The sequence below is a fragment of the Pelmatolapia mariae genome, linkage group LG18 (genome assembly GCF_036321145.2).
Source record: "Pelmatolapia mariae isolate MD_Pm_ZW linkage group LG18, Pm_UMD_F_2, whole genome shotgun sequence".
NCBI lineage: Eukaryota > Metazoa > Chordata > Actinopteri > Cichliformes > Cichlidae > Pelmatolapia > Pelmatolapia mariae.
The window spans coordinates 27,978,147-28,100,042 of NC_086243.1; the positions used below are offsets into that span (position 1 = coordinate 27,978,147).

Consider the following 121,896-nt stretch of genomic DNA (forward strand, 5'->3'; position numbering starts at 1 on the left):
GGATACAGGTAGAAGTAAATTCCTTCCCATGCTCCTGGTAAAGTGAGCCCTCTAATGAGCAGTATTAGGAGTATCACATAGGGAAATGGGGCTGTGAAATAGGCTACCTGAAAAGAAAAAAATATGTTTATTTAAAATTTTGTGATGCAAATAAAGAGTTCAGCTTAAAGTTATCAAAATACTTCCAATGACCTTTCCAGAAGATCTGACACCTTTCCAAATGCTAAAGTAACAGAACACCCAGCTGCCCAGTAAACAAAGAGCCAGCTCCCACCTCACATTGCCCATTTCCTCGATACCTGCAGACATGCCCAGCATCCGACGCCTCAGAGAGGGAAAATTAGGAAAAACAAAAATCATGTTTTTAATTAATTTATAATTTGTTATGTTCAATTAAAGCAATTACTGGATTTATACAGAAACTTGCAGCGATTGCATCAGAATGCAAATTTTACTCATGAGAACTCTTTAAATTATAAGTAAATTGAACTCACTCCCAGAACTCGACAGCAGCAGAGGTGACGTTGGTTAGATGTGCAGTCCCATTAGATGAGTAAAGACCAAGACAGTTAGCTGGATTGGGGTGAGATAAGTAATTTATAACAACAATAATAGTAATACATTTTATTTATAGGCACCCTTCAAAAGCCTCAAGGTTACCTTACATTAGTACAGCAATTTAAAAACACATACACAACTAAATGGGAATAAAATACACAACTAAAACCCCAAAACAAAAGCATAAGAAAAATTCTAGAATTCTAACCACAGGGAAGAGATTTGCAGTAATCAAGACGAGGCAAGAGCATTGACAAGTATGGCAGTATTGTTTGAGTAAGTCAGAAATGGAAGCAGTTAATATTGCGAAGATGAAGGTAGGCCGACTGGGTGATATTGTTTATATGTGCTGTGAAGGAGATAGTATTATCGATGATGAAATCCAGACTCTCAACCTGTAGGGAAGGTATGCAAAGGGAATTATCGATAGATAATGCAAAACTGTCAGGTTTAGACAGAGTAGATGTTGTAACAATAAGAAAACATTCAGTTTTATTACCATTAATTTCAACCAAACATTCAGAAACAGATGTGGGTGGGAGAGTGGCAGTGGGTTTGGAATACAAATAGAGGTGGGTGTCATCTGCATAACAGTGAAATTAAATGAAATTATTGCAGAAAGGCCAAGATAAACTGAATTAATCAACTGGATTGTGATCTGTGTATGCAGTTGCACAAACTGTGAACAACTGGAGAGGTATCAGGGAAACCAAGCAAGTGCCATATTGTTGATGCCAATAGAGGCTAATCTACAGAGTAGGATATGATGGGAGATTGTATCGAAAGCTGCAGTAAGATCAAGGAGAATGAGAATAGCGATGAGTCTGGAATCACCTACAGGTAAAAGATCATTTGTAACTTTCACAAGAGCTGTTTCTACACTGGAAATGAACATAAACCAGATTGAAACTCTTCATTTAAATTATTTCCAGTAAGGCGTTTATGAACCAATAAACCAACAGTTCAAGAATTTTGGAAAGGAAAGGCAGATTCTAAATTTTTAATTTGTTTGGGTCTGAACCATTTTTTTCAGCACTGGAGTAATTATTTCAGTTTTTAAAAGCACTGGAACAGAACCAGAGATAAGGAAGGAGTGTACAACATTAGTGATAAGTGGGCCAAGAGAGGGGAAGGAAAGTTTAACAAGATTGGAAGGCAGTGGATCAAGTTGACATGTCATTGACTTTACCTTACTAATAATGGAAGATATTTGAATTACTGAAGTAAGCTCAAAACTGGATAAAGAAAATAACAGTCGGGTAGGTGAAAAGGTGCAAGCAGAACACGTCCCTGCATTGCAGGAAGAAGGCAATTGTTGATGAATATTCATAATTTGGTATAAAAAAAAAGTCCATATATTTATTACAGAGTGCACCAGAATGTGTTAAAGCTGTCTGAATGTGGAAAAAAATCTACATATATTTCCTTCAGCAGACTGAATAATATTAGTGTAGTAAGCAGATGTGGCCACAGTTGTTCCAAGAGAGTAAGAACAGTAACTAAATAAACTAAACGGAATAATACAATATATTACAAATTTACAAAATATAGAAAAATAGAAAAATAGCTCTAATAAATACAAATAGCTCTAATTATAAATGTCGTAGTGTATTACACAAACTTAAATATATATATAGTCAGTGTTGGGAAGGTTACTTTTAAAATGTATTCCATTACAGAATACATGCCCCAAAATGTATTCTGTAACATATTCCGTTACGTTACTCAATGACAGTAACGTATTCTGAATACTTTGGATTACTTAATATATTATCATGCTTGTTACAACTACCTGAATGTACTATTGCTGTGTGATTTATTACTATTACTGAAGGTCCGCGGCTCCGAACCATAGTAAAGGGACCTCTGGCTAATACGTCGGGTTCCATGTGGAGCTCGTAGCCGAAAAATAGCTTTGTTGTCTGGGTCAACTTTGCTTGCGAGAGACAGAAGTCGTGTCCAAATTCATGGGCTGCATCCTCCTGAGGACCGGGCCTTCGCAATCTAAGTGGGCCGGGTCCTCAGACGGTCGGGTAGGCCGGCAGTAAAAGGCAGTGAAATTGGACGGTCTAGCCTTCTGATTAACGTCACCGCTGTCTCGGTGGAGTTTAATAAACTCGGCCGTCTGCTCCTTGCTATGTAAAATATAACAGGACACTGGCGTAAATTCTCGACCGTCTCACACTTCTGTTTAATCAGTTTTCTGTTTGACGTTTAGTCAGCTGTATAAAAACCAAGGAGGAACCCACTCGGGGGATTAATAAAGTTTTATTTTATCTAATCTAATCTAATAACTTTAATCTCAGCCAAACCGATTTACTCACGAACAAACAAAACACTGAAAAAGCCCAACAATAACATTTTTAGGTTGTCTCAGGTACTTATATACTACGTTTAACCCGAGTAGCGAAAGTCCGCGGTGATCTGAAAATGATGTGCCGGGAGTTGTGCCGTTCTCGGCGGCTTCAGTGACCGTCGAGCTCCCGGCTAGCTATCGAGCTGGTGGGTAACAGACGTCTCCGAAAACGTCGAAGCACTTTTCCAAATATGCGATATCTTGATAAACCGAGCAGATATTTGATGTTTACACAGCTACTTTCTCGCCTGAAAATATGTTAAAAGTTTATTTTGTGACCCAGAAAAATTAATAAGAGTAATTTTAAAACATAGTACCGGCCGCCATTACCGGAAACTAGAGTTTGGCTGGGCCGCGCTATGAATTCTGGGATATGGTGGGCAAAGAAGGATACATCAGACCCATCCTCAAATTCGGAGAAAATGAGGACCCATTTGTCGGCTGCATTCGGAGCAGCCTATGAATTTGGACAGCCTTCGGCGCGTCGCTGTGACGTAATCGGTCTACAAATGCGGCCTCAGGAGGAGGCAGCCCATGAATTTGGACACGACCAGAGAGAGGCGTTGAAAGGCTGCTCCAACGGAACTTATTGTTTCGGAGGAAAACACGAACACAGCGTACAGTCGAGTCTTAATAGCTTTTTTACAACTGTGCTCGTCAGGCACTCTTCTTGGCTGCAGTGGTTATTATTATATTTACATGCTTCCAGCTCCTGTTTTTGCTCGATGACAGCTCGTACTTTTCCACTCTCCTTTTTCTCCCTCTTGCTCACCGACACATAACGTGTATGGCAGTCCATTCTCGCTGCAGCACGGACTACACTGCCCATGATGCTACATTCTTTAGAGCTATCCCTGTAGCATTCTGCCTATTAGCTTAGCACAACAACAACAACAACAACAAAAAGGCCTCACCCAGGAAACACACAGTTGCAGAGAGAGAGAGTGTCGCCCTGTAACCATGGCAACCGTAACGCTGCCGCCTGGAACAACAGAACGTAGCTGTCAAACAAAACCCAAACAGTCCTGACCCGCCACAATATGAAACAGGAAAGTACCGCCGTGTAATCCATTTATTTCAACAAAGTAACTGTATTCTAAATACCACCTTTTTAAACGGTAACTGTAACGGAATACAGTTACTCATATTTTGTATTTTAAATACGTAATGGCGGTACATGTATTCCGTTACTCCCCAACACTGTATATAGTTGATGTATATTTATAGTGAAAGAATCTAATTTGTTTATGATGTTTTTTATGACTAAAATACATGTCTGTATGAATAATACGTTTAGTTTCCCTGAAGAGATGCTCCAGGTGGAACAGGAAAACTATCATTTTAACCATTAATGTGAGGTAAACTGTTATATACTGCTATATACTATATACTACTATATATACTATACTACAGTAATACTATGCTATACTACAGTAATATACAATGCTATACTACAGTAATAGCCTGATAGATAAAAGAAGATGATAGATAAAAATATACAAAGCTGAAAACGGAAAGACTGATTTCGTGTTTATACTGTTTTCTCATGAGTGTTCACATCTATTTGGGGGGGATTATGGTGTGATTACAGTCATTACTTACGACTTACATATATATATTTACAAATCTAAAACTGTTGCTAATATCATGCCTTTTTTGCTGATTGAATTTTGCCTTACCTGTATTCCAGGTATTCTCACAGCTGACCCATGGGAGCTGGGAGCTGAATGAAAACACGAGGTAGAAGAGAGCCCAGACTTGTATTAAAATGTAGCTGAAGTCATAAAGTTTCATTATGAAAGCTCCATATCCAATTCCTATAATGGAAATAAAAATGATGGTTAAAATGTTGTAATCTGTGGAGCTAATACAACATGAGCATTTAAAACTTCAGATATAATTTCTTATTTTCCCTGCTGATTTAATATTTTAATTGAACAAATTCACCTTGTGCCAGTGGACACAGTTTCCTCCAGCAGGTGATAAATCCTTCTTGAGTGTACTGACCAAATGAAGTCTCCATTAGGAACAATGGTATCCCACACACCACAGCTAAGAGACAATATGGCACCAGAAAGGCACCTGAGAATATTCAAACCAAGATGATTATGTAGCATCGAATGTGATCTTTTTTATGCTACTCAAGGCAATTATCCTTTTAATTCACCTCCACCATTCTTGTAGCAGAGATAAGGAAATCTCCACACGTTGCCCAGACCCACCACATTTCCTGCAACGACCAGAAGATATTCTGTTTTGTTGGCCCACCGTCCTCTGTCTCCAGCAGTGTTCTGACTTCGCTTTCCTCTTCCTTTAATCATCTCAAGATGAAGGACTTCGCCTGTTGTGCAGTAGAGAGCTTTAAGTGTTTTGGTGTAGTATCATTAAGTTATGAACAATATAAATAGAACAATATAAATTATTATAACGCTTTGGGAATGCGCGTGGCAGTTGACCAGTAACAGTCATGCATCAGGCACTCAGCCGTCTCCGCAGGGTGCACTCCAATTACGCGCGCTGACTTTACTTTTTTGCCCCTTTGTCCCCCGAAATCTGTGTAGTTACCGCAAAAATAAGATTTTAGTAAATCATTTGGGTCACAGTTATTTGGCCAGGTGTGATGGAAGGGTTAATGTTGGAAAATTAACAGTCCGGTGTTTTGCATAATCGGAGTTAACGGATATGCGTTCCTAAGTTGGCAAAACGTCCTACCGTATGTACTTGATGCACATTCCTGCTGTCACACAATAATTCCAGCATAAATTTAAATAGGTAGGACGGTTTGCCACTTAACTTTATTTTAAAATTGGGTTTTAAAATAAAGTTGCGCAGAAACAACGGGTAGGATGGTTTGTCAGGACGGATTCCCAGAACACATCGGCCGGGTTTTTTTGTCCCAGTCCGCCCCTGTTTGCAGATATCTTGTGTGAAAATTCACACATGGAATCTGTCGCTTTTTATGGAGTTTTCGCAGTGAAGAGAACTGAAACCGTTGAACAGCAGCCGAGACAGCAGTTACCGACTGCAAACAGCCGGTGATTGGAGATGTTCGGGAGGTTCGAAATTCAACCTTTCTACACAACTTAAATAAATCTGATTGGATCTCGAACATTTTATCTCCTTTTTATTCTTTGACGAAAGTGTGGAATTTCATCACAGCTTTTTGTCCTGCATTTTCAAAATAATTGCATTTTCAGTAACCAAACAACAATACACATAGATAACTGAAACAATAAAGCCACTTAAAGGTTTGGCTTTAAGTCTGATTTGATTCTATTTTTAAGACTTACAGATTTATCGACCGCTTACAGACACTTACAGGAGGAAGCTCCCCATATTTTTATTTTTATTTTTTAGATGCTCGCAGACCTTGATGGTGCCAGTTTTATAGGGACTTACAGACTTGTGAAACTGGTTGAGTTGAAGACCCAAACCATGTCATTTCTACTTTTAATTTAGTTGTCGTCTTGTTTTCGTCAGGAAAAAAAGACCGTTGACAAAACTAATATTGGTCAACAAAAGTAACACTGCTTTAAAGAAGTAGCAGAACCGGAGAAAACGCGAGTGTTCACAGGTATTTGTGAAAGAGTGAATGAACCAAACACATTTGCAATGACACTTTCCTTTGTTAGTGTTGTCAAAACTCACTCTCAACAACTCTCAAAATATCTTCAGACTGTTTCAAAGTGTTTTCATTATTAATTCTATCATTATTTATCATTACCCAAAAAAATAAACATCAGTCAAGCGATCTTTGAACATTGTAAAGATTTTTCTGAAAGGATTAATTAGCGTTGTGGATGTATCCGCTGCTGGGGGAAAGGGCACCTATTATAAATACAGACACGTGGAATATTAAACATAAGCTGGTTTTCACACACACACACACACAAAGAAAATTTAATTTTCTGAACTTTGTAACATCCAGGTTCTTACCTGTTCGTTAAGTGATGAAGTATTGACCCTGATTTCAAGACCAAGCTCTACTACTGATGAATTCGGCTCTCCTCTTTTTAAATGCCTTTTGGTGTCACGTGTTTAGGCTGGAAGTCCAACATTTGATCTTTATAATGTTCTAAATTATTGATTAACAGACAGTTCTGCCTGAATATGTATGTTTAAACGAGTCACACTCAGGCCTGCTTTCAGTGTAAACATTAAACTTAAGGTCACATATTTGTCAGAGTAACCTATTCAAACCAGGCAGAGACATAAACAATAACTTATTGTGGATGTGTATTGTAGATGTACTTCTGTACTTTTTCTGTCTTCTTCCTGTTTTTGATTTTCTAAATGTTTTTAAGGTGGTTTTAGAAACTAGTTATTAGGGGACTGGGTAGTTTGAGATTGTTCTGTCTCCTGCAGCAGGTGAATCGGTGGGCGCAGTCTACCCTTTCCTGTGCTGCCTCTAAATACAAATAAGGCAACATTTTTCATGATTTACAGTATCCCGCATATCATTCCTTCCCTCTAACTCTCCCTCTTCACGCAGACCACTCCAGTTACTCTCCTGCAGCAGTTCCACTCCGACCAGCCTAATTTAGTCAGACGTGCTATGTTACTTTGTAAATAAACCTTTTAATACACTCATCACGTGTCTGCGTCTGCTTTCCGGGTCACCGTGAGCATTGCTTATGACAGAACGATCTGGCCAACCCATTGACCCCACGCGCCCAATACATTTACCGTCAACGCGCAATTTCAGGCAACATGAAAAGTCGTAAGCACCGTGGTTCAGCAGCTCCGAGAAACCCACCAGTTATTTGAGCGCTTCGGTGAGTTCCTTCGATCCGCTCACGCAAAGCTCTTCTCAACTCAGCGTTTCACAGAATCAAGCCAGAACCGAGGCTGGCGTTCTGCAGCAACCCGCCACTCTGCCCCGGGGCGCAACCCTGTTCCCCGCCTCACTCGATCTGTTCGGGGGGAGTGGAGAGCTGGGCCGCTGTGTTCTCGTGTTGAAAGTTTTTATTAGTTCTGACAGAGCATTTAAAGACACATAATGAAGGCACAGAAGAAAGCTTAAAAATGAATCCGATCTGGCGGCATACAATAAAAGCGCAAAACAAGGAAAAAAGAAAAATACGCACACAAATAAGATGGATTCTTTTCAGCGTTTGGCTGAATAATCTAATGGTTTGTTGATTGAAGATTATAGCTAATGTGACTTTACAGGTAACATTAAACACGGGAGGGGGAAGTCATCATATTTTCTGTCATCATAAGACAGATGTTCAGTAGGGTGATAAAGGACAGACAAGCGCTGGAGTGAAGCGAGAGGAACGGACCACGTTGAGCTTAGACGCTGAGAGATCTGAAATAAATTATTATACAAACAAATCTGTCTAACTGCCTTCATTCGGACCAAGAGAACATAGGATACAGTCCTGCTCCATCATAGTGCTTACGCCTAGGTAGGGTAAATGTACAAGTTGTTTCTAATCAACTAGGTAGAAGATGGAGGCTATCTGAAACGGTGAGGATGTTATGTCAGCCACAGTTATTCAGCAATTAAGTGTATCATTGCTGAATAACAGAGGGAATCTTGACTCCTCGTAGGAAAAGTGTTTAATCAATCTGAAGTATTTAGTTTTAGTGACAAAAACTAAACCTTTACACCCCAGAAAGCTGATTCTGTTCATCTGGACGTTTTGGGAATTTCTTACCTGGATGATTGAGCGTGCATCAACACATAAACTTTTACACCTTTCAGCTGTGATCTGTACATTTTAATGAGCATGCAATGACAGTAAACTCAGCAAGTGTTCTTCTTAAGACACGTTAAGGAGTAACTGTTACTGCCTGTTGCATATTTTGATAAGCACTTAGATTATACTTACACAATCACACACTGGAAACAAAACAAAACTGTGCATGAAGTATAAAGCAATTTTGCTATGACAAGAGAACATGCTGAGACTATTTTATGTTTGCATCTTATTTTACCACATTCAAAGAGGTACAGAAATATGAGTTCACAAAAAAATTATTCATTAAATCATAAAATGAATTCACAAAAACGTGGAAAAAAAAAGGTCTTCAGCTTTACAAATGTCAACATTTTGTTTGACTGCTTATATTTCTATGCACGTCACTGGTTCCTCAGTTGGACAACAAAGTACGTGCAAATGCTAGAACACAGGAAAGGACTAGCAATTCATGAATATGTTTTTAAATAATAATAACACAGATAAATCAGTGCAGTGTGTTTTAAGCAAAACAGCACGAGTATCTTGACTCAGCACAGACCTGTCTGGAAGTGCCTGGTGTTAAATACATCTGTACAGCTGCGAATAGTGGTACCATGAGAACAGAAGACAGAGTCATGGCCCATCCTACTGTGTACCCCCAGTCAGGGTAAACGTAGAAGTCATTCATCTAGAGGTGTTGGTAATCAGCAAGGTACAAGATGAAGGAACACTACAAAACAAAATTTTGATATGTGGTTGTTACCTGGTTATATGACATGATTATAGTACGTCATTCAGTGAAAGTCATGAAGACGTCTCTAAAAGACAATAACAAGTCTTAGCCTAGTGAGTAATATCAGGGTCACTTAAAGCCTTTAGACACTAGACCCTTAAAAGTCACTCAAATATTTTGTGTGTTAAAAACATTTTTTGAACTCGCTCATTTTTAAAACTGACTGCGTAATTTTGCAGGACGAATTTGTGGCATTTACTTTTTCATAGTAAGTCTTTATTGCATGTCAATAAAGAGATCTCACCAATCAGACCTCTAGATCTGGCAAGAAGTAGGCATGTAGCGAAATAGTAAAACACTACTATTTTACACACAGCTAGAAGCTGCTCTGGGTCAATCACGCTGTTTGGAATTATTTCTTTGCCTTCACAGATGTGGTCCCAACTCTGCCAAAAAGACCTGACATCCTGAAATATGTACCACAGCAGTCATGATGCAGCTTCAAATCCTGGATCAAACCATAATATTATTCCTGCTACTGCCCTCTCTTGAGAATTGGATTAACAAGAATCTCAATTTAAGGAGCTTAGAACAAAAAACATCTGGACTAAAGAAGCCCAGACGCTTTTATTTCTAAGCTCCTTAGACTACTATGACCTCGATGACTGAGTACCTTCACAGACAAGAATCTCAGTTTGTTCCTGCACTTGTTTAGAAACATGAGGGACAGCTGATTATGTCAGTAAATCTACATTTTTTGGGCTCACAAGTGTCAGCAGAGGAATGATGTATTTCCAGCATAGATTAAAGAAGGCAGATGGTTTCTGTCCTACCATGTCCTGAATCATGTTGGAGAAGCATTCAGCACCTGTTGGAAGTTCAAAGGTTTATGTAAAGTTATAGTATGGAACCTTTTTTGAATTTGAACCACTTATGGAAAGCTTAAATTTATAAATCTGCAATTCCCTTATTAAACAGCAATAGTGGAAATGATGTTTAAATGAAGAATTCTGACCATTTTAGACAGTAATAATTATTTGATTGTATAGCACTTTTTAAAACAAACAGAATCACAAAGTGCTTCAGAATTTTGATCAAATCCAAACAACAAAAGCACATATCCCAGGATCTATACTGGGTCTGTGACCCAGTGTTTTTGTGTGTTTTAGTTATATTCTTTGATTATTGTGATTCATGGGTTTTGGTATGGGGCGCTGTTTTTAAAGTGAAACATGCTGAAATTAACGGCAACATTTTTCCACATTTAGCTCAAAACCTTACAAAAACATGTTTTTTCGAGTCATTTTTTACAGCATTTAGTAAAATACTTGCAACTTTTCATATTTAAAACACAATTTTAAATGTTAAATCTAAATGTTAAATATTAAATCTAAATATTATGTTTAACCACCTGAGAATATTCAAACCATGACATATGAAATTAAAAATTATATTATATATTTAAATGACCACTTTTTCATGTAGTATCAAATATGTGATTTATTTTTATTTGTATGCTAGTTAAGGCAATGATCCTTTTAATTCACCTCCACCATTCTTGTAGCAGAGATAATGAAATCTCCACATGTTGCCAAGATCCACCACATTTCCTGCAACGACCAGATATTCTGTTTTGGTGGCCCACCGTCCTGTCTCCAACAATGTTCTCACTTCTTTTTCCTCTTCCTTTGTTCATCTCGAGATGAAGGGCTTCATATGTTGATAGTGTGCTGTTAAGAGCTTTAAGTGGTTTGATTTTATCTTCTTACATTATCAACAATGTAAATTCATGGGTTTTTTTTTTTGTCTTTCAGACGTTTTGGAAATGTGGTAGAAGAGTCAAATTGACGAGTAAACAGGTAACAATCCGCGTAGGATCCACACGTCTGTTATTTCTCTGTGTGTATCTGCAGTCTCCACCACACACAGAGACACACTCCAAATACTCACGCATAGCTTTTTTATACTTATGGTTATAGATTCTCTCTCTTCGTTTACACTCCTATTTTAAATATGATTTTCTTAAATTAAATTTTAAAAAAAGAATTATGTTTCAACAAACGTTTTTCTGCTAAGTGTTTAGACAGCAGCAGTAGGTAGGACTGGGCTATATATCGAGTTTTTAAATATATCGATATATTTTTATACGAGATATGAGATGTGACAATATCGTTTATATCGATATAGTCTATGTTGCGTTATAACTATACTTGTGGAGCCGCAAGTTTGCCTCTCTTTCGTCCACTTTTGTCTCTACACAACGTTACTTTGCCTCGCCTCTCTCCTTCACTGAACACAACTCCCCCTCCCCCATCGCTTCACCTGCAGGCAATGACAGGATGGACACGGCAGCTATCAAAGAGGAGCTGGTCGGTTAAAAAAAACATTTGGAGATTACTATTTTAGTGCTGTCAGCGTGACGTTAACACCATAACTGCATTAACGGGGCAAATCTCTGTTAACGAGTTACCGCGGATCGCCCCGTGCGTGGGGCTGGACAGCATTAACGAGCTAACCGGGCTAACGCGTTGACGCCTAAAATCCTTTCATTTTCTCAAAAATCGACAGTGTGCCTTATGTTTGAATTCTGGTTGTGCTTACTGAACGCGAACCGATTTTATGTGGTACACCGCTCAGAAACCTTTCAAAAATGTTTTAGTATGACTTTGGTAAGCTACGAAGCTGCACTGCTTGATGGATTGTTGGAGCATTACGGCTACCGAGGAGCCTGGAGTAATAGTACTCTGCTTCAAGGTAATATTACCGTATTGTGCGTGTTTAAGGACCACAAATGGCACCTGTTAAGAGACACGGTTACAAAGAGGATTTCAAACTCCAGGCTGTCGGTCACACAGTAGAACGTGGGAACAGAGCAGCTGTGAAATCTGTCTTTGTTATTATGCTCAGCATCTTTTAGTTTACATTTTGACTGCACAATTGTGAGCTTTTTGTTATGCGCAAAAACAACATTGTTTTATTTTATTTATGGATCATTATTATTTAATAAATGCTGATAATTTATTTCTGAGTAATTTTTTCTTGTACATCTATGCTGTATGCTAATAAAAGTACCTATGTGAGATTTGGGACACAGCTTTGACTAAGAACTCTCTTTTTGTTCTTACTTTATGGCTTTAAAAAATATTGAGATATATATCATATATCGCCATCCAGCTAAAGAATATCGAGATATGAATTTTGGGTCATATCGCCCAGTCCTAGCAGTAGGTATTACATATTTAGACTTAAGGGAATTCTTTTGGTCACAATAATTTGGCAAATTGTTATAAAAAAAAATATGATGTGTGATCGACTTATATAATAAGTAGGGCTTGCCTAAAGAAAATTGACATTCATGTGGTTTATATTGTCAGATTGACCTGATAGTTCCGCTGACTAGTGTCTCAGTTTGCATGTTTTCTAACTATACCGAAGTAAAAAATCAATCGCACACAGTCAGGCAACTTATGTAACATTAGACAACCACACAAACTAAATTTGTCTGTTCAAATGATTCAAAAATACATTTGAGAGTCTTGTAAATTGCCACAGTTTACTGACACATAAAGTAGAAACATAAGCTGTTTTTCACACACAAAAAAGACATTCTCTTGAAGTTTGTAATACCCATTGTTCTTACCTGCTTGTTATGAAGTTGAAATGCTCCAAGTGTCTACTGTTGGTGAATGAAGTGCACTCTTTTTAAATGTGTGCGGTGCCCTGTTTATACTGGAAGACAAACATTTGAATTCCCAAGTAGTCTTAAATGATTGATAAGTAATCAACATTTTTAAAAATACACTCTGTTCTGAACACATCACTCTCAGGCCTTCTATGATTTTAGTGTGAACATTAAACTTAAGGTCACATCTTTAACTTATGTAACTTATTCAAACCACACAGGACACCAGGAATGACTGACCTCTTTGTGGATCAGGTTGCTGACCCTTTCATGCACTTTTATTACAAAGTTTGACCTATAGAAACAATCTTATATTAAAAACAAAGGTTTTTCACTGAGCTGAGGGCTCAACCCGGGGGTTGTGTTCATGACCTGGCTAGGGGCTCGGGTGGCTCTTGGGTGGCGTTTTCCTGGTGGCTGCGGGCAGCAGAGCTTGGGGAGGATCTGTGCTGGTGCACATAGGTTACTGGCCGGGTAGCCTGTCAGCCACTGGTTGGGTCCGGGACAGGCTCGGGGGCTTGGGGATGCAGGGGTGCTTCTCCTCCAGTCAGGGTCTCCTGCTGGGCCTCGGGGGCTTTGGTCTTGGTTGGTGTGTGCACGAGGGGCCAGCCCTGGTGCGGGGGGGCCTCCAGTGCATTGGCGGAACTGGGGGCCGCTTCAACCGCCAGGGAGCTTGTTACATCTTGCTGATGATTGAATGATGGGGTGTGGGTAGTTTCCTCTGCGGTAGGGTCGATTAGGCCGCCCCGGGCTCTGTGGGGTTTGGCGGTGCTACTGTCGTGGGCCCTGGTCCGGATGGACCCCCCCCCCCACTTCCCACCCACACAAGCAGGGCCTTGGGATGCAGGTGTGTCACCAGGGAGCAGGGGAGGCATTCCCCCTCTGTCCCCCTCTGGCCACCTGTGCCTCAATTTTATTCCACATCCTACACATCCACATTACTCATACTCTGATAACACATACAGTATGTTTGGGGAGTGTGAGTGCATGTACAGTGTCCATTTATGTTTTTCTCCACATTGGGCGAGTGATGAGCATTTGTATATGTGTGCATGAGGGTGGGAATGTACGCTTGTGTCTGTGTGTGCCTGTTCGTCTGTGTCTGTATGTCTATATGTCTGCTCAGTGAATACCTCAGACAGCAGAAACCCGAGGAAGAGGAGGAACTTAAGGAAATAAAGACTTCAATCAATTCAAGCAATCAGTCAACAATCATTGAAGGATAGGCCGCTGCACAGTATGTACCACCGGCAGATAGAGGAAGTGGCTGACATCCAGAGGTCCTACCAGTGGCTGGACAAAGCTGGACTGAAAGACAGCACAGAGGCACTAATCATGGCAGCACAGGAATAAAGCTCTGAGCACAAGATCCATAGAGGCTGGGGTCTATCACAAGACCCCTGGTGCAGGCCTGGAATGCCATAACCAAGTGGCCGACATAGTATACAGAAACATCTGCGCCGAATATGACCTGGAGGTCCCGAGGTCAAAACGGGAGACGCCCCCAAGGGTGGTCGAGAATGACCAAGCTAAGATCCTGTGGGACCTCCAGATACAGACGGACAAAATGGTGACATAATGGTGACCAACTGGACATAGTGGTTGTAGACAAACAGAAGAAGACGGGCGTAGTGATAGATGTAGCGGTTCCGAATGACAGCAACATCAGGAAGAAGGAACACGAGAAGTTTGAGAAATACCACGGGCTCAGAGAAGAGTTCAAGAAGATGTGGAGGGTGAAGGTAACAGTGGTCCCAGTGGTATTTGGAGCACTAGGTGCAGTGACTCCCAAGCTAGGCGAGTGGCTCCAACAGATTCTAGGAACAACATCGGAGATCTCTGTCCAGAAGAGCGCAGTCCTAGGAACAGCTAAGATACTGCACAGGACCCTCAAGCTCCCAGGCCTCTGGTAGAGGACCTGAGCTTGAAGGATAGACCGCCTGCAGGGGCGAGAGGGAAATATCTAATATATATATATAATTCTTCCTTCTTCATTTTCCAAAATTTAATCATTGGCTATGACCCTTGACATAGGGTGACAAAGCCTTCTCTGAAGCAAACTCTGCTTTAATGTCCATCTATACATGAATAAGTGCCATAAAGTATGACATAAACAATGTTGTATTCTGACAACTAGTTACTGAGCCTATACTCTTAGTCGGAAAGTGTTTACTGACTCACAGGAGAGCAACATGTCAACCACAAATGCCAGAAACGTTTACTAGTTTAAATGAATCACTGTCTAAGATTTCAAGGCAAACATTAAGCTTTTCAGAAGTAGTCATTCAAACGTATCAATGGCTGTTGTGGAAAAATAAATGGAGCATTGAAAGCAAACTGATATTTTTAATCAATCCATACAGCACACAAGAATTCCCACCAGTATTGATAAACAGGCAAAAATAATAACAGGAGACCAGTTTGTAGATCCAATCTTTGTCTATTAAGCTGTGGAGCTCAGTTTCCAAAGTCATTTAGGCATCAGCCTGATAATGAAGATACATAAAAGCAAATGATAATATTAATGATAATAATAATAATAATAATAGCAATTTTCCACTTGTGGGACTAAAAAAGGTTTATCTTATCTTAAAGTGCGTCATGACCTTGAACACAGCTTATAGTTAGTTATTTTACCATTTTCACACACTCAGTCTTTGTACAAGAAAGTAAAGTTTTCATATTAATAGTACACAGTTTTAGTGTGTGCTATTAGTTTTCTTGTCAAATGATGGCAGAAGGTCACATCCATTAAGCCTTCTGAAGAATTGTCATCTCCAGAATGGACTTTTACGCAAACTGTGAAGCTACTGGCTTATACAAATCAGTCTCTAAGATTTCTGTGTAAACATTAAGCTTTTCAGAGTAAGTAATTCAAATATATCACTGGCTAACCTGTGTTCTGGATAAAAAAAATTTTCAGATGTTCTTTTGGCTGAAATTCTTTGGTTTCCTGCCAAATGACGGCAACAGGCCACATCCATTAAGGCTTTTCAACAACAATTAACAACTCTAAAATGGACTACATAGGGGATGACAACGTTGTTGCGTCTGTCATCCCCTATGTAGCCGGTGTATCAGAGAAACTCAGGGGAGTTTTCTCCAAGCACGACATCCCAGTGTACTTCAGACCCAGCAACACACTCAGACAGAAACTGGTTCACCCGAAAGACAAAACTCTTCAAGCAACTTAAAGAAGTCCAGACGCTTTTCTTTGCAAACTCCTTTGACTACGATGACCTGGATGACTGAGAACCTTCACAGACAGACAGAAAAAGAAGTTAATTCGGCGTTGGTGTTGTGCGCATACGCTGCGTCTGCGCAGAACCGTTGGGTAGGATGTTTTTTCAGGTAGGATGGATTCACCGGCTCTGGCAAAAGGGCGCGCCCGCCAGTAGTAGAGAGGATACTGGTGGGCGATCTTTCCAACAAACACTCTCCCCCCGTCTCATGTTGCCTGTCAAGCTAACAGTACGAATCGTTGCCCATTCACTTTCTGCTCTAGTCGATTCAGGTGCTGAGCAAAATTTCATTGACTCTTCGCTAGCCTCTAAGTTGAACATTGAAGTTAAGTTACTGCCTGACCTGCTCCGTGTTTCTGCCCTTTCTGGTCAACGCTTACCTGACATCACACACGTAACTGAACCACTTTCACTCACACTGTCTGGCAACCACACTGAAAAGTCATGCTTCTTTGTGTTTTTGGTTCCATTGACCCCGCTCATGTTAGGACATTCGTGGCTTGTACAACATAACCCTCAGATTGATTGGAGAAAGGAGCGAGTGACAGGGTGGAGTGCTGAGTGCCACATGAACTGTCTCAAGTCTGCCACGCCCCCGATCGCTTCACTCTCCTCCAGTAAACCCTCCGAGTCACCTGATTTGTCAGCAGTTACTCCCGTGTACCACGACCTTGCGGCCGTCTTTAGCAAGGATGAGGCGCGCTCGCTTCCGCCTCACAGGCCCTACGACTGTGCTATTGATCTCCTTCCCGGGGCCCCCCTACCATCTGGCCGCCTGTGTAGCCTTACCCAACCAGAAAGAGAGGCCATGGAAAAATCTCCAGTAGGTGCAGGTATTTTCTTCGTGGAGAAGAAAGATAAATCTCTTCGGCCATGTATTGACTTCCGCGGACTCAATAGCATCACTGTCAAAAACAAGTACCCCTTACCTCTCCTTTCCTCTGCCTTCGAACTGCTTCAGGGGGCGACAGTGTTCAGCAAGCTCGATTTGCGCAATGCATACCACTTGCTGAGGATCAGATGGGGAGATGTGTGGAAAACGGCATTTAAGACACATTTGGGCCACTTCGAGTACCTGGTTATGCTGTTTGGGTTGACTAATGCTCCTGCTGTCTTTCAAGCTTTGGTAAATGACATCCTCAGAGACTTTATTAACCGCTGTGCTTTTGTTTACCTTGATGATATTCTCATCTTTTCCAAGTCACTAGCAGAGCATGAGGTCCACGTGAGGCAGGTCCTTCAACGCTTGTTGGAGAACAAGCTATTCGTAAAGGCGGAGAAGTGCGAGTTTCACGTGGACACTGTGGCGTTCCTGGGGTACATCATCACACAAGGTGTTCTAGACTGGCCCCAGCCCCCTAAATTTCTATTTATTATTACTTTTGTCAGATTAAAGTTATTTCTGTGACCATTGTGAGTTTTTCTTTCATTGACCGAAGGGTAACAACAATTTTGTCCATGTCTGTATACTAGACGACAGTGGTAGATAAATAGCCACAAGGTAGTAGATTATTATATGGAAAGAATCCCATTGTTGGTGTTTACATTTCTTTCTTTCTTTGCATCCCAATTATTTTATATTATATTTAGAGATCAACTATCATTCACTGCAAGAACAACCTTGAAGTAGCTGAGTGCACACACAAGTGAACACACTCGTGAACACTCAGCACATTAAATATTTTTTTTCCCTTAGACTCATTATACATTATTGTTAAAATTTTTTGGGAAATTTGTCATCCCTAAGATGTTACAGATCAACAGAAATATTTTTATATTGGACAAAAACAATCTGAGTAAATACAAAATGCAGTTTTTAAATGATGATTATATTTATTAAAGCTATTCAAATCTACCTGATCCTATATAAAAAAGTAACTGCTTAATAATTGTAAAAGTAACCGTGATAGTATAAGGACAGAAAGTGTTTAGTCAGCAGGTCAGCTTGACTGTGTACATGACACAAGTGCTTATCAAAATATGCAGCACGCTGTACCAGTTACGGCTGTTGTGAGTGTCACACGCCCCCTAACTTGATTTGATTGGTAAATGAATAATGAGCTTGGGTAGCCAGTCCATTTTTGCACAGCAGCAACAGGTCAAGTCTTTGATCTTGAGAGGAACAGAGTAAGAAAAACAGGTATTCAACAATTATTGAGGACGGAGGACTGTGGGCCAACAAAACAGAATATATTCTGGTGGGTCTGGGCAACATGAAATAACCTTACTTAGTCAAACCTTACCTTACACAAGTAAGGTTCGACTATGGGGTTTTCTTAAAATTAAAGGCCTGAAAGTACTACACCATGAAGAAGGCAGTAAACATCCAGCTGTGTTGAAATTAACCACAAATACCTTCCAGTGCATTTTAATATTGTTATCATTTGAAGTACTACCACTAGTGCTGCTTCCAGCTGTGTGGAGGGTCAGAGATCAGCTACCATGTAGAGAAAGTAGAGCCAAATCAGAGATAGTTATTTCTTTTTTCTAAATGGCACATTGCAGTTATTTTGCAGTGAAGAAGTGAAGCCCACAAAGAATAAAAAAATAACGCATAGCCAAAATAAAGTAAAGGAAGCATCGCACTAAGGGCACACATTTTTGGATCTGCCTACAGTTGCCAGTAATGAACAGCTGCGCAAAGCAGGAAGTTGTCATGCTTTATCCATTTCCAGCAGTCTAATGAAACTCTGTGGTAGGGCAAGCCGTAATTTCTATGACACTGACTGTGGAGCTAACAACTCCTCCTTATTGTCTAAAATTGTAATTCCTCATGTGTATAGTTTTATCAGTCTTTCTCAAATCTATTTAAATTCTGCCAGCTGTACAGCTCTTCTGATTTCTGTCAAACCACCATCACCAACACCACCTCTGCTGTTACTGAGTTCTGGGAGTACTTCCACATGTACTTTAACATTAATCAATAAACATGACATTTATTTAAAGCAACAATAATAAATTAGCTTTATAGTAAAATCTAAAAAATAGTTTAATTCATTGCATTTACATTATAATGCCACATCTCTTTCAATTTTTAAGTTAATTACAAATTTCTCCTGAGAAAACCTGTACTGACCATGTCTGCATTGAGGAGCTGTGAGGTGTCCTTTGGTGTGCCTGGTCCTCTGTTATTTCAGTTTATGAAAAGGCATCAGGTCCTCTGGAAAGGTTCCAGATCCATAAGAAATACAGCTGTGGTACACAGCAGTGATTAGACTAATTAACATGAAACTAAAATATTGTTCTGTTTTCCTTGGAAAGTTGCATATATCACAGCCACCTTTCCCTACACGATACAGCTCATCAGGTGCTTAACTCTAGCTTGGGAAGCGGTTTCCTTCAACTTGTAACAAGATTTGAATTGCCTCACAACTGTGGCAAAAGCTTTTGTCTCCCTCCTCTGGCAGTGCGATTATTTACATGAACACTGTGACCTGTTCTTGAAAAGATAAAACAATATAAATTGATGTAATTGTTGTTGTTTTCCTTTTTTAGACCAGATGCCTTTGTCCAATTGCTGTTTCTTTTTTAACTTCTCTGGTAACTCCCAGTTGCCGAACACAGAAAACAGTACAATGTACTGTATAAATGAGAAGGAACTTACCATATAAGTTACCTACAGGTGATCTTCCTGTATTTCTTAACTACTACAATACATTGTGGGATCAAGAACCCCAAAAGGAGAGAAAAGTAAGAGGGAGGCTACCCATTACATTGGATTTGGACTCTGGAGCTGCAGAAATTACCTTCATGTTTATGTGGTGAATATTAAAGCTTTTATTAAAATAATGTATTTAAAAAGAATATATGCTTTTATTCAGAAAGAGTTGTTAAATTCGTTTGTTAACTGCTGTCTGTGTTGTGCCCTTAAACAGGGGAAATAGTGAGGAGAGGTGAAAGAATGGCACAGACACGCAGCTCTCACTCTCACTCGTCTGTATTGAGTTTATGAAAATACTTTAGACAACATTAACTGTAACATTAGACAAAAACCTATATAGACAGTAACAGAAAAATCTTCACACAATATGGCGGAGTACTAGCGAAAACTAGCATACACAGCAACAGAGATTAACTTGAACTTCTCAGCCAAAATAGTCCGCAATTCACATCTTTCGCTACAATGAACAATGATAACGTAATAATCAACAGTAACACACATTTATACAGATTTGTGCATGACAGTTACCTTAAACAGGGGAAATAGTGAGGAGAGGTGAAAGAATGGCACAGACACGCAGCTCTCACTCTCACTCGTCTGTATTGAGTGAAGGAGGCGCGCGAACACACCTACTGGAGCCCTGAGGCATTACCAATGGATCAACGCACAATCAACCCAGACAAAACTTTCACTACTTATCTCCCTCTATATTCCCACTGTATATTCTATTCGAAAAACAGTCAAAGCAACAAATAAAACATTAATAAAGGCATGACATGAAATGTAAGGAACAGAGATGTACAACTTCAAAACTAATCAAATTTATGATCCACCACATACTCCCCCTCAGAATAGATGTTGTCCTCAACATCCAAATGTTTAACATTTAGCACAAAGTGGAGTTATGACCATTAGTATCACCAAACCCACATACAATAAATCATTGCATACTATAACTGTTTCTTGTACCTTATATGTACTCTACAAAAATAGTTTCACAAGCTGGAACTCTTTTCATACATTCTTTAGTGTGGGTTATTACCCAAAGTCTTTCAGTGTTCTCATACAGTCTGTATGAATTACAGTGTCCATGCAGTTACATTAACACAGTCTGCTGCTGGCTTGTAAACAAAGTCCTTTCAGTGCAGTTTGTCAAAGCAGTCACTCTCTCTTTTGACAAAGGTCCATGAAAGTGATATAAGTGGCTGTAGCCATGTGGTGTGCTTTGGATGTGTGTGTTAAGCTGCAAGCTCCATATGAATCAGTTCAATGTCCAAAAGTCACTTTGAATGTGAATTCTGTGTTAAACAGTCCATTTACTTGTGGTGTGTGGAGTGTAAGTACATTGTCTCTGTTCAGTAATGTGTTTCGTGTGTGATCACAATGTTTCTTTTCACTCAAGTCCATACAGTTATCAGTGGCAGTATGCCTGAACAGTCTGTGGAACCATGAAGTGTGTATGATGTGATGCTGTTCTCAGATTATAACAAGCTGGGGAACCAAGCCGATCATATGTGAAGATCTTTGGTGGCTTGCGCTCTCTACTCGGTCGATGATACTCTTGTTCACTGGTCCTGCTGTGTTTGTCTGGAACAGGTACAGGAACGGGTTCCTCCACTGATGGTTCCTCAACATAATTTTCCTGTTGGTCAGGTAGTTGTTCACATTGGTTCAGTACTTCATGTTCATTCTCTGGCTCAGATGACATGTTTTCCACTGTTTGAAGGTGTTTGGCTGGTTTATCAGTGCTCATAGGAGTCAGTGTCGGAGGGTAAAGTGGCTCAAATGGCTGCTGAGATGACACTGGATAGTACTCATCATCGTCATCCTCTTCCTCAGCTTGTTCCACTTCCTCACTTGTCTCCACAGCTCTTTTTCTTGTTCGTGGTTGCACTTCAGTTTCAACAGGCAGATGGTCACATGGCAGAAGGAGATTGCGATGCAATATCCTTGATCTCCCTTTTGCTTTCTCAGGTCTGAGTTCATAAACTGGGATATCTCTGCTGACCTGACGAACGACTGTGTGAACCACATCCTCCCAGTGGTTCCTCAGCTTGCCTGGACCTCCTCGAGGTGTCATGTTCCTTATTAAAACACGATCACCTGGCTGTAATACTGAGCTCTTCACCTTGCTGTCATAATGTCTTTTACTTCTTACAGCTGCTTTATGAGCGTTTTCTCTGGTGATCTCATATGCTTCTTCCATGCCTTGTTTCCATTTTACCATGTAGTCATGATGATTGCCATCTCCTTGTTCTGAGGTCAAGCTGAACAGCATGTCGATTGGCAATCGTGGGGAGCGTCCATATAACAAGTAAAAAGGGGAAAATCCAGTTACCTCGCTGCGGGTACAATTGTAGGCATAAATCAGTTTGTTAAGCGAGTCCTTCCAGTTAGTTTTCTGACTCTCCGAGAGTGTTTTCAGCATCTGGAGTAGTGTCCTATTAAACCGCTCCACTTGTCCATTCCCTTGGGGATGGTAAGGAGTAGTCCGGGACCCAGCAACTCCACAGTAGTTTTTCAGTTGTGCAAACAGATGATTTTCAAATTCAGCACCTTGATCATGATGTATTCGTGCTGGAAAGCCAAATCTTAAAGCATAGTCATTAAAGATTTTGTCTGCAGCCGTTTTACCTGATTTGGACATTGTGGCATACGCTTGGGCGAAGCGTGTGAAATGGTCAATGACTACAAGGATGTATTCATAACCCCCTTTGCACTTGTCAAGGTGCAGGAAAGCAATTGAGACAAGTTCAAATGGCTGAGTAGTGACAATATTAGTCAGTGGTGCTCTGCTCTCATGACACGGCTTCTTCTGTTTTATACAAACACACCTTCTGGTCACATAATCCTCTACTTCCCGTTGCATATAGGGCCAGTAAAACCGGTCCCGTATCAGTGACAATGTTCTCTCTACACCTTGATGGCCCATTTCATCATGTAGCTCCTTTAGTACAGTACTTTTGTGTATTTCTGGTGTGACCAACTGTTTTCTGTTTGCTGTTTTTCTGTGCAAGATCCCATTCTCATCCATCTCCAATTTCTCCCACTCCCTCAGGAGACATATGACCTGTGGGCTGAGCTGTCTTAGTTCTGAACGTGATGGTTTTTCCTGTGTTAGTTTACACTGAATTACAGGTCCAATAGTCGGATCACTTCTCTGGTCCTGTTTGATCTGGCCTTTTGTCAGTGGAATGATGGAAACATCTGTGGCCATGGCTGAACACCTGACTGAGACACCCATGGACCATGACACATTGGAGTCATCCTGCCTTTCCACCGCCTGTGTGGTTGCTCCAATTACATCATACGCCATTTCCTCTGTGCATTCATTCATAAACGTTTCCATGTCTACTGGCATCCTTGAGAGGCTGTCTGCATCCACATTTTCTTTACCAGGGCGATATTTAATTGTGAAGTGGAAATCTGCCAGTTCTGCTACCCATCGACACCCTGTTGCATTCAATTTGGCAGTGGACAGTACATAGGTAAGTGGATTATTGTCGGTGTACACGGTGAAGAATGGTGCATAATATAGGTAATCACGGAATTTTTCTGTGACAGCCCACTTGAGAGCAAGAAACTCTAACTTGCCTGAATGCAGATGGTAATTCTTCTCAGCTGCAGTTAAAGTGCGGGAACCATAAGCAATCACACGAAGCTTTCCATTCTGCTTTTGGTACAACACGGCACCTAATCCCTGGTTTGACGCATCAGTGTGGAGGGTAAATGGCTGTGAAAATTCTGGAAAGCCTAGAACAGGGGGCTGAGTTAGACAGTCTATCAACTGCTCTAGTGCTAACTGGTGCATGTCAGTCCACTCAATAGGTGTACTCGAAGGGACACTACACCTGTTTCGCTTTGTTTGCCACTTTAATCTTGTGTTTCGCTGGATCTCAGCATCTGCAGGTCCCTTGAGCAAGTCATACAGAGGATTTGCAATTCTGGCAAAATCCTTGGTGTATTGTCTGTAATAACTTAGTAGGCCCAACATTGCTCTTAGTTCACCAACAGTACCTGGCCGTTTGTTTTTCAAAGCTGTTACAGCAGCGGTGTCTGCGGGGTCTATCCTGCTTCCCTCTGCTGACACAATCCTGCCAAGGTACCTCACTTCTGTCCTAAACAGGTCACACTTCCTTGGTTTGAGTTTGATTCCGTACTCCCTGAGTCGGCGCAGCACTTTCCTGACGTCCTCAACATGATCCTCAAACGTTCTGCTAAAGACAAGGACATCATCGAGGTAAGGCACACATATTTCATCCCTTAACCCTTCTAAGCACTCCTCCATGCAGCGTTGAAATGCTGCCGGAGCATTCATCAGTCCAAATGGGATTCTGACCCACTCATACAGGCCCCAGGGGGTCACAAAAGCTGTTAGGTGTTTACTGTCTTTGCCCATGAACCCCTGGTGGTATGCTTTACCCTGGTCCAGTAGAGAAAAGAGAGTGTTGCCACCTAAGTTGTCCATGATGTCTTGTACTCTGGGGATGGGGTGGCGGTCTGGGTGAGTCTTCCTATTCAGCTCTCGGTAGTCAATACACAAGCGCAGTGTACCGTCTTTTTTCCTCACACAGACTACCGGAGAGGAGTAAGATGAGTTTGATTTTTCCACCCACCCCTGAGCTATTAGGTCCTGTAGGTAGTTTTTCATTTCCTGATACAAGGGTTTTGGTACAGAGAGATAAGTCCGTGTGACTGGCTCATTATCTTTCAATGAAATGTTCATTTGCAAGTTTTCAACACAGCCTATGTCATCATCAGATTTAGAGAATGAATTTGATTCTTCTCTTAACATCTGACTAACAGCTTGTCTCTGGTGGTCATTCAGGTGAGTCAAGTCGACAGGTGGGTCCCATTGTTCACTTTTAGGTGTGTTCTCACCTGAGCTCTTAGCCTGGATGGGACAGACTGATGCAGCAGGAAGGCAGTCAGTTTTGAATACATTAGCAGGATATATTGATGCAACAGACTGCACAGTTCCAATAACAGTCCTACTTGACAGTGTGATGTCATGGCTAGTGGGATTTTGTACACTAATGATAATTTTTGGTGTCATACCAGTCTTTACTAAAACAAGGGTATCACAGAACTCGAGTCCTTCAGGCCACTGTGGGTTCTCATGAGGCTCGAAGATCAGAGTTCTATCTTCTTTGAAAGGTGGGGCTTGCACTCGACACTCGATTTGGATGGAGCTGTGTTTAGGCACTTCAACTCTCTCATTTGTTGTTCTTACACTGTGCTCACATGGCTGTCCCACCGTCACTGCATTAACAAAAGCTCTTGCCCTACTCTTTCTGAGGTGAGGAAAAGCTACTTTTACTGTTTTCATGAGTTTCTCTTTATTCTTATTGTTTGTCTGATCCTGTACTCTGTTTGCAACTAGGTGTGAAATCACATTGAAGCCAATTATGGGGCATGACTGTTGGTTGCCTTTTAATACTAACACAGGTATTAGCAGATCTTCATCATTAGCAGTAAGTCTGAAGCTTACCTCGAGCCAACCAATATATGGTATTTCCGTCCCATTGGCAGCTTCAAGTTGCAGTGGTTCAAGTGGGTCTACTAGTTCTGCCATATCTCTTAGTTGGACATCAGGCAAATGGGTCTGTTTCCAGGCCGCATCTACAGCACAAATTTGTGAACCTGTGTCCCAAAGTGCCTGGATTCTTTGGTTGTGCAGAAAGCACTGAATGAGACATTTCTCTCCTACAAGCTCTTTTACAGTAGGCGTCTTCACTGAATTACTGCTTTTCCTACACTTTGGTTTGCAACTTGACTGTGTTTCCTGTTTCTTAATAGATGAACATGTATACGGCTTACAGTATCTTTTGTGCACAGACCAGTGTGTCTCTTGACAGTCTTTTGAGCAGTACAATGTTATTTTACAAACAGAACAACATTTTAACTTCATACTCTCTTCCTTTCCCTCACAGTTAGCACAATATTGGGACTTTTCAATGCTGTCGGTTGCCCCATGTCCCGTGGGAGCAACCTCCCTTAGTTTAAAGGGCTCCCTTTATCTGATTTGGTCAGTCTAGGTGCTTTACAACCTGCACGGAAATGCTCACGACTCCCACACCTAAAGCAATGCTGACAATATTCCTCACCTGCCTGCACACATGCAAAACATCTGGGACGGTGACGTGGTGAGGGATAATATCGCTGTGGTGCAAATCTTTGTTGAAACTGTGCTGTCCCATGCACATGCCCAGGTCCATGTGCTGAGTGGTATTCCTGTGCTGCTGCAGGAGAGTGCTGGTGGTAAAATGGCATGCAGTTTTGTTCAGCCTTAATGGGGAAAGGCTGCTGAGGTGCTGGGGTTGTCTTTTGAATGGTTTCTCTGATTTGGGAAACTTCAGCCCTCAAGTCTTTCAGCAGCACCATGTCAGCACGCATTTCTTTTATTTCTGTTAGAAGATCAGGGGGTAGAGGAGCTGATTTCTCTTGGGCTGTGCTTCTCTTTCCCACTGGGGAATCATTAGACTGGACAGTATTTACAGCTGTTACTCGTGATGGAGCGGCGTGTTTCTTTTTGTCCTGTCTTTCTTTTTCATTTGCGACTGCAATATTTACCTTCTCAAGCAACAACTCATCTGAAGTATTTGTCTGCAGGAGGTAAGGTTGCAGGTCACTTTTAATATTGTCATTCTGAAGACCAGTCAGGACAGTATGCATGAAAAGGCTCTGGACTAGTGCTGGGTCATACTTTAGACTGGACTCAACCTCCTGAGAAGCAAACAGGATTTTCTGTCTCAAGTCCATTGTCCTGATCAAGAAATTTTGGGGTGTCTCTTTACTACTCTGAACCTCAGAGGTAAGTTGTTTGTATAACTCTGTGGCACCTTTCTCCTGGTAATGAGACCTGAGGATTCTTCTAAGGGCAGGTAATGTGAGGTTTTCTTTTCCTTCAAGATAACTCCTTAGCTGCAAGCCCGGCGTGATAGCACGAATTACAGCATCAGTGATTTCTGATTCTGGGTAGCCTCTATTGATCCCACTTTCAATTTGTCTGGCCAGACTAGAAAATGTCAGCCTGTCTTTTTGCCCCGGCTCTCCTATTTGGCCTGATATCTTAAAATCTTTGCGCCACATGGAACTGTTTGGTGCTGTTGGAACAATGTTTCTCACTGGGGTGCGAGGACTTAAGGCAGGATTCATGCTATTCCTCATCAAGTCATGCATTTCACCCTCTTTTTGTTGTAAGAGCAGTCTTAATGTCTCTATCTCCTCCTGGCTGCTTTCCTGGTCCTGAACAGCTGGATCCACTGTTTCATTCACACTTTGTTTTTTATCCATTTGTATGTCACTTATAATGTCCTGGACATTAAGAAGTTCTGACATACCTTCGTCCTCTCGGGTAGCCAGCTCTGTGCGTTCAAGGTGCTTAACTAAATGTGAGACTAGCTGACTGCGCGTTTTATTAATCACAAACTCTTTTCCTGGTCCGGAGATTTGAAGTACATCACATAATTTAATCAGCTGGTCTAAGGTCAGTTGATACAGTGTTCCTTTAATCTCCAGCTCTAGCTTTTCTAATTCAGACTCCATGTTGTCAGACGAGTTAGCACAAGCAGTCAGCTGAGAAATGTTCAGACTTAGTTGGCTTTTACTGCCCCCTAGTGGCCACTTTTTCACTTCAGGATACAGACACCAACGTAGGTCTAGCGATGCCTCTGCTGCCTTGCTTTGCTCCTTTCTGATACCTGGGTCGTCTGGGGGGGGATGATCAACGAGAGGATTTCTCTTACAGGTCAGGGATGGTCCTCAAATCAATCATCCCAGCAGTGCCTCCAAATGTTGTGCCCTTAAACAGGGGAAATAGTGAGGAGAGGTGAAAGAATGGCACAGACACGCAGCTCTCACTCTCACTCGTCTGTATTGAGTTTATGAAAATACTTTAGACAACATTAACTGTAACATTAGACAAAAACCTATATAGACAGTAACAGAAAAATCTTCACACAATATGGCGGAGTACTAGCGAAAACTAGCATACACAGCAACAGAGATTAACTTGAACTTCTCAGCCAAAATAGTCCGCAATTCACATCTTTCGCTACAATGAACAATGATAACGTAATAATCAACAGTAACACACATTTATACAGATTTGTGCATGACAGTTACCTTAAACAGGGGAAATAGTGAGGAGAGGTGAAAGAATGGCACAGACACGCAGCTCTCACTCTCACTCGTCTGTATTGAGTGAAGGAGGCGCGCGAACACACCTACTGGAGCCCTGAGGCATTACCAATGGATCAACGCACAATCAACCCAGACAAAACTTTCACTACTTATCTCCCTCTATATTCCCACTGTATATTCTATTCGAAAAACAGTCAAAGCAACAAATAAAACATTAATAAAGGCATGACATGAAATGTAAGGAACAGAGATGTACAACTTCAAAACTAATCAAATTTATGATCCACCACATCTGCTGTAACCAGAAAAGTCAGGAATATTTTCTTGACTTATTTTAAAAAATAATTGTGATTTAGGTTTAATATTACTTAAGCTTTCCATTTTAGTGAATACAACGGTTGTTCTTTTTTTTGCTATGATACTATCAGTTTTGGCCTCCAGTGGCAGGATAAAGACCAGTATTCATTAATACTATAGTTAACTGTCTGCTTCTCTCTGGGTTTTACACAGCTGTGACTGCTAGCTGGCTAATGAGCTAAAGTCAGTGATATAAATAACTGGGAAAAGTGAAAACTTCATGGTTCTACTAATGTGTAAGCAGGAAGAAATAATTTTAGGACTCTAATGAGTTCTATAATGATACTTTTGCTTTACAGTTGCCTCTACTGCAGACTTTGAAGGGTTTCAGACAGAGTTCCACTAATCCCAGTTTTAGCCTCAGACCGCTAATGCTAGCCTCTGATTTGAGTTGCTAAAGTAAAGACTGCTAGCTAGCTGACCAGCATGAACTAATTTCCCGGTTAACGGACTACAGTTGTAAGATTATTGAAAGGTCATTTTCGCCTCAGCCCATTTATCATTATGTCCATGTTGTAAGACATAAAAATGTTTGATTAACATTTGTAGACAGACACATTTTCGCTCTTGTCTTCACTCTAACCTTTGTTGAAAACATGATTTATGTTATGCTGAGCAAGTCATTTAAAGTACATGGCTTATTTTTGTGACACTATTGAGCTAATGTGATGAAAATATAAATATAATGTGATTCAAGTATGATATAAGCACAGTGCTGCTGCGTAGGGGTGCTATATGCCTTATGGGATGCTTGTGGGATGCTGCTGACATATTAGAAATTGTTATGTCCGTGAAGCTTCTCAGTCATACGGGTCAGAGTATTCTAAGTAGCTTAGAAAGAAAAGCTTCTGGACTTCTTTAAGTTTCTTGAAGATGTTTTGGGCAGGCCCAACACTAAAGGAAAAGAAAGACAACTCTGAAATTCCATACTTTGTACAGCAGATGTATACCCGTTTTCACACCTTGGGTCGTGTGATTAGGCAAAGGCTCAATAGGGGGTCCACAACTCTCTTAGGGACACTCCTAATAGGGCTTAGAAATCTAGGACTCTCCACCAATTTCTTTTAGAACTGAAGAAGCTTCTTGAATGAGAAGTGAAATGTCTTCAAGAAACTTAAAGATGCCCACACGCTTTTCTTTCCAAGCTCTTTCATAGCTTAGACTAGAAATTGTTATGTCTGTATGAAGCTTTTTAGCCTAACAGTAAACAGAAATAATCTTTCTTCAACATTTGGATCCTTAGAGATTATTTTGAAAAGTTGCTCAACAGGTATCACAAAATAAAGCACTCTAAACCCTGCACTGGAAAAATATCCTTCACTTCACCTGTGATCACACACTTTGGTTTTCCAGTGCAAAGGAAGCTGGCAGAGGAATGCCCAAGAAAAGAAAAAACTTTACAGAGTGGATTTGTGGCAAACAAAGTTAGCGTTCATATTTTATCACATTTGAATAATATTTAAATTTATAGTTTTGTATGCCTGAATTTTACTTGCAACAATTGCCTTAAGGTGCAACTGTAAGTTCCTGTAATCAACAGTTGTTGTGATTTTGGTCTATATAAATGAAATTAATTTGATTTTAATTCAATTATACTTCGTACAACCAAATCAGATATCTGTAATGCAAAAAAACTGAACAATAGCAAATCTAAACCACCAACCGGTGCTGACCATCATTTAGTAACATTACTGAATCTATGACTGTTCTGTCACTAGTAAGTTTGTTATCAGCTTGACAGTTACAAAATGTATAGTTTAATTAAGCTTACCAGTATTTTTAAAGTGCTAGTTCACAGCAACAGTTGTCTCAAAAGTCTTTGTATTGTAATCCTAGTTTGTGGTCACAGTGGTTAGACAGTGTTTCTAGCCTCTTTGGGGCTAAATGCAGTAACAGAAAGTTACAGATCATTCAGACCATTGTGCATTTAAGTCTTGCCTGTAGTTTAACTGATGTGTGTCATCTGGCTTTATAGATCAGTATAACCGGGTAAAGGCTGCATAGTACTGGAAATGTGTGCAGTGTCTGCACAAGGGAACCAGTTACAGTATGAAAAATATTTATTGTTCAAAATAATTAACTTTTTACAAAAGGATGTCACACATTCTGTCACAAAGAAACCTTTAACATTTTACCCTCTCAACTTATTTAATCAGTTCATTTTCATCTAATTGCTATGAACCGTTTTAATTCATTAGTTTTGGTTTATTTCTCAAGTTTTGCAAACTTTCAAAGATGTCCTACATCCTGTCAATTACTGACACCTCTAGATAAATGACTGGTACATTTATCACGACTGGGTGTACACCCCATGATGGATTATGAACCTCTGTCATCCACAGTGTTCATGGTACCACTGCTGGCAGCTGGACAGATGTGTTTGACAGCTGGTACTTTCAGTTAGGTTGGGCTTACGATGAAATGTTTAATCATTTACTCAGAAAACCTTGTGTTCTTCTTGTGTGGTACAGATTTTTTGACATGTTTAGACAATCTTAGTCAAGTTCGACCTTTTCTCATTTGTCTGTCCTTTGTCATTCTGCTGAGCTGGGAAGAGCAGTAAAGCTGGAGGAGGGTGGAACAAGTCTTAACACAGCAGAAAATTCATGAGTTTATGATTTTTATGGTAACAGCTACTGGAAGACGGTCAGATTAGATAAGTATGACTTCTTCAGTCTGGTGAAGTCACATGGATAAGTGATGAAACGTTTCTCCCACTAAAAGCGCTACATCCAAATGAAAAGAATCAACTTTTTGGGATTTGCACCTTATACTTTGTACTTCACCAAAATTAGACTCAGATGCCACATTAACTGATGAAATAGTACCTATTATTTTGAAATTTGACATTGCCTATAATGAGTATTTTATTTTTGCTTCTCTGGATATATTTTGATACTAATTATTATATATTTAAGTAAAATGTTTAATGTGTTAAAGATCTGAAAAAACACTATTGCTCTAGTTTCCAGTTTCACCACATGATGATGAGGCAGGTGTATGACAGACTTTATATCACCCATTTTGAATTTATGTCTTTCCCATAAAATGACTGGATGTAACTGCGTGAATGACAGTGTCGTTGTTTTCCCCTGTGCAAACACTCATCAGCACATTCATGCCTAAAGCCTAAGGCATTTACAGTGAAACTAAACCTACACACTACATGACTACAATAAATAAGACACAGCTGTCAACTAATAGGCTTAGCTGGATGCTGAGCTCTTCAGTACACATGTGATTTGAGAGGCAGGGGGCTCAAATAAATGTGTATTACAGTGCCACCAAGCAAAATCTCTGAAAAACCTTTGGCAACATGGTGGATCAGTGTTGACCCACAGCAGGAGGATCTTGAGTTTAAACCCAGGCAGGGCTGTTCTGTGTGGAGTGTGCATGTTCTCTCCATGCTTGCGTGGGTTGTGTCCAGGAGATCGGGTTTCTCCTACTTTTGGGGAAAAAAATTCCTATAGGCTTTTGTGAGCCCAGGATACTCCCACAAAAGAGACTGATTTCATGAGCTTCACTTCCTGGTTAGATAATGTGACATGTGAAAGGTCATCAGGTCATTGAAAAATGATTCTAAAATGATTCTAAATATAATTTGAAATGTGAAGTATTCCTCATGGATACTTCTGGAAACGTCTCAAACAACACTTTAAAACTCGGTGAAAACAAGACATTTCACTGAAAAGAGGCTAATACAGTAAACTCACACTGCAACTCACCATGATATCCATGTATATGTAGATGCACATGGCATATATTTATTCTTATAAGACAGATAAGAATAAATGGCAATCAAATTCCATTAATCAATTTTATTCCTAGGCTGGAGCCTGTCCAAACTGCCATAGGGCGAAAGGCGGGGTATACTTTGCACAGGTTGCCAGTCTGCTGCAGGGCTAACACCCAGAGAGACAAGCAACCAGTTGCACTCACATTCACACCTGTGGGCTATTTGGAATGACCACTTAACTATCTGCATGTGTTTGGACTGTGGGAGAAAGCCAGAGTTCCTAGAGAGAACCCACACAGACATGGAAAGAGAGGCCACACAGAGAGGCCAGACGGTATATCAAACTCAGAACCTTCTTCCTGTGAGGCAACAATCCTACCACACCATTATGCTATGTGAAATCAAAATGATCAAATTCTATAAAAGAAAGAAAGATTTTTGAATCAGTGACTAGTTGTGATATAAATAGCTACTAAACTTTCATGTCTTTGTACCATTCGTACCTCCAGTCAACACAAGGATATTCAGTGGGTAAACATTTTGAAATGAGGATGAATTTAAGAGTTTTTAACAGCATCAAAAGACAAGTGTTGACTTTTCATGTTTCAATCAAATTTAGGCATAAAGGCATTCATTTTTAAATGCCATGAAAGGCCAGACTCATCCCAGATTTAGCTGAATAAAGAGGGACATAATAAGAGCTCATATGACTGAACAGCCCTTCCTGTTGTTATTACCAGTATAGTAGACATAGTCGACAATGTGGTCTGTGGGGACTTGTTGCTCAGTTGTAGCCAGACTACCCTGTTAGCTCACACAGCAGCGCCACACCCTTTCATCCCTCTGTGAACACACAAGTGGGCCAGTAGAACTGGTATTTGGATTAGCTAAGCACTCTAACATGAAAAAGGATATCACTCAGTGATTCAGGGAGTGGCCTGAAAATGTGTCCAGCCGCTAGCGGTTTGCCATGGCTTTTGCTCTATTATATGGCATCTGCTGAGTGAGGTCAGGCATGATGGATTTTTAGTTATGAAGAGGTCTCACAGCTGCAACCTTCACAGCATGCCGTAGTTCTGTCCTCTCTCGGAAGTAACAATAGCATTACTGTTCCTAATATTTCCCTGGCAGATTAGATAAACAAGACTCCCACACTGTGGAACATAAATACATTTTGTCTGTTTTATTGAAACTCATAAATATTCAGTGAAACATTCAAATCTAAGAATGAAGAATAAGTCTAATGTTATGATGCTTAATTTGACACATTTATAGTCTATGTACTTGGGTTACAGAGGTTTAAAAGCACGATGGATGATTATATAGAAACATTTTCCAAATCCATTTTTTCCCTTCTGAGGCATAAAGTAAATTTTAGGCAATCTTATAAGTGTATGAGAATGCCATTTTTATGGCAACACAGGCGTAAGTATTTATTGAGCTTAAGACCAAAACTAATTTATGACGTATCTTTTATAGTAATATCATAATATATACAACATTATTGTGGTTGTGTGCAACTGTGGCTCAAGGAGGTTAATGGTTGAATGTTTGGTTGAATGATTGTGCACATTCACCAAATAACAAGTATATCTTTGGACTGTGTGAGAAAGCTAGTGTAACCTGGAGAGAACGGATGCACACGCAAGTTGAGGGAGGACACTCGAACACCACACAAAAGGAACTCAGCCAACAGGTGGATTTGACAACACCCTTTTTCTGCGAGGAGACGGAGCTAACTACTGCATCCGCTGTGTCACCAGTTTTATTCATACATCATTTTAATGCTGATTGCTTTCTATATTGTTCAAATTTCTCATCTGTTGAAAATAATTACAGGTGTGGCATGTTTTTAACTTAAAATACAAAGTATTGAGTGATGACTACAAGAAATGATCTGAAATTAAGTACAAGTGAAAAGTGGCAGCAAGGTACAAATACTTTAAATACTTTGGGCAGCTGCTGTGAGCTTTTGTGTGTATTTGCTGATTAATGAAGATTTCACTACAGAAAAACAGTAAGGAGGGGAGCGCTTGCCGGGGTGACGTCATTGTGATCCACATCCACGGTAGCAGGAGGGGTGAGGTGGCCAGCCGCTGATCCACCGGTATCATGGCTTCCTAACAGGACGGGGGGAAGTGACTGAGTGGAAAAACAAGGATTTTTGTCTAATGTCCAACTGATCATCGCCCTTTCTAGAACCTGAGATTGGGACAGAGGGGCTCGGCCTCCCTTTTCGCCTCTCACGGCCGCCCCTGAGATCCAGTATATACTTTAATTCTTCTCGTGAATTTCCATTCGTGAACCGTGGAAGATGGCCGACCCGGCGGAGTGCACCATCAAAGTGATGTGCCGTTTTAGGCCCCTGAACAGCTCCGAGGTGACCAGGGGCGACAAATACATTCCCAAGTTTCAAGGGGAAGATACCGTCATTATCGGGGTGAGTTGATTTGTGTTGCTACCTGTTTGACAGAGCCCTCCGGCACTGGCAGCCGTGCGCCATTTTTGTCTTTCGGTGACGGCAGTTAGCACCTTAGCCTGTTAGCTAGCGGCGCTAACCTGCTCACGGTTGCGTTGTTTCGCTGGCCCTCGGCTGGCGCCTCGATTCAGTGGCTCACGTATAACGTGCTAAGTCTTCAGCTTTAATTTTATATACAGACTCCGGCAGGATTTAATTCCACGTTTCGGAAACAAAGCCCAGTAGTTGTTGTCATAAAAATGTCACCACTCGCGGTTGCCCTGTCATTGCTAGCGAGCTGTCATTCAACAAAGCCACAAACAGCGACAGGTTAAAATGTCGTCGGCGGCCGCGCGCTTGCCTGCCAGTCCCATCCCTTACAAACTGCAATATTATAACGATATAAATTATTCATAGGGTGTGCATCTGTAACGATAACTCTATTAATTATGAACAGTTTGCGTCAGCATAAAGCGTAAGCCAGCTTTGATTTGGTAGTGGCTAGCAGGCTAGGCCAGCTGGTAGTTGACAGATTAGCTGGCCTCGGCTAGCTGGCTAGTATTAATACTGTAGCTTAATCAGAGCTAACATCAGATAGCCGACCAGCTGGCTGTTGAACCAACCCTTCTGCAGACCATGCTGAAGTTTATCAGAGTATTGGATATGAGGGTGGGAATGAGGAAGAGGAAACGTGGACACACAATAACTGGGAGTGGAAATGTCCATTTTCATGCAGGCCAGTTGTAGTCTGTTGGACTAAAGTGACTGGACACATTGCAGTGCTATCTTATAAAATCCATGTGTTTTCTTTTCAGGATGTTTAAACTAGAGTTTTTTGTCTTTAGTTTAATTACCCCCCTTGCACTTGATAGGGATAAAAGGCTTTGGAACAGTTACCATCACAACAAAAGAAGGAAATGCCTTGCAGTACCATGTTACCTCCATTTTACTAAACCAACAAAGAACTTGACTTGAGAACCATTTGCAAATAATGTGCACTTGATGCTTTGTCATCGCAGGCCTGTAAAGCATGTCTAGAGCAGGAGCTGTTCACACAACTTGATGTCCTGCCATTGCATGCCTCTACACAAAAGGAAGTTACCCGATCTTTATGTATTTCACAGTTACTTGTAATTAAGAAGCAAACAGCCTAAAGCCTGAACTGACATTTAAATTTTACAGTGTATGCTCAACAGGTGAAAGGGAGTGGCATATTATTTGAAGAAAACGTGGTTAAATATTAGTTTTTCTTGACGGCAAACTGCCTCACTCTTTGTGGACTTTGCTATCTTTATGATATGATCACCAATGGAAATACAGCTTTAAGAGAGATTACAAGGCAATAGAAACTTGTCATAGATTTGAGTCACGTCTTCTCGAGTAAAACTACTAATTTAGGTGGTGATTGTAGAGTACAACACAGCCATTCATTTCCTGTCATGCAAAAACAGAGATGGCCGTTAGAGCTGTGTGCTGAGTTCTTGAATAGTTTTGCTGACAATGACTTCAGGCCTCTAGCTAATAGCAGGCACACTGTCTGTGCAGCTAAGGCATGATGCGGCCCTGCCCAGTTCAGAGTGCCAGTCATAGTGGCAGAATACCAGTGCAGATTTTGAGAGACGCAAGTGTTGCGAGCCAGTAGCGAATCGTCTCTGTTGGTAAATCTGCTTCGAGAAGTACAGGACCTGCAGCAGCTCAGGGATCCTGTGTAATCCCCTGGTGTTTTTCTCTCCCGGTTACCAGCTGTTGGACCAATCAGAGCAAGTGGGCGCTGGGCAACCACTGCGGGTGGGGAGGGTAATTATTATGGTGATGTATTTTGTTTTGCAGATGCTCTTAGCTCATACTTTGTCCGTTTTGAAACAATTCAGGGCGTGGACTCTGAGCTGGGACTGATACCTCAGCATCAGTGCCCACACTTCCAGTTGTAAAGAGAAGCAGCTAGACCAGTGCAGACCATTTTTATAGTGCTTAATGCTCCTTTTTAGCTTTGATATTTGCTGATTACCAGCACACTTTGTCTTTTCGGAGGAATTCATGCAATACATCAGAGTTCCCCTGTAGCTCACTTTTAGGTACTCCCAGTCTTTTGGCTTGAAAGCGAGAGGCAGATGAAGTTTCCAGATGAGGTGGTATGGGTGTCGTAACTAGCTCAATTTGCCAAGAAAGCTTTGCCATCCTAGTGTGAGTGTGCAGCAGGTGAATTATTCATGCTTGATTTCGTTCTCCGTCAGTGGTACACAGAAAGATCAGGTCGTCACCCCCTTTCTTTACTGTTACGTTTGCTATTTTCATACATTAGCCTCAGATGTCCCTCAAGAACAGCTTTGAGGTACTTTTACAAAGTGTAGTACTGCAAAAGCGTGAAAGATAAATGGGAGGAAAATTATGCAAAAGAGGATATAAAAGGAAATGTTGTATAAAAAAATGATATGCACTTACATATGAGTGCATGTGTGGTGGATAAAGAGCTACACACTAGTTTCTCCTCTTGGAATTGTTTGTTTTTCCCAGTGGGAAATAACTAAACATTATAATAAGATGCTTCTCAAGTGAGCTGCTGGTGGCAGTTGGTGGATAGTTCTGCTCTGCAAATGTGGTGAGCTCAACATGAACACACCTGGTCCTTCACCTGCTGTTAGAGGAACCTTCCAGCTCACATAGAATTTCCAAGGACAGACGCAAACTGTAGAGTAAGGTGGCAGCACTGAAGTAGGTCCTACGTCCTAGGACTCCTAGTCGGTAGGAAAACCCGATCTTGGCATGATGTGGGCTAGCTGGTTAGCAGCAACTAAACTCTTAAAAGGGGAACTTTTTGATTACACATGTAAACGCTAAAATGAGTCGCTAGTATTGTTGGATGGTCTGCCCAAGTAATATTGATGTGTGTGGTAGGGTTGTCACAAAACTAGAATTTGAAACTCGGTACTGATACCTCGGGAAATATTTGATACCATATTGTTTTCACAAAGGGAAAGATTTTGACCCCACCCTGCAACAACCGAAGTAATGGCGAAGTCATCTCTCGAAAACTTGTTAATTTAACCTGTTAATTTAATTTTTTTCTTTCCCAATTTGAAGTTAGAGTTAATAAAATAAGTGTTTAGAAGTTCTTAGAGTATTGGGATCATTTTATCACAGATCGTGAAGGTAAAATATATTTCAGAACCTAGGCACTGATACCTAGGTCACAAACACCAAAAATACTTACTCTCTAAATAATTGAATTATTTTAGAAGAAGAACAGTATGAAAAAGTTAAGAATAAACACATAGTTAACGTTCATCGTCTATCTGCAGCAGTGTTGTGTGAAGTTGTGAATCGGCTGGAGGAGGCCACTGTTGGTATTGATACTGTTGCAAAGGTGTATTTTAATTCGATATAAATTTTTAGTATCACTTAATACAGGAGTATTGATATTTATGTATTTAATTTTGAAAACCCTAGTATGGAGAAACACAGGATAAATAAGAGTGCTTATGCAACATGTAAGATGAGATAAATCAGATATACTGTATTTATCCCAAACCATGGGAACTTACTGTGTTCCAGCAGCCAAAACATTAACCATAACATAGACAAGCTAAGTAAAATAAAACTGGACAAAACAGCGAAATCAGGTTAAAAAATATGCAAAAGGAGCAAATTGAAACAGAAATGATATGAAATGGTTTGAAGATTTTCTGTCCTTGTGACAGCAGCACTTAAACAGATGACAGAGAAGAGTGAAAGCAGTCACCACCTTTTATTTTTTTTCTGCCATATGTAAGAAAAATCCAGATTTTGGGGGGGGAAAAAAAAACCCAAGGTTGTATCATGCTTCAAATATTAAGACGCATTGGGTGTTGGTAGAATAATCTAATTGTAGCTTTATTGTCTAAGATATAACTTAATACGTCTCATAGAAAACCATCAGGAAGCAAGGGGTGTGACAGAGCACTCATAAATACTCTAACAATACATTTCACTGCAGTTACAATTTCAGACAGTAATCCCATTAGACCTAAGTGCAGGTAACAATGAGGACTTTAAAGTCAAGCTCTATTGTTTGCTGACAGCGTCTGGCAGTCCTGATAGTGGCTCAGCACTCTTGTTTTGGGTCAGTTTCCGGGATGTGGCTAACTGGAGTGAATTACAAATGTCTTAAGATGCTGCCGGTAGGTATTGCACAGAGCTGTGCTTTAGATGTGACCGTCTGTCAGGAGGGGATTATGAGCCGGTGTGCAAATTGAGGACATCTAAGCACAGCTGCAGTTGTCTGAATAATTCCAACACCGGTAAACAGGCTGTTGCATTTGCTGCCAGGCTATGAAGTATCTGTGACTTTACCTTGAGTAGTGAATGTGTTTGCTTTTATTCCTGGCCTCAAACTAGCAAGCTAGTAAGTGGAGCCTTCAAGGTGACAGCAGCTGCTTGTCGACATTTTCATCTTCCTAAACAGGTGTTAATGCTGAATCTGACAGTAACTTACCTGCTGCCATGTCTGTTTTTAACCTGGGCTATCACTAATGAGGCTCTCTTGTGCTCAGACTGTTAACACATCACAGCTACGTCCTTGCCTGTACGGCTGAAGACAAGATGAGAGATCCAAACCTTTAGAGACAGCATGCCATCCCAGCTGAACTTCAGATTTGCTTGTAGCATTAGTTTTATCACCCCGCGGTTCATAATCTTCTTCCTCATCTTGCACTTCGTCATCTTGCCAGCTATTGATTGCTATCTGACTGAAAGTCTACTTTGAAGTTTTGACTAGCCTGTGGGTCAGAGTGAGATACACTTGGCTTTTTTGAAGCAGGATGGCTCTTAAATTAGCACTAAAAGCTCAGGGTATACTTTAGTTTATTTCAAATGCTGAGAGAGATGTGGGATGAGAAAAGCTATATTAGGTGGGAAATGCAAGCATTTAAAGGTTAACTAGAGTGCAGCTGACAAAGGATGAATTGGGTGGAGAGTAAAAAAATACAACAGTATAAAAGCCGCCAAGGTTTTAGTTTAGGTTTGTTTATTTATTTATTTTGTCCAACATCAGATGTCATCCCTCCTATTAAAATACATTTCCCGGTATCTTTCAGTTTTTTCTCTTAAAAAAAAAGGAAAATGTGTTTGGGGAAAAAATGCTTTTAAACACTTAACAACTGATGAAACACACCTAAAGTACAATTAACAGTGTTTCCCTACACGTAGACTTTACAACCATTAATGATTTTACTGGTGAACAATGCTGCCACTCTTATTTTGAAGGTTCAGTTACTGCTTACCAGCTAGCCCTGGTCCTTTTGGTGTCATGTTCTGCTATTGGCAGGCTGATCAGATCCACGTTCTGGCGAGTCTCTTGTGTCACGATCAGGGGTCCACCCTGACATCACCATCTACCATTATGATGGTAGGCCTTATGTTGTAAGCTAGAAGGCCACAAAAAACAGAACTTTTGCAGCAGGTGGAGAGGCGGTTAGTGGGCTGCTCCACTGTGCTGTGAAAGACTGCAGAAGAAGAACTACCGTCACCAAGTGTGGAACATCTGTAGCAAGAAACTGTTTGGATAAGCAGCTAATTACTCGTGTGTTATTTATTGTAACAAAGTATTATTTAGTAATCCAAATAAATAATATTGTGTGGTGGGTCCCCATGTCTGTCTTTGAGTTACTGTAGATAAATCTATGCTGCTGCTGTTGCTGCTGCTGCTGCTGGACATTTTTGTAAGTTTGTATAACTTACAGCCTGCTGGACAGCTTCCATCAGGAAACACCTATCCGATTCTGGGTGGGAACATGGTCCGTTGTGAATTCCTATTGTGTCTGTTAGTGAAAGAAACTATTGTACACACATCTGTTTACAAAACACACGTCGGTTTATTTTTCAGAGATTGCAGATTATTGGCTTTCTTTTTCTTTTTTACTGTGTCATTAATACTCCTCCTCCTTTTTTTTTTTCTTATTTTTTCCCCCTGCAGGGTAAACCTTACATGTTTGACAGAGTGTTTCAGTCAAATACAACACAAGAACAAGTGTACAACGCCTGCGCCCAAAAGATTGTAAAAGGTGAGGGGTTGCTTTTATTTTTGTAATCATTTTATATTTGCTTGTTTACAGGCATTTACACAGCAGATCAGTTGAATCTTTGCTTTACTAAGTTCTGAGTTGTTGTTGTTTTTTTTTTTCTTGTAGATGTTCTCGAGGGTTATAATGGGACAATTTTTGCATATGGGCAGACATCATCTGGTAAAACACACACCATGGAGGTAAGGATGGCCTCCAAGTCTTGTCTTCAGTAAAATTTTCATTTGACTTTGAGACATTACAGTAATTTGTTCTGTGTTCCCAGGGGAATCTCCATGACACAGATTCAATGGGAATTATCCCCAGGATAGTGCAAGACATCTTCAACTACATCTATTCCATGGACGAAAACCTGGAGTTTCATATCAAAGTAAGAAGACGGGATGCACAGAACAGTGATCCAACAGATTAAAAAAAAGTTTTTTTATAAAAAGTGCAGTTTTTACTCCTTAAAACTGAAGTTACATTTTCAGATGTATGGTTAAGATCTGAGACTATGAGTGCAAGAGACAAGCTGCTTAGTTCCTTCTTTTTTTGTAGTCTGCGGTTATTCTGCATTTCTTTTGCCTGAGACAATATAAGAGACGGAGAAGGGTGATATGCTTTGAACTGCAATGTCATATTTCCTGTTTGACCCAACTCCTTTGAGCTCTGCTCTTATGTTAAAGCCCTTACTGTGAAACTGTACTAAGTACCAGATTTTAACTGTCTGCTGCTGCTGTATTTGAAGTATGTGTGAAGAAATGAATTAAATCATTTAATCAAAAAGATCCAAGAAACAATTACAAACTACACTCTTCAGACCTTTGCACATCTGTCTCTTAGAGTAAGGCAGATCGATGAGTGTGCATCTGGATTGTCTAGTTTGTTCCTTCAGTTTGAAGCCCTGCATAATGAGATTGTTTATCTGTTTACAGGTTTCATATTTTGAAATCTACTTAGACAAGATCCGGGACCTTTTGGACGGTAAGTGTCAAACATTTCTCATCTCCTCTAATTGTACCAAACTTTGGTAACACATGTCAAAGGAGGAGTCTGTGAAATGGAAATTAATGAGCAGCAGTTAGAAGCACGGTGTGGCAGTTGTTAGCTGTATATGTACAGAATTGCAAATGTAGGTAATTTTGTAAGTGCAACAATGTATAAAAACATCTAAAAACTAAGCATAGCAGCAGGCTGTTTCAAGAGAAATATTTATTTTGTTTATTTGTATTTTATTTTATCTTTATCACGTATTTCCATGCTTACACATTTTGAGTCATATATGTTTGCACTATCAAGTACAACTTTATAAAGTGCTCTATGAATATTGGGATGATGTATACTTCCTTTACCAAGTGGCTGCCATCTTGACTCAAGACAGCAGAAATAGAAAGATGACCAAAGGGAGGGGCAGTTTTTAGTTGGTTGCATGAGTATGCAGAGTCAGGACAACTGATTTTACTGATGCTTACTGAGGTCTAGCAAGCTTGTTAACATGTGAGTTTGTGGCCTTGTTTTACGTATCTTGAATTGCTATCTTCACTGTCTCAGTAAAAATTGCAGGTAAAGGTAAAGAAAGAAACTTGCCATCTTTAATTCAAGATGCACTATATTATCAAAAGTCACTACTACACAAGTGCGTAGCATGCGTGTTATGCTAACAGTACAAGTACACACTATATATTCATATCAAAATGAGCTGCAGAACCTGATCCGCACAGTGTTTTGTTGTGTCAGTTGTGCTGTGCGTTAAATCTCTCACAGTACCCAGTTCTTATATTGCCCTGCATTGCATAATAAGGTTTTGTCATCATTTTTTAATAAACTAGGTGTTTTATTATTAATTGTAAAAAAAAAAATACAGGTCGTCATATTTCTTGCTGAGTGGGTTTTTCTGGCTTTGTTGTTGTAAACGATCTAAAAGGAAATGGTTTAGAAGTCCAAGACAATGAAGATAAATGTAGAAATGGCAGAAGACTGAACACACATGAAGATATGAATAATAGAACTTTCTGGTCGGATAAATGGCCTTTATATGGCCAGCACAGGAACAGTGAGTATAATGGGTCCAAAACTTTCAGTACATCTACAAGTCTCGCCACTTGGCAGCATTGTGAAATGCCACAGGGCACTAATTTAGACAGTAATTTTGAAATGTTATCTAAATTAAATTAAATTTGACTGGTCACTGGAATGTACATATACAGAGAAACCAGTCAAATATTGACAAAACAAAAAGCACTTGGTTTGCTGTTTTATGGTTTTAAGGCTTTTTCTCTGCCATTTCTGTTGCGTCTATAGATTTCATTTCAAGATTCTTTCTAATGTCATGGCTTTGTCTTTTATAATGCCTTTGAATTAAATGTTTCCATTTCAAAGTGTTTGTAGTTCAAAATTAGTTTGTAAGGCTGATTTATTCCAATTTACTTCCAGTGTCAAAGACCAATTTGTCAGTGCATGAAGACAAAAACAGAGTACCTTATGTCAAGGTGAGACCTACTCATATATATCAAATTTCAACAAACTGGTAAAACTTGCTGGAAAGAGAAGACCAAGAGTCTAACCTCATGTTTTCCTTTTTTTAAAGGGCTGCACTGAGAGATTTGTCTGCAGCCCAGAGGAGGTCATGGATACAATTGATGAAGGAAAAGCTAACAGACATGTAGCAGTTACAAGTAAGATACCACCCTCTGTCATGAATCTATTTACTGTAGATTTTGTATTTTATAGGCTGATGATGTCTGACCCAATGTCGCCTCTCCCTCAGACATGAACGAGCACAGCTCCAGGAGTCACAGTATCTTCCTGATCAATGTTAAACAGGAGAATACTCAAACAGAGCAGAAGCTCAGTGGAAAGCTCTACCTGGTAGATCTGGCTGGTAGTGAAAAGGTAAACTGGAACATTTCTTACATATTGGCCTCAGTCGTATTCATTCTGCTCTAGCAGTAACTTAGTGATAAATTATTGTAATATAAATTGTTCCTTTGGTTTTTTTTTTCATGTAGTGGCAAATAATTCAGGCTACAATCCATTCTTTTTGTTGACTATTGAACTTTATTTATTCTCTGCGATTCTCAGGTCAGTAAAACAGGTGCCGAGGGAGCAGTGCTGGATGAAGCCAAGAACATCAACAAGTCCCTGTCATCCCTGGGAAATGTCATCTCTGCATTGGCTGAAGGAACGGTCAGTACTACTTTGTTATAGATTTTAGACTCTTACTGTGATTCAGCAGTATAGAACAAAACAAAGGAGTATTTTTTTTCTTCCATTTAAACTTGAACGTCCTACCTTCCTAACACGTGCAAATGCAGCTGATGTCAAAGAATGTAATAGTCACCTCACAAATTACTGAAAAACTACAAACCTGCAAAAACTACCCCCAAAACAAAGCATTTGAGGCATTTACTAAAAGTTCCCTTTTGGCCCTCAATCATGTACCGGCTCCCTAAATGCTATGAAAAGCCCTGCTTTTAAGCATGCTTCAAGTGTGTACCAATTTTGAGTATTTTTTGATCGTGTCTAGGATTTTTATTATTTATTTTGGATGAATAATTATCCATTTGGTAAAGGTGTTTTATATTTGAGGTCTGTCTTTGGTTCAAAACGTTATGAAAAATAATTTGGTTTTCACAGCATAATGTGGTGTATTCAGCATAATAAGCATTAAATCTGTTATAACCTCAGGCTATGCTCTTTTGCCTCATGCTTCTGTTGCATCTTGAAGCAGACAGGCATTACTATTATTGTAGCAAACAGAAGCAAAGTCGGTACTACCGACCAGCTGCACAACCCCAGGCTTGGTGTGTTTGTTGAAAAACCACAGTCCTTTTCTGTGGTCTTGATGTGAAAGTAACATTTTCAGCCGTCTACAGGTTCTTTGTGCTGCAGTAAGACTTAAGCAGATTTAAAAAAAAAAAAAAAAAAAGCAAAAAAAAAACATTTCTCCCAGCAATTTTCATTCTGATTTCACCCTTTTCATTTTGATCAACGATTGGTCTGATGTAGAGACTCTTGGCTTTGTAAACAACCTGAGGCGGGCAATGGTGTAAAACAAATGAGCTATTGTCCACAGATGTCTTGCTTACCGCTACTGTGTGTAGGAGTGTGATGTATAGGAGGCTGTTTCAGCTTAGCCATTTGGATAAATGCGAATCATAAATCAAGTTATTATTTAAATGTCTGTTTTTTCTAAACTTGTGAGACCTGTAATATAGGCAGATAAAGGTTTCTAACCCTCCGCTGTAAAAGGCTGATGGGGTATTGTTGTCAACCTGCCGGGCACAGCGATGCCTCTAACCTAAACAATGCCTCATGCCCCAAAAAATGTACCCAACTTGTCCACATTTCAAGCATTCAATATGTCTTTTAGTGGTTAGCTTTGTCATTGCTAACCATTAAAAGACATATTGACATGCAGTTGATTCTTTTAAAAATAACCTATCAAAACCAAGTGGTAGAAGTTGCTCAGGCAGGTCAAGTTAATGTCAGTGCTGTTTCAGAACAATATAAGGACTCAAAATGCCCTACCAAATGGTTGAGCAGAACATTAAAGGGTTAATGTTTTATTCAATATGACTCAAATTGAGTGACTGAGCCCAGAAACTTGTAGGGTTGGTCGCTATCTTTGTGTGTGTGATGAGATCAGGCAGGAAGAAAAGAGGAAGATCTGAGAGGTTTGGTGTGACAGACGAGAGTGTTAGGGATAGGCTGAGAAGTAAGTAGGTGATCTACTGTGGCCGAAGGAATAAGAAATTTGACCTAGTTAGTATTGTTAATATACTCTGTAAATTTGTAGGTAAATCATATTGAAAAAAGCTGACTTCCAGGCCTTTTAATGTTTCTTCACTTTTTATTGGTTGTTTAATTTCTGGTAAATATATTAATTGACTGCGCCTGTCCTTCAAAGTGTCCTCTGTCGAAAAGGAGGTTGAGCATCTCTGTTGAGATACCTTCTCTGAGAACCTGATGCAAATCTTATCCTGTCACTGATATTAGTCACTAATATCAGTGACTACACATGTGCTGTGGTTTAAAAAAAAAAAAAACTTTTTCTCTAAAGCTTTTTTTATTAATTTTATTTCAGGGAATTGAGCTATATGTGATGACTATAAAACATTTAATTATTAATCCTAATTTCATATTTATGGGACTAATTGCAGAGCTGGTGTTTTACTTGTGTTTGAATACAAGTGTGCTTTTCTGTCATTGAATTTTATGTTTTTTGTTGCCCATTTCAAGGCTTACATCCCTTACCGAGACAGCAAGATGACCCGTATCCTGCAGGACTCGCTGGGCGGTAACTGTCGAACTACCATTGTCATCTGCTGCTCACCTTCCTCCTTTAATGAGGCTGAAACCAAAACCACCCTAATGTTTGGGCAGAGGTCAGTAGGCTGATGGAAATTTTTCAACTGTGTTGGTTTTGTCAAAACAAATCAGCTTCATGTCCCACTTTGACATTACAGAAAACTTTTTCATATAAATTAAGCAACTACATTAGAAAATGTAATTATAAATATCAGATTTACAACAAAGCAGAATATAAAGTTATAAAAAAAAATACTAGTTAAGTCCCAGATGGTGCATTTATGTGCTATTTTCCTTGTAATGAATAATGATGCATGAGGTTTTTCTCTGGTGGAAAACAAAAATGTATTTCTTCATAATCCAGAGCAAAGACCATCAAGAACACAGTGACAGTGAACATTGAGCTGACAGCAGAGCAGTGGAAGCAGAAGTATGAGAGAGAGAAGGAGAAGAACAAGACCCTGAGGAATACCATCACGTGGCTGGAGAATGAGCTGAACCGCTGGAGAAATGGTGAGGCTGTCGTCTAATCCTTTCTCAGTGCCGTTTATGAGAAACAACTCTTCTTCCATCTACTGAACACACGTTTTCCTGCTCCTCCTCAGGTGAGAGCGTGCCAGTGGAGGAGCAGTTTGATAAGGAGAAAGCCAACGCCGAGGTGCTGGCCCTGGACAATATTATAAACGACAAGGCGGCCTCCACGCCCAACGTGCCCGGCGTTCGCCTCACTGACGTGGAGAAGGACAAGTGTGAAGCAGAGCTGGCCAAACTCTATAAACAGCTGGATGATAAGGTGCGTTTGTCAACCTGTGTGTGACAGGTTTTAAATAATTACTACTTAGTAAATGTGAAAATGGAACAACAGTTAAGTTATACCAGTAACTAAAGATTGATTCCCTTCAGACTTTATTCTGCTTCCTTTTCATTGGAAAGTAGAAGTCGGAGTTTTCTTTTGAAAATCTTCAGTTATTAAATAAGAAAAATGTTCCTTTAATCATCCAGACCATTCTTTGTTCAACCAGTGGTCTTTCACCTTGTAATTGTCTACTTGTGGTGTTTGGCGTGAATGCTGATGTTGCCGTCTGTCTTTACCCTTTACAGGATGAGGAAATCAACCAGCAGAGCCAGCTGGCTGAGAAGCTGAAGCAACAGATGCTGGACCAGGAGGAGGTGAGTACTGGAGGTCTAACAGGTGGCGTGGAGGCACAGATGCAGAGTGAACTCGTGATCTTTGTAGTTTCACAGCAGCGAGGAAACACGTGAAGCTGTCACATCACTATGAAAAATGTTTTTATTGGACTTACAATGCAGTCAGCTTTCCTTATTGTTGCAATGACACGTTTAAAAGAATAAAACAAAGTTAAGCTGCTTTTCCTTCATCCAGCTTCTAGCCTCTTCCCGTCGTGATCATGAGAACCTCCAGACAGAGCTGAACCGCCTCCAGGCGGAAAACGAAGCCTCAAAGGAGGAGGTGAAGGAGGTGCTGCAGGCTCTGGAAGAGCTGGCTGTCAATTATGACCAGAAGAGCCAAGAGGTGGAGGACAAAACCAAGGAGTTTGAGACCATCAGCGAGGAGCTCAGCCAGAAATCGGTGAGCCCGGAACAGATATCAGCATGCTCATAGACTCAGTGATACTTTAATTTCATTCGGGTGCCTTTTACTTGTCCTTTATAGTGGCCATGTTAATATGCAACACACAGACACAGCACTATAATTAAAGCCTTTAAAACCTGCGGGGATTAAAAACTAGAACTGACACATTCACCCCGGCAAACATGCGCATATTAATTGGTGCTGCAGACCCTTTATTTCTGTAAGTAACTGAACCATGTTCCATAAAGTGGAGAAGTACTTGGCAGATTGACTAAATGCCTTCATTCTTATTACGTGCCTGAAGGCAAAAACATTTAATTTATGATTTTACAAAGGTAATTACACCCTCAAATAAGTCTCAATGCCTGTCTACAAGAACATATTGAAAAAGCAGCAGAGGAGTGAGGGAGCAATGCCTGTAGTAGTAGCCTTTTGGCCACATAAGTTGTCGTGTGCAGGGTCAGAGAATGTGGAGGAAACTTTAATTGGCATGCACTGATCCAGTTTTTTCCACTTGCAGACTGGAAATCATTCTTGTGTCTGTATAGCAGAATCAGTCTGGATATTGCTTCCCTGACTTTTTTTTTTTTAAATCTAACAGACACATATAAAAAATAACATAAGTTTATGGAATTGATATCTATCAGTATGCTAATTAGATCAAAATGCATAGAATAAATAACATAATAACATAAACATAAATAGCATGCTTCTCTCATTTTAGCTCAGTGTGAGAGTCAGTAGGTCACTAGTTGCTGTTATTAATTATAGGTTCACCTGCTCACATACAGCTGAAATAATATTAATTGCAGAAGTTTTACTTGCAGGTGCAATAAAATATTCCCAGCATGTGCTACACTTGAACACAGTGAGAGAGAGATGCCTGACAGGGAAAGATGAACACGCATACACCAGTACACTGGTTGTATTGTTGTATTACAGAGAATGGCACTGAATTAAATTCAAATATTGGTTAAGAAGCAAGAGGGACAGCTCAGGCTGAAGAGCTTGGAGACAGTTGTGAATATATTGGACAAAGGAATACTAAAGATGGAGCAGATAGGAAGGAGGAAAAGAGGAAGACCACAGACTGTATGGCTGTAGTGAAGAAGGAAGTGCAGATGGTTGGTGTTGGGTTGGGATAGGGTGAGATGGAAGAAAAGGAGGAGCAGTGACAACTTTAGTGCTGAATAGTTCAACAGCAGTTAACTTTGTATTAATACCTTCTCTTTTCTTGCAGTCCATCCTGTCATCTCTGGACTCTGAGCTTCAGAAGCTGAAGGAGATGTCCAACCACCAGAAGAAGAGGGTGACTGAGATGATGTCATCACTGCTTAAAGACCTAGCTGAGATTGGCATCGCTGTAGGCAGCAATGACATTAAGGTACTGAGCTGATTTCTGCACTTTCTGGTTCAGCTTCTATCCATCTTTTTCCAGTTTTTGTTCCTCTTTTTCTTGTTTCTTTTTCCACTATGTGGTCTTAACGTCGTTTTTCATTTCAGCAACATGACGGTGGCAGCGGTCTGATTGACGAGGAGTTTACAGTGGCCCGTCTGTACATCAGCAAGATGAAGTCAGAAGTGAAGACGATGGTGAAACGCTGCAAGCAGCTAGAGGGAACCCAGGCAGAAAGCAACAAGAAGATGGATGAGAATGAGAAGGAACTGGCTGCCTGCCAGCTGCGCATCTCCCAGGTATGTGGAAACGAGCCAAAAACGGCACAGTGAATCACGGCTTTCACTGGCACCTATGTATTTACATGTGCCTCTTTCCTCCGTCCAAAGCACGAAGCTAAAATCAAGTCCTTGACTGAGTACCTGCAAAATGTGGAGCAGAAGAAGAGGCAGTTGGAGGAAAATGTGGACGCTCTCAATGAGGAACTTGTCAAGCTCAATGCTCAAGGTACGTCACTCTGTGAGGGAAGGGCAGGAATTAAAGCACCGACACTGGCACTCACTCAAAGTCTGCTTTAAGACGACGTGCAGTCTAGCAGAAATAAACAAGCTTTCACGGCTGGTTAAACTCAGTGTGGTTACCTACAGAAAATAATGAGTTTACTTTGAGGATCTTTTGTAGCATGCGTTCAGCACTTTGTCCTTTTGATGTCAGTGAATAATGGGGAATTGTTTTCTGTTATGCAGAGAAAGTCCATGCTATGGAGAAAGAGAACGAGATCCAGACTGCCAATGAAGTCAAGGTGTGTTCCTCATTCCCAATAAACAGGATGTTAAAAAACAAAACAAAACATCAGTTTTATTTTAGGGAAGTATTTTATTGTTGACAGCTCCAGAGGAAAATTACACACGTATTTTATTCTTAATTTCTGTTTCTTAATTTTATTGTCTTATTTCTGTGTTGGTGTATGTTTTTACCTTTATTGGGCTGGCTGTTTCACATCAGCTGATGATGGCCAGAAGAGACATTAAGAACAAGTGGTCCTTTGAGTCTCATTTTGTCCTGCCATATAATAGTGTGAGATCAATTGTGGGTGCATAAAATGCTACATAAAATGTTCTCAGTGGCGGCTTTTGGCTGACTGTTGTTACTAAAATATGTCATATACTCCCATGCTAATGCTAAATGTCATCCTGGTAACTTTTTGTATCTCATTATCATTTTGCTTGTTATTAGTCAGTGAAACTTTCCTTTGAATCTGATTATCTGTTTATGTCTGTGTTCAGGAAGCAGTGGAGAAGCAGATCCACTCCCATCGTGAAGCTCATCAGAAACAGATCAGCAGCCTGAGAGATGAGCTGGACAACAAGGAGAAGCTCATCACCGAGCTGCAGGAGTAAGGCTTTACAGTGTCCGGCTGCCTTTGTCGTCAGTCTTTGTCTGTGCTCACATAGATGCAGTAGTGGGACATGGAAACCCACAGCCGAACAAATATTTATGCAGAGTTTAATTGAAACTGCATGGAGGTTCATGAGAAGATTAGAAAAAGTGCACTCAGGACTTGGATATGTTGACTGAGACATACTCTGATTATGATTTTATTTTGTTTCTTCTAGTCTGAATCAGAAGATCATGCTGGAGCAGGAGAGACTCAGAGTGGAGCATGAGAAGCTCAAATCCACCGATCAGGAGAAGAGCCGCAAGCTGCACGAGCTCACGTATGTTTACTGTCCACTGGTCGCCATTTTCTGTTTGTTTTTTCTCTTCACTTACAAGATGCAACAAAAAACAACTCTGACAACGCGCAGTTTTGTTATAGTTTTTTAGAATTTCATATGTGATGTATTATTGTTCTTTTGTTCTTCTTCAGGGTGATGCAGGACAGGAGGGAGCAGGCCAGACAGGACCTGAAGGGTCTGGAAGAGACAGTGGTGAGTTCATTGAAATTGTCTGATAAATAAAATACATGGGTTTGAACAGTTTGCCCAGGTGTCTTTGACTACTTAGCTTAGCATTCTTTTTAATCCCAAGAGAAGGATGCCATCTGCTTTTATATTTAACTCCCTCGATCTTATTTTGAAAATTTAGCAATCTAGTCCCCGTTTCATCTTCCGCTGGCTCGCTGTAGTGGTCGTCATTGTTATTCTGTTTTACCACAGTCCAACTCAGTGTTGGACTGCAGCACTCCGTAGTCTTTGTTCAGCTCTGGAAGTCCTCTGAAAGCTAGTGGGCCACTCTAATCACAGCATACAACAGATGGAGAGCCTGTGCTATGCTGAGGTCTCTCCGAGGCTGAGGAGCAGAAGCCTGCAGTCCAGTACTGTGGAGTTGAAGATGACTTGTGGTGCAGAAGAAACATTGGGCAGCCAATTCTATTGCTGCATGATTAATTTATCACAAAATGCTCTGCTGTTAAAATATTTTGAGAGGAGCATGTTATGAACAGCATTATTTGGCATGCTTGTCTTACTTTTGCATACAAACACACTACCATTAAAAATGGGATTCACCTCTGTAGGAAACACACTGCGTTTGTTTCATTATTCCTGCAAATGAGTTTAGAATACACTTTTCTGTTTTTATTTCAGGCTAAAGAGCTGCAGACTCTGCACAACCTGAGGAAACTCTTTGTCCAGGACCTGGCCACCCGAGTAAAGAAGGTGAGCATTCACAGGATGACGGGCAGCTTACCAAGAAATATTTATGTCTGTAGAGAAGAACTTTGAGTTTAAAAAAAAAAAAAAAGAGACAGAGAGAGAGCACACCAAAAATCACATGCAGCAATAAACAAGGATGTGGTGACGGATGGGAGGCGTGTATATTAATCTCTGTTCATGAGTCACATCTGTTTGTTTTTTATTTTGTGCAGAGCGCTGAGATGGACTCAGATGACACAGGTGGGAGTGCAGCTCAGAAACAGAAAATTTCCTTTCTTGAGAACAATCTTGAACAGCTCACCAAGGTTCACAAACAGGTACGAGACAGATGTGCACACCAACGTGGTTTTTTTGGGTTTTTTTTGTTTGTTTGTTTTTTTGTTCATGCCATATTTTTTTTGCCTGTTGTAGTTCAACCCATCTTCCCTTGTTGGCACTTATGTATGAAGCTAAAATGACTAAATGATTTCCACGTTTTCACGCAAATTGTCCCACAGCTGGTGCGTGATAATGCAGACCTGCGCTGTGAGCTTCCTAAACTGGAAAAGCGTCTTCGAGCTACGGCTGAGCGGGTCAAGGCCTTGGAGTCTGCTTTGAAGGAAGCCAAGGAGAACGCCGCCCGTGATCGCAAGCGCTACCAGCAGGAAGTGGACCGCATCAAAGAGGCCGTCAGAGCCAAGAACATGGCCAGGAGGGGACATTCAGCCCAGATTGGTTAGTAGGAATGAGCAGGGCGGTGAACACCCCTCAGCATTCTTCCTTTTATTTACGACAGAAAGTCAACATTTTAATTTTATGGTGGCTCAAAGGAGAACATCATGTTGCTGTTTTGCAGAAGATTTTGCTAACCTGTATATGAATATCATTTAAATAGAAAGCTGAATTTACTTTGAAACCTGCAAATAGCTTTGTGTTGGTGTAATTCTTTTTTTTTTTTTTTTTTTTTTTTTTTTTTTTTTTTTTTTTTTTTTATCTACTGGATTTCTCAATTATTTGATACCAAATATGAGTATTTCTTTTTTATCTCTGTAGATTATATGTTGAAAGGCACTTTAATGGGAACCTGTTAGGCTTATGTCTCTGCTTTTTTTTCCCCTGAAGTTCTCTAAGATTAGCTTTGTATGATTGACAGTTCAAAATAATCCACATTCATCTTATACCAGGCCTTGGTGTATTCCTGCTGTTTTGGCTCCACTGTAGCTTTTGTCTGATTGGCTGCCTGTCATAAAGCAAACGGTCGTCTTCTAAAGGTAACTTGTCTTCCTCTTCTGCTCAGCCAAACCCATCAGGCCTGGGCAGCAGCCAGTGGCATCCCCCACCCACCCCAACATTAACCGCAGTGGAGGAGGCTTCTACCAGAACAGCCAGACGGTGTCCATCAGAGGAGGGGGCAGCAGCAAGCCTGACAAGAAGTAAGTAGTTTGTAGTTGTTTTTTGTTTTTGTTTTGTTTTTTCTCACACAGCAATTCTTAAAAGTACACAATAACGCATCTAAAGCCAGGCATGGTAGACTTTCTTTAATATCCAGGAGTACTGAAGATATCCTGTTAAAAATCATTTTTATTTATTGTACAACTGAAAACTTCTTCTCAAGTTAAATGAAAGTAGTCTTCACTAATGCACTTCACTAATTTTTATATATATATATTTTTGTTATGTAGCTGAAGAGCAGCAGAACAGAAGGACGACACCACAGAAGAAGCCAATGTCACCCCCCGCCCACCCCGACAACCTGTCATTCCATTACAGCGAACAGACTCCTCGTCGCTGCTTTGGAACCACGAAGGAGTTTCTGAAATATAAATATATATATATAAATATTCCCAGCTTGTACAGCTCCAGCCCCCCCACCACCACACCTCCACCTAAGTCCCCCCTCTCCCCGAAGTTCTAATCATGACTTATCTCTTTTTCTCTTACTGGATATAATAAAAGAAAGAAGACAACCGTTTTAATTTACAAAAAGCCAAGATAATATTCTTATTCAGGCAACCAAACGCAGTCTTGAGCGCAGCCTCGGCGAGCGAAACCGCAGCGCGACTCGAATGTGTAGCTTCGGGTTTGGTGATTTTGTTTAGTTTTTTTCTTTTTCGTTTTGCACAGTCTGTCGTCATCTGTCGTCGTGCGAGTAGTTCTGCACTGTGCCAAGCTGAATGTAACGGTCGAAAGATCCAAAAAATTCATAGAAATAAACACCTAATATTAAAAAAGACCAAAAAAAACGAAGAGGAGACCCTACAGTGAGAAACAGCTTGACCCTATAAAGCTAACCTCTGTACAGTTCATTGTTATTATTATTATAATTATTATTATCATTGGCTGTTAACCACACTTTTCTCTGGGTAGATTTTACATGCTTCTTTAAGGGAAATACAAAAAAAGTACAAAAAAATGTTTTGAATTGACTAGATGGCGTCGAGCACTACTGTTCTGTCTGATCTCGTTGTACAGTTGTAAAATTGGCACTACTGCACACGTTTCCCTGGAGAGACGAGGCTAAACACAAGGATTAAACTAAAGCCAAGAAGACGTGCGACAGTGTACCGTAGGTGTATTTACCTAAATACCTGTGGAGGCCAACTGTTTTTAATATTAAGTTAAAAAGGAAGGATGCAAAGAATGTAGAATGAAGGGAAAAGAGAGGAGGAGGATCCGGTTAACACAACAGACTTCCACCTTTTAGCATAGCCTATGCTACGTAGCTAAATGTACTGTTTTTACTTCTCTGTGGTTAATAATGACGTGTTAATGGAAGCTGTTTGATATCTCTCTGCACATTGGAGCACATAGATTGCAAGTGTATAGATGGAAATAGCACACGAAGCTCGTCCTGTCCTCGCTGGGTCCCTGTCGGTAACTCGTCTCCTTTCACTCGCGTATTCAGGACCTCTTCTTTTTTGGTTCTTGTTACTAGTTTGACTGTTGAATCCCTGCAGTGTCATGTTTTCTTTTTCAAGGGTGCCTCGCTTCTTCCGTCTTCCCTCCCCACACCTTACAGATTAAAAGACCTGTAACTGTATGCGCCCCCTTTCGGTTATAAATTAGCAGAGTGTCATGCTGGGTTTTATGTACTGTATCTCTTTCTTTGTTCCATAGATGGTGTAGATTTCTATTTCAAAGTGGGGGGTAACGACGGGCGGGTGGGGTGGGATCGTTCAGTTGATGGGTTAGACCTTCGCCGCTGATCAGCCAGTCAGGGAGAGCGGGGTCTATAATTGCACAATGATCTTCTGTTATCATCTGGAGGAAGGGTCTATTTAACTAAATCTAACCAGGGGTGTAGATTTTTTGTGTTTTTGTTCTTTGTTGTTTTTTTTAGTGGGTTTTTTTTAATTGTTATTAATTTCCCATCACATCTTTATTTTAACCCTGTGAAGCCCCACTGCATTTGGCAAAGAGCTTGTTGTGATTGTAACCCCAGCATGAGAACACTAACATCTTGTGCAAGTGCAATATACTGTAAAATACACTGTATATCAGTCGGCCGGCAGGTGTGATCAGGGTGTGGTTGCTGTGGTAGTACCTGCCCAATCCTCCTTTTTGTGTTGCGTTTACTTTCACTGGTGTCAAGTCCACGGTGTGTGCTCTCTTTCTTTGATCACTCTTTCTGAAAAGCTGAGACATGTTGCAGATCGCTTTTTGTTTTGTTTTGTTTTATATAAACGTCATATTCTATATCAAATCTACTGCAGCTGCTGTAATGGAAAGTTAACAAAAGTGCACAGATTGTATAAAAAAATCACATATGACCCAAAGTTTTGAGTTTGAAGCTTTTTAGGAAGACTGGTCAAAGAAACTTCTACTGAAAAAGGATACGTTTTGAGACTGGTGGAACGAATGTAGCTGGAAAACAAAAGCAGGGGAAATGATTTTGGCTAAAACCTGTTATCTCCATACAGGAAAGCTGGGTGTAAAACAGCACTTCTTTAGCTGCACTCAGATAAAAACACTCCACATGTGGCTGTTTTTGAGTGGAGGAGGGGAAGAAAAGTTTTGACAACTGCTTGTTGTCGCTGAAGTGTATTCAGTTGTAATAATTACGCTCTGCAAGATGCAGGGAGGAGTAGCTCCCTCGCATCTATGACAGGACAGTGTTTGGTGTCTTATGGAGACGGTTTATACCCTCTGTGTAACCTTCTAGATTTAGCTGAGACATTGCAGCGTGGACCTCAAGATGTTCATCCTTTGACCTCCCACCAAAACTGGATACGAAATGGGGAATAAATACAGCAAAAAGATAAATACGTGTGTTTACCCAAATTAAATTTTGCATTAATTCTAAATTAAAAGTGTAGCCACTTTTTTTTATTACTGTGTAATAGTTGGTCGGTTTTTAAAAGGACAGTTTTGGGGCTCCATCAGTGGACAAGGTACTGGATCATTCCTGGAGAACTGGGGCACAAATGGCTGGGCTCTGATACGGACGGAGACGGGACGTTAATGAGATCACAGTTTTGGATTGACTGCATGATGTAAATGTATGTGTGATTAAATAATTATGAGGAAAAAAACTGTCCCCTCTGTGTTCTGTCATTTGACTCTTGTGAATGTGGAGATGGGTTTCACGTGGCTGTTTCTCTTTTACGTACATACACTGGTCGACTGTTTATTTCTTTTTTTTGGTTTGTGGCTTTGTTCTGAGAACTCTCTTGGAATTAGAGATGGGGTCTTCTTTCATGCTTTAACACAGTCACTTCAAGCAAATCCAGGTACATATAAAATATTTCCCCAGTCTTAAGTGGAAGGATTTGCCACTGAGTGGCATCAGCCCACTAGATGGTTTTACAAAGTGTGAAAATTGCTGTGAAGAAAGCTGCAGTTAGCTAACACAGAAAGACAGCAACTCACACCTACAGCCATTTTAGAATCACCAATAAATCCAATTTACAGTCATGGCAAAAAGAAAGTACACCCTCTGTCAGTTCAGGTTTTACATAGAATTAAAGAACGGCTTAAAATTTGGTGAATACGACAGATGAATGAAATACATGACATATTGCATGAAGATGAAGCCAAAGTGCAGAAGCAGTACACCTTACTGCTTCATCGTGAATTAAGAGGACAAGTAGCATGTGATCATTTGCAAGTGTGAGCGCCTCGACTAAAGCAAAGGTCTTGGCAGTTTGCTGGTCTGAAGCATTTAGGTGTGTGTAAACACAAGGCCAAGGAGGAGAGGCACCAGCAGTGGTCTTAGAGAAGCAACTGTTGCTGCAAATTATATTTAAGGTTTAAAAGTCGATTTTCAAACAATTTGAAGTCCATCATTCTACAAAGAAAAAGTTCCATTCACATGTAACATATAACATTCAAAACGGTCACCAATCATCCCAGAAAGGAAAGTCCCAGCAATTTCTCCCCAAGGTCAGACTGTGCAACATTCAAACTGCAAAAATCCAAGAGCTACATCTCACACTCTGCAGGCCTCACTTTTAGGTTGTATTCACTTAATTTAAGACCTGCTAAGGACAAGATGATTTTTTTTATTGTATCCTAATACATAAAGCATCGGAACTGACAGGGGATATACTTGCTTTCCTGATGACTGAACCCATCTTTGCCAGACTACAATGAAAAGTTTGCAAACACAGAAAGGTGCCAGTCGGCTGGTGGATTCAAACCTGTGTGCAGTGTGTCGCCCAGCACAACAACTAAAACAAGTGAAAATATAGGACATTTTCTCAGTATGTAGGATGCGGGGGATGTCCCAGCCACAGTGGGACACCTGATTCCCCCAGACTCAGGGTGTTAAAGTTGTAAATAGTAAAATTCTATTGTTTCTTGGCCATTGATCAGTGGTCATGACAGTCTGCATATTAATGATCATGAAACTGACCTCATGACCCCATTTTTAATCAGTGGTGCTAGGTTTGGTCTTTATGCAAATGTACTGTTTATAAAGTTGGGGAAACCTGCAGCCGGCTGAGACTGAAGAAGTCACTTTGATGAGTAATGAAACATTTCTCCCACTGAAAACACAATGTCCAGATCAGCAGAATCAACTTTCTGGGATACTGTATCTTTACAAAACCTTTGCAGTTTTTGTGCTTTTGTAGAGCCGCTGTGATCCATGCATACTAACAAACCTGTAATAACTCCTGAGGGAATACTGATGCTTTTTTCTTTTTAAATAGATGGTTCATTTCATTTCATTTATAGTGTTTATAAAAATAAGACAAAGTTAAAAGTAGTGTAAAACTTTTGATGTAGAACAGTGCAGCTTTTGGTCCCATTGTAGATGGGCTGTGAATTGTAACACACAAGGAAATGAATGGGCATTTTGTAAACCGTAAAATGATAGTTGATTGATTGTTCATTTGCTGGTCCGGCTCACTTGACAGCACATTGGGCTGATTAGCACATTGTATGTGTGCCATGAACTAAAAGTTGACACACCTTTTTTTTTCGTTTTAAAAGCAGTCACAATTACGCACAATGTATTTGTAGTTCGCGGCCATCACCGCCAGGTTGCGCTAAATCCCCTTTTGTGTCCAAAACACCTGAAAGTTCGAACCATGTGTATAACTCACAAACAAGAGAAGAGGTCTCACTACGATAGCTAGTGATTAGTCATTAGCCACTTACAACTACAGCATTGCCAGATAAAATTGTGCTAAGTTTAATTAGTTTGTTAAATGCGCATGTACAAGACCGGTGACTATGGTAACTCACAATTAGTTAAACCGGAAAGTGTTATTTTTATTTTTGTGTTTTCCGGAAAATATATAGAATAGCACGTCTTGTCTGCATAGACGATCTTTGCTTGAAGGTAGTTGCGAAGTTCTCGGGGCAAGCGACTCCACGGGAGCGAGCATTGCTGTAGATTACACACCGGCTAGGGAAGAGCAGGACGGACTGGAACGCCGCTCTCCGACAAACCTGACAAGTAGGGAAATAGTTTCACACGGTGGCCGGTCGACGGGAAAGTTTACTGGGAGTTTAACTTCACCCGGGAGCACCGCGGCGTGTCGGTGTGTTCCCCCCTGGGAGCCAGCGGAGGAGGTAGGTGAAGGTGCGGATCTGTGCCTCAGTGCGGGACACTGAGGAATGCTGTAGCCCTGAAAGCTAATTAGCTAGCTAACGTTAGAGGGCAGATTAAAGCAAGACCGAGGAGACCTGCGAGCTGAAACTGCGAGTTAAGACCACAAAACGTGACGTTAAGGTGAAGGTTAAAGCTCTGAACCCACAAAAGAGCCCAAACCTATTTTCAGACCTAATATTAAAAAAAAAATAAAATCAGAGAAACTTGAATCCTTTTGCGAATACCTTCTAAATCAGCGTCAAGAAAGCGCAGAAATCAGTGTTTACTTTTCTAAGGAGTGTCTTAAACAGATGTGTTATAGTACTTTTTGACTGGCAGGGTTAACCTTATTACCTGAGAGCAGTGAAATGGATCTGCCATAGAGCAGAAATCCTCCTGCTCACACTTTTTTTAAATATATGAAATAGTGATATTAGACATTTAAATGGCTTTTTAAAGTTGATCTGATCCTCGTGGTTTGAAAGCTGCCGTTTAAATCACAGTAGAGCCTATAATCATCACCTCAACGACACAGTCCTATCATGAATTATAATGAAGAACCTTTAATTGTTTCAAAAATGTTCATTCTCTTAAGTTTTGAGGTGATTTAGAAGCAGATGTGTCTATGCCATTAATGAAAGTCTTTCTGACCTTAAAACTAAACTTGTACTTTTTAAAGGGCGTAAGTGAGTGTCAGTTGAGCAAGTAGTTAGTTATTTGAGAGTTTGGATAGTCTCCCCCAAATCTGCCATTTATGAAAGTAAAGACAAATATTTGTTTATGAAGTGAAAAAGCAACCAATTTAAAGAGACTGTTAAAGCATTTTACTGTTTTTTATTTACTTTATATTTGTAATGATGGGCTTGAGAAAACCTTGCTGGTGACAGAGCTTCACGTGGTGAATGGAAGAGAGATTTTCTGTAAAACCTCCTGGTCTTATTGTGGCCAGCATGCCTTTAACATGTTCTTTATTTGTATTTTGCTTAAAATGTGTACTCTGATTTCTTTCTTTCTCGATTGAGGGAGCTGCAGCTGGCCGTAGTTGGTCGAAGTGGTTCAGGTTGTGGCTTTAACAGTGATAGGGTGGGGGGATACCGTGGGGAGCTGATTTTGATTTCTCTAGAAGAAAATTATGGTGAGAGCCAGTGTCAAAGTAGGACAGCCAGTGCTGGATCCAGGCTGTTTGAGGCAGCTTGGGCCTATATTTGGTGGCTTCTTTGTGCACGGTTCACAGTGCACTGCTCCTGCTTGTTACAAATAGATACATCGAGAATTAGTTTTACACGTTAAAGGGTCTATTATATATCCTCACTTATCCCCCATTCTGAAACTATTCTGACTTTTGTTTGTGAGCTGTTTGCTGGTAACTGTGTTTTTTCTGCTCCAAACAAGTGAAAAGCAAAATATAGATAGGGGCAGTATAAACATAACATTGACACATAAATCTGGACACAAACAATTGCTTATTTGATAGAATTATGGTTCATTTGGAGACGTGTTTGTGGTCCTCTGGTGAATGTAAAGCTGATATTTTTGGTTCCTACCGACTCCTGAGGGAAATGTTTGGCTCTGTAGCGAATAACATTTTCACTACTTTTTTTTCCACTGGGTTGCTTTGTGTGTCTGTGAGTTTGTTTTTCTTTTTGTTTTTTGGTTTGTTTTTTTTTGCTGCAGGTTAGTTAATGTGTGTGAGTTTTAGGGTTTTTTAAGCTGTTTGCAGTGGCCTGAAATGGGACATTTAAGAGCCAGAAAGCTAAACAAAGAGCTTGACAAGTAAGAGGAACCACATACATCATTTAGATGATAATTTAGATGATTTAAAAAAAAAAAACATGATCGCAGTAAAGGTTTAGAGACTTAGACTTAGAGACTTAGAGCTTTTTATTGTCATTGTGCAGTTTCTTGCACAGCGAAATTGGGTAGCTGGACCACAAAGGTGCTAAAGTAAGAAGAAGAGAAACCAATATACAATAAGGCTGAAAAAAATAAAAATAAATAAATAAATAGAATAAAATAAAAAGCAGTGTATATGTATACATATGTGAGTGGAACTATATACATGGTGTATGTGTAGGAAACATTGAAACAGACTGGGAGCAAAATAATTGCACATGAGCCAAAAATATTGCACAGAACATGGAAAGACTGAGATATTGCACATAGATGATCAACAGCAGTGTCAGAGTGGATGTACCAAGTGTCAAACTGAACCCAAATTCCTCTAAAATATCTCCAAACTGCTAAAGCTTTGCTTTTAGCTTCTTCTATGCTAACTTACCTCTCCATTTTGCAACCATCGTTCTGCAGCTAACAACACAGAATTTAGTTCAATAGATGGATTCCTTAAATAAGCTCATTGTTACCAGTCTTTGTGAGATGGGATCAGACTGATATTGTATCCAAATATCTGATATGTGGTGCATCCCTGATTATCACCATGTTTTTATTAGTATTAGCTATGTGTCTCTTCTAGTGGTGAAGCGGGTTCTGGACATAAATGTGAATACCCATACCCCATTTTAACAAACTGTGCCTGTAAACAGGCAATCAGGACGTCTATAAGGTTGCAGTGTCACAGATATGCTGTCACTGCCCTTAGCCTTGGTCTTGCCAAAGAAACTGACCATCCAACCTTGAGCAACTTCCTCCATGTCCACCCATTATTTCCATCGTCACAGCCTCTTTTGCTAGCTGTTGTTGGCAGCAAGAGCAAACACACGCATGTGCTCTTGACATCTGAACAGTGAATGACCCAGTGGAAAATAATTAGTGCTTTGCGAGACTCATGCTAATGTTCTGTTACATCTGATCGGCGCCCACAGGCCAGAGTGATTTGCGCTTTGTGTTACAAAGTTGGATAGTTCTAATAGATGTGACCAAAGTTTCTAATAATGAGGTCAGCCTGTACTACCTAAGAGCCGAAAGCTCACATTTCAGATGGCTCTAAAAACTGAAGTTTTTTTTTTCTCTCCTTGGCTCTGAATGATGTCAGTGAGAGCAGATATCTGTGATCTGACATCCCACCCACCTGCTGTTCACACCTTCCGTACTGTGGGGCCACCAGTTGTAATAAAAATACAGAGGTGAGGCAGATCACATCCCAGCAAACTAAATGTGGAGCAAAGAGTATGCTTGCACGAGACAAGTAACTGATGCCGAGAGTTCATTGGCAGTTTTTATATCATGGAGAAAAATATGTGTCGAAAGGGTTACAAATGTGTACGAATCATCCACAAGTGTAAATGACTTCCTCTGTATTCCTTCCTTAATGTTAGCCTGCTGTTATTATACAATGGTAAAATTAACATCAACACAACCACAGTGTTTCCACATCTGCAGCTGAGCACTCACTGACTTTCCCCAGCAGAAAAACATTTCACGATGCAGCAGCAGCTTATTTGATTCATCGAAGCACATGCTTGTGAGTCCTCAAACATTACACACAAATCACTGCACACATTCGTTAATCTTAGTGTACGCTCGTGGATAATGTCGTATGCATTTGTAACCCTTATGAGACATATTTCTCTCCATATTATATATCCAACTTAAAAACCACAAACAAGCTGGTTTGTTATAATCAGTATTTTTTTTATTTTAATGTATATTTCTCACATTTCCCCTTGCAGTAAGTACATTTATTAAGGATAAATGGAAGCTCAGATTTGTTTTCATGGCCTCATTCATGTCCATTTTTCCTCCAGTGACTGTTAAAACTCTTAAAGTTGTTCATTTTCATAGTGTAGAATACACCCGTTTATTACCACGTCTTTTTGAGCCACACGATGCTTGTGAGGCTGACGGGATAATGATAATGATATTTCTTTGTTCATTAATAAGAGAAAAGCAAACGACCAAAGCTATAAAAATAAATGTCCAACAGCAAAGACTTGGATTAAATTGAAAGAACACACATTACTTAAGGTGTGGGTTGAAGCTCTGGCTTATTACACCTACCTTTTTACAGCATAGTCTAAATGGCAAGTCATTTATAGCAAGATTTCATCTCTAAAAGACCAAAGAAAACATATTGAAAGTAAATGTGTTGGCTTTTGTTTAAATATAAAAGATCAGCGGAACATAGTGGTGGGTGGGGGGGAGATGCACAGTCATCCTAATCATATTTAAAGGCATGGAAGTAGAAAAATTATCACACACAACTTGCTGTCAGAAGTTTAGACCATGATGCGGAATAAATCGAGTAACTTATGTTTCTGAAAAGTTCATGTTCTCAGCCTGTATTAGTGCTTAAATGAGGAAAGCGCGGCTGATTGCCATCTCTCCCCAACCCCGTTCCCTTTAAATACCTCCACAATGGGAATTTGCTCTCTCTGATGAAAATAACTTAAACTAATCACCAGTGGCCCGGCTCTGAATCGACAGTCTGAACTTGGCTAACAAGAGTCATGTGAGAGTCGATGCAGAGGAATTTCGCCGCTGCTGCTAGTGCTGCTAGTGCTGCTGGTGCTGCTGGTGCTGCTGGTGCTTCACTCATCCCTGTTTCAGTTGAAATATTTAATGTGCTCACAATGAGAGAGTATTTGCAGTGTGCTGATTTCTGTTTTGCTGAGGCAAGAGAAAATGTGAGGGTGTGTTTCCTGCATGTGCTGACAGCAGCGGATTTTTAAACATACATATCAGTTCCAACACTTCCACACACTTCAGCCGAGGTCCTGCTTTCATGGGACCCACCCATCCACTCTGTCTCCCACTGCAAATCTTATTACCATCACTCTGAATTAAGGGTCGTCTTCTGATTTTGCTGATTGGACTCTGAGAAGATTTGTTTGCTAAATAGCAGCACTGAAGCTGTAGCTTAATCTTGGTGGGGGATAAGTGAAAGAGACAACAACCCCCAGGTACTTAATCTTCCAAAGACCTTTCCGTATGACGAATAGGAGCATTAAGTTGATTGTCTGTTTTGTTTGTAGTCTTCCTCATTTTAATTCAAAGGGTATTTTCAGAACCACCATGCCAGACTCCCTCATAGAGGGATTGCATTTTTGACCCCTTTTTCATAATTAATCATCACTTTTTTTTTAAAGCTACATATTAAAAAGGAACCCACAAACTTTAAATTATTTGTTGGTTTTTACATGTTTCAAGTTGTATGACTTGAGGTTTACCTAACTTAGTAATTAATAGCTGTACTCTGGTTTAAAATCAGTCTTAAATTTAAAAACAGTGAGAAGGAAACATTCAAAGGTATGTTTTTTCTGAATCGAAATTGTTCTTTCAAGGGTCACTTGGCATATAAGGCCACAGTGCCACAGGCATAGAGACTGATTACTGATTGCAATCTCTGTTTTCTACAGAATTGCTGAGGTCATCTCTAGTTTCCGTGGAAGATGCCGACTCTTCAACTACCCACCGAGCAGTAGTGAAACTTGAAAAAGTGTGATGCAAACTGGAAATGGAGAAGGTTTGCCTTCAGGGTCCTAAAGCTGCATCAAGGGTGTTTCAAAAGGCAAAACTTTTACTCTGAAGGTGAATGGTCTCCATTTCTGGTTTGTGTTGCACTTTTACAAGTTTCACTACTGCTTGTTGAGTAGTTGACAAGCTTTGCGGACAAAATAGCGTCTTCTACGCAAAAGGTACTTTTTTGGTACCTTGGCTGAGGTTCCAAGTGAGCTGAGTCACGAGAATGACTTCTTCACAAAACTCAAACTGCCATTTTCAAAACCTAGCAACGAGGGAAATGGCTGCACAAAAACCAACACCGTGGTCTCTGAGTCTGACAAAAAGCCACAGAAAGCGCAACAGGTATACCACCGCCACAACGTCATGGGACTTTTGGTCACGTTGCTACAATGACCCCAAGCACATTAACCCTTTATTGACCATGGGCCCACCGGCGGGCCCATTTTACAGGTAAATTTGAAGGGCCGGTCAATAAAGGGTTAAGGTGGTACTCAGTTGTAATGGAAAAAGACCAAAACCGAGTCGAGTAGAGTAAAATCTGAGTAGGTACTAGTGGAAAACAGGCATTCGACTGGTCCACATATGTAAGACAAAGAGTCTGTTGTCTAAATTTGTTCCTGTTATTTCTGGCTGATTATGAGCAAAAATGTGTTTCATGCCTGAGTAAATTAAACCTCACATTGGAAAAATAAACTGGTTGAGATTAGATTTTTATGACCCATGTGGTTTTTCTTTGAGGGAAGACCAAAACCCTGCAAGGGGTGGAAGGATGGCAGGAAATGAAATCTCATCTCACTGTCTTGAGTCCCCAAACCTTCCAGCCACTGTGAGTATTTCACTGGGCAAACGATGCTTGTAGAGTCCCTGAATAATGAGCAGGTTAGGCACGCCATTTGCTCAGTTATTATTCCCAGAAAGAAGGAGGTCGTGCATCTGAACTCTGTGCAGACTACAGAGTTTTTTTTTTATCTGACTCCTGTTTAGTGTTTACTGTTTATTGCTCTCTTTTTTTTCTTCCTCTCCACTCTCTCCAGCCATAACTGGTTGTGCCAGGTGGACTGCCCACCCTGAGTTTGTTTTTTTCCCTTCACCACTATCACCAAAGTCTTGCCCATTAAGGAATTCTTAACTACACTATATATACTCTGGGTTTTTCCAGCAAATCTTGACTTTCCCCCAAAGAGTTTTTGGCCTTCCCCAAGGAAAAATCTTCAGCATTGTAATAAAAATATTTTGTTAGCAGTTAATTTAAGTGGGGTTTTATTATTAAAATCCATATTTTTGGACCCAAATTACAGGAAAATGCATAGATTTATGATAATTATGTTTACAAAGACACTTTGTAAACCTCCAAAGGCCCATTTTGACCTGGGAAAAGCTCTCAAAAACTAATGGGGACAAAAGCAAATTTTGATTGTTTTAACTGATATTGGATCAGTATGTGTTTGTACTGTGTTTGTCAGCATTGTTTAGCTTCCTGCCATTTGGTTTCTTTATTAAAGAAATAGGTTTCAATTAAATCCTTAAAAAACGTTATTGGTGTTCTACCACATTTGGTTTCATCATATTTTTTCCTTGACTATAAACAATTTCTCATTAAAAAAATTAATAAAATAGAAAATAGTGATATAAAGTATTTCTAGCCACTCGACTCCATGCCTTCAGCATGAGGGTTGAGCATGTTAACAAGGAAAGCTGCCACTACTACTCATGCTATAACCATCACACAGTCTTATTCCTCACTACTCTGCTGTTATTCAGTGAATAGCTGTGAATTAGCACCAGATGCAGTGTTTTGTTTCATTTGGCTAATGGACTTTCTGTTCAGCTGATAGATTCGGTGAGATTTCCCTCAGTACTTGTTAGCCTGAACCCTCGAGTTAATCTGTGGTGATATTATCCCTCCAGTCACTGCATCAGCAGTAATCCCAGCACTGCTCGCCTAATCACAGATATTTATTAAGCTAATGCACGGCTGAAGGTAAACAGAAGCGCAATGCTATTATTAGGTAATAGCTGCCAACCGCACATTTAATGTTCAGCTGCAGCTTTAATGGTGACACCCAGTGGAAACTACTTTTTGATTAATCAAGTGGTTTTAAAATAGCGTAGCTCATGCTGGTTAATGTGTGTGGGATATGCTCATTAAGCATTCTCAGGACACTCGTACAACCACAACAGTCTTCACAGTGACCACTGTTTGTTGTGCGCTTTGTCTGGTGCCCACTCCAATGTTTTCACAGAATTTGTCGGCTTATATCACCAGCTGCAGATGGTGGCCTCGCTATAGTTTCATGGATCATGGGTGTCTCTTAAGTGAATCTGCATGTGTTGTGCAGCGATGCTCATCATTCATCATGAACTCAAGATGAGAGGAAACACACAGAGGTGTGTTGGTTACTATTGTAGAGAGGCTAATTTCTCCCCACCTTTTTTTTTCTTGTATGTATATGTGCTTTTTGTTTTTCTTTTGTGTGTGTGTGTGTGTGTGTGCGTGTGCATGCGCGTGTGTTTGTGGAGGGTGCCGTTCGTTTAACAACTGTTCCTTAACTGTTCCTTAACTGCCCCAGTGGCACTGGTATCAGTTATTGGCAATCTCACTGGGACAATAGGACCGTCATACTAAAGAGAAATCACCCAGCCTTCATGGGAAACACTACAGTATCCAGCATTGCTGCTGGGTTAAAAAAAAAAGAAAAAATAGCAACGATGCACTCTTTGTCCTTGGAGGCATGTTCTTGGTTTGATAATGATGTAACTCACTGATAATTTTGTAGGATTGCAGTTATGACTGTTATTGTAATATCTTGCTTCTCATTCTGCAGTAGCCTGTATCGTCATCAAGTGAGTCTGCTTGACTATCGCACTTTGTTTGAAATTGTTTCACGGCTGAGATTACAGGTCCTTTAACCATCTCCTGGTTTTGGATGCCTGGGGACAGTAGACTAATTTGATTTGGACTATTACATTAAACAGGAAGGAATGAGTTGCGTTGATTTTTTTTTTCATACTTTATTTAATACTGCAAATATAAACACTGAGGTCCCAGCGGCTTTAATATTTTAATTATTACCAGAGATACAACTGATTGGTATCTTCCTTGTTTCTTTTCATCAGTTACCAAGCTCAGGCTCAGTTTATGCGCAGATCTACAGTTTCAAAAGCAAAAAAAAAGAAAGAAAAAAAGTTGGAGTTAAAAAAAAAAAAAAAAATCTAAATTCCTTTTCTTTCAAGTGTTAGTTTTGTGTAAGTGGCTGGCATTTTTGCTTAAAATATAAAGAAAAATACAAAAAGAATAGATCGTCTTTCTTCTCATAAAAGAACTGCGTGTTAGTCTAATTGATGGTGAATGGTTGTCTGTCTTTCAGTGATAGATTGGCGACCTGCCAGGGCGTACCCTTGTCCCGTGGCAGCTGGGATAGCTTAAAGTTTATAGGTCTCTAAATGTCTCTTTGCTTTATCAAGTTTGGCAACATTTGAGAAACATTATATCCAGTTGAATATTTGTGACCTAGTAAATTTGTGCAGTCTGCAACAATTTGTCATTGTAGTTATTGCATTTTTACATTGTACATAGGAGGCATTCAGCTGACACTTGTCTCCTAAAGTGACTAGTCAGAACTTTAGAAGTCATTTTTGTCATGTACCGGAGGCAGAAAGAGAGAGCTGAGACTAAATCTCTTTTTGTAGTGAGAGTTGACTCGAGGGTAGCCTAAGATTGTAGTTTCTTTGAACTATTAAACTTATTTGATCATAATATATTTATTTTCCTGTTAATTTAAAATCTAAACAGCTGAGGTACCTCTTTCTATCAAAATAGGCCGTGCTCAGTCGTACCCTGAAGCAGTAAAGTCCAACCAGGAAACACTAATTTTATTTAATCTAATAGTTTTGGTGTATTATTGTTTAACTCAAGGTTGGCCGGGAAGTTCACTACTGATAAGATGTTTCTTTTAATATAAGCCTTGACTCCATTAAATAAATCATATTGGCATTGGTGATGTTTTTGTCTTTGTTGTTGTTGTTGTTGTTTTTTAAAAGGTGTACTACAGCATCACATCATTGTGTAAGAGAGTGTGCGCACACGCGTGTGACTTCAACAGGAAACTATGTGTGTGACTTAGCTAATCCAAGATGCCCTAATAGCTGCTGGACAAGCTGTCCTTAGTAGGGAGGAAGAAATAGAGTAAGACATAAAAACACAGTAAGTGGGAGAAAGCAGCGTGACTCATGTTACTGTCTCCACTTCTTCCGTCTAATCTTACATGTGGCTTTGAAGCTCTGAGCTGGACAGTACATTCAGCCTTGAAGAGGATTAAATCTTCTCAGTTTATATCTTATTTGTTTGTTCTGATTGGGTTAGCATGTGAGTATCAGGCTTTCAATGGCACTCTTGTTTTTGTCTTTATTTTGATTAAATGAGAGGACAAGGGAATAAATATTTTCTGACTTAACTATACCTCAAGATTTTTTTTAATGGTGTTAATATTCATTGTTATTTTTGATTTAAGCTTATTTCTTCAAGTTATTTTCTCTCACACATAAAAACACAACTTTTTTCATTTTTCCTTAAACTTGTTAGTCGAAACGTGTTGTTTTATTGACATTTTTCTTTTAAAATGCATACGATACCTTTAGTTAGAAAGCCATTCAAAGTTTTTATTCATTTTATTGTTTCAAAGGTCACTAATACAGAAAAACATTTTCCTTAAATATGACAGCATACAATGGGAAGACTAAAAAATGTAATAAGAAGAGTGTTTCTCTATACATACACTTTAATTAGGTGGCACAATCAGGAATATTTAGGTATGCCAAATTATATTTGGTGAGAAAGTCTTTGATCTACCACCTCTGCGGGCAGGTCCCTGTAATGGTGGTCCCAGAAATTGTTTGGCTGGCTCTCCAGAAAGACTTAAGTCTAGCTCCACCACCTTGGACTATAGCTGGTAGTTGCTGCCACATAGTCTGTGTTCAGCTGCAGTCTAAGAGAGTGGACAGAGTACATTTTCAGGAAAAAAAACTCACTAATGAGACAACTGAGATTATGATTATATTACTCTATTTAAAGGTTATAAAGTATTTTGCAGAGATGCTCCTTATTGAAATTGTTATTTAATAATTAATTTCAATCTTTGGGGAAAAATGGAAAAAGGATGTCCTCTTAGACTTCACAGGTGATAACTTAGTTAGATGTTATACATACTGGAACATTAGAACATCGTGGCACCCAAGGTGTATATATAATAAGTACAATAGCAGATTTATTCACGCTGAAATTAAATGTATATTTAATATATTCTCTTTGTTTTTTCAAAGGTCTACTGATGAAGACATGGTAATAAATATTTTTCTTTTGGGGTGAACAGCCTGGTGGATAGTAAGAGGCATCATGGCAGATCTGCCTATTGCCCCGGGCCAGATCTACATCGAGGTAGAATACGACTATGAGTATAAGTTTAAAGACCGGCTCATTAAGATCCAGCAGGGGGAATGCTACATGCTAGTCAAGAAAACTAATGAGGATTGGTGGCAGGTGAAAAAAGAGGAGGGGTCTAAAGCTTTTTACGTACCTGCTCAATATGTCCGAGAAGTCCGCAAAGCCCTCATGCCACCCCCTAAACCGATCCTACATCTTCCGAGTGCTACTGGTAATCCATCTTCACAAAGTGCAGGTGCACGCTGGGTAAAACCAAACAATCTGGATCTGGGACTCAACAATCATCCCGCTGAGAACCTTCACAGAAACGAGTCCAACTATCAGCGCTCCCCTTCAGCACAAACTGGAAACATGGCTAAATTCACTCCCCCGATTCAGCGCAGGGACAATAACCACCATCATGCCCCCACCTCTCCCACTGACCATGACAAAGCTCTGGCTGAAGCTCTCCATGGTGGTGTCCCACCACCCCCTTACAAAGGTGGGTCCAGCACCCTGCCCCGCAGTCGAGCCAGATCCCCAGAACTGGTCAGGGCGCCGCTGGACGTGGACACCACCCAATACTGTGACTCTGCGGGCGAAGATAGACGTACAAATGACTCTGAGTCTGGAGACGAACTGAGCAGCTCTTCCACTGAACATCTCCAGGTAACATCAAAGCTTTTGTGTGTGTGTGTGTGTGTGTGTGTGTGTGTGTGTGTGTGTGTGTGTGTGTGTGTGTTAATGTTGGCGGTGATGTATACAAGAATTGGGGGGGTGGGGGGGGGGACATTGTGGAATAGGACTTTGGTTTCACTATTATGAAATTATAGCCAATACCCACATATTGGATATATCAGATCCAGAGCAACTTTTGTTTCTTGTTCCTTGATTACTGCCATAGAACAAATGTAGCAACTATTTTTGTTGTTTTAGGTGTTTGTGAAACTTTTCACATCAAGTGTTTAATATATGCAGACTATTTCTGAGCGGATGCTATTAGGTTTGCTAGTATATCAATTATCCTACTTTCTTCATAAAGTGTTCTGAAGAACTTGAAAAGGGAACCTGAACCGGCCACACCCTGCTACAGAGCAGTATCTGAGCCCTCGTTTATACTCTGTTGTGGACATAGACACGGGCAGCTGGCGACATAATGGCTAAGTAGGCATTCCTGTTATTTTCCACTTCAAGCATAAAAAGAAAGTAACATGTATTGGTGCACTGCAGTGTAAAGTCACATGATGACAAAAAACTGGCTGGCACTTGGACGTTGTCGCAGACCTTCTTGGTCACTGTCCAAAGTGTGATGAATTTACATCACTCTGACCCGAGCAGACCCGAGTGGACTTGCGGTCGCAGAAAGTTTAAATGCCCTAAGTGATTCATGTGCAGCACAGAGGTTCTGTTTTCAGATATAAAATCAGACCAGTCATCTGTTAAACAGAAATGGGTCATAAAGTGTTTGTTTAGTTTTAAACTGTTGGTATGCCCAAATGACTAACTTTAACATTAATTTGTTCAGTGCCAGCTGATTTTTGCCTCTAAACTTTATTTTGGATAACCTAATAATCTTTACCTGTCCTGGATTACTTAAACTTGTTCAAAGCCTTTAAAGTGTTCTGATAGCTTCAACAATTAAACGCAAAACCAAGTCCCAAAAGAAAATTTTGCCCTCTTTTTTTTTTGCCTTTTGTGTGTCTAACATTTTCCAAAGCCACAGTTTGATTACTGCAAGATAAACATTTCCTACACTTTATGTCATTTGTTAGCAGAGGCTAGAAGGTTGACTGTTAGTTTGGTTAAAAAATAACTTTTTTCAGTTAATCTCAGAGAATCAATGGTAAACAACTATTCTCATACTGCCTTATATTACACTAGCCACTGCATCCAAAGCGGAAACTCATAGTTTTTTTTGCCGCACACACACCTCTATGCTGAACGTGCACTGCAGGTATATCCAGTTAAAAGATACACATCTCCTGTTCCATGAACAGAGTTCAGCTGAACTTCTTTTCCTGTTCTTATTTTCCATTTCTAAGTTATTATTTGCACTATACATACACAAAAACCAGCTCCTTCATTAGCACCATCATTACAAGTACAATAAAAACACTGAAAGAAACTCACGTTTCGGTTTGAACCCATGAGCAACACATTTGATTGTGTATTGAGTAATAAAGACACTGTCTTTACCTTCCCTGTGATAATAAAATGACAATTGTAGGATTTCTTGTCATTGACACGTCACATCTTCTAAATGACTTATTTGTTTTACAACAGGTCATCTAGTTAATCTGTCAACTGTAGTTTCATAGGTTTGGATCTCAGTATGATGCATCACGCACTGACGTAAGCATTGTTTGAGTATGTTGTGCGTAAAAAGGTTATCTGAAGGAAAGTCCTTTTTTACAAGTCCATGTATTTTCTGAATGCAGCCCAGTTCTCAATAGATCTCCTTCCTTGGTTATTGTGTCTGTGTGTATTTAAATGGAAGGACAAAGGTCAAAGCAGTCAAGCTTGTTTTTGGTTATGTATACAACCAGTCTGGCTTTGTGTGCCAGTAAACTCTGTGATTTTCTCTTTCTTAGGGCAAATACAACAACTCAGTCTCAGTCATTTTCACAACATTGGCCGTCTTGCTATGTACTTTATGCTGTAATTGACAGTCTCATAGCAGTTGGTGATGGCAGGGAGAAAGAACGTCCTTTTCATAGAAAAAATTGCCAGCAGAAGCAGGCTCAGGGTGGCTTTTTGCTCGTTGTGAGTATCAAGATTAAAAAGTGTATCCACTGTTGTGCAAACTGCATCAGCATCATTCCTGAAATATTTTCCTTATGAGAACAGACCTTTGCACAACAGAAAATGACACTCGAGGAGGAAATGGTATCGTGTATGTTGTGACCATAACAGCAGTGGCAGCTTTATAGGTGACGACACGATGAGTGTCTCCTGAGAACTTTCCACCACTGTGGTAGTGATCAGACCCCCCTGACTCATCATGTGCTCTAGTGTTAAGCTCTGAAGACACGCGCACACGCAAAAGTGATATTTCCAAAATATGTAGGGCAAGAGAAGTGGCCTGAAGCGTCCTGCTACTGGAAGGAAAAGATGTGATCTGGTGTTCTTCACTTCCTGCCTTTGCTTTATAAGGATGTGTTATCTCTGAAAATCTGGATTCGCTCTGTGGTGTAGTGTCTTTCTGTGATTGTAGGCTTTTCATAATGGACCAGAACCAGTGTCATCAATGTGATCTATCAACCCATAACCTAGTAATGATTCAGTGATTGACTATTCTTCAGGCCTGCAAAGCTCATGAAAGCCAGAAGGTGGACGTTTCCTACATAAATCCGGTGATGTGAAACTCATCCAGTTTTAGTGGGTTTGTTTTGTTTGTTTTTTTCCTCAGTCCTGGCAGCAGGGTGCTGGTCACACAAACTCAGGGTTGAGTTAGGACTTCCTAAAACAAGCAGAGCCCTCATGTTGTGCCTTAAAGGTCCATTATACAAGCCACATTGGTTGTGTTGCTTGTAAACAGTGGCATTGCCATAATCAAAACTGGCCTAAATCAGCAGGTATAGGAGGAAGAGAAGAAGTCAAAACCCGAATTAAAGTCATTTTCCAGGAGGTGAAATTTTTTTCAGAACTGTTATCTTTCTCTGTATCATTTGACTCTCTGATCTTCTGCACTGATATACCATTACAGTTACTGTAAAAACCAACACGATCACATACTCGTATCTTGAACCTGGCAGTGCTGCAGCAGCATAGAAGTAAGGTTACAAAAATCAAGAGGTGCATGACTGACTGCAGTGACACCAAAGTATGGCTTGCGCCCTGCAGGCTTGTAGTGCCGTTCACTCATTGTCAGTATGAAGAGTGTACTGGGCCCATTAGCCTTTTTGCTTCCCTACAGCCTTTATTTTAAAGTATAAAGAAAGAAGTAATGAATATAAAGCCAAAGCCACAGTCTGAATGCAGGAAGGAGAGCTGTGTGTTTGTGTCCTGCTGCCAGGTCCTGTTTCTTATTCCCAGTTCATCCAGCTTTTGACAAGCTACTTGAGTAGGCTGTAGTTAGTGTGCCAAACACTTATCTGCTGCACTCGACCTGACACCAAGGCCCACTTTGTCACTACTTTTGTCACATGTCCTCCTTTAAACTACTGGCAGTATTTCATCATTACTTCATCTGTTCATCATTATCTCAGACAGCAGAGTCGTTTTTTTTAATGAAGTTTGAGAATGTTGTCTGTCCAAAATAGTACAGATGTATTCAGAGATGCATTCATCTGCAAGAAGAAGAGTTTACTCCTCTAGCTGTCACTTGAGCGTTTGCTCCAAGACTAGTGAATTACAACGACATTTTGCAAGCTTGAGAAATTCAGTAGTGAGAAAGAAATCCAGGCAAATTTTTTATGACATAAATGTGTGATGTTGTGCAAAAGCATGTTGCCTTGGCTGTGCAGACCTTTGTTGTAATAGCTTATTAGCTGTGTTGCACCATCCAATTTTAATTAAACATCTCTCTAAAGTGCTTTACAGTAAAGGCATGCTTTGTTGGGGGAGAGATGAAGTTACATATATGCCTTTTATGTGTCTAACATTTTCCAAAGCCACAGTTTGATTACTGCAAGATAAACATTTCTTACACTTTATGTCATTTGTTAGCAGAGGCTAGAAGGTTGACTGTTAGTTTGGTTAAAAAATAACTTTTTTCAGTTAATCTCAGAGAATCAAGGGTAAACAACTATTCTCATACTGCCTTATATTACACTAGCCACTGCATCCAAAGCGGAAACTCATAGTTGAAAGGTGACGTACTATTAGAGCAGTAAGAGAAACAATGCAGGTATGTTTGCAAAACATCGCTGACCTGTCACTGCATTAGTATTCCATTCCTTCTCGCAGTTTCCAGCTGAGATATCACGCGGTACTGCCATGCATACAGTTAAAACCTCTGGCAACACTGGATTGGTCATTGTATTCGCTGAAGCAGATGCTTCCCTCCTGCCACTGAATATAATGGCTGTCAGATCTCGCTGTGTTTTTAATTTGCTGCTTTACTGCACTCTCATCCGTTGCCTTTCATCATCCCCTTTCCGTCGGGATCTTGATCGTCGGTCAGCATGTGGGGGAAAAACTGAAGCACATACTATATGTCTACTATATTAAAAGCATTTTTTAGTCCAGCCTGGTCACTGCACCCTGACTTCTTCTCTAGTGAAAAGACAGTGAGGGGTGTTAATTTGTATTCTTGTAGCAGCTCAAGTAGATAAGAGTGACTACTAGAGCTCCTTGATTATGGCAGAACTCATTATTCCGGTTATTTTGCTCAATATTGAAGTCATGATTATTTAATATGATTGCAGAGTTTGAAAACCTTTTTTTAAATTTACTGAATGGGTTTCCAGGAATTTATAATGCTTCAAACTCAAATAAATTAAATAAATGTGTACAGCACTAAGAGTGAAGTAAAACAAAAGGATGTGACAAAGGCAAAACAGAATGCCATCGAATCGTAGTTTCATCTCGATAATATTGTTTCAGCGATCAGTGAAATCCAAAATTGTAACTGATAATAAAATTAAGTTAATCGCACACCAGCAATGAAGCAGTTCTGTAATGCAGGAAAAGGGATGTGCTGAAAGTCAAAATGTTGTTTTGTGTCAGTGGACATTAAGTGTGTGTGGTATAGACTGTGTGACGCATTGACACATTGTGGTTAAGCATTGCAGCTCAGTTATTGCCTGTGTTATTATTAGCTATTGTGTTATTAGCTGTTAGTTATTTGATCACATTCTTTGATAATGAATTATTTTTAAATGCTGCTGTAATCTGTGGCATTTGTATAACAGTCAATGTTAGATTTTTTGGAAATGTCTGAATTAAGGGATTATTTGCCAGTTTATTCTTACACAATAACATGCAGCCAGTTATTTTCTTGATCAAAGCAGCGAAAAACCACAATGGTTAGCGTTGCTGTCGTCTGTCTGTCTTACCATCTCGCTTGTTTACAACTTTCTATCAGAAGAATAGAGCGGGGTGTTGCTGCAGGCCTGGCTGTTGGTTGGGTGACTGCGTAACATCTGAAGACCAGCAGTTAACATTAATAAAATGCAAATAATTAGTTCAATTGTCTTGGAGTTATAAATTACCTCTGGGTTTTGTTTCCATTAGTGCTTCTTAACATTTGTGTTTCTCTTTATGTAAACTAGAACCTCTTTTAAAAAAAATACTTTTCAGCAACTTTTTACAGTGTCTTTAATCTAGAAACTCTGCTGAAGGTCTTAAAATTATGTAAATCAGCTGTTCTTTTGCTGTCTCACTTTTTAAAAGTAACACTTAAGCGTTACCAGCTCTCAGTACCCCCTCCTCTGATTGTCACAGTCAATTACACCCACTCAACCCTGCAGACTCCCATCGTTCTTAAATGGCAGCTGTAATCAACTAAAAACCTGTAATGACTCTCAGCAGGATGATTGATTGGAGGACTTCCTCATTTCTTTGATTACTTAGTGTGGCAGGAAGTTGAGATGGCAAGTGTGTGTCTTTACACTAGGGCTGCACGATTAATCGTTAGAAAATCGCGATCTCGATTCATACTTATGTGCGATCTCATTTCCAAATGACAACGATTTCAAAAAAAAAAAAAAAGACGACGACGATTGTACCGCATTTTGATCCGGGACGTAATCTGCATGAAAACAAGCGCTCACTCTTCCTGCTCAACAAATGACAAGGGCGGAGCCTTATACCACGTGATACAGAAGCTGTGCCTGTGATGCTCAAATTGGCAGGGAAAAACAACGGAGAACACGTCAGGGATGACGAGAAAGTGACAGGGGAAAATCTGTCCCGGTCAACCACCCAAACATCAATAACGGGAACCTTATACAGCGCTTCCCTATACACGTCGAACTCCCGCAGGCACAAAGAAATTACGGAGGCTATTACTTATCACCTGACCAAAGATATATCAACACTGTGCAAAACGAGGGATTTAGGAAAATGATCAACACCCTAGACAAACGCTACACAGTGCCGTCCCGCAACTATTTTTCTATTGTTGCACTACCTGCTCTATACACGCAGTGTCGAGCAACGGTGGAGACGGAATTTCAAGCAGTACAACATTTTGCGGCAACAACAAAATGTGAGGCATTTATTGTTTTTATGTGTATTTATTGTTTTTATGTTCAGTTTCAACTGTTACGAAGTTGATGTGCAGTTAATAAGTGCAATAAATATATATAATATATGGAAAAATATAATATATATATAAATATAAACTATATATATATAAAATATATATATAAATAAAGAAAATCGTGAGAGAATCGTGATCTCAATTCTAAGCAAAAAAATCGTGATTCTCATTTTATGCAAAATCGTGCAGCCCTACTTTACACCGTCACACCTTGTTTCTACATGACGTGGTTGAACATTGATATGCATCTTTAGCACATGAAATAAGTATTTTAGTCATTCTCCGCACACTTACGCAAGCAGAAACACACACACACACAGTCTATGCATTCTCATTAGCATGGACTCCCGTTTCTGTTCAGTTATGCAAAGACGCATTCAAACAGACAAATTTGTACACGCGCACACACACACACACACATAGACACACACACACACACACACAGCGTCTGAGAGATCTGTTAATAGGCGCCAGGCCATCTGCACTACTGTTAAATCTCTTTCTCTGCCTTATTAAAAAAGCTTATTATATCAAATGTTGGCAGGAGGATCCAAAGTCTTTCAGTTCCCAAATGTTTTCAGGGTTAGGACCCCAGATGGAAACATAATAAAAAATGGGCTCTACTTTGTAAGGATTTTAAATAAAGCATGAATTAGTTGCTGGAGAATACATTTTTCCATTAACAGATTAAAATAATAATAAATAAAATAATAATTTTTTATAATAAATTATATATAAAAAAGCTTTCACTGCTGATTTACAGCTCTTGAATTACAGCATCTGCTTACCTTTACCTAACTAAAGTTGAGAGAAAGGTTCCCTGAAAAAAAAGAACTTGCTATTTTCACCTACTTTCCACCGTTTTTTCCCCTGACCTCTGCTGTATGTTCCTTTCTTCTTTTTTTAACTTTATCGTACTCCATCATGTTTCCTGCCAGATTGTTAGTGGATTACAGTTGACCTTCTGTCAGAAACATACTTTTCTTACATCTAGGTCACCATACAGCTATCCACATGACTGGTAGCTGAATGACAGGTTGTTTAGTATGGCTTCAACCAATAATGCGTCTTTTATTAACAATTAACTGAGGGTTTTCTTGAATCGTCCATTGCCTGTCACAGTTTAGAGAGGCTAAACCTACCGCTAAAAATCTGGAGCATACAGCATACATAAAAATACATACAGAGGAAACTTATACCTCATTTTCCCCACCAAATTACTAGTCCTAGTCCTAGTTTGCATGATTTAATGAAAAAGGTGTCTTTGGTGCAATTATTGTCCTGTGTTTCTTGAGGATACTAATTTCTAATGGGAGTCAAACCTCAATTTGACTTCACAGATGTGGACTTTCAGGAAACTCTCAGCCAGTAAACAGCAGATCATTTGGAGAAAAAGAAAGTTAAGTCTCTGTGGAGTACTGCAGATAGCTGTGATGTCAGTTTGGATGCTCATCACCGATGCTATGAAGCAGCCCTGAGGATTTTATAGTACTCTTCTCAGCCTGGGACACACACGCAAACACAAACCCACAGAGTTTCAGGCAGTCTGGCAGCTGACCCTTTGCAGTGTGTTTGGCTGTTGTGTAACAGAGCAACGGTGAGGCCAGATTTTACACACTTACTTTGTGTCTCTGTCTTTTTTTTTTTTAAACACTCTTCTATCCTGTTACCTTTCCCTTCAGTCAGATTCACCTGCGCCTCTTCAAAGCTCTGATTTGGCCGCTTCCGCTTACCTTTTTATGTTGATACACTGCAGTCTTACCTCACACTAACATTTTAAAACATTCAAAAGTAATAACATTAACCTGTGACTTGAAACATAAAAAGGCTTCCAGTAAGGCCATTGAGTAATTTAAAAAAATGCATTTCAAGTATAAGTGTTTTTCTTTTCTTCTTTCTATAAAAATCCCTATACACATTAAAAGAAGACTGAAAAATGATAACTTTTTTTTAACTCACAAACTAGGTGCCTTAAATCCAATATTGCCATAAAGCTGTCAAGCTCATTAATTTAGAATAATTTGCAAAGGGTCTTTAACAGTCAGTGGTTTCAGAGAGAGCTACTTTGCTATGAGACTTTTAGAGGGTGAATTTTGCTGTTTGTTTTTGGAGGAGAAGGCATTCATAAACCTTCATAAACTCTGGTTGCATCATTAGGACATAGGTAACTAATAATTAGTGCTAAGTAGAGTAGAATTTCACTCATCAAACCTGGAGCACATTGTGTTCTAGTGTTTGTTATAGAATTTCATTAAAATGCTCCAAAAGGGACCAGCGTCATAAGAGGTCCAGCTCAGTTATTCAAAGACTTGGCTGCAGTCAGCTGCATTTGCCTGTGTTAGCTCCTATCAGTCAAAGAAGCTGTGTTCCTAATTTTAAGCCTCATCAGTATCCAATCTGATGCACTAAAACCCTTCACCTATTCTAAAGTTTTATGGATGATAACGTAAGCCTAAAATGAGGTCCCTTTTCATTGAAAAATGATACTGTGATTGTGTGGAGTCATAGCCAGAGTCGATACTGGTGACATGTCACCTCAGCATTAAAGACTGGTGCATCCACAGTTCTCACAAAGTCAGATGTCTAGTTTGGGAAAGTTGTGTGACAACAATTTGATCAAGATTGTAGGAGTTGTGTTACATTTCACAGCCAAGATGCGAGTATTTGCAGCTTCCACATTGATGCAAAATCAGGCTTTTCTTAGTACAAGAGCTGCTCTCTGCCACATCATACTGTAGACTGATGAGCAATGAATGACTGAAGTTAGACACTGTAGAAACGCAACTCTCCCCGAAGTATAAATACTCTCCTTGATACTGTCAGGGATAATCCAATGTAAACCATTGCTATTCTCTGTATTTCTTTGATTAGAGATACAGATGAAACAGAAGACAGAGAGAGAGTGTGTGTGTGTGTGTGTGTGTGTTTGTGTGCGCATGCACGCACTTCATGGAGATTTTCTTAATCCCTCTGGGAGCTTCAATTGGATATCTATGTTTGTGTGTGTGTTTGGTTATTATGTCAGCTGCAATGTCCTGTGTTGTGCAGAGCGGCATTATGGGAGGGCAGGTCAAGCGGCATGTGTCCTGGAAGCGCAGGGAGAGCGAGCATCACTAAGCTGTGTGTGTGTGCTCTCTCTCTCTCTGTCCCTCCCTCCCTGTCTTTTTATGTAAGGATGTGTGAGTGAATTGGAGTTTGTGTATGTGCTCACAGAGTGACATTATCTGGTTTGCCACAGTGACATGTCAGTCAGAGAGTTGGTGAATAGGCAGGGGCGGCTGCTTTTCTCTGCACCATCACTGTTCTCATCAGCAACGCCAGCTGCAACATTTATTCTTCTGCAGCGGCAACTCAGCTACAGGACAGTATGTACCCAGATGAGAATGAGACGGTAAGACAGCCGCTTTATGTGTGCATGTACCGGCAGAGGGGATGCTCTTGAATACAGAATTTTTGTAAAACTACATGCACATTTTTTGCCTAGTCAGCATAGCCTGCAGTGTCTTATACTCTGTTGTACCTAAGTAATGTGTTGCGCAGTGATTAATGCTCGCACATATTACTAGCGCAATGAAACTCTTGATAAAGCGTCAAGCTGTTTGCGTTGCAGGAAGCACACATGCCAGCAGGCACTGCTGCATTTACAGAGTCTGTTGCAAAGAGAAAATTGTCTTTAAGTAAAGTGCTCCCTGTTTTGAATGTCATCAGTCATGCTGCTGTATATAGTGATTTAGTTATTTATTTAGTTTTATCTTGTTTATGCAAGGACTCTATTTTCCTAAAGTTGTATGCATAATCATACATTCTCATTCACAGCTCTGTTTTTCTTTCCATTCACAAAGCAGGTAATCTTGCAGCTTTAGCTCACAAGCTTTGGGCAGATTTGTGTTTATCATCCATTCTCTCAGTGTGTGTTCACAGTAATCCATACCATTGATTAGTGAAAATCTAGCTGCTTTTTACTCCCACTGATCCAGTAAACTCAGTAGCCGGAAGGGACACAGGGGAGGTTCAGTCTTATCCTGAGATGTTGGAACTGATGGTGCCATGGGACAGGATAGCTAAGAGGATGCACTAAGCACTTGGTATGCTTCATTACATAAGCGCCAGCTACGTAACATTTGTTTGGACAGCTGGCTTGTGAGACGAGCTCGGGGCAGCAGTGATGATGGCAGAGAGGACAGGGAGGAGAGAGGGTGGCAGTTAGGGCAGAGTATCCTGTGACATGTAATTTGATTATAGATGCGCTGTATTTTAGAATGATAGTTTAATAACTTTCTAACTAAGCATTGTTTGTTAATCTTATGTTTTTAAATAAGAATTTTTGGCCATTTATTGATTGTCATGAGTAGTGGGGGGTTTGGGTTGTTTTTGGTTTTTTTGCCCTAAACCCTTAATACAACATGCATGCAAGACGCTACAATCAGCAGCTAAGATTTTTTTTTCCCTTGTAACTGTAACATGCATTAAATGAATTCTCAGACCACAAATACTACAGCATATTTACCTATATGAAAATTAATACCCCTCTAAAATGTCTCCTTTAGTAGGTTTAAAGATGAACTTTCAGAAAATATTAAAATTTTCACATTTAATGCAACATCCATTTAAAAAAAACAAACAAAGATGATGGAGAGCCTGAGGTGAGAAAAAAATCTTTAAAGGCATGAGATTTTCACATGTACAGTTTTGACAAGCAGTAATATTTGTGATCCAAACTATTTTTCTACTTTCACATTTTCACTCACGTGTAGTCATGCTGGCATCATTGCACCTAGAATAGCAGTGTACTTTATGAAGAAAAAATGAGAAAGTAAAAACTTGCACTGCAGCTTTCACACTCTGCAGATCTATCCAGTGGACTTGCCGGTGGGTGGGTTCTGGTTGCCTGGCCACATGAAACTGTATACCTCTTCCACAACTGCAACATCAGATTATTATGTTAACATGGCACAGTTCCTAATTAGGGATATACCCAACTAAGCAAATGGATGATTAAACTTTCGTGCCTTCTCACGTTGGCATCATAATAGTATTTATTGAAACTATACATAAATGATTCTCTATCTCTGTGAGGGAGGTTTCAGTAAAGCAAAGTGTACAGTAAGACGGAACACACCTGTGACAGTTCTTTTAAAACTTCCTTTCCTTTATGTGATGATCAGTCATTTCCTAACCACCATGTATACCCGAGCAGCCACCGAACCACAATGAGCTGCTACAGTATGTAATCTCTTGGTCCAATATAAATAAAGGTTTGCTTTTGGCCCTACCCATGTGTACTTGTTTGGCTGAGGACTGCTTACACTATTAATTTCTGACTTTCCAGTAGAGTGAACCACCTGTGTGTGCACTTTGCCCTCTGCAAAGCTCAGAGTCAGAGATGATTAACTTGGCAGCATGGGGACATGATTTTATAGTTCTATACATCCAGCTTCAGTTTGGTTAATATAGCATGGGTCTATGAGGAAATGTAGCCCTTGCATGCTATATTTAGGAGAAGTCCTAGAAATAAAGTGACTGTAAGAAATGTGAAAACATTTTTAAAGATAAACCAGTTAGACTGATACAGAAATATAAAGTTTTATGATTTTATTTATTTTAATAACATCAAGTTTGTAGTTCAGCACAGCTTCATTTCATAGCCCAGAATGGCAAAATAATCAACATCCCTGCCTATAATCTTAAACAACATGCATTTAGTTGCCGATTCACAGGTCTATAACTAAGTAACGTCTGCCATTGTCCTGTTTTTAAACCCCCCTCAAAGAAAGCCTCTAGGTGCAGGAGTTGTCAATAAGATACGTTTAAGGGCCTTTTCGTCCTCTGCAATTTATCAGTTTTTTCGTAGTTGTGTCTTAACTTTTCTAGATTTCATGTGTTTATTGCAATTTTTATAATAACTTTTTGCCAGATTTCCTTATTCACAGAACAAACATACATATACAGTAGCTGTAAATACAGTGCGTTTCTTCAGCTAAAGCTTAGATGCGGATAATGGAGTCAGACTTTAGTCTTTACCGACAAAGACCTACTTTCTCTTCAGAGTCTACAGTGGGTTTCTAATGTGTCAGTGGGACACTGTATTCTCGGCAAATGAGTTTCTTTTTCAACTCTTACACAAAGCTCCACAGTTGAGCCCCTGCTGATTGTTAACTGTCTTCTTACAGTCACCCTGCCTTGAACTTAAATGGCAAATTGCTGGTGGCATCGGGTTCTTATTTTGTATTTTGTAGTTATATAAACCTTTGACAAATTCATGATACAAGTTGAGACATGCACCTAGTATAATTTCTTCCCCACAAAAGGAAAAAGAGCATGCCTGCGTGTTTCTTGAGGATGGGAATGCATTTTTTAGGCAGTCAACTGAAACACAGCCTGACGATGCTCTGTTTAACCACGTCAGTATGAAGGTTTGATGAAAAAAATGCTGTCTGACTAAAATGAAACCTGATCATTCAAACCTTAAAATAAAAATAAAAAAAAATCTGCCAGAAGATGAATAGTTTTTTGGAGAAATTTAAAAATTTGGCTGTTTGAGGTTGACAAAGAAAGGGTGGTTTAAAGAATAGCAGCTTAATAATAGCCAGACATCTTTTAGCTTATCAGTTCATCATAATAGCCAGACTGCCGGTAAAGAAAAATACTCTGTGCCTGTACTCTGTGCCTTTTCTCAGTTATCATGTACTTGAATTTCGACAGGTTCGAACATCTCTTCATAGCTCAAGGCCTCCTTATTTACCTGATGTACCTATGACAGGTTTAGGCAAGTATTTGCTGAAATGCCTCGGCGTAGCTGAGTTAGCAGCTTGTAGCGTAGGCATAGTTGTCTGAGAGTTGCAGAGTTAGTAATTGAAATTCAGAGATCTTTTCTTGAAATCAGGCTTATCAGCTGTCATCAGACAGATGTGGTTCAGCAAGTTTCATTATTAAAGTGCAGTCCAAAGATTGATTAATTAATCCTGAATGATTTTATCTTGCACTTCGAAGCTAGGAACAAGTTAGAACTACGAAGGGCAACTGCATGACTGGCTGACTGCTTAGATGACTGTGCTAGGTGTGTGTTGGGAACTCTTCCAGCATTCACAGTTTATACACAAGTTTTATACAGTTTTATACACAAGCTCTGAACTTGAATTTCATGAATGTCGGCTTGCACATTTCTAAATAAACAATTTGTAAAGAAATTTGCTTTATATGTGGGATGTCCTGTTTAATTTTGGCTTAATAAAACATAAATGAACACACACAGAATGAGTAGGGTCATTCTGGGGAACTGGCTGCACACTGTCAGCTCTTCTCCTGCAGGATAAAAGCTCCTTAACTTCCTGTTTATACTGGGCTCCTGCAGTAATTCCATTTCAGATTAGATTAGTAGATTATTCTGGGAGACCTGTATGCGCTTCCCTCCTGCTTTTGCTCTTCCTGTCTTCAATAATAAGTTCTAAGCAGATGTAATACACCAAAGCACCCATTGTATGTATAATGTTGTGCTTTTGTCCCTCAGAGAAAAACCAGTGAACCCCCTTTGTTTTTGTCAAACTGGTTTTGCTCGAGCAGGTTTTTGTGCCTTACTCAGGTTAACTGTTTGAGAAGTCAGAGACGTGATCCACAGTTTTGTTCATTTGCATTCAAGACCTGAAATACAGGTTCAGCACCAGTGCTGGTATTCTGAGTAGAATAAAAAGGAGGAGTTTTTCGCCAAGGACAACTGGATTTTCCTATACACAAACCTTTTATCTGTGACTTCACAGAAGCTCATCTTTGTCGACGGTTTGGCTCACTGTATTCAGGTGGTTATTAAAATGCAAGCTTAATCTGATTCTTGTAGTTCTTGCTCTACTTCACATTGTATTAGAGTAAGTGCATCAGGGAAGTGTCGAGCGGGACAGTTAAATCTTTCCACTGTGCAACTCTCTGCAGCTTTGACTACCTGCATGGTTGGAGATAAAATGTGTGCAGACAGAAAAATGCTACTAAAAATACGATTTTTTACCCAGACTTGTAGTTGAGGGGCACAACAAAGACATATTTCTTTCCCCCCAGAAGAAATCCCCAAAACATGTGAGAAAGAGATTCAGACTAAGGATGCACTGATATTTGCATCAGATATCAGTCCAATCCTGACTTAAAAAGCTGGATAAGGATTTCATGACAATTAATTTCAGGTCAGTTGTTCTACGTTTACTATGACACTTGGCAGTAGCAGTGCACCAGTAGCTGAAGGCTGGCTAATAGCAAAGGTTAATCAGTTATGAGGTAATTTTTACTCACCACATCAACAACTAGATAGTTGTTGCAAAGTGGAGACAATTCATCATGGTAATCAAGAAAACTGAGCTTTGAAGAACCCAACATTTAAAGAACCCAACATGTGATCTGTGATTGGGGTTAGGCACTAACTAACTATGTAACATATTTTAGAATGATAATGTATTAAAAGTAAATTATGTGTGAAAATGTGATGTGTATGACTCAAACTTGGGTCTCGGGTGTGAGAGGCAGAATGATTAACTTCACCACCATCAACCTCTCCAACCTCCAACTTCCTTGTGACTTTTTCATCTTTTGAAAGTGGAAATTATTCATTTCCTGTACATGAAGACAAATCACCACATATGAGAGAGCGAACAGACGGATTAAAAATTGTGTTCAGGCATGAAAAAATGTGTCCAGAAACGTGCATCAGTAGATTAGAGGTCGTGACTGTTTCACAAACTGCAGTGAGACTGAGTTGGTTGGCAACAAATCTTCTTCTGTCGGCGTCTTTCTGTCTTTCTTTCATAGTGTTGTTTGGTCTAACTCTTATCAGAAAGCTCTTATAAGTTAATATAACAAGTTGCCATCAGCTCGGTTATCATCGTCTTCGTCTTCATCTGCATCATAGCTGTCACATATGTGAGGAGGTACGCTCACAGTGAGGTTCAGGGCAGGGAAAGGGAAATTAGTAAAGTCATAAACAATAGCTGCAAGCAGCAAAGACTTTCACACCAAGCTGAAATCAAAGAAGTAGAAGTAACCTGTATACTTTATCACTCTTTTGAAGATCATGTTTAAGTCAAGCCTTCAAAAAACAAAAAAGATCTGTAGTCTTCCTCTCAGTGAGAAAGTGAGACCTTATGAATTTAGCACTACTATCAGATTAGTACCAAGGCCAAAGGTGTCTGTACTGATCTCAAATCTGAAAAAGTTGGATTAGTGTTTGCCTAATGATTGCTAAAATAAACATTAAAGTTCAGCTGTTGTTCTTGTAGTTGTGGCCACTGCTCCTTTTAAATGTCAGTGCATTCTTAAAGTAAAGAATTGTGAACTGCTCATGTGGCAAAGGGTAAACAAACTCTCAGCTGTAAATTAGCTAACCCTTTTCTGCTTACTGTAGCTGTATACAAACACCTTTCGATTGTACTGAGAGCCTATCATAGAGGTTTCACACGCAGTATCTGCAAGTAAATGTTCTTTGCCCCATCTGGCTTTGTTGAAATTTTGCATATTTCCCAAGCTTATCAGTAACTTTACATTATTATCATAAAGGATGAGGGGTAGTCAAAACGACCAAAATTTGACATGACTTGCAAAACATTAGGATCAATGTTGCTGAACATCTACCTAAGAAGTTCGTTGTTGAACTTTGTCTTTCGGCTGCTTTATTGTGCAGATTTCTAGAACACAGTCAGATGTTTTTAAGTTATGATTGTCAAAAGGAAGTCACAATTGCAGGAAGCTGATATTCCAGCCTTTATTGTTCATGGACAAAACTAACTCACACTGCACTGTTCTTAGAATTTCATTCACTGTTAATGTTAAGAACAAAACAACCTGTCCACAAATGTTAAGATTTGTAGTTTCTCTCATATGGGGAGAAAAAGTATTCTCTGGTAGTTTGTAATAGATTTGGAGCTTGCTATAGCTTTCCTTTACAAAATCTTTTTTTCTTAGCTCATTACCACTTCTTCACTTTTGTTGTTATGTTATAACATGTTTCACTTATACCAGTGTGCTATGGTGTTTTTCCCCCTCTCCTTTTATGTCTCTGCCTCCCTGCTTGCCTATCACAGTGACCTTGCAGAATTTGCATGGTCATTGAAATAATCACAGCCAGCAGGCTGCTCCTCTCTCTCTCCACTTTGCTTCACCCCTTCCCCGGAGTAGATGGAAAACTGCCAGGAGTGATTTTGAAGACAAGCTACAGTGGTTTACAGCACCTGTGCAATGCAATTTTCCACTCCTTTTTTGTCATTTTCTACCAGAACTTCACTGTAATACCTACGTTTACTCTAGCAGGGCGGCTTTTCTGAATATCAAATATTATTTTTCTGTAGCCTGCTTTGCATTCCCAAACTCTAGTTTCACAACATGGCATCTGGTGGACTTATTTGCTGGTTAGCTGTCACTGCTGGGTTTTGCCACCATGCTCAGCCTAGTTTTTAACAGGTGAGTAAAAAGTTACCTGTTAGGAATCAAAGAAGTCAATGTATAAAAGGATTTCTCGATATTTTGGTTTTCTAGCAGTACAAATATTGTTATGGGGATGCTCTAGATGTGTGCTACATTGGTCACCTGCAACATTAAAAGTAACGTTTACGTTCGGCCCCCTCATGCAGCCAGCCTAGCCCTGAACCGGCAGGGACAGCAGATCCTTTGAGTCCTCTGAATTTCAAGATGGGTTGAATATTAATTTAGACTGGATCTTGGGACTTTGAAGCCTAGCTCAGTCATGTGGTCTCTTTATAATGTTCCTTGAGCTGTTCCTGAGCAGTTTCTGTTGTTTAGTAGGGCCATTGACCTGTAGTGGGGTCCTCCGCCAATGCGGCCTTTTTTAGGCAAAGGGTGCTTTGTTTGCATCAGTGTTTAGATGGTTGTTAACAGCAACGTACATACCAGGACCCAAGGTTGCAAATTGTATTCTCTTATAATGAGATGATCATTGTATAATAGTCAGTGTCAATAAATGATAATTGAGGATAGAGCCTCATTTACTTCCATGATCATTGTTATTACATCATGTTGGGACAGAGAAACCAAAGATATCTTTGTTTGTTTGTTTGTTTGTTTGTCTTAACATTATAACATTCTAAAGGCCTATTTCACCTTAATTACTATTCTATAGAAGTTTTAATTGCTTTAGTAAATCACTGCAATCACTGTCTGTCTCGTTTTTCTCCACAAGTTTCTCCCATAAAGTCATTTTTAAAAGGAGTTTTGGCATGCTACGGGCTGACTACAGGATTGTACTTAGCCAGAGGGATCTGTCTTCCTGACTCTTTCTTCTTCATACCTGGCCTTTACTCTCCTCCTCCTCCATAAAGAGGTGTGCTGTTGAGGCATGATTCTGTGAGGAAACTGGGACTCGTGGCCTCATCTCTGTAGCCTGGAGGAGGGGAGAAGAATCTGAGGGTATATTTTTTTTTCCCTTTCTCGCTCTTCACCACACCTCTTGAATGTGTGTAAAAACAGGTCGATACACAGCTCTGTGGTGAACAGAGTGTGAAAAATGAGCTAGGAAAAATGCACAGAGTGATGGAAGGATTACAAAACAGAAGATGTTTTTGTGCTGATATTCAAAATCCTTGACCACATCAACTTGTGAAACCACCTCATCAGATGAGAAAATGATTTATTACTTTACTGAAAAACAACAGCTTTCTCCCGTTAATACTAAAGGAAACATAAAAAGAGAACATTTTTTTAAAACTGTTGCAGTTTCCTTTTTAAGAGCAAATCTGTTACGTTGGCCTGTTTTCCAAAGAAAAAAAACTATGTTCAGTGGTTTCTTATCTGGGATACATGACGATGATGATTAGTGAGGCTTCAGCAGGAACTGTGGCAGGCTAACCTATATGGACTCAATCTCAGTAAAAAAACAGCATTTAAACTAAACTGCAGTTTCATTGTGTCTTCCCAGCAGTTATCAGGTTGTTTCTATTTCTGCCTCTGCATCTGATTTGGGGAGTATGTGTTGTATCCTTGGACTGATTGCTCTAGTTGTACATTTATTTTCTCATTACTCTCCACCAATTACTCTGCACTGTCGTTGACCTTGTAAAAAGACTTCGGAGGGAGTATTTGGGTGCATTGTTGAGCTTAATTACACCGAGCTTTCCTAATTGCTCTGTCATTTTGTCGTTGGATGCTGCTGCTTAACTTTTCTGCCACACAATTATTGACCCCTTCGCTAGCTATAATGCAGTGTTTAACTGGCTCACTGGACCTAAAGGCATGGAGTGGTCTCATGGTGAATTCCTATCAGTTATAGATCATTAATTTCACTTCACTTCAGGTCATTCCAGCTTCATTTTGTGTAAATGGCAAAAAAAAAAATCAAACCATCTCAGAAACATAATAAGGTCATTGCCCTATATTATAATATTTATGGCTAATGATGTATATGTATAAATATGTGTATGAATGTATATCAGGAAATGCACTTAATTTATATTTGCTTTTAAAAGCACAGTGAGTTTAAGCTGAACATAGTTTCTAGCTTCATGGTTTTATTTAAGACTCTACTAAAGTAGCTTTGCAGGGTTCACAGTTCACTCTATTCATCTTATAATGGCCTTGGTGCAGCTCCTTAGTTCTTTCTCTGTCTGTTTTTCACTCCACTTTAAGCCAGCTCTCTTCTGGTTGGCCACACCTCGTAAACAGAAGGTTTGAGAAGCACATGGGTGGGATTTAGATACTCACTCACACAGCTGAAGCTTTTTGGCCCTGATGATAATAATATATAATAGTCATCCTCTCTCTTTGACATCATGACCTCACGTTTGTGTTGTGAGTGGACATTTTTTCTTGACCATGTATTTTATTTTTGTGTTGAGTATGAGGAACAGATTGTTTGCAAGACCTTTCCAAGTAAATTGAGGTCAATTTGTTTACACTGCACATTTAAACTTGAAGGTGTAGAAAGCAAGAAATTAAAACGTCATTAAACACTCATTAGAAATTTCTAAAGAAAGGAAAAGAGTTTAAAAAGTTTAAAAACATAAAGCCACCCATTTAAACCATATATATATATATATATATATATATAAAATAACAAAAAATAAAAGTTTAAGCAAGTATTGATTTGATGATTCACTACATAATGTGGAAAGGTCAACACTATTTAAAAGCTAGTGCCGAACTACTGTGTCTACATTAACAGTAGATGAAGAGTGGATGCTGTTTTATATGTTCAGTCCAAGTTAGAGTCAGAGAGATGTGTGTGACTCTTGGCTCTCTAAGTAAAGCCCGTTTAGGTTTTTCCGTAAGAATGTCCTATTTACATGGCAGTCCAGTAACCTAGTTAACCTAATCAGGCCAAAGATGTAATGACCTCTTAAATGCAGGCTGTTTATTACATTTAACCACTGGAGATCTGTCTGAGAAATGGAAAGCAAAGTTGACACTGACCTGATATGATTTGGTTTATACTTTATTGGTGTGTTTTGTTCCAGATGTTTTAGTCATGGAGCACTGTGCCCTATCGAATGTTTACCCTCTGTGCCTGTTGTCTGGACATCTGAAAAAATATCACAGATAATTTTTATCAGCTTCTGAACCTATTTTTAGTCAACGCTGACGGGCGTTCTGGTAATCAGGTGGTGATGACAGATTTGTTTTGCGCAAATGTGTCACTGAAATAAAGTCTGTGCGGAAGAGGAAAGGAACAAATGGTATAACATGTTGCTGCTATAACATAAGCCCCCGCTCCTCTGCAGTATTTTCCTCTGATTTACAGTAATCCCTAAACTTCTGTGTGCTGCCTTGTTGTTTTTTTTTTTTTCTTTTGGGGGGGGGGGTGCTGCCAGTGAAAAGGCCACATTTGTCACGTCTCAGACATGACTCACTCTTTTTCCAGTGCCCACTCATTATTGAGGTCCACTGTGTTTAGTGCCCATTACATCTATAGCTCTTTTAGATTTCTTTAATGCTTTTTATGCATTGAATCTCCAGTTTATTTAAGATATTAATTTTTCATGTTTGTTTTTCTTTGTGATTCATCGTCTTCCTCCTACTATTTTGTCCTGTTGTTTGCATCTGGTTAGTTATTTCTTTCATCTCATGTTTACCCATAGATGTCCTTTTATGTGACTTTAATATTGTACTTTAGTGGCAATATTGAGTCATCTTTCAGTATGTAGGCAGTCTTTGATGTACCTTTAGTCTGAACACCGCCTCTTTAATCAGCCCTATCTCCAATTGATTTCTCACCCACATGTTTGACTTTAGAGACGTTGTCGATGTATCACGGAAGAAAGTAGTTTTTGTTTTTTTGTGACTCCTGAGATAGAAAACAGTTGTTTGTAATGACCTCAAGGTTTTTATACCAGTGTTAGCATTGTGTTTGTGATTCTAGAGGCTCTTCTGACCTCTGCGGTTGTTCCAGGAAGTCTTTAGGTTTATGACCAATGATGGATTTTTATATTTTTAGTATGAAAGAACTGTTCTGATTCAACCTTTGTATTCTAGTAGAAAGGCTGCTATTTTAATTGTGGCTGATTCTCATGATGACTGTTTTCATGTATCATTTAGTCTATATATTGCCATCAGATGATAAAACCAATAGTAAAAAAAAGATCCAAATACTTTTGTCTCTTTCCTGCAATCAGCTAAATAGAACTATTTAATGTTCACGTTTTATTCTTTTTAAAAATCTAAATTATGCATTTTAAAGCTCCGTGTTGTTTCTATCTCAGATGGCCTGGTTTTATTAATGTACATTTCATTTAATAGAGTGTCTAGCATCACGCTTATGTTATAGAAGGCTAAAGCCATATAAGGCTGTATTAACATTGTGAAATGTCAAATTTGACTTAAATATAAGATATTTGTGAGTGGATTATATAATGTTTTTTTAAGTTGTTAATTGTTATTTGCTATTTTTGTTTAACAGTCAGTTGTTTTTTTTAATATTCATTGGGACAAAATTTAAGAAGTTCATGATGTACTACTGAGCATTTGGTGAACTGTAGATAACTATTGAAGTCCATGTGTGACAGGGATTGCAGTCATTACCCATGGAACAAGGAATTCCCAGTGAGATTGTTGAAGGACTTCCTGCCCTCTGGGAAAACTTTGACTCTGGAGGTAGAGTGGGTCATCTACTAATCATAGGATTCGATCACTGAGTTATTCAGTCTGGTTGTTGAAGTGTCTCTGGACGTGTGTGGTAAATGAAGGCAGCCTAGTATGGATGAACAGTATGGATGTATATGTGAATATTTATATGGCAGTGTCAAAAAAAAAAAAAAAAAGGCAAAAGAATAGACAAGCCCTATATTTAAAAAAATAAAATAAAATACTCCAATACTCTGTATTACAAGACAAACAACGCTTAAGGCCACTGACTGACAGATCAGTATACTAGTCTCAAAGAAATGTATGTATTGATGCTTTCCCAGGCTTGCTGTGTTGGTAAATTTAACTGACATTTTAACTGTTTCATGCATGTTTTTCTTTTATTTCAGTTAGCTTTGTAAGTATTCAATATTGTTTCTATTTTTTGTTTGTTTATGTGTAGCTAGAATTTTGAATTCAGTTAAAAAAAAAATGTTTTTCACACCTTGTTTTAGTGTTTACTCAAGTTTGGTAATAGCTTTGTCTGGTATTATATTTTGATGAATGTGCATTGACCCAGTAACCTGACTTAAGTCAGCCATTTAGCTTTGACTGAATAAAGTCTACTTAGATAATTGCAGCTCCCCTCCAAGCCTCTTTATCTTCACTCTTGCTGAATCCAGTGCTTCATGGCTGTGGTCTGTCTCTGTTGTCTGGGTTAATGGATGCATAGCTTCATTCAATGTCAGTGAATGACATTGAATGAACACATTTGGACTGCTTGCCTTGAAGGACCCCAGTCAGTGTTTGAAGAAATAATACCCAGTCCTGTCTGGATTTGGTTTTTAATGCTTTAGTGTGCCCAGCTGGGTCAGAGTGCACAACAGTGAAGCTGTGTCTGTCCATAATAAGATCAGACAAAATGTGTACAGCGTGGCTCTACAGTGTTCAGTGGTTTATCAAATTTTATGTCTGGTTATTTTTTAGCTTTTTTTAAGGTTGTAATAAGTTTCTGTGTTCAAAAAAAAGTTCAAGTGATTTATGTTAGTTGGAAATGAAAAATGTAAGGTTTTTCAGATTGACCTTTCACCTGTGTTTACAGATGGTATATTTACCTTTCAAGTCAAAGTGTGGCATTTACTATCTTTGTTTTATAAAGCCAGATGTTACAGTGTTGGCATAAGAAGGTGGAATGCTATAAACAAAGCTAGCTTAGGTGACTTGGCCTGTGAAAGGCAACCATAGATGGTATTTGTATATCACATGGACAGAGATACCTGTTGATTACTGCTAACATATAAATAAAATCGTGCTAGAATTTAATCTGCTGAGAAGACCTAAGCACACATTTCTTGGATGGGCTTTTGGGCTGTGTTAACCCCACATAGTTTCATAAAGCAGAGAATTACCCATGTAGACTAGAACAGTGTACCAGGCTGGAAATGTGTCTGATTCATGGTTAACCGTGAGCATTTTAAGGGAATTATATGTTCATATAGTTTACATACTGGTTGCTTTATGTGATCAAAGTCACGCTTTTTAGTGGACTCTAGTTGAAGAACAGGCTGTGTCCTGTTAATGTTCTCTGATGTTCTGCTGCTGAACGGGAAATGAACCGAATGTGTCCTGCCTGTCGCCGAGGGATTACTACAACAACAGCGCGCACACACATGCACAGCCATCTGCCTCATCACTCACAAATCAATTCAGAGTTCTGCTGCAGCCACACTGAGGTTAAACAGTATCTGACAGTGAATTAAAGACTTCTTTTGCTTTCAACAGCCTGTTGGCACGTCAGACGTTTATCTTGACTACGAGAAAATGATAATCTCCGTCTGCGGAACACTCATTTATAATGGTGTAAAACACACACACACACACACACACACACACACACACACACACACACACACACACACCAACAGTGAAGCTTGATTCTGCATGTGCTTGTCAGTTTTTGCTTGATAAAAGACTGAGGGGTCCGCAAATTGAGTTATTGCACCAGTGATAAACAGTTCTACAAAAAAGGCCTAAAAGGCTGAGAGAAAGGGTCAGACAGGTGCACAAAGCTGCAGGTGTCCTCTCTTACTGTCTCCCTAACCCTTTAAACCACATTTTCCCATTTTCAGTTCAGCAGGAAATGTTTGCCATGCTGTATGGGCAGCTCTGTTGACATTTTCTGCTGCTGGCAGTGAGGAGTAAATGTTTTCGTCAGTGTAGCTGTCTCCACCTCCGCTTGCTTTGTCCCTGACATTTCTGCATTTGTTACGTTAATCACAAAAAGTCCATCTTAGCAGAAAACCACTGAAAGAAATAATAAAAGTTTTGACTTGCGATCCATTATAGCACCAACAAAGGCAGAATTTTCAGGGGTTTAATTTTCTGCAGGAAAAACTGCACTTTTTCCCCAAATGAGCTTAACTAAGAATCTTTAATAGTTCTGTACAGCTTATGTAAGAAACCCATAGTAAAGCTAAGCCGTGTTTACATCATCTTACTGTAATGATCGTAGCCTTTGTATGTGTATATGTATGTCCTATTTCCTCAATAATGGCCGGGCTGTAGCTCATGTGGTCATTGGAGTATGAATAAATGTAAATTATAGATAGAGAAAACTATAGAAAAAAAGTGCTTGTATGAATAGTTGTGATTTGGTGGGCGAGGCTACTTGTATAAAGCGCTTTCAGTGCTCAACTACAGCAGATGTATATGTTTCTTTTGGGGGGGAGGGGTTATGTTTGTTTGTTTTTTAATCTATGTTAACTAAAAAAATATAGATTCTTTTGATTTTCATATATAATATGTTCATTTCATCTCCCCCCTGCAAATGTGATGTTACATTCTCCGTTTGCATTATTTCATGGTCATGTCACACAGGTCATTAGCCAATGAAAATACCCCTGATAATCCTCCTTTCTAACATAAACAATTACCTAAACAATACGTTTGGAAAATGACCCTAAAGGAGTGACTAAGCCCATAAGTTCATCAGGAACAGAAATCTGGGCTGGGGCCATTTTCCCATTGACCTTCTGCGATCTTTTCACAATCACAGGAGTCAGCCCCTGGCAGCAATTAACAGGAATGCAGATTTAAAGTTCATTTAAACACACTGACTGCCAACAACAAGCTATGTGAAAACCAGTTAAAACCCACACCTCACATATCTACATGGAAGGACACATTCCCAAAATATGCTTTCCTCCTAAACAAGCTCAAATTTGCAATTTATAGTTGACTGATATATGCTGATGACATGACTCATTCAGAGTGTCTGCATGGGCAGTTTTCACAGTTCACTGTCAAGGTTAAAATTTGGTTAATTTAAAGGTGCATGAGTGATTTGTTCAGCATAGCAGCAGCCTGCTGCTGTGCATCACACAAGCTATTCGAAGGAAAGAGTTGGCACTGGGACACACTGTGTGAAACCACCTTATTGCGGTAAAGTCACCAGAATATCACACGTAAATCATACATAATAGAGAACAGTGCAGAAATTTGTTGAATTAATTAAGAATCTCTCCTTAAAAAATGACTCATAATAACTGCTTGGTTTGCTTTTTAGCTTTTTAAGGCAACTCTGTAGCTGAAGCCTTTTAAGGCCTGCTGGAATAGTAGTGGTCTTGTAACCAGAAGATAATGAGGTAAAAAAAAATTATTGAAAATAGGCCAGAAACTCTCTCTCTTTCGTGAACCATGCATCACCACTTAAATGAGTCTTTAAGCAAAGCATTTAATGCCCAGCTGTGCTAATAAAGTTTTTTTTACAGCACCAAACAGTAGGAAACTGTTACTTCAGGCCTGAGAGTGTGTTAATTTATAAATGCAAAACGGGTTGATAAAAGTAAATCCAGTCCACTGAGCTGTAGCGTCTTAAGTTGAATGGGTAGATTAAACAGAGTGGAGCAGACCTGAGTGTGAACACCTGGATTTGAGTTAGCATATTTGCACTTCCGGTTCCCACATCTCGATCTGGGCTCTTTTAGTTTGCCTACTGTGGTTATATGAGTAAGATTTGCAGTTGATTCAAGTTTTAGAGATTTTCAGATTTTGTTTGGAAAAAAATGCTAAGACTAAAGATGTTGTTGGGCATATTTGGCTTTGCGGAAAACACAGGAGGTTAGTAGTTGTGATAACCTGATGTTATCATGTTATAAAAGTGGCGTCAGTGTGCGATTATCTTGCAGTACAGCACATGTATCGAAAAGTTTTATTTACCTCAAACCTTATTTTTTTGCAGTAATCCAAAATCTTATGGAAAAAGTCAAAACTTTGTAAAGACTCTGGACAAGCTTAGTGTTCTTAGGAAACCTACTCAGGTTCATAACGCGCTCTGTTTATTGTGGCTGAGAATCCGATTCAGTGAACTGGTCTCTAAGCCTGTGGGATGATATTGTGACTGGGATTAGCTGAGCAGTAGGACGGCACAGATAAGGAAGAGTCTCTGTATCTTTGCTTCATATCTTCATCCTCCTCATCTGTGTTGGCTGGATTGACAGAGCTGGATTGAGATAACAGGCGTCAAGATGTCAGCATCAGTCAGTTGTGATTTAGATAGTGTCTGAAAGCCTGCTATGATGCAGTCCTCCATTTATTTATTTAAGATACAATGAAGCGGCCCAGAATAGGATAATCTCAACCACGGCTTGCTTTTCTGCTGTGAAAGTGAAAACATCATCTTTTCAATCTGGTTTTGCCCTTTTATGCTTTTTGTCTGAAGGATTTCTTTTTTTGATACATTTTCAAAACCAAGATAACAAATGCACTTTCCAGGCTAAAAAAAGACTACTTCCCTTAGCTGTTCTTAAAATCCCTCTTTAAATATCTAACGTTTCCTACCTGGCAACAGGATGGTTGGCTCGATGTCTGTGTGTTAGATAACAACATTAAATCCTCTGCTGGAGCCCGGATTGGAGGAGAAAGCTACATAGAGCACACATCTTCGGAAGTCACATCCATTTGCATTATGTGTCCTGAGCAGTGACCACACCTGCCCCCCTGCCTGCTACCCTCTTACATAAACAAACACAAACACACACACACACACCTTTGTATATAATATTTATACATGCCAGCTGTCCTTAATGGACCCCTCCAGCTCTCAGCCAACCGCTGTGCTTGATTATTAGCATCATCAGCTGTGACCAGTCAGGTACATGAAATTAGAAGATTAATCGGCATCTGCATATCCAAATCCTTTATCCTAAGGCACCTCTTCAAATATTACACATTGTATTTTTAGACTTTATTAGAAGAACACATGTGTTAATGTGGGCACAGCTGCAAGCCCATAGAGTGAAAAGATGACCCTGAGTAACACCAAGCCTGTTTCTGCTCACTTGTTTCTCTGTTTATGAATCTCATTAATGTGTGTGAGAACTTTACTGCATTGGATGAAAAAAATAAATAACATGTTCACAGTTTCTCTGGTTTATCAGCTTGTAGAGATTTCCCTAGTTCCCTTTGGAAAAGATTGGCATCAATATTTGGATAACGTTCAGACTTATCCATTGGACTGTGTTTAAGTAGTTGGCCGTCCTTGATTGACTGATTAATTATACAAGGTAGTTTTTCCACTTATTTCCCTGTAATTTTTTTTAAATCCAGCACCTAACCCAGTGGGGACTCATATTTAAAAATAAATTAATTAATTAATTAAAATGATTAATTGATTCAGAATGTTGACATTGTTTTAGTAATTAATCACATCACTGGGGAAAAATGCTTAAAACTACACAGGTTCACTGGTTTCAGTTATGTAAATGTGAGGATTAGCTTTTTTCTCCTCTTATTATCATGTTAAATTAATTGAAATGAGTAATTTGGAGACCTTACCTCAAGATAAAAGAATCTGCAGTAAGCATTTTTCACTTGTTAGTTTTTTTTTTAAGCCTACATTATTAATCTAACTGAGGGTGAGACCAGCCATGATGTGTACTTGGAGATGGTGGCACTGAGAAAAAGACAGGAGACTGAGCTTAGGTAGAAGAGTTTGGAGAATATACATAATATTTTGTGAATCCTTGCTTATACCAATGTGACATATAGATGACGGCTCAGTTATCTGCAATAAATACCAAGAAGCCTTTTTAAGTTAAAGATGGATTTGTAAATGTGATATTTATAAGGTGTAGGATAGTATTGTTGAAAAGGATAAGACTGGCCATTTGTGGGAACTGAACACTTATCTGAAGTTATAACAGTAAATCAGTGACTTTAATAATATTAATGAACATCCTGTAGCATGCTGGGAAAAGTACCGATTTATACCTTCTTTTTGTTTTTGTTTTTTGGCATGTGATTAAAAACAACATTGTAACTGTACCACAGACCCATACTGAAGGCATTTTGAGTTCACTCAGGTCTTGAACCCACCTCAGGCTGTTCTCTTTTTGTCCCTGCATTGTCTGCTCTTTTCTCCTGTTGAATGTCACTTCTCTTGGGTTGCGCAACTATCTTGGGTGGTGCCCGTGTTTCAAGGCCTTTCTGTGTGTTTGTCCATGGTTTGCTGTTCTTTATTATTCAGTTGGGTCATATTTGGTGAGATTACCTCAGACTAGACTGAAATAGGCATCAAGCTGCAATGAGCATGTGTTTTACAATCCTGGGGTTTGTCCGGGTGACTTTGTAACTTTTCCAGACACATTAAATGTTATTTTTGATTGCAAGCTCCTTCCCTTTGTGTTTTTTATTGTTTCCCTTTCCCTCTGTGTTATTCCTACAGAAGAAAAAATGTCAAGTTTAGTTCACTGCTCGTGCTGTAAAGTTCTCACTGTGTTGCAGTATCTGTGATGTAATCAGCTCGGCTCTAACATAGCCTCCTTTCTTCCTGTTTCGATCAGGTGTTGCCATGCTTCCTAGCTGGTTTCACCTGTCACATGTAGCTGTGAATTAAATTTTACCAGTATACCAGTAACTACACAGATCCCAAAGTGGACCTTAAGCTAAAATGCAAACAAAGCATACACTGTTTAACACTTTAAGGTAATTTTGTTTGGATAAAAAAAATGATTAAAACATGAACTTTTCATTGTAACATGAAACCTGTATCCCACATGTGAAGAAAAATAGGGAGTTTTTCTGCTTCCGTCAGCTACATTAGTGCAAAAAAAATGTTATAAAACCGTTCCGACTACATTATGCAATACACTGTAACCACCGAACATGACCATGTAAAGCACTGCAGTGAAAAACCCCTCCAGTGAAACTAAAAAACTGAATGGACAAGGAAGTAGAAGAGGGAAAGGGCCGGCCTGTCTATTTTTGTTTTTGTGGGCATGATTGTGCATGTGCACACTTGTATGTGTGCACACTAGTCAAGCGCGCACACTTGATTCACATCAAAGTACCTGTGTGTGTGTTTGTGTTTGCATGGTCCATATCCCTGCAGGTATGTGGCAGAGCAGGTTCATCTGTGTCAAATAGAAGAGGTAAACGTGGACAGACACACCTCTGCCTCCTATTCCTCCTGCATCACTGCTACGCCTCTTTAAGTTTAACTTTGTTGTCAGGCTGCCACCTAAAGGACGGTGCGACCTTAATCTTTGATTGTCCGTGTTTCTGCAACTGTGGAAACAGAATGGTGAATATTACAAAAAATCCACAAAAGGCTGAAACTAATGATACATTTCACCACTGAATACTGTTTTAAGAACTTTTTTATGGCATTTTTTATGTGTATTGTTATTTTATTATGAATAGAGTAGTTGTATCTGTTATAGTCCTGCTTTGTTTGTGATGCCTCTCAGTTTAGGAACTAGTGTATATATATAATCTCTGTTTGTAGTCATGATCACGATGTTGCACATTGATCTGTTTTCAGTGTTGCTGAAATGATTTGACTAGAAACAACAGAATCGAGCATTGAAACTAACTTCACCAGACATTTGTTTTTGAAAAGCAGCTGAGCAGTTTTACAGTTGACCCCAAACTTACGAGAACCAGGATAACTTTGCATAAAATGAACACACTGCTCTGAATCTCTCACCAGACGAGTCTAAATATAAACAGTGTGATGCCAAAGCATCTGCAGCCAGTTCTCTCCAGTGTTAGCGCTGATGGATTCACTGCCTGAAGCAGAGTCTTAGGTTCTTCTGTTTTTCCTGGTCCTGATGCGGTTTATCTCTGAGCTGAATAACACTGGGCCGGGTGGTTATTATTCAGACTGCAGGCTGTGCTGATAAGACTGTAAATTTAGAACTGGCAGCATCACTCAGTGTCCCTTTCGTTTCTCCACCCATTAAGCGGTGCTCTGGCCTATAATAGGAAATTAAGATGCTGAGCTGCAATCAGAACTGTTAATTGGCTGCTGCTGCTGTGTAGTGAACCCTCAGGCTCAGACTGTGGCCTGTACACCGGGTGCTGTGGTTGTACTTAACTTCTGGTGGAACTGTGGTTTGGTCAGCCTGTGTAATCATCAGCTCTGTGTAAGCGTCTTTCCTCCCACAGTTTGGTTTCTTAATGATTTCTGTTCGTGCCGTCTCTGAAAATGACCACCGTCATATTTGGAAACATTTGTTCTGGGAAAAATTTGATTTTCCTCCACAAGGAAGAGCATAAAACATCGTTAAATGTTACTGATAGTGTAGCATTAAACATTTCCAAACTTAGGAGTGCTGCACACTAAAATGGGGTCTTTCTTCTTAATTTAATTTGCCTGCTTAATTTCCCATGATTCCTTATTTTTTTTACTTTACTTTTTTTAATCATAAATGTTCATGGTGATTTCAGACAGAATTAAAGAATTAAACATTAAAAATGTTTATCATTTGTTCTAAAATACTTCTCACAGCCCACCTGCAATAACTACAAAGGCCACACTTGTTTCCACTTTTACCAGCTTGTAAACTGTAGAGGTTTTCTGTGTTCCTGGCATTGACTCGCAAGTGGCTCAGATTTATTGTGGCAAAGCAAACTTAATCAGCTGTTCACCCACTGAGCTGCATCGGATGCATTATACAAGCTCTCCTCTTATTGTCAGTATTATAAGATGGCACTTTAAACACTAGGGTTACTCATAAATACACAACCTCCTAATTTTATGCTTCATAAAAATGTCACAGCGAGCACTTTATTTCGGATATTTCACTGCAGGAATCCCAGTGCAGAAAATGTGCGTAGGTGCTGACACCTGACTCCATTGCAACCTGTACTTAAAGCACAGTGTACTGACAAAGAGAGCAGCTTCCTCATACTGAGAGGTCAACCTCTTAATGTTCAGTGGCTTCAGAGCTCCGTATTGATTAGCTGGTCAGTCTGTTAACACCAGATGTCCAGCACCAGCTGCTCAGGGATATACTGCTGCTTTAACAGAGTTAAGAGATTCCCTGTGCATTTTTAATGAGCCAACCTGGCAGTAAAGACTTTAGTTACATAATAAGGGTCTATTTGATAGAGCATATACAGCTTTGGTGATAATTATGTTGTTCTTTTCTGTAATCCTGAGATGTTTAGATTGGTGCAGGCATAAAGGGGATGTTTATTCTTGTGTTTTTACAGAATCGATACAAAAACAAACTCTTGTTTTCTGTTTCATTAGAACGTCTCATCTCTTTTAAAAATACAACCCTTTGGTCTGGCGGTAATCAATAAAGTATACATTATTATCATTATTATTATTAATACAGAAAGTGTCTACTTGTCCTGCACAGGTTTGATGGAGTATGCAGAGTGTTACATGCATATAGTTATTTACATGGAGGTAAAAGCAGTGAAAGGATGTATATCACATATAATCAGAAATGACAAAAATCACCATCATCTAAACATCCTCCCTCGTTCGATTGCAAAAACCTATAATAACAAAGAAGACTCAGGCCTGCCAAAGTGCAGCAGACAGTACTGGAAGCTAACGTTTGATCCAGCTTCAATTAAACAAATGAAACAAAATAAATGCACTTAAGGCACGGAGACATGATGGTTGCTGTATATCAGGGAAAATAACCTTTTTTACCTACATTACATGCATGGATCACATGTGGCTTGTTGCTGTACTGCTAGTAGAAAAAACAAAACAACACTGCTTTGTTGAATTCGCAGAGTTGTCTTTTTTTTCCCCTCTTAAGCTTAAATTTCCGAGCAGCCTTAAGAGGAAACTGTTTTTCGTGGCCAAAACTGAAGTGGGCGACCACCTCTGTGGCTTTTTAACGGTCGATTGACTACCAGGACTTCCCCTTTGACAGATCCATGCACTAAATCACATGTTTGTGCAGCATTATGCAGAAAGACCACAGAACAGTCACCAGTGTTGCACGCTGCATGCAGTAAAGCAGACTGACAGCTTCAATCAAATCACTCAAAATACTAAACAGGGACGATGGCAGTGATCCATTTGATGAAACGTTTTTCGCGAGCCATTTCAGTCCATGAAGAGGATGACGTATTTACTATTTGTCAACCACTGGAGGTAATTTGTCGTGCATTTTTAATTAATGGGTGTAAATTTGCTCAGCATTGCAGAGGCTTTCTACTGAATGCTGGCTGTAACTTTGAAATCTAGAGCTTTGCTTGATAACCCGCGTGGTCAGAAACTTTTAAAGAAAGTTTGGACTTCTGTGAAATGTTTTCACAAATAGAGGGATGAAACTGTTTAAATTATATAATATGATACAGTGTGTATATTGTGGTGCTGTGATACTGTATTGAACAGCTAGCCCTCATCTGAGGCTTCTACTGAATATCAAGTTCTCCTTGGTACCTCCAGCTGTTTGCTTGGCTCCTGCATATTTCATCCCCATTGATTCCCATGCAATAAAAACATCACAGAGCCAACGTTCGGAGGCCTCAGGGCACTGGCATTATTCATGCCTCTCTCTGCCCTGTCGCTCTGCAGCCGCGCTCCTTCTTTGTAATGCCAACATGAAATAATCATGACAAGAAGCCCATTGACTGGATCACTGGTTCATCTGGGTTTTAAAGGATGCTCTGTCATTAGAGCAGAGCTGTACGACACAGCAATAGAGATGTTCTTCTTTGACTGAACAGGAGCTCTCTTGTTCACATGGCACTTGAATATCACCGCATTTTCAGTTCTTAGGAGGTTAGAGTTGTAATCATGTTTGCCACTGGTTAAAGTGACGGTTACAGACTCACCCTTAAAACCATTTGAGTCATGGTTGGTCAGGTTTTCCAGCTTGTTATACAGGAACATTTTTGTAAGTGTATAAGTATCATGACCTTATGTTGAAATTAAAACAGGATCTGAAACGTAACTCATATTTTCCTTGTGAACTTGAATAGCTCAGTCCAGCCAGTATCATTTTTCACTGTCTGCAGACACTTCTTCTTCTGAATGATGTGTACGGGGGGGGGGGGCGGCAATGCAAGTTGAAAAGGAATTCTTATCGTTAGCATTTATCCAGTTAGTTTTTAAGTAAAAATGTCAATCAACACATTAGGGTTTGCCAGTAACCAGTAACAGTTTTTTTCTGTGTTCAGAGTTGTTCAGATGAGGTTGGACAAGCTCTCATCCCAGTGTTTAGGATGCATCTTGAGCTAGTTTAACTTCCTCTTTTCTACTTGACATGGGTTATTGCCACTCCCGGTTGTATAACAGCACCAACTTCCTTCCCTTGTCCTTCTCCAAGTTCATTCAATGATCTGCTCCTCCATGGCTCACAAAGCCTTGAAGTAGAGCTTGTAATTAAATGATTGACTTCATGTGAAACTCTGTAGGAATGGAGTGTGGGGGTGAGCTGTTTGATGTACGTGCCGTTCTAAAATGTTTCAAATGAAAATGTCTACCAGCTTGTGCGTGCAGCTGGTGATTTACAGCCTGAAAGCTGTGAATATTTTACATCATGCCCCTTCACTCACTGTCCAGGAACTTTTATGTAACAGACTTACATCCGGTCACAGATGAATCACAGTTTCCTCTTTCTTTTTTCCCTTCCTTAGACTGTGTCTTCTGGCCAGGGCCGCCCCGAGTCACCCGTCTACAGCAACCTCCAGGAACTGAAGATCACCCAGTCTACCCAGCCCCCTCTGCCCTCTGGCTCCCCGCTCCATGTGGTTGGAGACTGGGAGACCCATAAGGACCAGAATGGTAGGCATTTCTACTACAATCGCGCCACCCAGGAGAGGACCTGGAAGCCACCTCGAACCAGGGATAATAGCACCAGAAACTTGCAAGGAGAGAGCCACAGCACCGGAGAGAGCTCAGAGGTAAACGCAATTTACAATAGTGGAGGTTCGTGAAGTATCGCGAGCATTGGCAACACTTTTGGTTGCCTTTTCCTGAACCATGTGCCCTAGTATCAAGATCCATTACTTTGAGTTTTAACAAGCAGTGACATAGCCTCGTGAATAAATATGAAAACATAACATTAGACTTTTTTTCCTCCCTAATATCAAAGAAACCATTTTGTGGTACACATCTCACAGAGTGGGTCCTTTCATGCAGGCACCTCTGTGCATGTCTGTGTCATTACTGCATTTCCATGGTGGTTGTGCAGAAATCTGAGGATCGGCTCTCTGAGAAAAATAAGAAACTGAGGCATGAAAACATGGAGTGACTGTGAGCTGGGTCACAGTCAAGTCATCAAATTAGAATGAAAAGTAGACAGTACAAGTTAATGCTAAGAAATGAACCAATACAGTTTGTGTTGGACATGGAAACAGTCTCAAACTACCAAATTTAAGGTGATATATTCAATTTAAGGTGATATATTTACAGATGATATATTTATCTACATCATTTTAAATGCTTAATATGTGAAATGATGGATAACAATACATTTTAATAATGAGTTGTGTTGCTGTGAAATGTGCAGCAGTTTCATTGAATCCAGTCTGATTTGCAAATGCAATATATGACACTTTGGTAACCATAGATATTTTGGTAAACAGTAATAAATAGTAATATAAGCAGCTGCTTGGACTATGAGTAAGCCTGTAAGATGATCAAAATGTTTGGAGCAAGTTCAAATTGTTTAACACCCAGCAAGAGCACATAAAAGTGACATGAAACTGCCCATCACATCATTGGTACTGTAAAAATGCTTTACATAGCTGTTAGAAACATTACAGAAATAAAATACTTTTTTTAATTTATGTATTTTTATCTTGAAAATCAGCAGAAACACATTAGACAACAGTCTACAAGCCAGATAAAAATGCAGGCTGTAAGAATCTGAGAAGTGCAAAGTAGAGATCATAAAGGGTCCGGTCCTTTTCCTTTTTTTTCCACACATGTAAGCCTCTGATCAATCACTGCATAATTAATATGCACTGTCCCTTTTAAATAAGCATTAAAATAAAGCAGGTGTAGCCAGCCTTTATACAGCTCTTCTGACAAAGTTTATATTTTATTAAATCCTTTAATCTAAATTAAGTCCCAATTGTTATCGCATCAATTTTTATAACAACATGAACTCGGAAATGTTACTGTTAAACCTTCGAACACGTGAGCCATTAATCACCTGATGTTGCAAAAATGTTGACAAAGTCAAACTGGTTCTCACAAGCGCACAGTTACATAAAGCCGCTTGTACACAGAAGTTGTTCATATATACTCAGCCAGCGTCAAAGCATGAGTCAGAGACAAATATTAAACTGAAAACAAATATGCCGTGGCAGTACTTCATCACATATTGTGGCTGTCTTCTCACTCACATTGCTATACGCGTGGACAGACGGAGGCAACTGCAAAATTGCTCTTTCAGCCCCGCCAGATTGTTTTGGGAGATTTGGATTATCAGACAGAATATATCTCGGAGATAATGAAAGTTCTTGTTTTCTTTCTGACGCAACAACAGAATGATTTGTCCTCGAAAAGCTATGAGTAAAAGTCCACATTGCTGTATTTCAGTTCAAATGAGATGACTACAGCTGATCAACAGTGAATGACTATTTTTATAATCAGCTCACACACATACACACACGCGCTAGTGACGTACCACATACCCCTGAGTCATCTGTAATACTGACTCGGCCTCTGTTTCATTAAATGACTGCACCACACTGCCACCTACAGGCCCAAAGCAGGCACTGTCCCCTCATCTCTTCTGTGCCACAGTGCAGGAGTTGCCTTCATCACTGGCCAAAATCAAGCATGAACATTTTTAGCGCTCTGTTGACTTTTCTGGGTCTCTGTACTGAATCAAACTGGTGTTGGGTGTTTTACTGATGATTTATTGTTTCTGGGTGCATGACTGTCTTTTCTTCTCTCCAACGCTGTGGTGAAACTTGCCCTCTCCTGTCTCTTTCTCTCTTTTTTTTTTTTTTTAAACAAATGGCAGACCACCCCTCTCTCGCTCTCGCCGTCTTTCCTCCCCTTTCTCTCGCTTTCTATTGGTCGACTGCAGCCTCTGTCATCGGAGGACACCTGCTTCAGTACCTACTCTACCTACTCTAGCCAGTCAGACAGCCAATATGGCTCGCCGCCACGCGGTTGGTCGGAGGAGATGGACGAGTACGGTCACACGCTGTACGTCAGCGACTATACTAACGAGAAGGTACCGGCTGCACCGCTCCAATCTGTCTTTACTGCAGGGGGTTTCTGGGACTGCAAGTGGGAGCAGGTTTTGATTTGAATTGCAGGAAAGTTCTGCTTGGGGGGCACAGCACAAATGTTTCCTGTTAACAAGGAAACTATGATGATACCAAACTATACACACTTTTACCTGTTATTTTCTTATTGTCATAATTTGTTTTAATGGCTTTTATGTGTAACTAAAAGGAAACCCAATTAGGTCAAATCTACTCAGAAAATAAATTAATAAAATCTCAATCGAGACAATATAACAGAAGGCTGAAAATTAATATATAAATAAAATAAATTTTTAGGCTTCAAACCACTGAATGATTTTTCTCCGGTGTGTCTGCTCAGTGGTTAAAGCACGTTGATGACCAGGGAAGACCTTATTACTACAGTGCAGACGGCTCCAGGTCAGAATGGGAGCTGCCAAAGGTGAGATGCTAAAACAGTTGAGCGATGAGAATTAATGGCGTACTGACCTGTCGTACAGGTGAGCACAGTGTACGTGCTGCACAACCGCACAGGATGGACCACAATTTCTGAACCCAAGAATAACGTGATGGGGCGGTAAAGCTTCATATTTCAATGCGACAAGAGATAACTAGAGCATAGTTGCGACACCTCTACTGCACCTAATAATTTAATATACTATTGCAAGGGCTTTTTTTTTTGTTGTTGTTGTTAAGGAAAAAATGGTTTTAGTGGTATACTGAAGTCATGCAATTCTTTGTTTCTTCAATGAAGTACAACCACTCCCCTCCCCAACCCTCTGTGGATGCTCCAAAGACCCGCAGTCTAGACAGAAGAAACGTGGAGCCCATCGTCCTGACCAAGTGGAGACATAGCGCCTACGTCCAGGACCCAGCCGACAAGGTCTGACACCCCTATACAACAAACTGTACTGTTAGTCTCATGCACCTTACTTATCCTTAAGGTTTCCTGCTGCACCTGGATTTAAAAATAGACCGAGATATTTGTTGAGTTAAGATTTTCAGTTGTAGACTGATTGCTTTGCAGTGGCTGTTAAAAACCAGGCGTTTCCGATCAGGCTCTGCACGCCCACATCCATACAAACACCAAGTCAGTAGCCTGTCACCCTGATCAATCAGTGTCTGTTCCTTCAGCCTGCATGACCGTAATCACACAACCGGAGTGATTATTAAACCTCCTTTCTCACTCTCAGTTGATTTTATTTGATCAAACCTTTTTAATTTAAATAATTTGTATTAATCACAAACTGGACTTCTGCAGCAATGTTGGATGATTGTCTTTAAAATGTACTGATTAGCCTGAACATGAAGTAGTTATAGTTGCATGAAACCTCATAGAAACTGTACTTGCGTCCACATCTTAATTAATAATCCTTTTGTGTCTCCTGGAAAACACACAGGTACTAGACACACATTATAATCTCACTGCTAATTACCATCACCCTCTTTCAGTTGTCCGTGTCTCCTTAACCTTGCATCATTTTCTCATTAACCTTCTTTTGTTAGCCCATTTGACATTGTTTCTTTTTTTCATCCCTGTCTCCTGACCAGGACGCTCCTTTGAGTCTCAAGCCCCCCTCTCCTGACTCTGACTCCTGCCCTTCGTCTCCCAAGCCCCCCGCCTCTGTTAGTACTCACCACTAACCTCACCTTCTTCGCCTCCTGCAGGGATTTAACGTGGTCTCAGATTGTTGGATGGTGACACATGTTGTATGGCAGGTTTCCTGCACAGGTCTTTGTACCAGTTAAATAAAAGAAGCTCAACATCCTGAAGGAAAACTAAAGTCCAATTGAACAAATACCTTAAACCTGTGTAGGAAATCCTGTTAATAGGCAGCACTGTGGACTATAAAAGCATTTCTTGACCTTGGTTAATCACACAGAAGTCTTTATATTGTCAGAAATTGTTTTCCTGAGTTGGTTAATTCACCAAAAATCACCTTGTTTGTCTGAATGTTGCACAAGTAGTTTTAACGTTAGTTTATTCTAATACATTTTCATTCAGTGTGTGAATTCTGCCTTTCAGAAAAGTGGTATAGTAGTTTTTTGGATTTTTTGCCTCCAAGCTGAAGGCTGTTATTATTCTGGTGGTGGGATATTTGGTGGTGGCGGTGGTGTTTTTATACGGCAGTAGCAACCAAGATTAAACAGCATCTCTCTCTGTCTCTTTTTGTGGGAATTATCAAAATTAATCAATGTTAAAACTGTGTATTAATTTTTTTCCCCCTCTGCAGCCATCTGAAAAATGTGGAATTCTGAATGTGACAAAGATCACTGAAAATGGCAAGAAAGTGCGGTAAGTAGTAGTAAGTAGCATGAGGGTTATGATTATGGTTAAAGGGATTGATGAGTTTGCCAGTCAATTTCTCCATTCCCCATAAATGAATATGATTATATGAGATTAAAAATAAACTGAAGCTGCCTCGCCATAGTTTCAGGTCATGTCTCCACATATAACCAACATTTGTGACACAGATGTGGGCTTACATGTAAACGGGTTCGTACCTGGGCTTTTCAGTCCTTTGGCGTTAGTGTGTGTGAAAAAGCTGATGCCTATTTATGACTGTTGGATTTATTTATTTGTTTTTTAAATGGAGCTTCAGGCGACAATGTATTTGCAGAGGTACTCGTTTAACTCGTCTCCTTTATTTTTGTTGGTGAACGACTCTGCTGCGTGTGAGAATGGTGCAATGAAGACTGTAGGAGAGACAAGTGAAATATTTTACACAGCGAAAAAAACTGAATGATTTAGTAGAACTAAACTACAGAACCAGCTAATGTTGTGACTTAACACCATTTTAGCTCTTCAGCTGATATCTCTACCACTACATCAAATAATCGTGGTCAGCCAAATCAGTCAACATTGTACTGTTTGTCAGTGTGTAAATGTTTCATAATACCCGGCGCTCCTGTTTGTCGCTTACACGTTGTGCATTATGGAGGCTGGATATCACTACTCTTATTAGGTGTACATTGACCTTCTCTGCCGCCATGGCAGCAGTGCCGCAGGGGGATGATATGACAATTGAACCATAGAGAAAATCCAACCCCAGTGAGTAATACTGACTCAGTATTATTATCAAACTTATGTTCTGAGGGCCATAAATCAGCACAGCAGAGGGTCTCTCTTATTAGGCTAGTCCCCTCAAGATTTAAAAAATAATAATAAATGCTTTTTTGCACATTTCCCTGTAAGTTGCACCAGGAATCATTGTGTTGTTAAAAATAGGCCACAATTTGTCCAAATTAATCTGCCTTCTCAAAGAGGGTCCACACTGGAAACAATTAACTTATCATGTAGTACTTTGTGGCTGATGGTTGGTCAGACTCCAGTTGCCTAGGTAACCCTTGAAAGTATTTACCAACCCTGTAATATGTCAGTCAGCGGTATCCTTCATTGACTGTAGAAAACAGTCAATGGTATCCTTTGCTCTCACTTTTTGTGAGAGGAAGTTGAATAAAGGACCCACCTGCTCAGCAGAGGTTATTTTGCCCATCATTATTGAATGTTTGACGTTCTGTAGTCTCTGGACACCATGTTGCTGCTAGGACATCTCTTTACTGTCAAATATTTCACAGCCTGTCTGTGTAGGTTCTGAGTCATCCAGGGCATGGTAGTCCATCTTAGAAGCTTTTTTGAACCTCTTCCTGTATGAGAGGTGAAAACATCTTCAAGAAACTTAAAGAAGTCGAGTCTTTTTTTTTTTTTTTTTTTTTTAAATTAAACTCCTTAGAATATCACAGCCTTCTATGCAACACTGATGTAATGTGTTTAGCCCATGCAGATGTGGTGTCGTGTTTTGTTTACCACAGTAAAGTTTCTTTGTAATGATAAACTGAGTGACTTAAAAATTGATGCATGCTGTCATTAATTTTTTTTAATATAAATTCCAAACAATGCAGCATGACACAAGATACTGTTTTTTCCAATATTTTGGAAGTTATTTTGTTACAGCAGTTGAAATACAGGCTATAGACGCCATTAGAAAAAAAATAAATTAAATGGACGTAGCTTCTTGTTATGAAAAGTGAAGCAAATGTAGAAGAACCTGAACCTGCATTCTTTTTATTAGCCACAAGGAGGATAGCTAATAAAAGGCTGCAAAAAGACTTAAGATCCTATAGAAGTATACGAGAAATCGGCTCATACATTTCACCTCAGTAAACATTTTCCAGATGAGTTAATGTCCTCAGTCACTCCTCTCAGGTCATACTGAAGTCTGTTTGGTACATGCTGGTCATTCTAAGGGTCAGAAAGGACATATCCAGGTTATACTATTTGGTTTCTGATGGGCAAGTCACTGGCCAGAGTTTCACAGTTAGACCCACCCCTTGCTCATCACATTCGCTTCAAAAGCAAGATGGCGATGCTGATGGCAACGATGCTTATCTCAAGACTTTAAAACTAGACTTCATAAACTTGTGGGTGATGTTAAAGTGACTATGTCAGTCTTTTACCCTGTCGGATGAGTAGAGGACAAAAGAAAAGGTTGAAAAACAAAAAAGGAGGCAGTTCAGTACTCTCAGTAAATTAGCAATAGAAACGATCCCGTGAGTATTTCTCCAGTTCAAAGGGCAACTTTGAATTCTTTTCTGTCTTGCATGTACATGATGTAGTTGGCTCTAATCTCAGCACTTGTTTTAAGTACATGAAGTATGTTTTTTTTGTTATTATTATTATTTACATCCATTACAGGAAGAACTGGACTTCTTCCTGGACCGTCCTCCAAGGTTCAACGCTCCTGTTTGCCAAAGGACAGGGAGGTGGAACTAGCTGGGTGAGTGATAGAAACTTGCTGCCATTAAAAGCTGTTGTTTCGTATCAAAACAGAGCCACACACTGTTTTGTGAACATCAAAGGCCATTGAAAAGAGTTACTAATGTGGCTCTGCTGCTCTGTTGCATTGAAAGACCTCCTTCAGTGACTTTGTCATCTGAGTTCACTTTCTTACGTTTCTGACACAGCCTGTATCGAACACCGACTTTCATGATTAGATGTATGCGCAGCAGTATCCTTTTCATTATGTACAGTTCTTTTTTGATTGCAGCTTTGTTAACACAATCCATAACTTCATACATTATGAAATATTTTGGAGGTAACCTCTTCTTTTGGTGAAGTCTCACTAACTCAGTGAGGCCTGAAAAAGGTCAGTCTCAGTGGAAAGGTCGTTCTGCTTATTTATACTGCAGGTCAGTTCCTTCAATCTGAAGGGCAGATGTAGGAGTGTTAAGAAACACTGTGTGCAGTTAAGCTTTTGAATTGGATGACGATCTGGTTTCTGTTATCTCAGTCTTAAGGGCAGCCTGGCTGCTAACTGTTCCCTTACCTGTTGGATATAGTTAGCTGGTGGTTAAGAAACTCGGTGACGGGTTAAACTTCTGAATTAATTAAGCATGCCTCCTGTTAACATTTAGGTTCATCTTTTCTCCTTGTTGTCAAGTGTTGCTTCATAATCTGTATTCTGTACTTATTCCCCTGCATCTGGGGTTATTATATAAATCCCATCTCTTCAAAATTTGCACAACATTTTTTCAGGCTGTTTGTTAGGTCACTGAGGGGGAGTTGAATATTCTCTCTTCTGTATGTGTCCTTTTCTTTCCATGCCTCCATCTCTTTACCTTTGGCCTCATCCTCCCATCATCCTTTTCTTTCATTCCTCCCTCCATCCCTCTGTTCAGCCATACTATCAGAGTGGCTACTTCCCTGAATTGCTCCTGTCACTGTTGAGTAACTGGAGGCCGTCAGCTAAGAAACGACCTGATGTCTCCTTTGGCTGCTCAAGGCTCAACCGAGCCTCCTCTGTATGTTCTTCCTCCTTCCTTATGCGTGCTTCCAACTCTTCTACTTCTCTGCATGCCATCTTCCTGCTGTCTGTCATGCTCTGACTAATATTCACTGGCATGACTCAAAAAAAGGGACAATATTGCTGTCATTACTTGCTAATCTCTGGGTTGACGTATTTTTACTGTTTGAGTTGACAAACAGGATGTAGATTTAATTTAATCATAGAGTTGTTTGGTTAGAAATGGAAAACTCGGATGGAGATCTGCAGGGCATCACAATTATTGATTTCACACACAAGCAGGATTACCTTGAGTTTTAGATGTACTTGTGCAAACCAATCTTTTCTGGACTGCCTTTGGTTTATGAGCTCCTGATGTGAAACGAGTGCTACAGAAAGGTGGATTTTTGTCATTTTTTTGTTTTTGTTTAGCACATAGGAAGACTACAGATCAATCACTGGAGTTACGTTTTATATGCATGTGAATTTGGATCAAATGCATGGGTTTTTTTTTTTGTTTGTTTGTTTTTCTTATTGTTTTGATTTTTTTTTTAACTCTACTATCAAAAAGTCTTATCAGTCTCATCAGCTGATTGGCTGAAGGGTGAAGGCACCTGGTGTGGCAAGAAAAGAAAATACTGAAGTAAAGTGTGTGCAATTACATTGAGTCCCTAGTACTGATTTAGGTGGTGATGGGCACTTTACTCTATCGTAAAGGCAGTTGGACATTTTAAATGTTATTTCTTGTCTTCCTTTGAAGGGAAGTGCATATTTAAGCCTTTGTTTTCAGCAGTAAATTAGGCAGCAGAGCACTGAGTAGGCAACTAGGACAACCACATCTAATACACTTGCAAGGAAAAAGCTGAAAATACAAGTAGTACAACTCTCCATTCATATTCACCATTAAGTGTTTGGCCTCGACTGAAACTATTCTTCTGTTTTCTTCCTCACACTTTAAAAGCTAAGAAAATTTTACAGTTGGACAGAAACTTGACTGACGTGCGCACCATTATCATTTGACTTTTTCTTTTCTTTGATGTGAGCTGTTGCATGGTTCAACAATCAAAGAAAAAGGAGACCACTGTATATAAGCAGGCCCTCTGTTTGTTAATATGATTGTTTTTCTGTCTCTGTCCAGTTTGGAGGCGGTCAGTCGAAACCAGAGCTCACAGTGGATCTGAAGGGCGGCTCAGTGGACTGGGCTTCCAAAGACAAGTCCAGCAAGAAGCACGTTATAGAGGTGAGGGAGATCTTAAATAACATCCAGTCTTTTGCTTTTATCGCTTTTTATGAGGCGTCACTGTTTACATATCATTTTGTATTCAGAATCAAAATAAAATCTATTGCCTGTAGACCAAAATCTCTTGTTTGCCTCTGTCATATTATACATCTGTGCAAACATTTTAAAGAACTTGAACTATTGAAAAAGCTAGAGCGTTGAAATCTAAATTGTAATTTCTTTTAAACATGAGAAAGTTAGTAGCGTTATTTACAGATGAAATAAACACATTTTTTACTTGATGAACAAACTTTGAAAACATGAGAAAGGAACAAAAAGCCATCACAGACTGTTTAGAAACAAAAAAATCCAGCACTTATTCCTGAGCTTATATTTCTGTTTATTGTATTGAAAAGCAATTGTGCATGTTGTTTAACATTAGTGCTTGTAAATGTGCAAGATTTGGCTATAATTTGTTTTATAATTTTCCTCTGCTGTCCCCAGTGAGTTGCTAAAGCATCTAAATACATAAATGACAAAACAAACACAGACAGTTACTGGAACAGTAACATATATGTTACTGCAGATTATGACTGCTTGCTTGATTGAAGTAAATGTTTCATATTCAGGTGGAGAAAGCATTGAGTGATGTTAATATTTCTCAGGTATGAAGTATAACAGGTTTTTCCTGGTTTAAGCTTCTCTGGTGGGTCTCACAATTTCTTATATGCAGGACATCCAGCAGTTATTGTAAAATGTTTAGAGAATAAACTATAGAAATCGCTCTGGTGGATTCGGATGTTTTGTGATTTAGTCAGTAGTCAGTGCTGCACTCACAAACTCAAAATGTTTATGAGAAAAATGATTTGTGCCTCTCCTGACTGCAGCTGAAGACTCGTCAGGGCACAGACCTGCTGATCCAGTCAGAAAACGACAGCATCGTCAACGATTGGTTCAAGGCGCTGCAGGACACCATCAGCAACCATGTGAGCAGCAACACCTTCACTCTGTCAATATAGTTTCCATCTGTTTTAAACAGAATAAAGTCAATTTTAAATCATCTGCAGTGAGAAGATTTGTGGTTCAGCATGAAGGAATACGTCCGGGTTTGACATTGTTTCTCTTATCAGTCACCCGCACAAAGAGGACTGCTGTGTCACAGTTACCTTTTTGCTCTGAGCACAAACTAAACAGCAGCTGCTCATTTTTACCCACTGAGGGAAAACGAAGAAGTTAACCAACAATAGGCTTTATGGTCTGAATGAAACGCAATTTCACATTTATGGAAAACCTACAACCAGCAACTGTAAGGGAAATAAACACTTCAAAGCTACATAAAAGCAGAGTAGCGTGAAAATTAAACCGAGAAGATGGAGAGTTTATTGTTTTCTTTCCAGAGGCCAAAGAGCATCTTTTGAGACTTTTACAAGCGGTTGTATCTTATTTCCTTGTGTGTGTATTTTTTTTCTGTGTGTATTAGGCCAGTGAGTCTGATGACCCCATAGAGGCGGACATGCCCGAGTCGCCTGGTGCGGAGAAACATGACAAAGAGAAAGACCGCAGAGACTCCAAGAAAGCCAAAGGTTTGCATTCTGTTAAATGGGGAGAATCATTCATTCAGGGTGGGATTCGAGAAATAAAACGTGACTAAAAATGACTGAAAGTAGCCACAGATCCTCACATTCCAAATATTTACAGTAGCAGTAAATGACTAACGTGCATGACTCCTCTAACAAAGAGTGGAAGGGATACGTGAGTGAAAGCACAAAGTACAACAACAAGCCTATTTGGTCAAAGGCCTCAGCAACCTCATCTGCCCTCCTTACCCTATAAAACAATAGCTTATCAGTTTCACTCCTCCAAAACATCATGGCGGTCAGCGTGCTGAGACGAATGGTGGATAACACCGTCCTGTCTCGTGTCTCCTCCACAGCCATGAAGCCCTCAACCAGCATGGACTCCTCCGAGCACAAGAAGACCAGGCACAAGCTGAAGAAGCTCCTGACCGGCCGTCCCACCCTTCAGACCGTCAAGGATAAGGGATACATTAAAGGTGCCAAAGAAACAACAGCAACACTCGAAATGTTTTCGGTTTCATTTCTTCTGTGGAAAGTTGAAAAGATGTTACAAGCAGCAAAGGTTTGGAAATGTAGCTGATAGATGACAGCAGTAAAGAAGCACACATCAGTGCTTTTTTAAAGTTAATTAGAGCTGTACATTTGGATGCATCACGTGAGCTTTGGTGTGTTTCTTGTTATTTATTTTACTGTTAAGACTTTTGGCTTAAGACATCAGAGTCCAGTTTTCACACATAAATCAGGAATTTATGATTCTTTTTCGCCTTCTGTACATTAACCTCTAATAAAAACTAAAAGCACTGAAGTACCAGAGAAGGTCTAGTGTTGAGATCTGAAAGCAAACCAGTGTGTTTGGTCTGTTTTGTGACCGTTGTTTATTTTCTGTGTCTCCAGATCAGGTGTTTGGCTGTGCTCTTTCCAGTTTGTGTCAAAGGGAGAACACCACGGTGCCGAACTTTGTCAAAATGTGCATTGACAATGTGGAGAACAACGGTGAGTAACTTTGCTGTTAAGAGAAAATCATTCTAGTCTCTGTTTTCCTGCCTGTCATAAAAGAAAGGTGAGGTTTACTGCCTATTGAAATAAGGTGCGACTGTGGTCTCCTTTTAGCTGATTGTGCTTTTCTGCTACTCAGACTTTAAGGTTAATTTACAGATATTGATAAACTGGTGTTGATCCCTGCAGGTCTGTCGGTAGACGGGCTGTACAGAGTTAGTGGGAACCTGGCAGTCATACAGAAACTCCGCTTTGCTGTCAATCACGGTAAGTGCCCTTTGAAACTGCCTCTGCCATTAATTGCAGAGATACCACTGAAGTAAATAATGGAGTAAAAATGAAAAGTAAAGCCGAAAAATATTCAAAACTTACTTTTTTGTAATAATAATCAGTTAAAGAGCTTTTAACACGATTTTAAAAACACAATTTGATGTGTGATACATCACCTATTTATGGCACAACACTTTACAAAGCATTAAATATTCTCACTTTTTAATGTAAATATTTCTTTAAAGTCATGTTAAATATTGTCAATGTTCTACATTAGGAGTACAGCAGGTAATCTGGTAATCCTTATGAGCCAAACGAAGCTCATTTTCACTTTTTTTTTTCAACCCTATAGTGTTGATGTTCAAGCACACAGCTCTCTAGAAGCTCCATTGACCTTTTGCTCAAACCAACCAGACAAAAGCTAAACAGAAAGGAAAAGAAAGCTAAAACTGCTTCATTCAGGTCATAGATGAACATAATATTTTACATACAGTGTTATACAAGATACTTTGACTTGAATTCCTTTCTTTTATTCTCAATAAGATACTTAAGTGGTGTTCACATGTATTTGTCCAGATGAGAAGGTGAATCTGTCAGACGGGAAGTGGGAGGACATCCACGTGACCACAGGAGCCCTGAAGATGTTCTTCAGAGAGCTGCCGGAGCCCCTCTTCACCTACAGTCTCTTCCACGACTTTGTCAGCGCCATCAGTATGTGTCTCTGTATCTGTAAATAAATGCGGTGTCACTGTAGTATCCCTTAAGTGGAATCCTGTTAACTTTTTAAACAGCCAGTTCACAGCACCCAAACGGCAAAGCCCCAAACTGGGAAACCTCCAGTCAAGGACTACAGCTCCTGGGTTTTTATCCAGGGACTCATCTGTATTTCCTGTAAGGGTCTGGAAAGACAAGCAGGGTCAGCTGCAGTCGCCAAACCTCTCTCTGAAAACGCTTTAAAAATGAGTTTCAGTGAACTGAAGTGCACTTTTTCTCATCATTGTCTCACTGAAAGTAAAGATATGTTGGATGTTGTACTGGTGAGCTGGTGTAACTTTGTGATGGATCCAGACTTTGATGGATTTTGTCTTTTGTTCTGCAGAAATATCTGACTACAAGCATCGAGTTCAATCGATCAAAGAGCTGGTCAGACAGCTGCCCAAACCCAACCACGACACCATGCAGGCTCTCTTCAAACACCTCAGGAAGTAAGAGCAGCACACCATGTTATTGATTTTTCTGATTGATTTTTTTCCCCTCCTAGGAAAACAGAAGTTAAATATTAAAAAAAAAAATCATATTTAATCATAAGAGGGCTTCATTCTCAACATGTGCAAACTCAAAGGTGTTAAATAATGGAAGAAAATAAAAAAGATTGATCTACTTGATGACTGTTCAGTTAATTAACAAATGAGTACTGAGCACTCTTTGGCTTCCATATTACCTTGCACGGTAAATAACTGACAATGGGTTTATTTTACTCTTGTTTTTCCAGAGTGATTGACTACGGCGAGGAGAACCGTATGACGACCCAGAGCGTCGCCATCGTATTCGGCCCCACGCTGCTGCGGCCTGAAACGGAGACGCTGAACATGGCGGTCCACATGGTCTATCAGAACCAGATTGTAGAGCTTATACTGCTAGAGTATGAGAGCATTTTTGGAAGGTAGATGACACAGGATGAGCTTCTCTTTGTTTTTCTTTTCCTCTCCCAGTGCAGAGCTCTTCCTAACCTAGCGTGGCAGGCCCGGCTCGGGTCAACCCGGCCCGGCTCGGGTCAACCCGACCCAGCCTCGCCCTGCCCCGGTCTGGGCCAGCTTATCCTGAACTCTTACCAACCTGGCTTCTCTGGTCGCTGACTTCTCCGATCTTCAAAATCTTAGACCAACAAAGCCAACCGAAAAATTACAATGAAAACATCCATAACTATCGACCAAAAAGTTTGGACTCTTTGCACTTTTCAGTCTCATTTTCTCCCGCAGCTGTATTTGTGCCACTTTACTGCAAAGGTGGCGTCCTTCTGTCCTATCACTGGATTCCTAAAACTATTATTACTTACTGGGCCAAGCAAGCCCGAACTACTGCAAAGACTGACTGAGGCCAAAGGAGCAGCAGCAGGTCCAGTAGGCTGTATTTACAGATGAGGCAGCAGTATTGGGGGTTTATGATGCTGGATGCAGCTTGTATGTACCGTACTGTACTGTAAATCTCATTACCTGTATAGTCACTCCTGTATGAACCACACTGAGGAACCAACAGAAGGAAACCAAACTGTGGACTCTTTACCTTCGGACATAAAAGGTGAAACATGCTGACGCTGGAACAAGAAGAGGAGGGAAGAATATTTTTTGTTGTTGTTGTTTTTTTTATTTTGTTTGTTTAGTTTTTCTTTTTTTACTTTTAGTTTAAGTGGATCGTGCCCCCTCTCTTTGAATCTGCTTCTCTGTATTTTCTTGCTGAAAAACAGGACCAAGGTCCTCTGAACACATAAGAGGTTATCGCCTCCGGTATTGCATCTGCACGCCACCTTCTTAGTTTTTAGAACAAATCATCTAACAGTGGGCAGAACATCATCTTGGGGGGGACAAAACAAATTAACGGTATTGTACAGTGTTTGTGCGTGTGCATGTGAATGGGGAGGGTGGATGGATTCATGAATGAATGAATTAAATAGCAATATATTGTAAAAATAGTAAATATAAGTACGCCTGGAGTGTTAAAAATATATATATGATGCAAGGGAGAAATCACTATTGTGTGATCATTGTGTAACCAACAGACCTGAGAAATAAAATTATGAACTGGGATGTGGAGGTTTACCTTTGAGTCAGTACTGTTGGCATTGTCTAACTGAATTAAAGACTTCAAATAAGAGATACTCTAAAGCTTCGTTCTTTGTTGTTTTTGCACTTGTTCATACATTTTAGTGACCACTGATATCAGCGCATCACAACACAGAGCGCTGTGTAGGACCATTTTTTGAAAATCAGCAGCAGATGGACATGGCCATTGTGACATCATCAGCTGGCTATTAAATACAATAGCTGAGGATTTTCAGTATTGCTATTTTGCTGTTTGGATCTGTGAGTGAGAAACTGAAAACGGTGCGTGGTCATAGAGCATCTACCTGTCGATTACAACCCCGATCCAGAAAGGCTGGAATGCTCTTTAAATGGGAATAAAAACAGGTCACATGTTTATAACTGTGTAGCATCCTAGCTTCTTTTAGTGATTGGTAAACATCTGGAAACTGTGGAGACCAGCTGACCTTTGGGAGAGGAATGATGTCCCATTCTTGTCTGACATAAGATTCCAGGTAGTCAACAGTCCTCGGTCGTTGCGTCAAATATTTGGTTTCATGATGGTTTCAGATTTTGTTCAGCTGATGAAAGGTCTGGACTGCAGATACCCAGACTCTTCTATATGAAGTCATGCTGTTGTAATAGAGGTGCAGTATGTGGTTTAGCATTAACTTCATGAAGTATATAAGCCTCTCCCTGACAAAGACATCTGGATGAGAGCATATGTTTCTTTAAAATGTGCAGCAGTGATTGTGTCTCGCAAGATGTGTAAGCTGCCAATTCCATAGACACTAATATATGCACCCCATCGTCTTTTGGACCAAGAGCTGAGAACCCTGGTCCCTCATCTTTACTCAAGAAGGTGCAGCATCCATGAATTGTAAGAATTTGAAATTTTGGTTTGTTTGGGGTTTTTTGGGGGTTTTTTTCTGACCACAGAACAGTTTTCCACTTTGCCACACGTCCATTTCAAATGAGTAACAGTCCACGGAAGATAGCGGTGGGATCATATTCACATATGGCTTCTTTTTCTTCATGATAAAGCTCGAAACTTCTTTTTTGGTGGCACAATGAACTGTCTTCATAGGCAATAGTTTCTGGAGGATTTCCTGAACCACGCACAGATTTCCATGATACACTCATGCCTGTTTTTATACAGTGGGGCTCGAGGGCCCAAAGATCCATTTTGCATCTTGCTCACAGAGATTTCTCCAGATTCTCTGAATCTTTGGATGATATGTAGTATAGATGATGAGATATTCAAACTCGCCACATTTTTTTGAGGAGCATTATTCTGAAACTTTTCCATAATTTGTAGATCCATTTTTTGGTGGATTGATGAGCCTCTGCCCATCTTTACTTTTGAGAAACTTTGTTGCTCTTTTTAAACCCAATCATGTTAGGGACTTGTTGCCAATTAACCTTGTGAATATTCTTCCAGCTGTTTCCTTTTTGGTACCGATTACCTTTGTTAACACCATTCCAACTTTTTTGAGACGTTGCTATGATCGAATTTAAAATGCGGTAACATTTTCTTTGAAAATAGTAAAATAGTCTTAAAATTGGAAATGTTCGGAGTTTAAACATTACAAGTCATTGCATTGAGCTCTTATTTACATTTCACACAAGAGCCTTTTTTTTTTTTTTTTTTTTTTTTTTGGAATTGGGGTTGTACCAGTTAAGCCTGTAATGAGGCACACGTACCCGGCTTTATTGTCTTTTTTTACTCTAATGTAGACTATAATTTGCAAAATAAATCACATGTTGCATTAAATAAGACTTAAAACTTGGAATAAAAACCATACACTCATCAGGAAATTGTTTCCTGAGCACTCAGATCAATGAAGTCAAAGGGTTGTTTTCCCAGTAGGCTTCTATCCAATCAGCCTTTTGGCTCTGCCCCCTGCAGGCCATTAGAAAATCTGCAGGGTTAAGACACTTCCACATCAGTCAGTTCTCAGACCCAGAAAGTTGATCATCTTTTATGAACAGTCTATATTTATTCTTTATATTTAATTCAATCTCATTTTCTGTGAGATTAGTTTTATTCTCAGAAGTTCATATATTTTATTAATCATAGATATTAATTCCTCCACAGTGTCAAGAATGTGACATTTAAACTCACATTTTCTGCGTATAAAAATGTCAGAATAGGCCAGGGCAGGGCTTTTTCACAGGAGAGATTTTGACTTTCTGTTGCAGCAAAACAACAGGTATAACTAATGACTTCAACAATGGCTGCTTTTTGATCATGGAGCCAGCAGGCAGTGTGCACAGTGGGGTTATAGAAGCGGAGCACTGTACTGCAACAAAGCCTTAATTAAGGTGATGAATCACACCTGTGAATTTCCTGCTAATGAGACACACCTGGTGGAGAGGAGTGAAGAGCCACAGACCTGCTTTATTTTCCTTTTTATTTCAAATAGTTTAGGTTGTCTTGTTTTTTTTTGCACTTCTGCAGGCTTCAGGATTTCATGCTGATTAGTTTTATAATTCAAAACCTCTGAATGACAGCAACCCTGAGGGGAAGTTATCTACCAGAAGCCAGAGGTGTAGTCACACCTCCCATCGCAGGACTCACGGAAGCAGACACGTGTGAAATAACGTGGAGATCAGACAGATCCATGCAGCTCAGAAACTGTGACTCTGCCGATATGATGTGCAGGCTTGTACAGACATCCAGCTCGCGACCTGCGAGAGCAATTCATGTCAGATCCTCCAGTCCTCAGACAGAACGCTTGATAAGACGTTTTCCACAGAAACTGAGCGGATATTTTTATATATGCTACTTTACTGTCAAGAGAAATGATTCCAGGAGTAGGTCATGTACAGTCTGTGTGCTACTCAGCAGGGAAATAAACATAAGAAGTTTTAATTAGAAATATATCAGGGTCATCGAGGCTGACACCTCTGCTTTGTAGTCACACATTGGATGATTTGTGTTCACACTAATCAGTGTTTAAAAAATGATCAACATGCACACAGATGCAGTCGTCTTGCTCTACTGTTTGCTGGAAAACAGAAGGAAAAGATACTGTCCACGTGACACGTGCAAATAAATAAGGTCTAAAAA

At 39.8% G+C, this 121,896-nt stretch overlaps 3 protein-coding genes across 5 annotated transcripts in view; 2 read left to right on the forward strand and 1 right to left on the reverse strand.

The window, feature by feature from the left end:
- LOC134616534 (sodium- and chloride-dependent GABA transporter 3-like) overlaps nucleotides 1-5,235 on the reverse strand; it is an 8,718-nt gene extending 3,483 nt beyond the window's left edge. Inside the window, exons 1-6 of the mRNA XM_063461395.2 lie at nucleotides 5,082-5,235; nucleotides 4,862-4,996; nucleotides 4,594-4,731; nucleotides 495-573; nucleotides 193-325; nucleotides 1-107 (exon numbers count right to left, since the gene is read on the reverse strand). The exon at nucleotides 1-107 is cut by the window's left edge and continues 28 nt beyond it. Coding sequence (XP_063317465.2) covers nucleotides 1-107; nucleotides 193-325; nucleotides 495-573; nucleotides 4,594-4,731; nucleotides 4,862-4,996; nucleotides 5,082-5,235 — 746 coding nt within the window. The remainder of the gene's footprint in view (nucleotides 108-192; nucleotides 326-494; nucleotides 574-4,593; nucleotides 4,732-4,861; nucleotides 4,997-5,081) is intronic.
- Nucleotides 5,236-34,239: 29,004 nt separating this feature from the next.
- On the forward strand, nucleotides 34,240-54,742 carry LOC134616287 (kinesin-1 heavy chain). Its single transcript, XM_063461028.1, has 26 exons — nucleotides 34,240-34,597; nucleotides 40,566-40,653; nucleotides 40,780-40,853; nucleotides 40,937-41,041; nucleotides 41,589-41,637; nucleotides 43,087-43,142; nucleotides 43,241-43,328; nucleotides 43,421-43,545; nucleotides 43,735-43,839; nucleotides 45,895-46,040; nucleotides 46,328-46,476; nucleotides 46,569-46,756; nucleotides 47,065-47,133; nucleotides 47,348-47,554; nucleotides 48,798-48,941; nucleotides 49,061-49,252; nucleotides 49,343-49,460; nucleotides 49,700-49,755; nucleotides 50,240-50,349; nucleotides 50,570-50,671; nucleotides 50,824-50,884; nucleotides 51,542-51,613; nucleotides 51,823-51,927; nucleotides 52,108-52,324; nucleotides 52,887-53,022; nucleotides 53,272-54,742. The coding sequence occupies exons 1-26, from the start codon at nucleotides 34,472-34,474 to the stop codon at nucleotides 53,273-53,275; spliced, it is 2,892 nt and encodes a 963-aa protein (XP_063317098.1). The 5' UTR covers nucleotides 34,240-34,471; the 3' UTR covers nucleotides 53,276-54,742.
- A 3,647-nt stretch (nucleotides 54,743-58,389) lies between these two features.
- LOC134617670 (rho GTPase-activating protein 12-like) lies at nucleotides 58,390-118,892 on the forward strand. Of its 3 annotated transcripts, none has more exons than XM_063463011.1 (17): nucleotides 58,391-58,619; nucleotides 69,369-70,137; nucleotides 103,610-103,876; nucleotides 105,952-106,167; nucleotides 106,542-106,622; nucleotides 106,935-107,063; nucleotides 108,415-108,476; nucleotides 110,877-110,958; nucleotides 113,102-113,203; nucleotides 114,070-114,168; nucleotides 114,663-114,765; nucleotides 115,116-115,235; nucleotides 115,654-115,752; nucleotides 115,945-116,022; nucleotides 116,602-116,736; nucleotides 117,125-117,230; nucleotides 117,518-118,892. In XM_063463011.1, the coding sequence occupies exons 2-17, from the start codon at nucleotides 69,442-69,444 to the stop codon at nucleotides 117,690-117,692; spliced, it is 2,550 nt and encodes an 849-aa protein (XP_063319081.1). In that variant the 5' UTR covers nucleotides 58,391-58,619; nucleotides 69,369-69,441; the 3' UTR covers nucleotides 117,693-118,892. The 3 variants fall into 3 exon arrangements, with proteins under 3 accessions (XP_063319082.1, XP_063319081.1, XP_063319080.1); XM_063463010.1 differs by having other exon boundaries at nucleotides 58,391-58,609; XM_063463012.1 differs by lacking the exon at nucleotides 106,542-106,622 and having other exon boundaries at nucleotides 58,390-58,609.
- The last annotated feature ends 3,004 nt before the right edge of the window (nucleotides 118,893-121,896 follow it).

Excerpts from the sequence above, each read along its gene's own strand:
- LOC134617670 (XM_063463011.1), top strand. The coding sequence starts at position 69,442 with ATGGCAGATCTGCCTATTGCCCCGGGCCAGATCTACATCGAGGTAGAA. Across the intron at positions 106,168-106,541 it reads GCGACTATACTAACGAGAAG|TGGTTAAAGCACGTTGATGA; the intron begins GTACCGGCTGCA and ends GTGTCTGCTCAG. Across the intron at positions 116,737-117,124 it reads CGACTTTGTCAGCGCCATCA|AAATATCTGACTACAAGCAT; the intron begins GTATGTGTCTCT and ends TTTGTTCTGCAG.
- LOC134616287 (XM_063461028.1), top strand. The coding sequence starts at position 34,472 with ATGGCCGACCCGGCGGAGTGCACCATCAAAGTGATGTGCCGTTTTAGG. Across the intron at positions 41,638-43,086 it reads GATCCGGGACCTTTTGGACG|TGTCAAAGACCAATTTGTCA; the intron begins GTAAGTGTCAAA and ends ATTTACTTCCAG. Across the intron at positions 46,757-47,064 it reads ATAAACAGCTGGATGATAAG|GATGAGGAAATCAACCAGCA; the intron begins GTGCGTTTGTCA and ends TACCCTTTACAG.